Source organism: Ptychodera flava, chromosome 22 (assembly GCF_041260155.1).
Source record: "Ptychodera flava strain L36383 chromosome 22, AS_Pfla_20210202, whole genome shotgun sequence".
NCBI lineage: Eukaryota > Metazoa > Hemichordata > Enteropneusta > Ptychoderidae > Ptychodera > Ptychodera flava.
Window position 1 is genome coordinate 12,398,630 of NC_091949.1, and position 144,179 is coordinate 12,542,808.

At 36.2% G+C, this 144,179-nt stretch overlaps 3 protein-coding genes and 2 long non-coding RNA genes across 9 annotated transcripts in view; 2 read left to right on the forward strand and 3 right to left on the reverse strand.

The window, feature by feature from the left end:
* Positions 1–7,452: 7,452 nt before the first annotated feature.
* Positions 7,453–71,555, reverse strand: LOC139122702 (rap1 GTPase-GDP dissociation stimulator 1-B-like). Of its 4 annotated transcripts, none has more exons than XM_070688325.1 (16): positions 71,380–71,555; positions 40,518–40,571; positions 29,396–29,488; positions 26,562–26,687; positions 25,995–26,120; positions 24,456–24,608; positions 23,756–23,884; positions 21,528–21,653; positions 20,613–20,783; positions 19,825–19,959; positions 18,938–19,078; positions 18,429–18,554; positions 17,851–17,953; positions 17,414–17,577; positions 13,464–13,592; positions 7,453–13,074 (listed from the first exon to the last, which is right to left on the reverse strand). In XM_070688325.1, exons 2-16 carry the CDS (start codon positions 40,519–40,521, stop codon positions 12,953–12,955), a joined length of 1,848 nt encoding a protein of 615 aa, XP_070544426.1. In that variant the 5' UTR covers positions 40,522–40,571; positions 71,380–71,555; the 3' UTR covers positions 7,453–12,952. The 4 variants fall into 4 exon arrangements, with proteins under 4 accessions (XP_070544426.1, XP_070544424.1, XP_070544425.1 ...); XM_070688323.1 differs by having other exon boundaries at positions 9,134–13,074; positions 17,851–17,956; XM_070688324.1 differs by having other exon boundaries at positions 10,584–13,074; positions 26,562–26,690; positions 71,380–71,551.
* Position 71,556: 1 nt separating this feature from the next.
* Positions 71,557–89,177, forward strand: LOC139122703 (tetraspanin-15-like). 2 transcript variants are annotated; one of them, XM_070688327.1, is made up of 8 exons: positions 71,557–71,714; positions 76,139–76,324; positions 77,555–77,629; positions 78,823–78,918; positions 79,503–79,622; positions 80,489–80,656; positions 83,294–83,375; positions 84,908–89,177. In XM_070688327.1, exons 1-7 carry the CDS (start codon positions 71,646–71,648, stop codon positions 83,357–83,359), a joined length of 780 nt encoding a protein of 259 aa, XP_070544428.1. In that variant the 5' UTR covers positions 71,557–71,645; the 3' UTR covers positions 83,360–83,375; positions 84,908–89,177. The 2 variants fall into 2 exon arrangements, with proteins under 2 accessions (XP_070544428.1, XP_070544427.1); XM_070688326.1 differs by lacking the exon at positions 83,294–83,375.
* A 16,538-nt stretch (positions 89,178–105,715) lies between these two features.
* On the reverse strand, positions 105,716–107,113 carry LOC139122709 (uncharacterized). The gene is made up of 2 exons (XR_011549519.1): positions 106,284–107,113; positions 105,716–106,084 (listed from the first exon to the last, which is right to left on the reverse strand). It is a non-coding gene; the product is annotated as an uncharacterized lncRNA (long non-coding RNA).
* Positions 107,114–113,443: 6,330 nt separating this feature from the next.
* Positions 113,444–144,179, forward strand: part of LOC139122711 (tetraspanin-5-like) — a 36,714-nt gene continuing 5,978 nt past the window's right edge. Inside the window, exons 1-7 of the mRNA XM_070688331.1 lie at positions 113,444–113,679; positions 128,551–128,601; positions 139,202–139,345; positions 141,229–141,303; positions 142,218–142,313; positions 142,875–143,003; positions 144,062–144,112. Of these exons, the coding sequence (XP_070544432.1) occupies positions 113,593–113,679; positions 128,551–128,601; positions 139,202–139,345; positions 141,229–141,303; positions 142,218–142,313; positions 142,875–143,003; positions 144,062–144,112 (633 nt within the window). The 5' untranslated portion in view covers positions 113,444–113,592. The remainder of the gene's footprint in view (positions 113,680–128,550; positions 128,602–139,201; positions 139,346–141,228; positions 141,304–142,217; positions 142,314–142,874; positions 143,004–144,061; positions 144,113–144,179) is intronic.
* Positions 114,970–116,798, reverse strand: LOC139122710 (uncharacterized). Its single transcript, XR_011549520.1, has 2 exons — positions 116,033–116,798; positions 114,970–115,194 (listed from the first exon to the last, which is right to left on the reverse strand). It is a non-coding gene; the product is annotated as an uncharacterized lncRNA (long non-coding RNA).

Here is a 144,179-nt window from a genome sequence, read left to right on the forward strand (position 1 = left end):
AGAGATAGTGATTTATGCAATATCTCCTGATTCGACTCGAAACCGATCGAGTTTACTCGACTTTTCTCGGAATAATTATCTGAGTGTTTCGCCCGGAGGCTCTTACCCAATGTAATTGCCATTGTAACGTAAGCATAGATCTGGCATTCCACAATGACAGACTGAGCGAGTGACTCCCGCCACGTTTAGCTATCATCTTGTGGGGTTTGGGTTATGTTAGGTGGGGCACAGTCCCTCCACCCCGAGGGACTGTGGGAGGGGTTAGATGGTTAAGCTTTAAGGCAGTTCGTGCCTCGAAATTGAAAGACTTCAAATTTTGCTCAAACTTAGCTTTCCTCAATGAGACTTTAAACAATACTCTTTCGAAATCAGGGGTCACCGTGCAACTTGAAAATTTGATACAGAAAAAACAGATTACTCAATATTTACCAACACTTGAAATCAAAATTCAAAAAGGCCGCCATCCCTGTGTTAACTCTAAACGGAAAAATGAAATGTTCGATTTACACAATAAGTCGATGTACACCATGCGCTTCAAAATGAGTTCCCACAAATGGTAGACCAATAAAGTATTGTAGAAGTTTGAAAGTCCGAATATATGTCCCCGACAGAGGGCTCTCTACCTTAATCTAAATAGTGATGGTATTGATCACATTGTTTTCCTTCTTTCCCTCTTGTTTGTGTGAAACATCGTTTACGACTTGGAAAGTCGCCATGACAGCTATTCCATCAAGCTCGTCAGAGTTGGCGAGTGCAAGATCGTTATTGGTTTACTGCTGCAGTAAGACTTATTGACCAATTAGGTGGAGATGTTAGGCAATCATTGACTCATGGAAAAACGACAATATTCTTTGATGGGGTTGTTTTGTTTCATTTCTTTGGACCAATTAATTCTTCGCAACTCCGTAACCGACAAGTAGTAGAATGCTGCGATTAAGTCAAAATAACCACCTGTTGATTCTCACGTCAGATGAAGTCCGTCTCGTTCAATTTTGAGTTGGAAAGGGTGTCCGCAGTTTCATTAAGACTGACCGACGGCATCGCCTTGATAGAGGAATGACTTCAATCCTTCGAGCGTGAAAGAACTATCCGGCTTTTCATGTGTTTCGTCACAAAAAGCTGTTAATTCTAATCGGATAGAGCTCGCCGCGCTATTCTTATTGACATTCAACTCGGTTACAGATCACAGCGTGATTAAGATCTCTAAAACAAGAAGGAGCCACAAGACTGAAACCGCTGACGAAAAATCTTATTTATACTTTGCATCGCCAATGTCAATATTCAAGAGAGTAACAAATTATAAAACAAAATCTTGATTGGGCTGTAGACTGTATTTGACGGATTGTCTTCCAGCCTTCCGATGAACAAAACTATCTGTTCGCTAATCAGGTGCAGGGCCTTTGATAATTGAACGTTTATTTTAGACACAAGGTGATGGCAATACACGGTAGGGACAGATATTACTCATTCAAACTTGCCTTTTATGCAGAGTAGAATGAATCTAATGTCATATTTCTGTGATGAAATGTCACCAGTTTGTTTGCTGAATCTAAGTTCTGGACTTTCTTAAACATTTTATTCAGAAATGTGGCAATTCTATGTAAAGAGCTCCAATCTTTTGCATTACAAGCGTGTTGCTATAGCAGCCAATGCGCGTCAGCTGGTTTGTTATGCATGTGAATATTCGTTTCTAACGACGCATTCACATTACTCATGACTAAATGTTGTTTTACAAATTTACCCGTCTCACAACTGGTAAAAATAAAATATTGATTTTGGGATGACTTAAGGCATTCGAAAAGCGGAGCTAGCAACGGAGAATATTTCGTTAGACGATGCGGCTACAAAGATTTTTAGGAGCCCGTAAATAGGGTGATCTGGAAAAGATGCGTCACGGTGTGCCGACGTTATTGGCCTGGACAACAAACATGCAGACGGCATTGCTAAGCTCTGAACTGTACAACAGCTTACTGTACACCTTATTTTACTAAGTTCGATGTGAGTTGCCTCAGTAAAGAAAGAGGGCTCCCGGCCCATCTTTTGTCTGTTGTTTTCTTTGCTTGTTTAAGTGGTGACGCAAAATCTCTTCTTTCCTCTCCCCTCAGGGACATTACTTTCCAATGTTATTTAAACACAGCCCCCCTACCGTTTACACATGCGCAGTCTAATCAATCCTCATGATTTTAACTTCATAAACTTGGATACGTTTCATGTACATTACAAGCCATGACTGTTTCTTGTTTTACTGAATATATTGCCACCGTAACATTTTATTGCGAGAAAGTTTTCGACGCATTGTCTGCCGGCTTTTATTGGTCGTTGCACAATGGAACTCACCTATGCTATTGTGTGTAGCTCGTTAGCCCGGTTTTAAGGCCTAGCCAAGGGAAACGACCCCGTCATACGGGCGATGTACACCGTGAGCTGTGTGTCGCGGTCGAATTACCGTGTTTGGAAAGGCGACCTGGGGCCGACAAAAATGAACGATATCCTGTGCAGTGATTTGTGGCAGATGGGACGTGTCAGGTGAGAAACCTCTTGACATTCTAATGGACCGGAAAGACGAATTTTAACCTTCAATTTGTTTGTGACTACCACATAACACCAGCGATCGGTCCAACACGGAAAAAATGCTTCGATGTCCGAGAAGATATTTTTCCCTGACAAGTTCCTTGGTAATTCTTATATGCTTACAAATCAGAGGAACGTCGGCGGTCAGCTCCGATGTGTACTACTACAACGACGGGGCGGACTGTGATTCCTCCGTACAACAAGCCTGCGTGTTGTCGCTGGCCGACTCAGCTGAACAGCTCGCCAAATTACTTGACAACATCGTCGCCAGCGGAGCAAAGATCGTAAAGTTCGAGTTCAGGCTTTTGCACGACACGGCTTATGAAAGCATTGGACTGTGGTCATCGGTGGATCTTCAGCAAACTTTCGAAGGTTTGAAGCTGGACGGATATTGGCTGAAAGACAGGGACGGACGTCTCATTGTCACACTGAATTCAGCCGTGAGTATTCTTTCCTTGGGCTCTTTGACTGTTGGCACCGACGCGATTCAAGTCTCCTTGAATCTGAGTCTGAATGACCCTTTGGTAGAGGCAACTGTCTCACCGAGCGACGACGTGTTCAAAGCGAAACAGCAGAGGTACATAAAATGCGCTTCCGATCTGGAATATATTTCAAATACATGCAAAGAAAATATTGTCACTAGCATTCTGAAATCCGTTGTCGAAGCATCGAATTCGCAAACGGAAAAATATCTACTGTGCAAGAAACCAGCCGCCAACGTTTCTTCTATCAGCAGTCTGTACAATTACCACTGTCGTAACCATGACGACGAAATGTTGGCTCTTTCGCCACCATCATGGCTCTCATCTGTGTATTTCGTCCTGGTCGTTGTCGAGCACATCGTTGCATTCACGGTGTTTCCATTCATACTGCTGAACATCATCCCATCAAAGAAGAAAACCGGCAAAATGTTCACCCTAGACGACGAATCGGACACCACAATCGTCATTGAGGACGAGAACCTCATGACAGACAGTCCAAAATCACCGGTTTCGCTGACGGCTATGATCTGCAGATCAACGAAAGCAAAGCAAACGATGGTTAGACAGCCGCAGGAGGAACACAGATCTTGTTGTCAGATATTTTGGTACAGTTTCGGCAGATTTTTACTTTATTGCGGACTCTTGCCGATATTTTGCCATCTCGGATACTTAATTTACAACGTTGCCGCGGAGGGGGCTAATCTGAAAAGCAATTTCAAGCCAGTGCCATACAGTGAAAATCTCCCCAACACGTTCTTTTATTTCTTCGACCAGAATTTCCAGCTTCCGTTTTCGTATTCACTTGCTGTTTACGGATTGTATATGACACTGTCCTTCTTGGTCGTTCTGTCCGAAGCCGACAGTTTGTTCACACAGACGATAGAAATTGACGAAAAGACGTTCCATCACTACTACACCAAGTCGTGCGACCTCTACGACATCACTCGGGTAACGGTAGACGGGCGGACGATCGTCTTCGAAAGCATCGCCAACTTCTTGCGCCAGGCGATTTTGAACGACTGCCGGAGCATACGTAACTCGAACTGTTGCCTACGGTCGCCGCTTGTCAGCTCGTTTCATCACCTTCTCACCGTAATCAAGAAGGCGACTTCGCTCAGTATCGGTTCCTGTTGTCCCATGGTCAACTATTTGGTTCCCTTCTGGTTTCTCTCCTTCGCTTTCATGTTTGCCCTGTCGTTACACCTGGTGGCAGAAGTCTGCATATACACCGTACTCGGGTTGTGTATATACAAGAACTTGCTTCTCCCGTGGTTTCTGCTTCTGTGCACGATTACATTTTACGCTTGCCACTGTTTGGCGAAAGTCCAGAAATTCTATTCCAATTTGAAAAACGCAATATTCCATATATGCTGTCAGGACAAAGAGATGAGCAGCACGGTTTATGTGGGAGACACTTTGCATATTGTACCGGTGAAGAAACTTAAGCCAGGCAGGCGAAGCCCGGTCGGGATAGACCCGTTAAAAATCCCCCGTTTCGTCGACTCCAGGGCTGGGATTTTCAAAGGAATACCGGTTCTGGCCGATAAGGCTCCGCGCGACTCCATCACCAAAGATACCTTCAAGCAAGTGTGCGATTTCGTCAAGCCGATCGGGACTGCGTACGCCCACTCGTTTCTGGAATTCTTCGCGGTGTCGCTGTTTGTGGCGTTTATGTTCACGTTTCTAGCACTGGCTGAACTCGACACGACCGTGGAGAGCGTGGCGCTGATCGCCATAGCAGCGATCCCGTACCTCTTGGAGGTTTACTCAAAGTCGTCCATCTCCTCCGTGTCGGAGGAGGAAGTACTCTTCCGAAAAGTCGCTATCGCGTTGTCCCGAATCATTGCGCGCTACTGCGTGTTCGAAGACCAGTACATGGCGACCGCAGCTCCGGTAGCGGTCGTAAGACTCTCCGATCTGATAGCGACGGAAATAACGCCGCTACCTTCGGCGAAGATGAGCTTAGATGACAGTGGGCCGCCGTGCAACATGAACGGCCTGACTGGTTCAACGAAATCCATCAAACAGGAAGTCCAAGCAAACGTCAAAAAGCAAATTGTGAGAGAGAAAAGTTTCAAAGAAATGAAAGAAGAGGCGAAGAAGAAAAAGGCTATGGAAAAGAAGTCTCCGCACCAATCCAGAAAGGATGCTTACAAAGCCGTCGACAAGGAAACGTTGAAAAGGGAGTTGAAAGCTCAGAAGTACAAAAAGGGCGACGTTCGGTTAGAAGATTATTCTGATGACCCGGGTTCGCAGGCATCTTTCGAAATCCACAGAATGCATGAAGGGAAGAAAAGCAGTGGACGAGATTCCCGCTTCGAGATGTACACCTACTACGGTGAGCTGGGACCTCCTCTGCCTACCAATTTCGAGGAAAGCGACTCGGAGAAGAAGAAGCCGCGGCACAGCTCGTCGTTCGGGTCGTCGTCGAACAAGCTTCGGAAACAGAACCGCCGCGAGTGGGTGTCAGACGAGGACATCTGGAGAGTCGGTCAGAACAAAATTTTCCCCGAAGACTTAGCAGAAGACGAAGGCATTGAAAATAATGGATGCCAGGACGATGTTGCGGTGTGAAACTTTCCACAAGTTCTTTTCGTTGGTGACCCCAACACTTTGCGTTTCTGTCCGTGAACACTGTTGTGTGAGACTTCATTTGATAGGTCACGTTTTCAGCACTCACACGACTAACTTTATTCTTGTCTTTAAGAGCTCGGATTGCTGCTGAAATCCGGGAATGAGAAACCTCTGTGCAATGAATTGAATAGCAAGTCATGAGAAAATTTGTCTTGATTGGACGGCCTGACCGGTCGTTGCATGCGACCAAACAAAAACAAGCGAAAAACATTCGCAAAAGTTTCGGTTAAGCTTTTGAACAAGAAGAACTGAAAACAAGAACATGATTTGGAACCCGTTCTGCAAATACTTTCATGAATTAGACTGCGAAAATGACCTATTAACGTGGATACACGCAGAATGGGTTTATTTTGGCATTTGCATCGGCAGGAAGAAAGCTGAAAAGCCAAAATCTGGTCGGTAGAAATGACAGAGCTTTAATTTTTCATAGGATTGAATTCTTCACTTGAGGTCCACATAACGGATCGTACATAAAGAAATTTTCGTTCAAAAACTAAAGTAATACCATATTTCGGCTGCACGCTCCTTTACTGAAATTTTTTGATTGACCTCGCTCAACAATATCCACGTTGAGGGCGCGCTCAACGTCGCAAAAAATCCGTAAACGAGACTTTCACGCTCGAAGTCCTGAAAGTATGACTTATTACATATAGCTTGTCACTAAAATACCCTAAAACCTTTTCGGAAATATCGAAATGTATTCAAAGAATACAAAATATTGGTTGATTTATGATCTTCGATGATCACTATGGCAATGTGGTAGACGGAGTTCTAAATTCGTGATCGATCGGCTGGTTGACTTTCATCAATTTAATCGCAGTTTATCGACGTGATAAAATTCAGTAATAAAGGAAATGATAGCTATTTTTCTCGTTTGAGACAATGACGGTATTGAAACGGTTCTTGGCACCTGTCCATCTGCAAGGTCATGCCACAGTCCCTCCTCACACACCTGGAGTGACAGTAGGAAGTCGCACAGTTGCGCAGCGTGCATTCTTCAAGAAAGCAAAAATCGAGTGTACGTACCCGTTAGAGTTGATTGACATTGTGTCTATGAGGATCGCATAACGATATACTGTAATGTCTAAGCAAAGTTATTTTCAGCAAGAAATCGCCTTTTCCCAAAAATAGGCCAATGCCAACTTTGACATAGGTTTCTGTCAAAGCTAGAATGCGTCTCGTGGATCAATGGATCATGGACTCTATATTTTTCACTTCTCTGATCTACCGCTTGTGGGTACTCATCCTAAAGCTCTTGGACCAAATAACATTTTCATTGTCTTATTTTTGTGGAGAATCAAACATTGATTTTCTCTCATAGAGTTAGCACAGGGGTGGCGGCAGGCTTTTTGGAATTTCAAAGATCGGTAAATTTCAGGTGATTTATTCTCTGGTGCCAAAATTGGCTTGGTGACCCTCGATTTTTCAATCCTGATTCTGAAAGATATTGGTTGAGTTTCATTGCCGAAAATTTGAGCAAAAGTGTGTCTGTCACTCTCTAGACGCATGTTACTTTAAAGTTGGGCGATGTCACGTGTGTACAAAGTGAAATAAGAACCACCTGTTTGATGAAAGTAATTGGTCTTTAAGCATTGAGTGGATCACCATAATTGGTACTTACGGGATTACACCTTGGTTCAGGCCAGCGTTTTGGGTCGCTGTACTGAGATGCAAAAATCGCCGTCTTTATTTTCATCAAGTGGGCACACAGCAGACTTACTATGATCACACGTGAATGGTACATAAGACGCTATGACAACGAAGATGATTTAGAAATGACTTTATTGACAATAATCGTCAATTCATGTAATCAGTTTTGCAATTCACAGATATTCACGGTTTTGGTTTGATATGAAGTCTTTTTTAATTAAGTTTGTGACCAACTTTGTGACCGACAGAATTGTTTCTCAGAAATCATCGACTAAAGCAATACTTTTGAAAGTTATTTGTGCAAAGACACCATGGATTTTGAGGATATCCGAGAAGTTTGACGGAGTGGTCTTTGAAGATTTGCGCGTAAACCTGACGACTATAATTATTTAAGAAAATGCAATGAACCCTTTTTTTTATTCCGATAAGTATTGTTTTCGCCTGGTACAGTTGACAGCACATAGCATGGAAGTACAACAGAGAGTACCTCCTTGCACCAAAGATGATGACACCATGTAATAATAATTGTTATTTTACACTTCTAAAATGATATATTGCACGTCTGAGAGATGTGGTGTAACTTTTTGCCTTGAATAAACACACCGATTGAACTACAGTCAACCATGCCTCTTTGATTACCCAAAGTTTGGGTCTCTGGATTACCTGCCCCAGAGTATTTCACTGCTCGTACGCCCTCTACGGCACTATTTGACATAAGATCAAAGAAGTTAAGAAGGTACGATATAACGTGGACTTGTGTTCAGTTATTTTGATAAAATCTTAATTGTTTCCCTCCGGCGGAACATACATTATGCCACTACTTCAAAAATTCACATACTCTCAGTACAAATAGTGCGAACCAGGCCAAGCAAAAAAGAGCACGCATGGGATGTCCTGTACATCTCTTTCAGGATGATGGCAGAACCTGACGTAAGCACTCTGAAAGTGATTTATGATAAAACTATGAAAACCTGTTGAAAGCCACTGATCAGGAGGATACAAAAATGCACAGCAACAAAAAATCCAATGAATAATTGATACTAATTAATCACTTCCTTTAAACAGTTGTCAATGATATCATAAAATAAATCATTGGTAGACAGAAGGAGAGTGAATTCTATACAAGAGTTCAAACACGCAAAGTGGAGTCCAAATACTTTTCTAAAAGCACAGCAACAGTAACTAAAAGATCCATCGCTCGAGGGCGCCCTCTACGCTCCTCCTCGAGCGCCGGATCTTTCAGTCTAAGCTTACAGTTGGGGGAGGTCCATTTTTGGGGAGTCGGTAGGGAGGGACAGAAGAGTTTGAAAAAGATCTTTAAACGGTTTAGAAAATTACATAAATGATGTTACATGACAGAAAACCGAAATCAAATATTACAACTATTTTCTACAAATGTTTGAACAATACATGAAGTAATTTCTCTGCAACCTTGAATATATCACAAGTACAGTAACTTTTTTCCTGTATTGGAAATCTCACAGACTCAGTGGGAAGGTAAAATTCATACACTTGTTTGCAGTGATGCAAAACTAACCAATGATGTAAAAATTAAAACTTAAATATTATGTTCAAAAACTGGGTCTGACAAATTTTGTGATTCTTAGCAGTAAATAGCAGGCTGTCCTCTGTACTTATTTATGCTCCAGGAAAGTCTTGATTTTTCATCTGATAAAAAGAAAATATAATATGATTTTGATGTTCATTATCATTTGCTAAATTTCCACTCATTTTATCCTTCCGGTTCTTGGAGAACGTTTCTGAATGTTTCTGAAAACATGACTCTGGGTCCTGTCTTCACACTGTTAACAGTCTTTATTTACAGAAGAATCACGAGAAAAAATGAAACAAATTTGGTTTGTTCCTGAATTGCCACTGCAGTTTCAATTTGTTCAACCCTCAGTTTTTTTATACTGCACATGACAAATTATGGGCTTTAAAAATACCTTACAAAAATTGAGTGCAACAACTCTACGAATTCAGAGTGTTAGAGTGTCTGAGCTAGTGTATGACAACTGACAATAAACCACACAAAACTGACATGCCTTTGTTCCGGTTTATGATTTCACAGGTGACCAATCTTTTCAAAATCTATAAACAATAAGTTAAAATGCTAAGAAAAACAGTTTACAAAATATTATTACATCTTCAAATGATAGAAAATGAAAACCGAAGAACAAGACAAATTCATCTTGTTTGTTAACTAAATTGGAATGATCCTTAAATATCAATTACAAATGTTTGTATTAATATTGTTACAAATTAAGGACTATGTAATGTACAAAAAGTTTCTAAAAAAACCCAGAATTATGTGTTTAAATAAAAAAATCAAGATTTTCAAGCACTGATTAAGTAGATTTCTCCAAAAGTGTTGGTTTTCTCACTGTATGGATAAGCTGTACCATCCATGACCAAAAATATGGTTGCGAGCACATTGATAAAGGTATATCACCATGAATGACCTTTGACCTCAGCATTTGCATAGACACAATTTACATGCGGTAAATAACTTATGGAATCAACGCATATGATTTTTGCAGTGTAATAAGTAAATGTACAGAAAAGTTGGTGTGCGGTAAATGTTATCGACAATTCATACATGACGAATATTATAGGGTTATTAGGCCTAATACGTAACTTTATACTGAGCCTTCATTATTGGACCATATTTTGTGTACAACCCTATTATTATACACCTTTCCCCAATAAACGCCCATTTCTATGTCAATTAGGATTATGTGGGGATTGAAGAATTACACAATGATGTGAATTGAACAGGCTTCTGCCACTGTGATAAAAAGAACATGTACAACTCTAGTCACCACGATGGTTGGCACCATGCCAGCAGCTACTTTCTGTGAACACACATCGCTCAATATGCACCTTGAATTTTCATTTATTCAGTTTTGAAATTTCAAAGTTTATTTTGACAAGTTTGCTGTTGATTGTATTTAAAAAGTCACTGTAACTGAAACATTGCATCGTAGATTTCTTTGTTTACATCAGATAAAGTGTAAGGTCAGAGGTCAACAATACTAGCGTTTTGCTTGTATTGGAACTCAGTGTACTGTGCAAGTACGGAACGTCATTGAATGCTAGAAAAGAATAGGTTACAGCAACTGGTGTATAATGGCATAAGACATACTTGTAGTATAAAAAGTGGGTCAGCAATCTGGCTTCCAAACAATGGATCTTGATTATAATTCTAACATGTCTAACAAAAAATTAAAAATTTCACTCTGTATTGTAGAACAGTCCAAAACTGTAATGACACCAATTTCTATTCATGGCAATAAATTGACACATGTACCTGATTATATCTCATTATGGTTGCAACTTGTCCCTACTCTAAATCTAAAACTCTACAATTTTCTAATGCTCACCATGGTCATTGTAGCTGGCTCTATACTATGTCAAAAATGTACGAAACGGAAAAAACAGTGTTCTCAGATTAGATTGTAGAGACAAAATATATACTTGTAAACTGGCTGCCATAGCGATGTACATCACGTTTGATGATTGTTGGAAATCTTGCAGAAAAGAAGATCTTTGTTGAGGAAATGACATCAGACAGAGAAACTGGAAATGTTTCGCACTAACACTTCCAGCAACATATCTGCAACTGGTATTGAGGATGGAATGTAACCATAGTTGATGGAGAGTGAGCAAAAAATCCTGATGCATATCGATTTGAATTTTCACGCTGTATTGTTTGAAAGATAAGCTAGATATTACATTGCATAGAAAATCTAAATTTCCAAGGATCAGAAAAAACCTACACACAACTAAAGTTACTCATACCGTGACAACAGGTGGTTTTTGATATTTCAATCCGCATAAATCAAACAAATAATATTCCTGCACTTGAAGAAATTTTGAGACAGAAAGACGAAAATTCAAATAGCAATGAGAGAAGAGGAGGAAATGGAGAGTATCTTTGCTTTAACCCTTTTACCACAATGGGTTGGCCCAAACCCATTGTTATCAATGATTAATGTGGACCTGCTTACCTGCTTCCAGGTATGAGCAGGGTGGGTTGGTGTTGGGGTGTTTGAACATGTTGAATAGGGCAGAAAAGGTTGTCATGATGTCAAGTCTTTGTGTGTATGAAGTATGGAGATATGGGTATGATGCTTAAAAAAATCTCTGTTCAGGGTCATAAACTTCTGGGGTTTTTGTCACAAAATTTGTACACTAATTCAAAAATGTTATAAAAATTATTCCAATGAGAAAAATTTTGATGAATTTACAGGAGCTAAAGAAACTTATCATAACTTAGAATCATGATTGTATCAATCACAATCACACATAAATGTGTAATTGTATCATTTGTCAAATCTTTAAATTTGTACATTTTAGAACATTGATGGAAAACGGACAAAAGTACTTCCACTCTTGAAGCAGAAACAGCTCCCTCCTTTTCAATTCTCTGCGAGAAAATATTTTACTATATTTTTTCGACTACACAGAATATTGCAATATTGCTTCTTGTAAATGAAGGGCACCAAAAAGCTGATGGGTGGTTTCATACCACTTTATGCAAATTACTGCATATTGATTCAATAATTGGCCAATAAAAAGGCACTGTTCAGATTCTACAGCCAATCACAACAGTGCTTGCAATGCAGTACTTGCCAGCTCATGAATATTCATACCACAAGCAATTTATCTATATCGCATTCTGAGCTTCAAAATGTAACACCTTGCCAGTAATATACCTCTATGCAGATATCGTCATGGAAATGGACTTATGAATATTCAAATATGTTGATGATGACCAATCATCTTTACCTACATCATAAAATTCCTTGAGAAGACCACAAAAATTTAAATTACAGTCTGATAATACCAGAAATATGTCTGTACCAAGAAGAATGAGAGATATGTTATTAAGAAAACACCGAGTGTGTAGTTGCTGTCGGATATGAGATATATGGTAACATACATTTTTGTAACATTAATTTTAATTTTGCCTTTCAAACAATTTGTAAATCTCATTCAATATGAAATTCCTATCCATTCTATTATAGAGACTAATCTCTCCCTCTTTGCCTGACCATAATGGCGCATTTTTAAGACCATGTTCAATTTGTAACACTGTGACATTCGTGAACTCTATACACTGTCGTTGCATACCATTGTTACACAAAAGCATGCCTTGGCCCCTCATCATCACAACTTGTTACCTTGAGAACAGTTTTGAGCAGCCCTGTAATATTTTTCAAGTGTTACTGATACATTTTCCTGTTTGTTTGTTTGTTAGTTTGTTTGTTGATCCCTACGATCAAACTGAATACAAGTACACTTGCTTCACTCTTCTATTACTTCAAAACTGAGTGACTCCAGGCTTCCAGTCTTTCCACAGAATTCAAAATTCTACCATTTCTGAATTTCTATGACTTTTTTCAACTTCTACTAAACAGTTCACTGCTGAAAAGTTTGTGTCAAGTTCCATCAGCTGCTAGTTGTCTCACACAAAACTCTATTCCTACTGAGACCTGTCAAGCCAGTCACCTCTCATGATTTGTACCATGTGACTGGCATGTGACCTGAATGCACCAATAGAACTACTTCTTTGGATATGTTGTGACAACTCCCTTGTCAATGCCTCCATTTCATGATTTGATTTTGGGATACACAGTCTTTGCCTTGTCCTTGATCATCTGGTTACTTTGTGACGTCAGCGTTTTCACAACACTAGCAATATCTAGCTCCTTAACTTCTTTCTTCAAGTCAGCTGTGAGAACAGAAAGGAATAATAGTTCGATGTGATTAAAGATTTGTTCATGGCAAACTTCATGAATACCTTGGTCTACCATCGGGAGGATGACAGGCTTTCAAGATTATGCTGACAAGTCAAAAAAATTTATATTGTCTTAGGGAGTCCTTACTACTTTGATTGGGGAAGATAAGTAGTCTTTACGTCTTCTTAAAGGTTGAGTTAAGGAGCCCTAAGAGTGCTCATGGCTGGCAAGTGGTTATACATAATGACTTAAGTACAGGTCCCTTCTTTGACAATTCCATAAAGGAATCTGAAGAAAAATTTGACTGAAATGAGGTAATCACTCCAGAAAACAGAGTACAATACTAGAATCCCTTGTGATGGGAATTAAAGTTGATCCTCACCAGAATTGAGAAGTAACTCAGTGACGGTGAGGACGTTCACCATCACTTCAGGTTGTGTTTCTGCCGACGTCAACAGCTGATGCAACACTCTCAACAAGCTACTCTTCTTGAAATCAGATTCTGTATTTTCTGCAGAAGGAAAGAATTCTTTATTCTCCTCATTCTTCAAAGTTAACGGTTAACAGATACAATTTGCAGTAAGATATACAAACAACATTGGTGGCATAAATTTAGAAGCCTCTGAAATGTATTTAAGATGTCACTGAATCCATACACCTATTAATATGGACACACATATGTACTTTTGAAGGAAAATTAAAAATTTGCCTAGACTTACCTTGAAGTGCAAATTATAAGTCTTTGAATGAAGCGTAGTGTATCTACCAAATTATGCCTTCCCACTTTCACTGATAGATGGCGCTGTTCCCAAGTACTGAATATTCAGACTCAATAAACAGAGTCCCCTCATGCTGACCCTTCATTCCACTTGAAGTAGCCGTGAGGCAGGCAAGTTTGTGTGAGCTACTAGAGCTATATCCATATATTCTCCAAACTGTATTTTGTAAGCTATTTCAGCAATTTTTAAAGCACATGGGCAAAAATCCTCCCAATTTATATGAAGCCGGGACGGGTGGGAGGGAGGAGCGTAGATACACTACGCTTCATTCAAAGACTTATAATTTGCACTTCAAGGTAAGTCTAGGCAAATTTTTAAGTCTTTATCATTCCGCTCCGTGTATCTACCAAATTATGCCGAATACCAAGCTGGGCGGAGTATAAATTGGTCCTAAAACTGACCTTCTACTGCCCTTGGCCAGCCATCAGGATAAGGCGACCTGCTTCCGAGGACTCTGTGTGTCTTTGGTAGAAACTTGTAAATGTTGTGCTGTTGGACAATCTCCTAGTTTAAGAATCTGTGTTAAAGTTGCTCCCTGTATTTGTGCTGCTGAACACACTGCACCTCTGACGCTGTGAGCCTTGTAATGTGTTGTATCTATACCTGCCTCCTTCATCACTGTTCGTACCCATCTTGCAATTGTTTGTGAAGTTACCTCATGATAAGGACTTCTAAAGGAAATAAACAGTCTTGAAGGACGGGTCCTGCCTTCTCTGACAACCATATCTCTATATCTTCTGGTTCTGTAGATGTAGTTTCTCACATAGTGTCTAACATCGAGAGATTTGTCTCGAAAACTAAGACATTTAACAGTTTTGTATGGCTTTGTGACTGACGAAGTTTTTGTCAGTTTTGGAACAACAAACAAAAACTTATCGGTTAAATTACAAAACTTAATATCTAAATTTGCTATCGTCTGACCTCTATCCGAGGATGTCAGAGCAATTAGCATGACAGTCTTTAGCGTTAACTGCTTTAGACTCAAACTTGAGCTTGGATGTAACGGCTTCAGATAATTCAACACTCCAGTAACATCCCATGTGACTGGATATCTTGGTGTTGGTGGTCGAATATGAAAAAATCCTCTGAATAAGTTGACTACCAATGGATGTGAACCTATGGGCTTACCATACACATTTAGGTGGGCTGATGAGATAGCTGCTCGATAACCATTTAATGTACTGTATGTTAGATTCTTGTCCTGAAACAGTTCAGTTAGAAATTCTAATATTATTGCTGCAGGACATGAAACTGGATCAACGTTCCGTTGACTACACCGGCTTGCAAATCTTGTCCATTTGAAGTCATATTGTTTAGAGGTACTTTGTCGCACAGCTTTGACAAGTATTTCTGTTGCCTTTGCTGAAATTCCCTGACCTCTGTAATGTCTCCTGATAGCATCCAAGCGGCTAGTGGTATAAGATTTATTTTTGGTGGCTTCCCTGTGTGTAGTTCTAGAATTAACTCTCTGCCCTTAATGGATCTTTATGAACTCGTTGTGTGACTGTGGGACTGACTCTGGTTGAACTGACTGAGTTGGAGTGTTGATTAGCTAAAGTCGATATCCTTGAATTACCTTGAGAATCGATGAGCTCTTTGTGATTTCTTTCCATTTGTCCACAAAGAACTGAAGTCTGCCTGCATGAGGCAGGTTTACTGAAGAAATGTCATTGTTTGGACTGTCTGTCCTATTTTCCTCTACCACGGCCCTTGCTGGCCCTCTGGTTGAAGTTTCTATCATCTCTGTACTTGTACTGGTAGTTGCTTTTGTTACCTTCATAGCTTGATGAACTTCTGTTATAGTCGTATCTCTTTTTGTTGTCGTAAGACTGTGACCTCCCTTTTGTGCTACTTGCAACACTTCGAAAGGCATTGACAGATTTTTTAGATTCACTGATAGCCTTTAATAAATTTCCACCAAAGAAACCTTTCATTGTGGGTTTTGATGTTTGTAGAATATCTTTGTAATCTTCTTTGAAAAGGGGCTTCATTCTTCCCTGACGTAATTCAGCCATCATAGAGCTTGCTGTAGTCAATAAATGGGTAGCATCTGAAAGCCCTGACTTAATTTGCTTCTTAACCTCTGTGTTATCAGCTTGAAATTTGGATGAGCACACCAATTCAAGTACTCTGATAATAGGTCGCAAGGCAGAGTGCATAACCATGTGAGTTTTATAATATGGCCTATCGTAATTACGATAATTAGGCGCACTAGAACGAATAAAACTTCTAAGTGAAGACGGCATTTCTTGCACTTCGAATGGCTGCAGTTTGTCTTCAGGCACTAAATAATTCTGCTGCAATTCCTTTAACTGTTTCGGAGATAGCCGTTTATCTATTCGTTTAGTCAACCAACCAACTGACGTTTGAGCAACCGGCCAAGTGACCGGACCCGCGATATGGTCGGGTACGTCGTCAAAGATGGCGTCCAACTCGCCCTCACATGCCGTGTTCATTGGAACCTCTGCTTGGGACGACTCAGGAAATTCTTCCTGCAAATGGTCATCCGAATCCTCAAAATAGTCCAGTTCTGTACCGTTACCTGCATCACTGTCAGAATATCGGGGAAACTTTCGTCGATAAGAAGTCGACGCAGGAGATTTACTCCGTTTGCGTGACCCTTGACCCGTACCAGTACTACGTGTTTCCATGTCTTGACCTGGTGTTTGCGACGCAATAAAGTCTGCTATAGTCGCATTACTTGCCTGAGTTTGACTTACTAATTCAGACATCTTACCGACCAACTGTGCAAATACATCTGTTGGAACGCCTGTTGACGACATAGTAGCGTTAGGTTCTTGTGGGGTTTCCGACTGCTGTGCCATGTCATTGTCGTCCATATTTAAATTGGACGCAGCCATGACCTCTTCTTCTTCAGTAGCGACCGCTACTTCTTCGTTCACTTCAGTTTCTGGCAATGCCTCCGTGCGCGTTGCACTACTGGAGGACTTTGGCCTTCTCCTCTTTGAGCCTTTAGACTCACTCATCTTTGAAGAAAGCCCAGAGAACGGAGCGCCAGCAAGACGACACCTGCCGAACGGCGCATGAAAGTGGAATGAAGGGTCAGCATGAGGGGACTCTGTTTATTGAGTCTGAATATTCAGTACTTGGGAACAGCGCCATCTATCAGTGAAAGTGGGAAGGCATAATTTGGTAGATACACGGAGCGGAATGATAAAGACTTAATTAGTTGAAGATGTAAAGATTGCCTGACTACACATTTTGTGAGCAATACAACACTGACTTGGATCCTTGTGCAATATTATTCAACTACCATGTAGGTTAGTTTAAAGACTGCTTGAAAGTGGCTTTTTGGCATGGCAACTACATTTGCCGCCACGGTGCAGGACTTTAAACACTTCTAATATTTTGACCTTTTTGACTGAATAAAATTCTGTGACATTTCAGGTAATAATTGTGCAATTTTTTGAAACCGACTGATTAGCAATTTTTCACTCTTGATGGAGATCTAAATTTCTATTTGAATCTCAGGGGTCAAAGGTCATAAAAATTGTTCTGGCATCTTTGTCTCCAAGGGTGAATAAGATCTTACCTAATGTTGTTGATGCAATCAGTGCTATGGCAACAAGTGCTTCTGTCTGCATAATTGGGTACTCAGATGTTGCCATGGCAACCAGGTAGGGTAATCCTCCTGATTTGACAACTGTTGTCATGACACTGCTTGAACCAGAGTTCTTCACTAATGCCGCCAGGAGCCTATTTAAATGTGTAAATAGACAAACCAATAATAAACCACAGAAGGCTTGGGTGAAAAGTGTTTTCAACGCTGAACAGGTATTTAAACAACTTCAGTCTGATAATTTTCTGTCACTATGGCGCCTCAAAAATCACTTGACGTAACACTTTACCCTGCTAGTTACAGCTCCTACAAAAACTGACTCTCATCAGATACACCAATGGCAATGCCAGCTTGGGTCACATGCAGGTCAAATGATGCAACCAAGCCAATGAGAATGCTGTCATCCTTACCTATTGGCTTCACCAGCCACTCCAGCGTGATCAGGTACTTCACACAGTTCTGTGATTCGTTTGACTAGAGCTTCACTTCCTCCAACTTGTACTGCTGCGCTAGCTGCTTGGAATGTATTGTGAGTGCAACATTCAGTATACATAGATAAACATAGGCATATAGACATTAATGCATATAAACATATAACCATTAAGGTAGAGTGTGCCCCGGGGACAGTTATTCGGACACTCAATTTTCAGTCTTAGTTTTTCAAAAATTGAAAATTTTACTTTTCTGCCTAGAGTTAACACAGCGATGGCACCCACTCTGCATTTCAAATATCAGTAAATGTCAGGTAATTTTATTCTTTAGTACAAAATTTTGCACTGTACCCTTGATTTTTATTCTTGATTTGGTACGAGCATAGTTGAAAGTTTCATTAAGGAAAGTTTGAGCAAATGTTTAAATCTTTCACTTTCGAGGCACCTGTCACATGCACATCACATGACTACAGCAGTGCAAATCACATGCACACAACATGATTCACACTAATTTGAGCATTGTACACGGATCACAGTCATGTTTGGTCTTTATTTACCTTGTCCATCTACAAGCATCCTGATGGTTGCCAAGAGTTTGAACTGAACCGGCGCCATCTCAGTCTGAATGATAAGCAATACTGTATCTAAGACCCCTGATTGTAGCATGATGGGTTTGTTGACGGCTGAAATGAAAAAAGCCAAGAAAAGGTTTGCATGTGAATGACTCAACTTAAAGAATAATAAGTCCCAGACTGTTATTTACCAGCTGCAACAACTTTGTAAAATTAGTTTAAAATATTTTTAAAGGATAAACAATATCAGAACTGGAACTCGTCACTGGAAAAAATGTACAAATTACCGAAAACAAATGTTGTTCATCATTTCTATTTGCAGGGAAAGGGTATTTTTGTACTTTGGCTGACCAGTGATTACGCTAGGGTGACAGTGTTTTGAGTCTCAGACATGACATAGTATCTGTAAAGCCATAGTGGGTAGAGCCTCAGAACCGGGTAACTAGCGTTACAGTCCTTGTCTATACAGCTGGTGGACTTGAACCTTGACCTACCTGGAATGGCTAGATTTCTGAATGAACTTAGGATAGCATGTTGTAATTTCATATCAATATCTCCAGGGTTTGTGTGTTGCTGTAATAGTTCTTGCAGCGGTGTCAACACTCCGCATTCTACCAGCTTTATACAATGCTCATCTGGTAGAAACAAAACAATGATTATTGACTCCTTAAAATTCATGATCTTGAAAAGTCAAAGAAATTAATGTTCTATAAAGCTGCTGTTGGAGGGTTAAGTGGCTGATATCAACTGAAAATGAAAAATGCGGCCATTGTACATTTGCATATCATTTGCAAAATGTATCTCTAAAGTCTGTATGACTCTGTTTATTAATTTCTGTATCGCTTCATGTTTTCATGTGTCCTTATTATTAGGTTGCATTTTCATTATACTTTTTGTCTATGTGTTATAGCAGGTTCATTTTATACAAAAAATAGCCCTTTTGCTTTCAGATTCAGGAAAGTTTTTTGAATGTAATTTAAGTGCAGCAACAGGCAGGGTTGCAAAGTAAATCACACAGTTTGAGGTTCATGTGCTTAAATTGTTTTTGATCTCAAATCATGGGGTTAATCAAGTCAGTTTGATAGGGGCATGACAGAAAAATATTGCAGCATAGTAGACGACAGATAATGAGATAGCTGGCTTGCAAGATAGGTCAGGTGACAAAATATTTATTGTTATCACAAAAGCGTTAATACTAAAACGTCTGATGTCAAAAAACTCACTTTTAGCTAAGATCAGAGATAGTTCACCAGCATCATGGATGAATGAACATGTAACAGTAAGCAAAAAAGATTTTCAAAGACATATTTTGATAAACAGTGGCAAATCCACCATATGATTAGTTATTCACAGTGACGGTTATGGACAGGACACTACTTGCCACTTCTTGCAAAGTTTCCGATGACTAAGGCTCCTGATATCTTTCTCTGGATACTCTGCGACTGTAACCATGACGACATGACTTCCTTGAGTAGCTCGCCCTCTCCATGGTTGAATATAAGTTTCATACTTTCATCTGTGGATCAAAAAACAAATATTGAAACCCGTAGGCTATGTAACTTGTTGCTACACTGGAGAAAGAAAAGATGTCACTGTTGCTGCATTGTGCAGTTTGCAGGTAAACCATACCTCTGTCATCTACTAGTTCCTTGTTTTGGGACAAAATTTGTCAAGGAAATGAATAATAAGGGGACAACAAGGCACAGCATGGATTAAGACACATTATTATGTATCTTCCTGATTTGAATTAAATCCTCTCAGCAATATTTGCATACATTGTCTGTACAGACAGAAGTTACATGCTGGTATTAACTTTATTCCTATACTCCCCATAACATTGATCACCCGAATGATTTTCAAAGGAGTGGTTGGATTCATTCAGCAAAGAAGGGTGAGAAGGCTAAACAGACATTCTCCATTATCAACAAATTTTCTGGTCTTTCTTGGTAAGGAAACAGAAAGTACAGGCACAGACTCTTGTCTGTGTAAGTTGACTAATGCATTATGGGAAACAGAACACAGACGTTAAATGTTTGATCTATTTCAAAGATTATTTCTGGACCAGTTTTAAGGTTTTAGATCAAATTTTCAAGCTTCTATATGAAAAGTTTTAACATTGATGAATTTTGAGTCTTGAAACCAGTCCAGTGATATTGACCTGTGACCTACCTTCTGTAAGGATCAGTACAATGATGTCAGTGGCTGCTTTCTCAAGACTAAAAGCCTCACTACTACGTCTGCTGGTGTGAGTAAAGTTTGCCTGATATCCACGGTGCGTGTTCATCAGCCTGGCCAGGATCTCAACCAGGTGATACTTCGTTAGGTTTACCTTAATTAAATCTGAAGAAATTCAATGAAACTTGTAGTTAGTAAGTTGTTTTGCAAAATCCTTCTGCTAAAATGAATCTGAAGAAACTCAATCAATCTATGGTAAAGATTATGTTTTTCAATAAAAAACCTTTTACACTGCTAGGATACACTTAAAATGCCTACAGTGACTCACTCCATAAGTTTCCTGATAAAATATAAATATCTTACAAAATCAGCATCAATAAATTATATTAATACTCTTCTTTTCCATATTTTTCCTGCAGCAAACATATAAATCAGTAAGTGATAACATCCATTAAGCAATGAATCATCATGATATGAATTTTTAAGAAAAAAATAATTCTGGTTTGCACAAATAATAAGATCTAAAGAGTTTAAATTCTATGACATGAATTCTATGACATGGAAATGCTGGGCAACGTTGAACAAATGTTTGACTTATCACTATTTTCCCAGCACTGTCAAGATTGATGAGTGTCTGACTCACAGGATGCACTCAAGACAATCAAATATAGAAAAGGCTAGAATATTTTTCAGTTAAGAGTGATTTCTATCATTTTGTTCATTTCAGAGTGACATATTTCTGAAATTCTCCACCCTGGGACACTCTCGAGACAAGGAAACAATCTTACTCATGCCAACAGACATATGAAGCCTCATAGAGCTAAGATTATCATTAATTCATGTTTCCTCTCATAAAATTACATGTACTTGATTTTTTCATTGCAAATAATTTACCGCCAAGAAGCTTACCATTTTCCGCCAGGACTGCAAAGATATCAAGTATAGCTTCATGAATTTCACCATCGTCTTGTTGTTCTAGTAATTTGACTAAAATCTCCACAATTCCACTGCATGCAAATTTCATTCTTCCACTCTCTGTGAAGTAAATAAAAGTACTCAAAACTAAGAAATTTGCCTTTCATGTATAATGAGTTTGAGGACTCTATGCAATCTATGCAAAACACAAACCTTTTCTGTGCCATAATAGAGAACCCCATTTCGGGGTGAACTTTACACATATAATTATCATTTATTATAATTATGAAATGTAATTATAGTTAAGAAATTATCAACTTTGAGTAAATGTATTCATATGTAATTACTGTACTACCCGGGTATCACAATGAATGATTATGTTCCTTGAACACAATAAAGTCATATGTGTGATATGCATAATAAATTATATGCATACATAATTAATTAATGCATGCATAATTAATTAATGTATAATTAAGTAAACTTTTGCATTAAAGATCGTAGTTAATCTGTATGATTGTTATCTTGAAGGAATCATTTTGGAATATGGAAAAATATGTTAAAAGGGATCATGCTACAACAATATAGCTGGACAGAAGAAACAAACATAGGGCCAAAGTCCCTGAAGCTACTATAGACATGGATACAAAATTAAGTATTTCCTGACTGTATGAAATTATCTCACTAAGGTCATCCTAGGGACATGTAAACCAAATATTAAAGCTGTCTGACCAGCGGTTTTGAAAAAACAAGCGACTCAACAGTTGACAGAGCTCTGCTGTGTTATGTAGAGAATAACCTTTTGTGACACATGTATTGATGAAAAAGGTGGATATCTTTGATAGCTCATTTCAGGATGGCCTGACCAAAAACGGAAAAAATTCCGTAAAAATACAGATTTGCATATTTCATCAGACTATATTAGTCTATAATAGCAAATAAACGAGAGTTAATTACATTCTAATTAAAGTAAACAAGACTTGCTCAAATCAAGATTTACGTCATAAAAAAACAGCATATCTGTCAGGTTATAAAGAATCTTGAGCTGGTTATCTTTTAATTATATATCAGTATTTTCATCCTATTAACCAAGCACATTTTAACTTTCAAATTAACATTGTAAGTTCTGTTGAATCAGTTGAGACTGTACGTACTCAGAGAAAGCACACTGAAGAGACAAATGTTTGAAACTTAAGAAGTTCAAGGTCATCAAAAGCATTACAAGGAATCATGTTACACTTTCATTGCACTGTTTACACAGATTTCGTAATTGCTATAAATAGCACATGAGGAATCTTACAGCCCAGCTTTACCATAAAAACCCTATCACTTTGACCACTCTTTTAATTGACCACTCTATTTTTTCCCTCAAAAAGTAATCTTATTTTATCCCTACCAAGTCAACCATAAATGGAAATTAGAACTTTTTCTATCTCTATTTATTTGACCACCCTATAATGACAAACTATATATGAGCACTTTCTTTTAGATAACATAAATGGTGGTTCAGAATATATCAAAGTTGGGATTCAGGAAAGTTGCCTTTACATGTTTTAATCCTCAATTCACTATGAACTGTCAAAACTGTCAAAAAGTTCTGATAGTTCCACACTAAAATTATTTTGGCTTTGATGATTTCCTAATTAATTCAATTATTTAAAATCATATTAATTATTTTTTTCTGGGTGAATTGATAGGGTTTATACAGTACAAGAATTACATACAAAGTAAGTCAAACTTTGACCAAAAATGACAAAAAAATTCCTTAAAAATACACATTTGCATATTTCATCACAATTTGAACAAATCTAAGTTGGGTTATCCCTAGGGACCTGTATACCAAATAACAAAGCTGTCTGACCAGCGGTTATGAAGAAGAAGATTTTTTACCAAAACACCTTTTTTGGCATTAATTTGCCTATTTTCAACAATATCAAAAATAAAAAAAATTGTTTCTCAAAATCATATTTTTCATCTACACAACAAATATCAAATCAGTAAGTACTGCGGTTCTCAAGATATTTGAGTGGACGGACGCCTCACAAACGGACATACATACATACATACATACATACATATATACATACATACATACAGACTGACGACGGATGCCGGACGGATACCCATCCCAATAGCTTCTATAGACTATAGTCTATAGTAGCTAAAAAAACAATTCAGGAGGAATTCCACATCAACTATAGCTCACTGAAAGTCTTACTGACCTGTTTCCAAAAGGCTATCAATGCAGAGTAAGACCATTTCGCATAATGAGGTGTCATCTGCATATTTTGTGAGGAAATCTTCAAGGGCTGCCACAGCTCCAAGTGAAAACACTTTGTTGTGAATTCCCTCTGACAGGTGGGTGAAGGAACAAAGTAAAGCTTTGGTGAAATTTTTGTGCAAATGAGAAAAGTGCGAGGAAGCTGGTGCTGGTAATGTAAATGGGATTTCTTGTTTCTTTCCTTTTGAAAAAAAAAGGTATGGTGAGAGATACCATGGCAATGAGAGACACCATAGCAATGTCCTGTTTTTCCTGAAAAGTTCACCTAAGCTTATTGGAGAACACTGGTGTAACTTAACCATGAAAGCAAGGTCTTTCCGTTTTGAGATTATTTTGAGACACTTTGTAAAGTTCAATGAACTGCCTTCTATCACTTTGCATACTGGTATACACTTGAACATATCAGTAATAAATAACATACATGTACATCTGCTGCAAGTTGCAGTTTCAAACTTTTTTCACATTCAATGACAGATGTGGTGAATAATGGTTCAGAGTTGAAACTGGATAAACTTTGAATATACTTGACCTCACATACCGGTATTGATCACAGTACAGTATTTCAAAGATAGTCTAATTGGCATAATGTATGGCTGAATTTAAAATTTTTTGCTTTTTGTAATGACTGAATAAACACTCACCATTTGAGTTGGTAAGATTGAGTAAATGTCCAAAGCAAACAACTCTCAGTTTTTGATTTTCACTGTTTGCATCATTTGATAAACATCTGTTCTTGATAAGGTCCATGAGTTTCTCCAAGCCACCTGATTGGTCAATAATGGCCCTTGCCTCATCTGCATAAATGAAATATACATTGTGATTGGTTGAAGATGATAAAAGACCTCTTACTAGTAAGAGCTTAAGAATTCCCATTGGTATAAAAGTAAGGCATAGTTTTCATACAATTTGAAACACCCTCTATAGCAATCTGAACAAAGGTGATGGAATGCGTTCAAAATATTCTGAAATATGAAAACTTGATGGAGTGTTAATTTTCTGATCGACAAAGACAAGAGTAAACATTAAAGATTTTTCTAATATTCTCATTGATGAAAAAAACACAAGCTCCCAGTTGAAAAGATTTCTCTGATTTTTACTGATGTCCAATAAAAATGAATGCTTTTGTTCAACAAACTGACTTTTGTTGAAAGTCTATTATGCGCATAACATTTCAGAAATATGAAAAATTCACATTCAAAATAAAGAATCAACCTCAGACTATTGATTGGTACGCAGGGCTTGAAATATCCACACGCATATTGTACTATGCACGTACATTTTATCTTGGTGTAGGTAGATTACCAGACCAATGTCTACAAGGTTTATTATGCATGTTGAAAATTATGCATAAAGAATATACAGATATACTGGTATTCCTGATCTTTAAAAGACTTTGTTGAGTTGCGTAGTGCATTTTGTTATTTTAACTGGCAAAATTTACACTGTTATAATTTTTTATGTCAGATCAGAATTTGACTATGTGCTCTGAAATAAATCCAAAAATAGAGAGAGTGAATAAGCATGTCACCGAATGACATCCAAGATGAAGAACTCTTGTGAAACACAAAACTCTGTTTGCATGCCTAGCCTCAAAGTACCGTAGCATTCCTCAACATTTTATGGGCCATACTTCATGAATCCAAAAAGAAGACCTTGTATGGAATGATGGGTGGGACAACTTGGAGTATCTTGTTTTATAGACAACTGGTGTAACTCTGTCAGTGTGCAGGTACTGAGAAGCTGGTGTTTGCTGATACAAAACCTGACATGCACGTCGGAAAAAAACGTCTATTTCTTTCCTTGTAATGGGCGGAGGACATATCAAATCAAATTTATCTTGTATGACACAGTCTGATTTGAAAGTTCATTAAAAATTGAGTGTAGAGTCCATGAAATCCTCTTTGATACCTGCAACACCTTGGGTGAAAAAGGATTAATTTTTGGAAAGGAAACAAGCCATGTATCAAATTTCCATCATGCACGTAACTGATGAGAAAAAAATCATCAAATGATCAAATCCAAACAAGGTCAATTCTGAGAAATGTTTAACAGAAGTAAAACTCATTATGATGATCATTGTTTTACAAACTTGAACTTTGTGCGATGATTTTTGTTGTGAATTACATTTGAACTGATTTTTCTAGATCTGAATGATATTCATTCCCATCCTGTGAACTAACCGTTATCAAAACAGATATTTCCCAGTGCCCTAGAGGTCTGCAAGACAACTTCCGTGACTTGATGGTTCATGATATTCACCAATGGCGGAATCAATCCAGCATTAACACACGGCATACGGATAGATTCTGAAAAAAAAAATGCAGATTTCATGAAAGTGAGCTGGGTTCTCAAGTTGCTTTTGGATAGGATTTCCCCTTCTTTTGACACATCATTCGTCAAATTATTCATTCTGAGATGAACATCTTTTTGAAAAGTATCTCATTTTGAGAAAAAATTTTGACTGTGGGCTTGACATGAAATCTGCCACAGAAACCAACAGAAATTTGCTAAAATCAATTCAAAGATTGGCAGGTGAAGTCGAATCAGACAGAACATCAGGATTCTCAAGAATATAATGTTCCTTGTTTGACATTAATTCCACAACACCTTTCGTATGAGACTTGCATTTCACAAACTTTTAGGTAATTGGATCCACCATTTTGAAAAAAAAGAAACACCCACATGCCCTGATTCCCTACGGGCAAGCTGTCTGACAAGTAGGTGCACAAAAAGATATGTTATCTCACCAGCTTTGGTCATTTCTGCAACTAGCTGAGCCATCTTGGCCAGGTACTTGGGTTCTTGCGTTACTTCCAGCTGTTTGGCTATGACTTCCAGAACTCCTTTGGAGCACAGTGCTTCACTCACAGATTCTGCTTGGAGTCAAAACAAATACAACAATGCTATCATCGAATGAAATTTGTGAAATTTTACTCCATCGATAGACCTTAGAAAAGATCTACATTGTATAATGAGTTCAAAGCAACAATAACAGTTGAGTTGTATGGCACAAATTTCATTTTTGAACCTATTTTGTGAATAAAAATTTAAATTTCTCTCCATCAAGAGCTGGAAGAAAAAATACCAATTGAGTTATTGGAGAGAAATATTTTCTTTCAAGCTATTTGGGGAATAGAATTTAATTTTTTATTATATCTGGAGCTAAAAGAATGGATATACATTGACTTGTGCAGCGTGAACAGTTTCTATTTCTTTATATTCTTATTACTCATGCAAGCTTTAAAAAGCTTTATTAATATTAAATTTCCATTTTCTAAAATCTTTATGATTTATACTGTCTGGAACTTCTGCTGACAAAAGCAACTGCATCTCTACAGCATGTCTCCTGGACACAAGATTTTTGACTTAGGAAAACAATTTTTAAAACTTGCACGGCAATTTTCAGCAGAGTATCGTGGTATCCCACAGAAAAAATATATTCGCTCATTTACATATATAAAATATTCAAAAGTAAAAGTAAAGTTGTTGTGTATGGTAAAGCACAACGGTATCAAATCTATATTCTCCCCACGCCATCTTCAACAGCAGCCACAGCGGTGAGTTGCACTTTCATGGAAATTTTTATTGCAGTAGACGATCCAAACTCACCAATGGAAAATGAGAGGCTTATCAAATAGATTAAGATCAGCTTTCATGTATTCCCCAGGGAGACATCAAAGCCTTACTGCATAACCCGTATCTTGTTAGTGTTAATCTGCTTATGTGATTAGAAAATGCCAGAGATCGCAAAGTGGCTCACCAACAGAATATCTCAGGAGAAATTATTGATAAAATCAGCGAACAGAAATCAAACAGACTTTAATTACAAATTCAAATTTCTCTGCTTTGGATGTAATTTTGATTGATTTCAAAAGGTGAGGTGTCGTATGGTATTGTAATTTACATGTCTAGGAGTCGAGTTTTATAATTTATAATTCATTTAACATCTTTCTGATACTGCTCTCTTCAGAAAACTTGTATTCAAAATGTACAGGGGAAGTATTTTACACCTTGATGAATCTTTCTTGCACTTATTAAGGTAGAATGTGCCTAAAGGACAGATATTTGGACTCTCAAACTTTTACAATTTTTTTCTGATCTACCACTTGTGGGGGCTCATTTTAAAGTGCTTGGTGTATTTCAGAGTCTTAATTTTTCAAAAATCAAAAATTTTATTTTTCTCCATACAGTTAACACAAGGATGGCGGCCATTTTGAGTTTAAAATATCGGTAAATCTTGGGTAATTTGTTTCTGGAGTACCAAACTTTGCACGATGACCCAGATTTATTCTTATTTTGAAAGGAGATGGCTGAAAGATTCCTTGAGGAAAGTTTGATCAAAAGTTTAAGTCTTTTATTTTCAAGGCACATACTACGTTAAATGACCCTAACTAGCAACATCTAGATACTTGCAGTTTAAACATTGGTTGTCGAAGCATTTTAATACAAGATATTTTGCATGGCTGACAAACGGAAACCAGAGAAAAAGTTGATGTTTGTTATTTTGATGCATTCACTCCATATAGTCCTTCAGTAACACTAAGTTAAAGAATGTAGACTAGAGGTTTACAAAAATATTGGCATGATTTCAAAAAGTCTAAAATAATTTTAAAATCTTATTACACTGATTGTTGAAATCGATGTTCTAATAAACTTTTGTCTAAAAAAATGTAAACTTTTCAAACATCCTGTGAATGGTTGTTTGGTTAAGAGAGTGACCTGATATTGTTGGAAAGTTTTAAGATACATGTACCGTAGTTAGGTACCCCACCCATCCCCGGCCACCCCCACCCCCGTATTGCTGGATATTTCCTAATCAATAATTACACTAACCCTATCAGTAATCATAGCCCGTGATTGGAGCATTGCTTTGTGTTGGAATCTTGTATGCGATTTACAAGCCTACAACATCATACAGTGTATCAACAGTCCGTCCACACCCTGAACCCTGAAGCGCAACCACCTGTCAACAACACATACTGCATATAAGACAGAAGCAAGCTGTGCTAACAAGCTGAAAATTAAGGGTAGTTGTCTTTTATATTCTTTGTACAATGCATGTTGCTGCGGTAAAAAAACTAGTTTGAAATAGTACTAAAAACAAAAAGTATGAGCTCCTGTGCTTGTTTGGAGTCATTACTTTACACCAATAACCATAATGTGAAAGATATAATGAGAAGAATTCCACAGCAAGTTGTTCCAGACATGACAGTTTAGTCAATACTACAAATACCATTTCCTTGCCACATTGTATTTCAGTAAAATTGATCTTCCGAAGGCTACCTTACCTTGCTATTCTGATTTAAAACAAGATTTATTGACAGAGAGACAACAGAGGTGTTCATAGATATTTCAATCAAATATGGTTTCATACCTTCGAAACAAAACAGACGACCGTACATGTGGTGTGTCATCAATTTTTGGACACAATTCACCGCTGCCTCACAAAACTTATAGCAGTAAAGTCATTTTTTTGGTTGCACAATTAAGCTCCTGTTTCATTTTTTCCAGAGTAATAATTTTTCCTGATATTTCTCAGTAGAATGATTGTTAACATCAAATATTTATCATATATACATACCATCATGGCTTATCCCTTGCAACATCTTATCAAGACTGCCCTCTATATTGCCTTCTCCCAGTTTCAAGGTCTCAATGCCCTTTGATATGTCATCTGCGAAAAATACAAAAAGCAGACATACTATAGGTGAGAATTTATATAATAAATATTTCTCAACGGGGCTCTCTTCATCACATTGATTTTGGAGATTTTCTCTGATTCTTGTCTTGTCTGAGAAATGTGTTGGCATCAAGTTTGTGCATGCCATCAACAAAGCACATATTTTAGAATCTTTGAAACTCCCATAGGAAAGGTATAGGGGTTTGTGCCGCCTGAATGGGTCACTTTTCCGCAATAAAACCCTGAACATGAGTCAGTTTTCATTGAAAACCCCCTAAATATGGGTCAGTAACAAAGAAAATGACCCAACACTTCAGGAAAACCTTTAAATGCAGAAGAATAATAGTAAAAATTCCCCAAATTGTCAAGAAAATCTCTAATAATGCGCCATACTTTTGGATTGTTCATGGATAGACCGGCGGCATACCCCAGAATGAAAATATTCAGTTTCTTCCCCCTTGGGGATGGACAGACATTGAGATATACATATATATCATATCTGGTATTTGTGTATATACCTTTGGGATTCATTTGCGAACAAAGCTTCCCTGTAAGGATTTGACAGTAAATGTTGCTGGTAATACCAGATGAAAATGTCTGGAAACTTATTAATTAATTAACATGAAATAAAATTTCTTTGCTATACAATTTATGACCTGCCCCTTCATCATCTCTGCTATACTTTGATTCAGACCTAGATCTAAGTCTGGGAATCCAGGTCCTAATGTACTGTGAAATCACAAAATAATCAAATATAAATGAATTTGTTCTCATGCTAAGTCAAGAAGAAACAACTCCACATGACTATAGTCTCTTTCAAAAGCTATTACTTTGTCCATAGAAAAGACAGACTGTATCTATTACAGATAAGGGGCGAACCATTTGATTTCTGGGGTTGGGGAACTGGAGGACATGGGTATAGCAGCATTTTTTCCATCGCTGTGACAGCAATGTTTTTTCTATTGTCAGTCCTGCTTCAACTTATTTTTTCCATATTCAGAAACAATGTAAATCTGCTGGAACCATTTTTTTCTCAGGCCATTACAGGATCAAATTATTTTTTTCTCTCCTTCACATTGCCAATATTATTACCACAAATCCTCCACCCCAAGAAATCAAATGATTCTCCCCTAATGTCCTGAAGTAAAAACCAACAGAAGTAGGACAATAGCTATCGAAAAATAATTTGCATTGATATTTCATGTTATTGATTTTTACCCTTTGACATAATATAACAAGATTTCTATTTGCAAATATTTGAGAAACATTATCATTAATGAAACTGGACAATTTCAAAATCATAAAACGTTTAGCAAGGTCGACAGAGCATCAAGAATTTTTGGCAAGTAATCAAACGTATGAACAGGATTATGTCTAGACCATTTTTATCGTCAGTGAATGCTTTAGAATGATGAGAGTGAAATGATAAATACGTAAAATGCACAACTTCAATAATCCTGCAATCAAATTCACTTTAATAAAGGCTCATTCAGCTTTTCGAATGATGATAATGTAGTTGATTATGTCGGCATACAGAAGTCAACAAAGGATCCATGCACTTTTTCAGCAGTAAATATTCGAAATTATCACATGAATATGGCTCTCCAATAGGGGTTAAAGGTCATGGAGCGATGTCATAATTACCAATTCTGTAACTCATATGAGGTTATCTATAATGTAATTTAACAATTCAAGCAATTTTTACTTGAAAATTATTTTCAGAAGTGACATCTGGCATAGACAGCTTCATGTCTCCTTGCTGCAGAATTGACCAATTCGGCAGACAAATTATTTCGCCGTCTCCCTTGACAGATGCATCTTTCCCTCATGACTTCATTTGCATCAGTTCATTCACAAGGGGAAAACTCCTGTAAATTCTGCAGCATGACTCAATAATGCTGAAAGCTGATGATTCATTTAATCAGAGGAATTTTTCTTACAATAATTTTTTGAATAAAATATGCAGAGGAGAATATTATTTCAGATATAAAATACTATCCTGAAAACTTTCATCATTTCAGTCATTCCAAAAACTTTTTACAACGGGCCAGTCGATTGAACAATTTCACTGCATCTTTAAGAGAAATATTCTTCAACATGATGCATTCGCCTTTCTACATGTGCACGCCTATAGTTCCACTGAATTTAAACCCCTTTGCTCCCATGGTTTGGTCCAAACCCACTGTTACCAATGATGGTTGTGGACCTGCTAATTGGGAAAAGGGGTGAACAGGCTATTATCTTTGAAAGACTTTGCTGTCTTTACAAGGTAATAAGGAATGTCTTTTTTCTCTCCATTTCTTCTATCATTTGAAATTTGTTTTTGTGTCAGTCCTTTTTCATTTGTTGCATTTTGTTTTGCTCTTTCTGTGTATGTTGAGGAGGGAAACTTCTACACAGATGCCTGCCACCTGTGCATACCATCCAGACATCCAATCAAAGCTGAATATAATAAATAGTATCTTTCAGTCATTTTCACTTTTGGAATACAAATAATTATATACCCATACACTCTTGTTTGGAAAACAATTTTAAAAACTCTGGTTCAGACTTTCCTGAGCATTGGTACAATTTTTCTAGCTGATAACACCGCAGTATAAATACACAAGATATTCATCGTTAATAATTTCAGGCATAAGTTCTTACTACTTATCAAAACTATTTCATCAGAATAATTGGGCAGGTCTGAATTTAACTTGTCTGCATTGGCTAACATTTCTTCAACAAAAACATTTCATCATAGACACAGAAGCAGAGCCAAGTGATATATAAAACGTATATCTTGATTATTTAAATTTTTACACACATTAAACCAAAATTTCTTGAACTCAAGCATTTTAATCCATCCTGCCTGCGAGGTAATCACTATTAGTCCCAAATGGACTATCAAAATTTCACTACAACTCTGAAATTAATAATATCTTAGGGGGTTGACTTTTGTAACAAACAGAAAATTTAATGTAATATTCCTATAATTACATGAGAAAATTCATGTTATATTTCATATAACGTTTGGCGATTTTCATGATTAGCAAGATTGAAATTTAGATGTACTTTACATCTGGAAATTTCAAACAGTCTCCTGAGATTTCCCATCATGTGAAAATATACTTCGCTCAATAATTACAAAATGTGTAATTTCTGCTGGAACAGAAGTTAACCCTATCAACCACATTTCCGTATATGTAGGTCCAATGCCGCCATAGAAAACAATCGGATGGGACCAAACCATGGTGTTGAAAGGGGTACGGCAACTGGTTAAAGTCAATTCTCCAAGGTAGTCAAAAAGAAATTCAAGAACTCACGGACATAACACTGATTTTTAAGCCTATGCTTAGGGACGGACCATTAGATCTTGGGAGGGGGGTGGTCAAAAACAGAAAAAAAAAAATTTCAGAGCAGAAAGTTAGGAAAAAAAAAATCTTCAAACTACTTTGCAAAATAAAAAAAAATAAATAAGAAGACAAAGGCGTAAAAAAAAATCTGCAAAAGTCTTTAAAATTTTGAATTTTTTTTTAGATTTTACCGACAGTAAGCAACTTTCTGTATTTTTAATACATCCTCCCGGCACATTTTTAATTTTAATTTATACATTTAGAGTGACTGTATCCCTTATACTGGAAGTTGTGATTATCTTATCTTTTCAGGACTTTTGTATTCTGATCACTTGAAATTATGAAATTATAGAGCCTGTTTCTACTTGTTTCCTGCGTACAAACCAAGCAGGTACACTAGGTAAAACATTGAAACTATGGTATGGTTGTCAAGACAGAAAGTTGTATTTGCCTTTTAAGATCAAGGTAAACAGATGCAGGCCACATCAGTTTCATTTTTTCCACAGCATTTTATTACAATGATGAATGCAAGAATGGGTGAACAAGTAGAAACACGTCAATAATGATAAAACAACATATCAAGTCATTATGTATTATTTTGCTTTTAAAAGGCATTTTCAATTTTTTTTCTCAAAAAACAGCCTCAAATAACAACAGCAACACATGTTTTAACATTCAACATACACTACGTAGAATGCCATCTATCCAACAAATCCCAACACAAAAACACATAAAAGGGTTGAACTTTGAAAGTTTCTCGATAGCAAATACTGAATAAATCTGCATGGTTAATCGTTTTTGTGTAGCAAATTTCAAAGAAATTGGACAAGCCCTTTCAGAGAATACAGATTTTTTGACCATGAATGCATAAATTGCCCAAAAGACAAATATTGAAATTTCAACACATCTATACACATCCAATCAATTTGGACATGCTGCTACAGAGAAATAGATGTTTTGATCAAAAAGGGCAACAATTGCTCTAAAAACACAAATATGCAAATTTCACTATATTATTTAGCTTATTTTAGCTTCTCAGCTTGTCAAAATCAATTGTAAATCATGAGATATGCATGATGTTTGGTGGGGTGAATGTAGGCATTTCACCACGCAGTAGAAAGGGAAGCCAGGAAACCAAAATAGTCAATTTTCAAAACTATACAAAGCTACTGAGGAGCAAGAAGACCATGTTTCAGAGGAAGATCTGTAATCCGAAAAAAATGCTCCCAAAGTGCAACCAAATAACACCATTTTAATCTCTATTTTTCAAAAGCTCCAACGGCAGGAGGGGGGGGCACCCCCCTCCTGACCTCCCCCGGCAAAAATACTCCCCAAGTGCCACCAAATAACACCATTTTAATCTCTATTTTTCAAAAGCTCCAACGGCAGGAGGGGGACACCCCTCCTGACCTCCCCCCGCAAAAATACTCCCCAAGTGCCACCAAATAACACCATTTTAATCTCTATTTTTCAAAAGCTCCAACAGCAGCAGGGGGACACCCCTCTCCTGACCTCTTCCCAGTGACCGCTTGCGTGGCCGCTTGTGGTGCTTGGCACCACATGTTTGCCCTCTTTATCTTCAGACAGCGACGAACGAAAAAAAATTATAAATCTGAAAATTTACTCTGAAAAAAAAAATTTGCACAGCTAATCTCAAATGGAAAAAAAAAATTTCAGAAATTTACAATAGTAAAAAAAAATTTTCACAATTTCATTGTGACCACCCCCCCCTCCCAAGATCTAATGGTCCATCCCTTATATGATGGAGTCTCTTGTTGATTGAATATATCATTATTTCACTCAATCATATGATTGTTTGTTCAAATTTATTGCCACCTAAGTCTTTTTTTTTATTACCATACAAGAAATCTAGTTTCAAGAGGAAGCTGAGTAGCCAATGAAGACAGTAAAAACAGTACAAGAAATATTGTCGGTAACTGCTCAGGGGGAAGTGGAAATTAACTTTCTAGGAAATCACTGTAATTTAAGTGTTTACTGGGGGCAAGAAGATGGTATTTATCAGGGGAATAAAAGCTGTTGTTATGGGAAGCATAGTGGATTTATTAGCAATTCAAAGAGGCTACCTGCAAACGAAAAGTTTGGTGTAATTGTGCATTTATAATGGTTGCCATGGAAAAAGCTTGAACATTTAAAGAACAGTTGATTTTTTCAGTTTAAGCACTTTTATAAACGTTTTTCTTTATAATCATATCCTATGTACTTGTCTTGATAATCCTCTCCAATAAACATCGCTCAGTATAAACCTTCGTATTTGTATTCAGTTGGTATGCAGGTGCAAAAGATTTTCTCATCATACCATGTATGGAAAAACCTGACGAGCTTATTTAACACTACCAGGAATTTATTTCATGCTAATCAAATTGTGTTTATTGGAAAATATCTTGATTTTTTTTTATACTTAAATAAACCTTTTTTCACAATCTCCTTTTTTTTATAAATGTTTAACTACATGAAGAGTTGGAAGGGCTCACTCATTGTGTGAAACCTGACATCACTTTCCATTTTGCAACCACAAGTTTGTGTATCTGTCTCTCATGAATTTTGCAGGCTGTCTAAAAATTTTTCCTCATATTTATATCAAACTATCTATAAGATTTTGAGTTATGTTAAGGCTTGGTTGTGATTATAACTGGTGTGCATTTTAAATGTGGTGTTTGATTGATTTGAACACGAACAGACCAGTTATGAGATAGTGAATTTAGTGTTTTTTGTTCCGGTTAAACACATATACCGGTATATCTGTTGAAATTAAATTGTTGGTATAACTACAATAAAGCTTCAACTATTCAAAATACTGCAAATATGCAAAATATTCAAAAGTCTGTATTTCAAATTATTTAAATTTTAAATTCACATTTCAAACTCAAAACTTATTACTCAAATCTTCCAATTTATTTCCATTTTTAATTTCAAATTGACACTTCAAATTTTCAAGTGTATAATTCAAATCTTCAAAATCATTTCCATTTTGAATTTCAAATTCAAACTTCAAATATTCAAAAGTGAGATTTTTGTTGCAACAATATCTAGCCATTGGTTGTCTGCCCTTGCTCTCATATGTTGTTTATTGAAATGAAATTCATACATTGGAGATGACTTGCTAGAGGTAAACACAAAGTTTGCGGCTCATCTTCTGAAAGCTTCAGCTATGTACAGTCTGTTCAAAATGATCTTATGAAAGATTTTGAATTCAGCATGAAGTTAAGCAGCTTAAACAATTCTAAAACAATTATGTAAGAGACAAGAGTCTTCTCAGAAGGGCAACATATAACCTTCAAGGATCAGTTTATGAACTAGATGTCGCGTACAAAAAAAAGGAAATGGCTAAATTTGGAGCCATGCAGTTTTCTTTAAGATTTAAATCTTGTCAACAAAAGAAACATGAAATGGCTACATTGGAAGCTATGCAGATTTTTCTAACTTTTAATCTTGTCAGAGGTAAAGACAAAATTTGAATTGAATTGACTTTGGAACATTGCTGGTGCAGAAACACAGCTAATGCAGAAATTCATTGAAAAAATGTACTTTCTGCAGAGTGGTTCTGTTTCTAAGGACAGCTACCTACTCTTTAGGAAGAAATCGTGTTTCTAAGGGCAACCAAGACATTCATCAAATAAGAGCCAAAAGGCACAGACTTTTCAGGCTCACTTTCCTGTGGGATTTGGATATGGCGTGAAGCTAAGCAGCTTAAACAATTCAATACACAATCATATTTCAAATCAAAAAGCTTTTTATCATTTCTCAAACCACTTCAAGCAATACAAATATGTAAATACCACAGATGGAGTACATCTGATCACTATGGTAACCGAGTAAAAAGAGATTTACATGGTGAAAGGGTTTACTGCTTTCATTTTCTGCTTATGTTTCTATGTTTATAACAGTTAAAAACATGCGTGGTGGGAGTTTACATTTGGCACAAATTATACAAGAAACTGATCATGCTTCTTTCTTTGTAAGCTTTTTCAGGGTTTTTCTGAGGCTCAAAAATGGGAACACATGAAAGTTCTATTTCTTGGACAATTTTGGATGTTTCTCAACCACTCAAAAACAATACCTTGTGTGAAGTGGACGTTAAAGATCAAAATTTGGTGTGGTATCAATATTCTGTTTTTTGAGAAGTAGGATGGTTATTCATGGTAAACATCATTAAAAACAGGGTTCATATACTCAAAGTCACTCAGTCAAGGATTTTCAAGGACTTTTGAGGTCAAAAATACCATTTTCCTGATTTTATTTGAACATTTCATGTATATCATTTTTGTAAATCACCTTGCATATCATTTTTACAACATCACAATTGATTATCTTGTCATTTTGGGAAACTGAAAATTGAGGGTAGATTATCAACTTTTCAGGACATTTCAAGGACTTTCAAGGAGTCTTTAAAATTCAAGGACATTCACAGACTTTCTAGAACGTACAGACTCTGTATAACATTCTGACAAGTCTAAAATTTCCAGTATAATACATCACACCAAAGGCTAGGTACTGTAGCAAATAAGGAACCTCGCGCAGCAAGTGGTTTGTAAGTACATCATGAAAGACATGACATCACACAAAAGACAGGGTGATTAGGCCAAATAAAAAAATATGCATGTTTCTGGAAACCAGACCAACCCTAAAAAACCTGCCAACCCTAGATATTTTATTTGCATTTTTAAAAGCTAGAAAATTCTCTGAATGTTACAGACAAAAATTAACAAAATTTTCCTCTGACGTGCATGTACCTAAACTTAATTTAAGAGGACATGATACCGGAAACACATCATTTTTTTTATTTGACCTTAGCAAGTACACATTGAACATAAATCACAGAGGGAGAACTGTTTTACGAACAATCTTCTACCTAGACAATGTTACAGCTTCAAATGATTTCTGTTAATTTACTGACACATTCAAAAATTTCAAAACACTTTGTCATTTGTTCAACATACGCACACTACAACATTACAGTGATCTATAAACTTACATTAAATTATGGTCTTTGAGCAAATAAAGAAAATGAAAGGTAAAGTGGTATCAGCTAAAGCTTTGAGTTCATCAGCATTTCAAAATTACATACCGTATATTGGTACCACAAATTCCAATACCATATAAACCTTTAGCAAAAGTGAACTGCCAACTCTACGTTTTACTAGGATTTGACAAATTTCCAGCACATTCCATGATGTAAGCTGATGAAATTTGACTAAAATGTACCATAAAATTCCTCAGTGCAATAACATTTGACAAAATTTTCTCAAGCAATACATGTGATGGTGATATTTTTATATTATTGACGAGCAATACAGTGGTGACGCATGTGAAATTTTTAAAGCATTCCATGAGATTTCAAATCCGGAGGAAGTATTCAGTCAATATTGACCTACAACATCATTAATATATCTCTCTGGAAGCTTTCAATCAATAATCTGCTACAATATTGACTGGATGGTCTCTGAACCTCTTTTCCCCATTAGATTAGGGTCACCATCGCATTAATGGATGAAAATAATCGTTTACAAATTAACATATCTCATGTACTCTTCTCTCAAAAATCATACAAGATTTACTGAATCAGGTTTATCTTAAATACATATTTTAATACCCACTATTCTGGATACCATGGTATGCTCACCATTGATGCACATACCAGTATGATATATAAACCCTTATGCTTGGCTTGGTCGACCAATTCTAGTATGTAAAGATTTGTGCATACACAGTGCAATCAACATAGCTTATCACTTTCTGTTCCGTCTTTGTAAAAAGAAAAACTTCAAAGTGCATGACAGATCTCATCTTGTGTTCTGTATAAACCTCTTCAGTAGGATTTATCACTTTCCAATCAGTATCCACGGCAACATGCAATATCGCCAGTACTTTATGGTAAAGTGTAAGTACCACTATTTTCTCATCTTGACATATGGTGCGTGGCAACCAGTGTAGAATGTGACTACATTAAGGGACCATCTCACACCATTATTTGTTCTACGAACAGATCTGTTACAGTTCACTGACATCAAAAAGCCCTTCTCTTTACAGTATTAATAATCAGATGGTTATGATGCCTGATCGATGCAAGTGACCCATATAGCGCTCAATTTCATCAATAAATGTATTCATTTATGCATGGTGTATTAACTAATGAGCATTTTATTAGTATGCAAATTGACTGGCAATGAACCCTTACCAACGGAGAATACTGATAGGCCTGAAATCAGGCACTCTCTAAAGTAACCATGGCTGTAATTTTGTAGAAAACTGTCTTTTCACTATTATACTGTGTATATCACTTGATCTTGAACTTCCTTGAGCAAAGCATGTCATAATGGAGATAATTACTACGCCATACTGCTGAATATGCCTTGATAATCAGCAGCTATGGTGAATGGAATACTGATGTATCAATTTTAATTTCTTTAAACTAGGTGCAAGAATATGAGATGGCCCCTTAACATATCTACTTTCCCACGACTAGACATAAGCTAGAATCTTGTCTTCAAATCTAATCACAAAGTACAGCATTTCCCTGGTTGATATGCCCATATCTCTAAAGGATGATCGCCAGAATAATAATTGTCTTTGTTTGAATTAACGCTTCAAATGATCGCGAGAGATTGAGAACTCACCATGGCTGATCACCATTGTAGGTTTCTTTCTAAATATAACATTGCATGCAACATAGGCTGCTGCTGACAGAAATTCCAACATTTTTTTTCTTTTTGCACCCTCAGTGATTTTAGCTGAAGTCGTCTGACACAGAATTTCGAGTGATCATTACATCAGTGTAACAAAGTACCAATTTCACCTATCCTCCGATCCACAAATAATATTGTCTGAAAGTCTCATAAAAAATTTGGACAAATATTTGTTTTTGGAACTTTGATCACGTGACATCACCAGGAATTAGCCATATCTTCACAGGCATTCTCTACAAAACAATATTCATGTGAGGCAAATATTTGTTTTTGCATATTAATTTAGAACTATGATCATGTGACATCACCAGGAATCAGCCATATTGTCACAGGCTTTCTCTACAAAAAAATATTCATTGTGAGACAACAAAATCTGCATAATTTGGTGTCACTGCTAGTGGTCTCTGACCATTTGTTGTATCTCCTATGAAACTTCAGCGGCTTTGTTGAAGTGAGTAAAAATTTGTCTGCACAAATTGTCAAGAAAGATAAATAAATGACAAGAATAATAACTAATATATGAAAATTAAATAATGCATGAATTGAAGGGCAGCATGGATGAGACAGTAATAAATAGGGAAAATCATGAGTACACAGCATACAGTACATTCAAGAGATTTGATTAATTCAGACAGCCATTGTACAATTTGTTATGAATTTGCTTTGATTTCTGGTCATTCTAATTTTATACCAAGGACCATAGCAAATGCATGAATATTTACAAAAGGATATATTAATTCCTCCATGGAAAATTTACAGCGACACCTTTTTAATTGCAAAAATTAACCTATCAAAAGCATGCAAAGAAGAATCTGACCAGAAATCTAATGAACTGTTCTTTAATTTTACCATTTGATTTCATAGCTACTTGCAAAACCACCAGATCACCTATATATGGCTGTCTTTATTACAGGCTGATTTGAAAGCATATCCTTAGGGGGTACCTGTGCCTTCTATACTTGCTATACAATGTAATAGTCTCACCCATGACTGTGTGCACTCCTCTTGCTTCTTCAGTCTTTGTGGTCGCGGTCGTCCCTGAGAAAGAAAAGTGGACAATTCATGAAGAGGAATCGCTATAAATAACCTCCTTTGGCATAGAAATGGTCACAGTACAGAAACCACACAAATCAGGTACAGCTTACATAATACAATGTTATTTATGGTTGTCAAAGTAGCTGGAGAGGGTCTTGTACATATTTGATGGCCTTGATGAATCTCGTTAGGAACACAGGCTCATACACGATGATGGTAAATCACATCTGGTAAATATACACTTAGCTACATAACTCAATTTTGACATAAAGTCCATGTTTAAGTATTCAGCAACCAAGCGTGATAACCAATGGAATGTAACAATACGTATAATTGATGGACTTGATAAGTTATATTGCCAAAACCAAAATGTGATTGTAACAGGAGAAAAGGATCTTATCACTGCACCAAATGATAAACTAATGTATAAACACATGCACCAGATGATATTGCAGGTTTGATGAAGATATAAAAGTGCTTCATCTTTGTCATATTAAGGTCACAATTGATGGGAAAATATCGTAATTTTATTATACAAAATGGATGGACCTGAATTTTTGAATTGGCAGGCACATTCAATCAAAGAGAGAACAACACCATGGCTCCAACAATAGTTTGAAACATTTATTTCTAGAATATGATTATTGATAATGCTTAATAGAAATAAAATATTCACAACTGTGTACAATGTATCCACACTTTCACTGCTACCATACACAGTGTAAGTGTAAAGCTCCATTGGTGTAATCATGTTGACATTTGCTTTTCTTAAAAAACCTGATATTAAGTGAGAATTATTTACTTAAATATCTATATCAGTGTAAACCATAGCAACAATTGATTCATTGTACTGGTACATTCTGTACATCAATAGCCCAAGAGATAATGCAGTCAATAATGGATAAAAATAGATCCTGACAATAAAGCTATCAATTTCCAAGTCAAAAGATACCTTTGTAGGATTCTTTGACATTTCAAAGACAAGAAAGTACTAACTTTCTTCAGCGCTATGACAATATCCCTTTCCCTAGTACATTTAGGTATAACCATAATAGAGAAGCACATGTGATAAAAACATGGCTGACATTATAAAAGACACAAAATACAACTTTAAAAATTTTAAAAATTCTCAATTTGGTGACTTTGGGTTATCTACCAGTTTCCATACCGCAGTGTTATGGAGATCTATACATGGCTTCATTATCAGCACCTGGTGAAACCTAACAAGGCCAGCAATGCAGTATGCAACAAACACCTTGTGCAGACCATCTGATAAACAGCAACAATCAATCCATAAACATGCCTTCAGGTCATCAGTGTCACTGTCTGTGAATTCTGTCCATGGTTAGAATTCATGTACCAGTATGCGAACTACCGGTACGACTAAAACTCAAAACATTTGCTGAATATTAAAGCCCCAGTATTTGTAACTTTTAACCTTTTTTTATGTTCGAAATTACATGTTATTCACTTAAATCCATCGTGAAATGTTGTTCAGTAAAGAAATAAGCCAAATTTGTGCTCCTGTAGTGACATACAAACGCTAAATATTGCCCGATCGAGTTGGATTGCCGCGCGGGTTTGTTGACAACTTGTAGGCTGTGCACGTGACTGAGAACGCCGATACTGATGACATCATCGAGCTTCAACATTCCTGGGGCCTCGCCATGCCACGCCACACTGCCTGGGTAATCGCGCATGGTCGCCGGCTGAATAACGTGCGAATGGTTTTATTTTGGTCTTCTCCGTTCAAATACGTACTGCTACTGTGTTTCAGAGGATACAGAACTTTGGCAGAGGAGGCTGGCATTCTTTTCTGGTATAGTGTGCGTTATATACGGATTATTCAAACTGCAGTCGGTAGTGCACTGATGCGCACTTTGCAGTTGGTCACTCAGAACTCCGGGTACCGATGTAAGATCAAGACGACACTATATACACTTGGCTCTTTTCTGTAGGCAAATAGCTATGAAAATTGAGTAACTTGAAGTAATAAATTTCAGCTGATTGTCGCTTTAGCGGCAAGGTGATTGCGAAATCGAAGCAACATAGTTTGGCAATGTATGGTAGGCTGTCGAATGCAGTGAACGCGATGGCCTTTGGCGGCAATAAGGGAACCGTCAGTATTTACGACCTGGGGGTCATTCAAAAATTGAAAGCTATAAGGGGGTGCTCAAAATGTTTTTTCTTTGTCTTACTCTGTCCTCAATGACATAATGATTAGTTGGTAATATATATTTTACTCTGATACATATAAAATAAAAAGAAAATAAATACTCTAACAGTACAAATAAATATCAACTAGATGAAGCAAGGCAAAAAACTACAATTAGCTGCTACTGCCAGCAATACTTATTTTGAAAGAGAAGATAGTGACGATGAGGATGATATCGTTGTTCATGTACTCAATGGCACCAGCGACAGTAAAGATGAGGATCAACAGTGGTGATGATGATGTCACACATATAGTTTTCTGCAGTCGTTACCAGAGATGGAAGGAGAGGCTTGGTCATGGAGAAATGTTCTCGACAGATATCACTATAAGTGCACAGGATCTAGGACAAAACTGAACTGTTGTGAATTCATCCTTTATATTATCATAGAAATGTATATTTTAATTGACTTGAGTTCAACAGCCATTTGGACATTTAACCATACCATAATGACATGCTACCCATCCAAAGTTAATAACAATACTATATGGTTGGAGAATGCTTATTAGGTGAGCTTTTATATCTACATATTGTTACATGGGCTCAGGTAAGCCAAACTTTCTGTTAGAAAGGGGGTTACTCAAAGTCATCATGGTTGGCTGGGGTGTGACTCAAAATTTTCGAGTTTCTAATGTAATTCCTCCGACCCCCAGGTCGTAAATAATGACGGCTCCCTAAACAGCTGTGAACGCCTGAGTCAGAACGATCGGGACCAGTATACGCACGCCTGTATCTCAGCGAAAATTTAGAAAAAAACAATGGAGCTACTGCTGAGAAATTTACAGATTCTTGGCTCTTGATGTATCAGTTTCTGAGCTTTTATACTGGTAAAAAGGCATTCTGAATACAACGGTAAATTAAATCCCAAACGCGAAAGGATAACACGCGGGCATGCTGCAATGGACGCTGTTAACTTTACCTTGCTGCAAGCCCCACGCCAATCTCGGCCTGGCCCCGCTGCACTTGTACAGTCTACTACCTCCATGTAGTACAGCCTTACAGGACTGGTAGCCGGCCAAACACAAAAAAACGAACGCCGCGCGCAGTGTAAAATCCGTAGGTCAGAACCATTGATCATAAATTTTCAGAGCCAGTGATGTTTAAAAGTTTTGTATTGATCACTTCATTTAGGTTTATGTGAATGACTTTCTCATCGAGCTGCGTCTATAAATTGTCCCGGGCATTGTCCATGCAAATTTGGGGCCTGCCTTAGCTCCCTCCGATCGGCTGTAGACTACAGCCAAACTCACAGTCCTAAGCAAATTGTACAGTTGTGAAAATCAGATATATGTATCATGAATTTTATACAAAATATGTAAACAACAGAATCAAACCAAGAGGTTAGTTTGCTGTCGGGCCCGGTGCGCAGGGGACGACTTTGCAGTGAGGCCGGGATCTCTCTTGTGTTCGAACTTCTACCATGCCTGGAGCTCCATCGCATCGCAGCTAGCCGATAATTGTACTACTGTAGTCCTTGTGAGGATTAGATACCCGTTACGTTCGATATTATTTGGAAATACTTTTAAATTTAATAAGTAAGACTTTTGTACTGCATTCAAGATATCATTTTTCCTTTACGGCAACGATATGCGAAGTTGATAGGCTGTGTTGCCTGCAGCGTAGCCTGGCCGTACACAAAACTTCGTTTGAGTAGACGGAGCAGAATCAGTCCCGTCATTTATTTTCAACGAAATTTTCATTATACTTCATAATGGAAGAAACGACCAGTTCAATGATTACAATGGTGAAGTGTTGAATTTTTATTCACAGTGTATTCATATATGTTTTTCTCTCTCAATTCATTCAGCAAACTTGATCTCCGTACCGTCGGTCACAACGTGCAATGCCTTGCATGCACACACACGGAGGGACGGTGCTTGCATGAAGCTTACAATCGACTGCCTCCGTCGTTAGTTTAGCTGTTCAAGACGTTTGTTTGCAGGGCTCATTATAGTCGGAACAATCTGTAAACACTTACATATTTACATCTTTCCGGTATTTCACCCAACTTTCGCGCGTTTTTAGCTGAGTCTCCATTTTCGATGGAGCAGACCTTTTCGAAGAGCGTATAGTTTCTACGGACGCCACAGTAAAACTTGCGTAGATGTGGTTGAGCATGCGCGGTGGTGTGATTACGTTTCGTTTCGTGTGTCAACAAAGCTGACTTCTGGTCCGGACAAGAAGTCATTTTTCACTCCTTTTACTGTTAATCGTGAGGCGGGCTGGGCATGCAAACCATGCGATTCAGTATTAATTATGGTCTACTTTCACATACTGAGGATGTCATTTTAATCAAAAATATGAAAAAAAATGTTAAAAGTTACAAATACTGGGGCTTTAAGTTTGTCGGCTCACACACTGAATTTCAAACAAGTGGCAGCACATCATGCAGAAAAACAATGTTTCTGCCATGCAAACTAACATGTTTGTTTGCTCATGAATCTTTTCTCAACTTGAATACATGTTGCACAAAATTATAGTTTCACACTTTTGCTAAATCTTTGCTTGATGCAACTTTTAAATTTTCCTGTATGTAATCAAGAATAATATGCTAAAGCTAATTAAATTTAAGATAACCAAATTTCCTGATTAAACACTATTTAAAATTCAAAATGGCTACAAATTTCAAATTATGTACACAAATACTGAATTCAAACAAAAATTCTTGATTGTCTTAGACATATTATGGAGAACAGCATATCTTTCTGTTGGAATTGCAATATCATATCAAAATTTTATATGTAGCTGCTAGAAAACAAATTCAAATTATTCATTTTTCTGAAAATCTGTCCTTGAAGCAAATCCTACCTGAAATGATATACCTACATGTTCTCAGTGCAATTGGCACAAGCAACATTACAAGGGTAGAAATATGGGAATTGAATTTCAACTGTCAAATATTCTTTCAGATAGAATGCACCTCGGGGACAGATATTTGGGCTCTCAAACATTTACAATTCTTTTCTGATCCTCCACTTGTGGGGGCTCATTTTAAAGCTTTTGGTGTAAGAACAATTTTCAACATCTTATTTTTTCGAAAATCGAAAATTTCAATTTTTCCCCCACAGAGTTAACACAGGGTTGGTGACAATTTTGAATTTCAAATATCAGTAAATGTTAGGCAAGTTGTTTCTCTTGTACAAAACTTTGCATGGTGACCTCTGACTTTTATTCTTGATTTGATAAGAAAGTGGTTGAAAGTTTCATTTAGGAAAGTTTGGCCAGTCTTTCGCTTTCGAGGAGCATAAGCTACCTCACTATAGGTGAACACTAAAATGCTAAAAATAAAATTTAAAGTTTACATACTTGTTAACTCAATGTACATCATAGTCAACATTACAAATTGATAATTGGAGATTTCAGATGAGCTAAAATGAAAACACAAGAACACAACCAGCTGTCTTTACTGTATCTTTACAAGTCGTTTATGTCACCTTTTCAAAGTCTACAATTGCTATCTGTACACCTGTCTCTTGTTCATGCACATACTCATCTCTTCATCACCACATCATGGCTATACTAAGAGCAAATCAATAAACGTACACACACCCTGGAAGAAGCATTTCCATACGACTAAAAGGACAGAACAATGAGGTACTGTGCTAAAATCGAAACCTCCTACAGCTACATTTGTATTTTTGCTGAGTAACCAATTTAATCTTGAAATACAGTCAGGTGGTCAAATTAGTGCTGGGAAAAAAGTGGCATGAAAAAAGGTAAATAAAGAAATACTTGTTAACATCAGAAGCAAAATTATTTACAGTTATATTTTAAAGAAGATGTGGTTTGAAAATATATGCAATATGCTCTTTTGTAAAGATACTTTGTCCATACCATACACTGGGTATGCTAAATCAAAGCTAAATTCCATATCTTCAAAATTCTAGCAGGAAACAATAGCATAACCTAATTTTTATCGCTCTTCAAAACTGTTGGAGCAGAACAATTATGCAAGCTGACAGCTTAATGAGAGATTAGCTTGTGAAATGAGTTCTCAGGAGGCAAATGGCACATTTCATTAATCAACAAACTCTGAGTACACATTGCGCTATTCTGTCATTTTTCAAATAATTTTGTTCAATATTTGACTCTAATCCTGTAATGGCTTGGCATGTGCCAATCAAACACGCATTGATATTGGCAGCACTAGATGCATATTGCTTCCATCGGTGTTCTTGATCATTTCCGGGAGGTCAATGAACTCTGGTACTTCTCTGAGTCAATCAGATTATCATATCCACGCTAAATGAGAACATCACGACTGAAACATAGTATATGAGAAAATTTTAACTGAACCACAGACCATGAAACAGTGAAATATCTCTGACCACGTTGTGCATCTCTTTAGAGGAATTATCTACATCACAAAGCAAGTTTTCAGTTTACCTGGTAAATGTATAGGTTGCTCAGTGGATGAAAGATGAATACTACAAAGCATTTACATTTTATTGTGGGATAGAATTATTTCAACTCTGTAGTTGCACCATAGACCCTCGAGGGTCTATGGTTACACACATGGCACTGAAATATTTATGTGTAAGATTACTGGTACATTTAAGAATTATGTTGCCATGTCAACTATAAGCCATCCTGATCAAAAAGAGTTACCAATTTTGGTACCAGCAAGTAAAATCATAAAACCATGATGTAAATCTTGCAAAATTTTGTTAATCTAACCTCATAATGCTTCCGGAATGATTAATTTAGGTTGGGCAAAATATGGTTAGTAGATTGTGCCAACGTGATAGTTTGGTGATTTCACACAGACTGTATTTCCTGTCGAGATTTACGGAGTTTGAAGATGACCATGGAACAGAAGTAGCACAGTACAAGCAGTTTCACAATCACACTGATTGCATTGTAGGTTTGTTACTGAATAAAGCAGTACACTCATGACATTGGCTGCTGCCGACAGAAAATCAGACAAAAGTTTTCCTGTTTTGTTCCTATGTTTACTACAGTTACTATCATTTGTGTTCAGATCCCCTTGACAAGTTAGTTCTAGTTCCCATCGTAACATCAAACTCAAAAAAGCGGTTTGTCACACTAAATATTTATAATTTTTGAAAGGCTTGTCAAAATATCCAGCAAAAAATTTATTTATGCCTGTTATTGACTGAGCTGCATTGTATCTGAGCTCATCTGATGTACAACTGCCTTCACAAGTTAAAACTAACACAGGCATTTAGGTAAAAAGTTAAAATTACATTTTCCATTTTCAACATTTATCGTTCACCTTTACTTCGAAGCTTACGGTGTGCGAGGAATAACAATTATTTTTTTGTCTCAAACGTGATTCATTGACGCCGACAGTTTATTCTGTATAACTTTTTGATGATTCAGTACATGTCACAATTTTTCTCTGACCATTTACCTATTAATCATACATAAAAGAGTCCCAGTGGGACAAGCATTTATGTACACAGCTGAACACAGTTGCGACCTATCATCTTTCTCGGGGATGATTTTCATCTCCACATAATACCTTGTCAGAAACTGTGTCTAAGATACCATATCTCAATGTGTAATTTGGAGATACAGTACTCAAGTGACCTCAATTTAATGCTATATTTAAGTTCTGTCAAAATATGATAGAAAGAGTATATCTTTCATAATGAAATCCCCCTCCTCATCAATTTTGCCATCTACAACATTAAATATCGGCCCAACTGAAGTAACAAAGAGTAAAATTGAATATTAATTTTAATAAAAAGTTTTGCCAAAGTTGAATCTAGGAAGTCATCACAATCTTATTGTGAAAGTCTATTTAAAAGACATATACCAGTACCAACCTATGTTATGTAATTTCAAAATTTAGCATTTGCACAATATTTTTAGTGTATTTTCAAAGTCATAGAAACTTTTTGACACACCAGCTTGTGGTACTAGCTCTTTTTTTAGTGCAACATCTTTGAAGCAATTTCTTAAGGCAGTGCCTGGTCAATAGAAAGATGCACAGTAGCATCTGCTTGGATGTGCACATTTGGTAACAAACCCTGTCACGCGTACGTGTCCACAGGGCCATTTTCACAGGGTGAGGGCTATCCACTATCTGCATAGCAAATCACTCCATTTATATTTGCAGAAGACAAGGGAGAGATTATGAGTGAAAAGAGACGTATTCAAGCAGTTCATCATCTGTGATGAAAGAGTCCAGGGAACCAAAATTACCGGTAATCCCAGGTGCAAAGGTAACCAAAACCTTGCTTTGGGACCACAAAGTGCTGGTATCCATTGTCCAATGGGATCACCACTCATTCACATGTCATGGGTCAACTCAAACTGGCTTGCCGATTTTCCCAAGCCACTGTCATCATTTCCGTTGAAACTGGTAAAATTGTCACTGTGATTGATAATTAGCTGTCATTTACATAATGTTTTATCTCTTATGATATATCTCACAGGGTATCCTCACAGGAGTACTGCATCTCATTATAGAATATTGAGATAGAATGCACCTTTGGGACAGATATTCAGACTCTCAAACTTTTACAATTCTCTTCTGATCAAAACTTGTTGGGGCTCATTTTAAGCCTTTTCCTGCCAAGTCCATTTTCACCACCAGGTCAAGATGGTTAAAATTAATGAAACACAACGTATTCCATATGATGTATTTTAACATAATACTGTACATTTGAAGGCTGTTGAAAACATAAATACTGTAAAGTTGATTTTTTTTTGGACAAAAGATGCTCTAACATACCAAGCCAAGTGGGTGAAAATACGTCATATTTTGGCTCAATACCGCTTTTTACTGACTTGGGCGATGGGGAAGTGATACAGTTATTACTGTCTGGCAGGAAAAGGGTCAAAGCTCATGGTGAGCGAAAAATTTTGAAAATTTCTAGTACCAAAATTGTTTTTTTTTTGTTTGGTTTGCTTTGTCTCACCGGATAATATTAAAAGAACAGTGTCTATTTTCGAAGAGTCGAACACTTCTACTTGATGTTATTCCCACTATCAATACCGGTAATCATGCATTTTTCTTGCATTAAAAGGGAAATTGGAGGGGTGATGTTACAATCTGAAACTGTTATTTGTTTGTTTTTATCAGGTTATTAAGTATTTGTTTGTTTTGATCAGGTTTAAGGTTAATAAGTAATACTAATATTGTTATAGCAAGGGTTAAATCAGACCAGATATTCTGTCTAGACTACTAATCCTGGGGTAAGTCTACTTGGACAACCATGCAAAGCTGCTAATTTCAAGTCGTGATACACCAGACCTACCGTAGCATGAAAATTCAATGACAGCATCAGGCTTTAGATAGCCCCAGAGAAAATAATGTCCACCAGCAGAGTGATCTAATCAGGTCTGTAATACTTTTTTTCAGATTTGAAAAAAAAACAGCATAAAACATGCTACCTTCTTTTTCCCTCAGTATGCAGCAAATCATCTTCCACATTGAATGCATATTCAACCACACATATTCAAGTAACTTAAACTAAAATGAGCATTGATAGATGTATGACTGTCATTGATACCATCGACCATTGCCACTAAAATTCATATTACTTTATAAATGAGGCACAGATAATATGAGAAAACTGGGAATACATCAGTTATACAGTAAGTACGCAATCCAAAAAAGCCTCATTTCCATCAACTTATGTTTATTGATCTCGAGAGCTTCAAGTTTCATTTCAATGAACTACGCCATTTCTACAGTTGCGCCCATAGTGTAATCTAAAACATGAAATATTTTCAATTATACATGTTGACAGTGTCCAATTCCCTGCAAAGTGGAAACCAATCTATCCTTGATGGAAAACTCAGAAAAACTTAAATATTGATAACTAAAAACGCAAATTTTATTCCCATTTGCTTCTATCCAGGTAGGGTTTTGTTCCCTTTTATTCTAGACATTTCCAGAAAGCTTCAAGATTACATCTTTTAAGAACCTTATCATTTTACCGATAGGGGATTGTTCCTTTGACAAATTACAGTAACTGAAAACATCATAAAATCTGCAATATTTTGAGCTAGCAGAGTCTTAAACCAGCCTGACCTTCCAACAGAAACAGATCCGACTGTCTGATATCACAGCAAATAGATGGCACACAACTCGACACGATGAGTTCAAAATTTACATTTTAATGAGATTGGGATGACATGTGAATTGGAAATCACCCAGGACATTGCCAGCGTAGTTACATGAGCTTCTGATCCCTTTGATCCTACTTTGAGGTTGTTTTGTATGGAAAGCATTGTATATCAGCGGTATGTAAATTACCATATTGCTGACTTTTTCCAGGGATTTCCTTATGGAATTATGATCCTTATCACTTTTGCAGTTGCAGTTTTTAATTTAAAAAACTGAGATTGTATGATGTTATTGTACTTTGAAATGATAGGATCATCCTTGCCTGTTATCGCATTTACCAATTTTAAATGTGTATTTTTCACTCTTACAGTATTCTTGTAGTGTTGTGTTATTGCAATCACCAATCACTTAACTGTGGCAAAGTCATCTCTGACAAGATTCAATTCAAAGCTTTGGGACTTTGCATGGCATACGGCATGCTGCAAAGCAACGCTCCAACCAATTTGTGTATAAATTCAGCACCGCCTCAAGCTGGATACTTTAAATGAATAAATAGATCAATTAAATCCATACTAGTTTGTCCAAAATACATTGTGCTAATATTGTTCCTGGGCTGCAGTTTCTGGCTCAGTATTGGCTGATCAATGCACATTTTGATCTTAGTTTTCAAATTGCAGATCTCATTCATTAACTATCTGAAGATAATTTACCAAACCATCCTAAGATACGTACCAAAACATACATGAAGAATCTATAGACAGCCTCATGTTGGAAATAAAAGCTGCGAAATTTAATGTCAACTGTTTCCCCAGTTCCTTGCACAATCTTAAATGTGGTGTGCATGAAACTTTCGCCTGTGAACAATTAACATGTTTTGTAGTCTGGCCAACTGAACATTGCCATTCACTTGGGGTGAAGGTGTCAGGATATTATTTCCTAAGTGAACCAGAGTCCATCGAACACGAATCACATCAGTTGAGCATGACGTCAATACCACACTTAAGAGTAAGTGGTTTAAAATCTGCTGCTAACAGTGAAAGGATTAGAGCCCATACATGGTAACTGATCAACTTGTGCTGTATTTGGTGCATGTTAAAAAGGTTTGTCAGTGGATTGTGACCACTCTCACTATGAGTCCATAACTGGTAGATACATGTAATAAGTGCCGGGAGGAGCATGGTGTTCACTCACTCTTTTCAAACACCCTGCATCAAATATACAAACCAGGTGTCAATAGATCTTTCATAGATTTGACTACATTATTTTGTTTTCTATGTGTCAATAAGTGATTTGAATATGTGTGCGTGCACGTGTGTGTGTTTATGTGTATTTACTTTTGAATTAAAGTAAGCAAATGACAATCAGTACAAATTTTGAATTTCAGATGTGTAAATTGTTTAAAAAATAACCATTTGAAGAATGTGTACCAAATTGTGGTTTCTGTTAGAAATTTTCTGAAATTATTATCAACAATAACAAGAACTCCCTTAAACTAACCCCTGAAACAGACAGTTGATATATTATAGCCGATGTCAGTAGGAATAACACAGAGCATTTTTCTAAAATGTCCATTGTGAATAGCTCAAATGACAAATATACACCAAAATATGTCCATACAAATTTTGGGAACAGATGTATTCCTTTCCCGACATGGGTAGATGAAAATAATGTAAACTACCGTATGTTTATACTCATTCCAGGGTTTGTAAAGCCATGTTGGGCAATGGTTGACGGTTCAGAGCTATTATCTTGATGCCTTTAATTTTCCTTATATCACAGGTTAATTAGCCATATTGCATATCTGCTGGCCGGCCATAATCAGATTATAATTGATTTACCTGATGTATGATCTGTCATATGTACTTATTCAAGGTATTATTACCTTGTCAGAGTTTCAAACAAAGAGAGACAGGAGGTAAAATGCTGCAGACATCAATGTCTTCTGCACCATCTGATCCTGTCCACATGCTACACTGCCCTAATATTACCCTTTTTGTTTCTGTTTCTGACACAACATACTTGAAGACTGTTTAAATAGTTTGAAAAGTTTTACATTTGATACTTTATAAAGAACAGGCATTATTGATCACATGACCTAGTTCAGTCGTATGGTATTAGTAGGCAAACCTGAGTAAGATCACCAGATATGGATATTGCCACCTTGAAACTAAGCATCTACAACAGCTAACATTACAGCTATGTATTTACAGTTTTAACACTTTACACAAATACAGCAAAGATAAACAAATATCTGTTTGCAGGACTACAGTGCATCCCTGAAGAGTAAATTACAACACTTCTATACAAAGAAGCATGCAAGTTCTAAAACGCATAGATGAGTACATGTAATATTACAAAACAACGAATGTTTTCTCTAGAACACAGGATTGAATAGATCCTCCCATCTCATCAAAGTTAACCTTAAAATAATCACAAATGCCTACCATGCCCCCTATATTGACATACACAGAGTACAGTACCAGTATTGATTGTGGCGATCCGTACTAGGATTTCTGCCTGCTATGTACAATCACATTGTTGATTTAGCCCACTTAATAATCTACCTAGACTTTGCCTCAAAATAAAAAGCTGTGTTTGTACTTATGTAAATTAAGTGAAAACGTTTTATGTAGACTTCAAATGTAATAAACAGTAACAAGGTTGAAAGGAGCATGAAACTGTAGGTTGTCTTTCATTTGATATTTGATCTGCACAATAACCTTACAGTGTAATTTACTAACACCTCAAAAAAACCTTAATTTGCATGACTTAAATTTGCATTATTTCTTACGGTCACCCTCTGTTAGAACCAAATCCCCAGCAGATTTTCAAGCAGAGGTGGACATTCCCCCTTGTGAAAGAAACCTGGAGAAAAGTTCCAACTATCAAACCTTTCTGATTTGTTCCATATGATATTTCAATAGAACCAGTCCTTGATGATTCGTACGGCATGGACAATCTTTAATTTGTAATTTTTTGTGATACAAGGGAGAAGTATTTATTCTCGACGTTTATCTGTCTTTTTTCAATAGATAATATCAGGGTTCGGAAAGTGTCAGTTACTGCGAACTTTGATCTTTATGATCAGAAAGAAATTTCACTTTCACGGACATTAATATAATTGTACTGACAGCTTTATCGGTGACTTTGATGGTCAATCTGTCATGAAATGGTGCCATTAGGTTAACTTTGCCATTTAATTAATTTCTGACAATGACAATACATCTTGCCCGCAGAATGCACAAAAATGATAAATCTTGGCCGATTAAATTTGGCATTGCAATGCTACTTGGCCTGATTAGTCATCAGTCAGATAAATTGTCAAAAAAATCCACTCTGATGAGATTTGGTATAGCAAAATCAAGGAAATTAGATTTGATAGCCAGTAAACCTTGAATGACAAAGAACAAATTTCGGCTTCGATTTGGTATGATAGGAATAAAGCTGTGGGCTATGAAGAAGCTTGACAAGAACAAATTTGTTCATGGCTGACATTTGTCTGCTCTTGATTAGGTTGAGCTATCATGGATAAAGCTGTACGTACGTGGAATAGACCTGGTTATCCTGTGCCAGAGTTTCCTTCATCACTTATTTATCGAGGTCAAAGGGTGTAATTAAATGCGGTGGAATTTTCTTCCATGAGTTTATCAGGTGTGAAGCTCTTTTGTGAGATTGCTCTCACTTTAAAGTCTATGGCTGGAGCTCATACTATTACGGAAACCAAATTATTCTCTTTTGAAAATAAAACTGAAAATTTATATCATAACATAAAAATGCAATCATTCTTAATACAATGTTTTCAGCCAAAGAAACCAAGTTCACCAGCTTTCAAATTATCTTTTGCCACTGACTTGTAAGAGTTTAATGAAAACAAAAATTACACGGTACACAGCTTGCTCTTGACTTGTCAACAATTTCACATAGTTAGATCTGATAACACTATGGGACATATTGTGAATTGAAAACTGTGCTTTATTATATTTGTATTTGCTTATAAAGTTTGTGGAATTTCAAGATAATAAAGTTTGTAGAATTTCAAGATAAAATTCTTGTCGTGGCTTTCAAATGAAGGTTTCTATTCATAATTAGCTGTTATCAGATGATGTCAAATCACTCACTCAAGTTTTAGTAAAATGTACATAAATATATGTCACAATTGCCACTGAAAGCCCTGGACAACAGTATGTTTCAAAAGCCAGATCCCTATATTGGTACTGTGTTTGGCATATCTGAACCTTATCATAATTGAAAAATAAATCTCTGTAATGAAATTGGAAATTATATACCCATTTAGACCGATGTTTACTGCATGTATCAGCATGCCTACACTGTACAAACATTTCATTTGCCACCATTTCTTATTATGCTATCATGAATAGTCAGGGACAGTGGTACCTAATTAGCTGATTACGCTGCAAGAACATGCAACGATAATTCAATACGAAAGGTAGTTTGTACGAAACGTTCACTCATGAATGAAAATGGTTCTCTCAAAATTGTTAACATCTTGACCACTTTCCAGATACATGTACTAAGTGTCACTCATTCTTATTTAGGAATTCAGCTTGCCACCATACAGTATTTCGATCTTCCTGAAATTTCAGTCTGATTTAGTCTCTTTGGAAACAGGGGAAATAAAATGTTATGATACTTTTTTCTCTTTAAGGACAAGAGTACAAGTAATCCTGATGAGCAGAAACACTGCCTTCTCTACTTCATTTGCATAGACAACTGCCTCTGAAAAAAGTGCTTATTTTTGAATGTCGAAAAGGTCATGTGATACAGACAGATATTTATGGTACTAGGAGGTATGTAGATAAAACAGTCAATATCGAGGGTTGATAACAAGATAGAGAAATCAATTTCTAGCATTAAATGTCATCCAACCCATCTAATATTATATCAGTGCTTCCAGCTGTTTAAACATTATGCTTGTATGGCTCTGACATGGATCAATGCCTGTGTCTTCACTGCATGTGAAAGCACAAAATTTGAAAATATTTCAAATCAATTGGAATATTATCCAAGGTACCTGATATTGAATTCAAAGCCATGAACTCAATAGCCATGAATTCAACGAAGCATGCTGTAACAAGAAACATTCATTTTACTCTTAGCATTGGCGTTTAAAATTGTTGTGCTTGGTGCTGTCCAAAAGGTACATGTACATTTAGCAGTTGTAATACAAAAATGTTGGCAATCAATATACCTATTCAGATATATAATACTTAATACTTAGTAATGCAACCCAGTCTGAGGACTGCAAGCTCTCATCTAGTTACTGTGATTTTCACACGCCTCAGCCATCATCGTTTCAAATCTTCTAGAATGTTCCTTACTCATGGTTCATATGATCATACTCAGAAGCACAACTTATTAATACACCTTTGAATAGTGTACCATACCAGATACCATCAGCCCATACCAAGTCACACTCTTTAGAGGATAACCCTATCACCGCTATTTCAAAAAAATCCAGTCCCATTCTTTTTGTTTGTAAACTAGAGCTCAATACAAGGAAAAATGTATGAAAACAGCTGGTTACCTTTCTTGGCTCTCTCCTCTATTCCCTAGATTTGGCAATTCTACAGTAACTGCCTCGGAGTGCATCACACCCACACAGCGCAGCAAGGGGCGAAATGCAACTGCGAGATTACTTCCTCAGTAAGGGATTACAGCCCTGGGACATATTCATAATAAAAAGACATAATAAAGAGGTGTCAAGCTCTTAGCATCTGTTGTATCCCTGGAACCTTCATTGAAACAGTCACTCTACTGCTTGCCCTCTGGTCTCCATCACTAGACTTTGCCTGAGCCTCCCGAGTTGGATGTGAATTAGTCGCTCGTAATGACACCATCAACTGAAGGATGAACGGGGATTGTTGGTGCTGTAAATCTGCACTCCCTGTATCAAGTTACAACCATCCCAGCATTTCATCCTTGTTTAAACTGATGCAGCCTACTAAGTTTATGATGCCCAAGGCATGACAAGATTAGAGCCTGAGTTTAAGTGGATGTGTCAAGATGAATGCAGAGAAAGGATTATTGTCGGATTAACCCTTACCCCGGACTGTGATGGATCAAACTTTCATGGTCTGCTGTCGCAATATATCCTCTATTCATTTAAATTCATGGAAAGGGTTGCGCACTCGAGAATCACCACGTCGTGTCATCCTCAATGTAGATAGTGAACACATACTTTACATTGCTCTAAAGTCAGCTTTTTTACCTCATACTAGTCATGCAGTTTTTTTCAACTTTTGGGGTTTTTTTGTTTTAGACAGAAAAAATAATGGTTACATGCAATTTTTTTTATAAGTGAGACAAGCAATCTCAAATAAACTAATGTTGGAATTTAAAAATGACTACCACATGGTTTTGTGCAATTTAAGGAAACATTCAGCTAATCTAGACTTCTTATAATATTGTTTTGTTATATTGGTGGCAGTGATGGAACATGTACAGATAGAAATTTAGGTCTACCCAAAAGTAATCACACTTTGCCAAACAGATGTGGTCAAAATGTCAAAAAATTGATTTGAACACCCATAAACTATTTGTAACGCCCTCAGTTGAAACTTGGATGAATTTGAAGGACTTTGGTTCAAGCATAAAACTGTCAAGGTAAAAGTAATTTAATTAATGTTTTGTCGGAACCAAACGGTCATTTTGTATTTCTAATTCAATTTTGGTTCTCACAATAACTTTTTTAAATGAAAGATTATGGTACTGCTTCTTAAATTACATATGATAATGGAATTAAAATTTGAAAAGTCTACATCTGTCAGGATCAAAAGTTGCATATGGTACGTACCACTAAATTATGGACCAATAAGCTCAAACTTTCCTCAATGAAACTCTAAATCATTCTCTAACAATCAAGAATAGGAAATCAAGGATCACTGTGAAAAGTTTGGTACTAGAGAAACAAATAATGTAACATTTTCTGATATTTGAAAGTCAAAAATTGGCCACTATATCTGTGTTATTACAATCTATGGGAAAAGTAAAATTTTCGATTTTCAAAAAAGTAAACCCATAAAAATTATTTTTGGCCATTTTGACTTTCAAATACTAGTATCAGAAAATGTTATATTATTTGTTTCTCTAGTATCAAACTTTGCACGGTGATCCTTGATTTCTATTCTTGATTTGTAAGAGAATGGTTGAAAGTTTCATCGAGCCAAAATGAGCCCCTCCAAGGGGCTGACCAGAAAAGTATTGGAAAAATTTTAGAGTCCAAATATCTGTCCAAGAGGGGCATTCTATCTTAATGCAATGCTTTATTGATCTCTACATCATGTTTTAGTCAAGTTATGAAACAAATCACAGAGCAGAGATTTTAAATTTGAGGTATTATCCGTACTTGAAGAGCTCTTTTCAAATGAGCATTGCAACAGTGATTGCACGGTGATTGCTGTAGCTCAAACATGTCTTCAGTTAAATAACCTCTCAGAAGCTATTGTACTGGGACATATGCACATTCTAGTAATACTCTGCCTACAATTGTATGATAGAGAAGTCTATTGAACTTGTCTGTCTGGTTTATAAACTGTGCGCAGTAATTCAGTAATTCAGTACATTTGAGCTCCATTACACGAAACAGCCTTTTCAAACCAACAAAATTCCACACACAAGCCGGGTGTACATATTTTGTAAAACAAGATACTCAGAACCCCTTTCATTAAATTGTGTACACAGGGATTAAGTATTTAAAACCCCTCACATTGTTTTTTTTTAGTTTCAATGACAGCAATATTTTTGGTCAAAATTTTAATTATAATTTTTATAGGCTCAAAAGGGCAGATTATATCATGAATATCGATAGGAAACCAAAAGATAAAATGCTGTAAATGCATCACGCAAATTTCACTGACATATCTTGTAATATTCTCGAAAAGTTTATCTTTGAAAAGGTTGTGATTGGAAAAGGCTTTTCCTTGCTCTTGGACCTTGACGTACGGGATGAAATGAATCTTGACATTTGGTTCAGTTTAACTAATGGCCTATAGTGGTTGTTTTTCTCTCGGATAATATCTTTTCTAAAGTGAGCCACAGTAATTAAAATTGGCAATAATATTATCAGTACCAGTCTTGTCCCATTTTTATCGTTTTCACCCCTACCAATATTTATACATGTAGAGGTTTTATTCTGCACAGAAGACAACAGATTCATGCCAAACTTTGGCTGTGACAGGGTAGACTTATTCACTGCAATCAAATTACAAAGATGAGTTGGTCACGATGACACATGATTACAACCTGATTTCCATCATCATTGAAAATAGAAACATGATATTAAGTCAATTACTGCTGTGAAACTTTCATTAGCCGGAGTCATTTCATCTATGAAAGCATTGTCACTCCTTTCAAAGACAGTGATACTGAGTATTTATACCTATGGAGAAAACTGGAGCGATAAAGTGAGTGGTAATTTTAACCAACACCTTCCGTAAAAACATTTGAGGAATGACCGACTTGGATTTCTTCTAAATTAGCCAGATTCTTTACACTATTATCATTCTTCAAAAAAACTATACATCCTCATCATTGATACCTCATCTTTAAAATTATTTGAGCAAGCAGTTGCTTCATCTAGACATACGTGTAAACATCTATGATTATGAGAGTTGGAAATTTCATGGCAATGTGCGATATTACGATTCCCAAGTCTGTTGAACTACGTGACCAGCCCTAGATGTCCATTATACACTTAACTGTGTGGGGACAAAGGGAACAAGCTGTTAAATGACAGGGTTCCAGAAATGGAAATCTTTCGACTTTCATTACGACTGCAGCGCTATTAATGAGCGCCATTTCCACTTGACATCTGGACTCGCTCCTCTACCTGCCCGTCTCTTGAGTCCACGCAAATTTCTGAGCACACACAAAAAATCCATTATTAATGCCCTAATTCACTTCTGTCGGCATTACTGAGTCATCAAAATCCCTTTCTGATTGCAATTTTATGAAAGCGTATTCATAAAACTGACACAAGTACCAGTGGCGTTCCCAGGAAACTCGGGTTTCTGTCTGTCTCTGTGACAGCTTTTTGCTTTTTAGTCGGGGCAATTCTTGAATAGAAATCCGCATGGATAGAACCTTGTTCCATTTAAAGCTGGCAATATCATCCCTGCTGAGCCTGAACCCCGGCCTCCTTTAAGTTGAGACTGAAAAATCATAGACTAGAGAAAGAAAATAATTCTGCCCGGTAGAAAGATGTCAAACGCTGTCTAAAGTCAAGATGTGCATTTCACATAAGGAATATCTTCATTCAATGTTTTGAATTTCTTGAAAAAGTTTTAATGTAAATGAATGGAAGTTTTTACTTGATGAAAATACAATCTTTCAAAACTTTGAATTTTCTTTCCTAATAAAATATAAGCAATGCATCATTTGAAAAATATAATGTCTGAAAATTCTACTAATGAATATTTAATCCGTAGACAGAAAGGTACAATAGCAACAATATGGAAATGCCCATTATGCATATGGTCATATTCTACCTGTATTGCAATGGCTGGTCCAGTACATGTTGACCATCGTCCAGTACATGTTGACCACAGATTACCGTCATGTTTAATAAGTTCCTGGACAGTTTAGTGAACTTGTGAATACCAATGACTTATTTCATTTAAAAACTTTAACCATTAGAGTTTTCAGCAGTGAAGGATGTTCATATATGAGCAGGTACATGTATCGGTACATCTACATTACCTGTTTTATCATATACCATGTATGATACCGTACTCCGTAATTCAGTGCTTTGAGCTTTCACTGAGAGCTACAATTTCGCCAAATTTCATTTATGTAATAGTGGCTTTGGCACGACTGAAGAACATTGCATTCATACTAAGCCATAGTATAATTCAACATTATCTCAGGTGGCATTTTTGTATGTCTCTAGCCATAAAAGGCACCCTCAGCCAACCACTAATTTCTACCACAAGGAGGATGTGGCCTGGTGTTCCGGAGGCTTCTCTATTTTTGCCATTGGCCTTGGTTAGATCACTAACCAGGGAACAGAAGACAATACTAGTAAATATAATTTTCTGTCTTGAACTGATAGGTTTGATGTATACATGCAAAATTCAGCATATACTTAAAATATTTTGAGTACATTCACCTCTACTTTTGAAAAGTAGATTTCATAAGAAAAAGATATTAGTGTGGAAGAAGCCCCTTTTTTTAATGCAGTGAAATTTTCATGCAGCCTTCAAAATTACTAAATTTGATTACTTTGGAATATCTACTTTCTGTTTGAAATGTCACCTGCCGGAGACTATTGCAGTAATAAACAATTCATCTCCTCAGGCAAAATATAAAGTTCCTTTGAATGTCTAGATTTGCTTTAAGGTTTCCAACACAGTTTTTTTCCAAGGAATATTTCTCATGTAAGATGACAAGGAAATCCCCTCATACTGTATATTTTCAAAAAGTAGAGAATCTCAAGTTCAGTATTGTAGCAATATGTTACTCAAAGGATTAAGTGGGTGTATATTAGGGGTAAAAATCCTCAATTTTTGTATTAATGATAAAAATTAATTGAAGTCAAAAATTTGACGCTTTTTTCTGAAATGTAATTTTTAACTTGAAAGAGTCTATGTAGAAAAAAAATGACTATTTTATTTTGCATTATCTATCATTCAAAAATGGCATAGGTTGAAAGAATGACACTCAAAAAGTGATTAAAAGCATGATTACATGATTAGCAAAATGAAAATGCCTCTAATTCAAAATGTAAGAAGTTTATTGCCAAACAAAATAAAATGTGAAAATTTCAGAAAATTTGAGCCAGCCAAAGTGGACTTAAAATCTTTGGAAATCTTGGAAAAAAACGCCAGAAAATCGGGTGATTTGCATGTATTTGCATAAATTAATACGTCTTTATCACAGAACTTACGACTGCTTGACAAGCTAAAAGGTGAACCCAACCAATATTTTAATCTTGGTTTAACAAATCAGTTAAAATTAAATGAATATTTGCAAAAAGTGATTTTGAGCAAAATACACTGTGTTGGGTGCAGCATCCCCTTGAAGGGACCAATATGCATTTACTGTTAACATCATTTCCCAAGTAATAGAACGGAGGTTGTTTTCACTTTACAACTCTTGCATTATTGCAAAATGTTCATGTAGTTAACAGAAATGTTCTTTTTATTATACTACATCGATATAATGGTGTGACTTTTATTTTATACTGCCATAGCTGAAGATCATCAATTATTGAACTGCACAATTTATTTTTCACTCTGAGCTATAATTTCGCCAAATTCCATTTATATTATTGTGGTTTGGACGTGACTGAAGAACTCTGTGTTCATCATAAGCCATAGTACAATTCAACATTATCTTAAGTGGTATGTTTGTATGTGTCTAGCCATAAAAGGCACCCCTCAGATACCCTCTAATTTCTACCACAAGGAGGATGTGTCCCAGTGATCTTGAGGCTGTCCCCTTGCCTTGGTTAGATCTCTAGCCAGGGAACTATAAACAAAACCGGTAAATACAACAAAGATAATACCTATCTTAAACTGATAGGTTTAATGTATATATACAAAAGTCTGCATATTTTGAGTTAATTCACCTATACCTTTGTAAAGTAGATTTGATGAGAAAAAGATATTAGTAGGAAGAAAGCCCCAGTTTTCAACGCAGTGAAATTTTCATGCAGCCTTCTAAATTACTAAATTTGATTACTTTGGAATATCTACTTTCTGTTTGAAATGTCACCTGCCGGAGACTATTGCAGTAATAAACAATTCATCTCCTCAGGCAAAATATAAAGTTCCTTTGAATGTCTTGAAGGGACCAATATACTGGTAATATCATTTCCAAAGAAACAGAACGACGGCTGTTTTCATTTTACAACCTTTGCATTATTGTGAAATGTAGTAAACAGACAAGTACAATTTATTACGCTACAATGATGTACATGTAATGGTGTGACATTTATTTATACTGCCACAGCTGAAGATCAACTACTGAAATGCAGAATTTCTTGTTCACCCGTAGGCAGCTTCATTCAGTGGTAAAATATAAAATAACATATAAAAATTTGTCTATATACAGAACATACCTGACCATAGAATGGGAAAATTTGAAAAAACTAAGTCACAGAGACTGCTAAGGGTCTTTATTCACTTCCTCTCTGGGAAATATTATCCCGGAAAGTAAAGTCTGTACCTTCTGGATGAAATATTCATTAGATATGAAATTTTAGTATTTGTAAGATGCAGGATGCGAAAAAACAATCCATTAGCAGTCTAGAGGATAGATTATCTTTCATGTTCTGACAACATAAAACAGATATCTGAATACTTTCTGATTTGAAGTGAGTCAGTTTAATGCACCGTTTATGCTGAGGTAGAGTCTCTCACAGCCCCTGGATTGCAATGCAATTTCTATTCTAGACACTTTAAATAAAAATCTTTGTTTGCTGTCCGCATACTGGTAGGTTTTCAGGGAAAATTAAGAAAACAAATACAATGATAATACTATTACCAATAAAAATATTATTTTTCCAAAAGAAACAAAATTAAAAAATGAGCTTATGTTAATACACTTATATTTTTTGTCTGTGTTTGTTTTTTCTCTGGCTGGGTGGTAGATTTTTCAAAAATCCAAGGACGGCAAACGAAAAATTTTCTTTAAACGGCCCTACATTGATGTGCTCTCAACTGTCTGGGTGAGGGGCACAGATATTGCAATACCAGGTGCCTACACTTGCTACACCAGCTGGCTGACTTTGGTGACAACAGAGCTTACCCTGTTCAACCCCAAATTCCCTGTACATAGGTCCAAACTCACCATTGATAACAATGGGTTTGGGTCAAACCATGGTGATGCAAGGGTTAAATTGTCATAGGCAAGAGATGGCCATACTGTGCAGCCAACAATAGGCTGTCCCAGTAAGTCAATCTAAGGCTGATGCTACCAACCCTTTCACCAGTATAGTTTGGCCCAAATTTATTGTTCGCAATGGTGAGTATGGACCTGTTTACAGGTCAATAAACTGGATTCAAGGAAATAAAATGTAGAGAATACACACACGTAGGACATTCATGGTACATCAAAAGAGATGAAATGGCCTATCACTGCACAGACTTATTCAAATTACAGTCCAACAAAACTGTTTAATTAATCATTACTGTATGATTCCACTGAGCAGCCAAAATTCTGTAGCCCTTAATCATGAAAACATAAAAACTAAGAAATTCAATTTTTAAAAAGATGTTCAAAAGTTCTTGTTATAAATTTGTGTCTTCACAAACCCTTTGAGTGTCAATGTCAATTTTTGTCAACTGTATACAATATGACATGTATACAATATGACCAAAACAATTTCTTTCCAGATTTGGATAATTTTTTTTTCCTTTTTTGCATAATTTCGTTCAAAAATTGTAGTCAATGAAGAGTAATGTCAATTTGGTCCAAAACTATCATAAAAAGTACAGAGAAATTCATAAAAATAGGGAAAATGTTGCTCTAGAATTTCAGTTGGATAAAATTACAGCACTCAAGGGTTTATCTTTCAGCTGGCTAAAAAGTTGGTTGGTATTAAAAACCCTTTTTGGTGGTTTGAATCAACAATTTGACTTTGAACAAGCATATTGCCTGTTGCAAATTTATGATGAGATGCAACTGAAAATTTTGAAACAAATTTTCAATTACTACCGTGTATCAATTACTGAATATTACATCGCATATATTTCACAATTTGTCAGAACATGATTTTCAAAAGTACAGTAAACGAAAAAAAATTCTAATAAATGCCTATTGTGATGGTAGCTAAAGCTTGTACATGAACAGAAGTTCGTAAAACAAAAAAAAAAACAGAAATATTTGATGTGCAGTTACTTACTCTCATCCAAATAATCAATTTGAATTTGTAATTATACAAGAATGAAATCGTGACTGTCCTCACTGATCAAAAATTTTCTAAAATCTCCAATATGGATAATTCGTTAACCTTGTGCCATGCAGACCAAAAGTTTCTGGGAAAAAAAGTCTTCTTGGCATTGAGAGGAAATTAACTGTCCAAACCGTCCATGAACTAACATATTATAGGCTAATGTATTGACAGTTGATTTCAGCAAATGGAGGTATATCTTGGCTTAAAAGTTCTGTACTTTATTGTTTTCATCAAAGTGATACATACAAACCATGATAACACTGGCTCGCATGTGAAACTCAGAGTCTGAATTTGAATTTTTCCATAACACCACAACATCAGCAGTCATTTTTTGAGGAAAAAAGGCTTAGTGGTCATGAAATATTTGATTTTAATTAAGGTTCAGTGTTTGTACTCCTTCCTACACAGTGCAAATCAGGCAGAGCGGGGATACGGTTCTGGCAAAAGTAATTTTGGTAATTTCTGAACTCTAGCTTTTCATCCCTTGCCAGGCCTACACTGTGTCACTTCCCCATCTGCTGACTCAGTAAAAATGATTTCATTATTGTGCCAAAAGCTATATGTAACTTAAAATATTTGGCTTGGTATGGCTTGGCAGGTTTGAATTGGTAAAAATCATGTATAAAGTATCTCTGCTTTCAGGGGCCTACAAATGTTCAAGTAGTTGCAACATATGGGACACGCTATGCGTGGTTTTAGCCCACTTGACATATGAACTTGGCTGGATAAGGCTTACTTGAGTCAATTACCAGATTAGGATATCACCGAATGCTTTTTGACTAAGTGAAAGATGATTAGATGTGAACACTTTGGAACCCCATGAAGTGGAAAAATGGGAAGGAATTGTTGATTTTTCCTGGCTAATACAACGTGGGGTATTATTTTGTCAAGACAATGGAGAAAAACACATGTTGAACCTGCAAGGGTGGGTCATGTTATGACCTTTCTATATTACACTGATTTAAGTTACCAAGTTGTTAACCAATCACAATACAGTACCAAATGTTTCAGGATAGTCAAAGTGAAGTTCATGGGTCCATATTTTGGCTAAACTAGAGTCTTGATACAATCTCTCTCGACTATGATCTTGCTATTGTTTTAATCAATATGGTGGGTACTCTATGAAAACAACGCTGTTGACACCAAAGAATGCACCGATGAGTTCTATTAGTAAGGTATACACTTGCCCATGTACCTGATGTATAGCCTCTCTCTCTTGTGCTCAGCTATACCATGGAGGTATAAATGACTCTGGTTTATTCAGTACATGTACCTCCATGACTACACAAAGTGAGAAGAAAGCTGTCTTCAGAACTGCTGACTCAACCCTTGTTAAACAAATGACTCACAGCGATGCCAGCATACATGTACACTGCAATCTAAGAAAAAGTCATTATCTTTTGCTATGTTGTATAGACATAGTATTCACTATCTTGACAGCTCCTTATTCATATTCCATTTGAACTTACTCTATCACATCATTGCTGCTGACAAGGAATGATAAACTTATACCTGTCAATCATTTTCCAAAATACACTTTGCTGTGTAGGCAAGACTGAAAATGTACTGTAAAGACCAGAATAAACAATATTACAAATTATCATCATCCTGGGGGTTCAAGTTACTTCTCAAAGCTACCATATAATAGGGCCCCCTAACAACAAACATTATTTTCATGGGCCCTACAGTTCTTTATGTGCTCCGCTGTGAAAAATATAACTTATAATCTTGATGTAAGGGTGCCTATTTTTCACAATACACTCTAATTTAACTTCAATAATAATAGAGATACTTTGTAAGTAAATATATACATAGAGTAATGTCTTTTTCTGAAATCACATTCACCAAGTGTAAAACCTACTGCTATGTCATTCTTCCATGCATGAAATGAAATATATCTCATTTTATTCCATGCATTAAACAGGTGATTTATTACATTATTCAGGTGTTGGTATTTTCAAAGGTTGCAAACCATTTTGTTTTATTGATTTGGCACATCAAACAATACCGTATGATAAAATGCTTTTTTCTATAAGTAGTAAATGGATTTACATGCATGGGGTGGTTCAATAAATTTCATTTCATTACATTTCATTAGGGTCTTTTTAGCCTGCAGGTTTTGTCTCTTTTTTTAATTGTCATACCCAGGTTATTTCAAATATTGCTTTGTGCTATTTCTTACACATTCATTGGAAAGTCAGTGGGTTGGCCAACTTAAACATTTATTTTTTTTCTCTTCAAATTTTTCTTGTAAACCAAGGTGTACTCTTTTGGCATGAAAAATTGCAAAATGTGCCTTTCAAATCTACTTCCATGTTTTCACTATGGGCCAAACACTTCAAAGGGTTTTTCAAATCACAGAGATGGTTAAGTTTAATTGTCAAACCAACTCATGGGTTATCCCTTTCCTGCCAGACAGTAATAACTGTATCACTTCCCCATCAGCCAAGTCAGTAAAAAGCGGTATTGAGCCAAAGCATGATGTATTTTCACCCACTTGGCTTGGTCTGTTATAGCATCTCTTGTCCAAAAAAATCAAGTTTACAGTATTTATCTTTTCTAGAGGTTTCAAATGTACAGTATTATGTTAAAATACACCGTATGGAATACATTGTGTTTCATTAATTTTAACCATCTTGACCTGGTGGTGAAATATGGACTTGGCAGGAAAAGGGTTATATCAGAATCTTAGCAAATTACAAGAATCAACCAAATATAGAAAGATTTTAATAAAAATATTTTGTTCTGATGGAATTCGAATAGACCACGATACAAATAAAACCATGTGCAGACGCACATAGAAATACAAATTTCCATTTGCGTTTGTATATGTGGTTTTTTGTACCGGCATCATGTGATCTCAGAAGACCGTGCATTCTAAAACCATTTGAAGTTCCAAGTTAACCTTCCCATCCCCATTGCAAGGTGCACAAGTCCAGACATCCTATTGGAAACAATAGGATATACCAAAGTCTGGTGGTAAAATGATTAACCTGTTCACCCCATTCCAAATAAACAGGTCCACCATCGCTATTGATAACAATGAGTTTTGGGCCAAACCATGCTGGTAAAGGGGATATGTAACCTTACAATCTATGTTCCTTGCATTGTATACCTGTATGCAGGCTGCTAGTGTCAATCTACCGTACAGTTCACAAATAATTTTGTTAATCTTCTAATCCCCAGGCAATGATAACGGCAATAAATATACACTTTTAAATCAAATCGGACTTTGATAAAAGGAAAGGAGGCAGTACTGGTATTTCTTACATTCTACCAGTATAAGCAAAGGTGAGAAGGAAATAAGGGTAATTGTGACAATTTCTGCATATTGATCTATTATTAAAAATGAATGATTTTATTACATAAGCATCACTTGCTTTTTTTATTCTGCATGGCCACTGTTCAATGTTATTTTCTATAATTAGATAGTACAATTCAGGCATTTTTTCATTTATTGTTTATTTTCATCTTTACAAAAATTCTGTCAAATATTAGGCGACTGAACAACGGTCTTTTCTCAAATATTTAAACTGGCATATTTTTCTTCTATTCAGTTTGTATGGTTTTTGTCATTTATGTATTTATCACAGATACTGTAAACTATCCTAGAACATCACGTTACATGAAGTGGAAATATTGCCTTTCAAACGAAGATGTTCAAAATGAGAAAATACAGTATGTGAATATAAATGGGATTTTTGACAGGCTTTTTTGAATTGCACCATTTCTCAGCGATTTGTAACTTATGGTTATGGCTCACCCATGTAGAACCTTTGATACCATAATCCATCTTGTCTTTTATATCAACCCAATCAAATTAGGGTAGAGTTGCAGTTACGAAATTTGAAATTTGGTTTTGTAAGGACAAAAATTCTAACCTCTGCATATTTTGGCGATAGTCTGTAATTTTTCACTCTGAACAAGTTTCCAAAATATCACACAACTAAAAGCTGCAGTATGTTGCATCACCTGCTTTGAATTGGATTTTAAAACCATGGTTACTAAAGAAAAGAGAATTGCACTGTAACACAACAAATCTTGAGGTACAAAGGAGAAGAAAGTTTATACAAAGCATAAAAACATTTGAGTTTCTTGTATGCAATGACCTAAAGGATAATAATAAAATACTTTGGATAATGTTCAGTCACAATGTCCAGAATTTCAAGGAAAATTTTGCACAAGATCTTCAAAAAATTTCAGAAATTCATCAAATTCTCACAACAGAGTTGCTCATAATGGACCATACAATTGTGCTTAATACTTCATTTTTCTAGGAGAATTGTACACATGATTTCCTGTCAGCTGCAAATGGCAGTTGAAATACAGGCATTCTGAATTATTTCTGGGTAAAGGAAAAAATCAGTAGATTTGATCATACATGTAAATACCTGACAATGCGGCTTCTAAATAAGCCTTGTCAATCTAGCAACAACTTTGGAAGAAATCATCAAATCGAGTTTTTATTACTTTCTGCAATATCTCTCTCTACATTACATCAACATGAGAAAAAATGTGAAAATATTTGCACTGTTGCATATTTTTTATTTATTTGATATCTTTCTTTTTGAAAACTGGCAAAATGAAGAAGTAATTGAGTTGTCAGACTGCAGGGAGCTCACATACACATTACTTCCATGCCATGAAAATACATCATATACCATATATAAATCACTGGCAAACTTTACTCATGTGGAAAAAGATATGATTTCATTCAAAAAGTTATGTGTCTGTAGCTAAAGCAGCATGACAGCAATAGGATCTTCATACAAAGAACAGTCCTGCAACCAAACCTCAAATGTCATTTTAGAGAGTGAAGAAACAGTAATTGTTCACATGAAAGAAACCTAATTGTGTTTCTTTATAAATTATTTTCTGTGCTGTGGTTGTGAAGTGTCACTGGCGTGAAAAACAAAATGTAGAAATATTATGAAACACTCGGTCAAAATGTCTAAGGATGATACATGTAGCTAAACTGCACTTTCCATAATTATATTAATCTGTCACAACTTTGTCTGTCATTAATTCCTTCGTTAAATGAGAACTAAACAGTATTCTGGCATCCGAATAGCTCAACACCTCCACTCATTTACTTTCATTTTTGATTGTTGGAAACAGTCCATAGAACAAAACTTCACTGCTACCAATACATTTACACAACTTGCTCTAGTCAAATTTGATTAAACTACAAATGTACCACAAGCAAATATTTAAACCAGGAGCATCTTAAAACACTGATGGAGACAGCCGAGGCATTGATAAATTTTGGTTGATCTTGTAAACACACACTAATGATGGATGTATTTGGAACACCATCATCATCCGCGACAGGGCGAAGTAAATTTTTCATCAACGTGCAAAATAATTAAAGTTTAATGATTACAGTTTGTGGGATGACAATTTGCCCTGTAAGCCAACCAAATAATTTACAATTATAAAAGCTGCTATATATCATTAATGCTTGTAATCTTGATTGATGGGTGATTGTCAGTTCACGCCATCATTAAGATTAGAAAGAGCAAAATGAATTTACCAACAATGGCACCATACAGTGAGATCACATCCTTATTGCCTATTCAAACTTAGTCTAGTATCTCGACTTGTCTTTTGGCCTACGTGGAGTATGGACGAGGGGTAAAAGACGGAGTCATGATACTAGACTATATTCAAACTTTGAATTCTTAATACTTTGTACTTATACTCTTCACATTTGTATGATACAGATTTCCATCGTATTCAAGAGGTTTTGCAAGCTTGAGCTGTAATTATTGAACAATAGCTCATGTTTATACTTCCCAGTAGAGGGACCGTGATCTAGTCTTTAGCTCATTTTCATGCTCAAGAGATTTTTGTTCTCGCCAGTCACAGTTCCTCCATGGAGGAACTGTGCTCTAATCTTCTCCAATCAGTGTAACGTGGGCACTTTATCAAAGGCAAACCGATATAAATGCTGCAACACAGTTGTAAAAATATCTGGAGATGCAGACGACCAAGGTAACGTTCAAGGATACGTTTTTTAAGGTGACCGTAAAATTCAGATTATAATCTTACAAGGCGATTTGACAGTTATAAAAATATCAAAGAAATAAATGAAAATAAACGGGTAAATAAATTCCGGACCTCCCGAATGCATCTTCACCTGCGATATCGATAAGTTTGACCTTGTAAAACACCTCTCAAAAATCCCTTCCACTTTTATCGCGTATGGCCATTATTCGAAACATGTACGTAGCACAGCAATTCATCGGATAAGGAGCTTTACTACACGTAACGATGCAATCACACGTGCTTGGCCTATACAAGAAGGCCTTGATCGGGACGTAAAAGATCCGTGTATTTTACAAACAGAGGTACTACAACAAGCAGGAAAAAGAGCGAGCTGTGATGGACCAGCTGTCTGTGGATGAACCGCAATAATTTAAATTGAACCAAAGTTCGATTCAGAAGATAAATAAACGTCCAGGTGAATTGCGACCGTGTTTAACCTGCATTTATGTCTTAGTTCAGTACGTACATGCACCATAGTCCATACAATGTTCTCCCCAATGATGTGAGTGCATATGTGCACAGCAAGTACCGGAAAATGAATGAACGCCCTGATACGGAAGGAATATCGGAAAAAATTAGATGAATACTTACTAAGAGGTGAGCCGTGCGTATCAACGACGGACGCTAGTGTGAGCTCTGTGTATCTCCGTCAAATCCTCAAGAAGGGACATGCGCAAGCAAAGGGGATTCTCGCGGACGAGCATCAATTCGGTGCAAATCCTGGATACAGCGAGGACTTCTGCAAGTCGAGCGCCATGATGACAAGTGGTTTGAGTGCACCTAACTTATTGAATATTTATATGTAATATATTTTCCGGCAACTTAAAGGGTCTTCTACACAAGCTGGGGAGTCGAAAATGGCGAAGCCAACTTGTAGCCATACTGTGTTGAAAGTTCTTCTGTGCATTTATGATGTCTTCTTTTGGGTAAGTTTTTCTGTAGTTTAAAGAATGCCATCAGATATCTGCCTCTTCATCATTTTGTTTGTGAAAAGGCTCGTCTCACTGCGCTCAGATCGCATTAACAAGCGAAGTGAAAATAATCGTAGTGAAAGTGACACCGAGACATGTACCATTGAGTACAGGAGTTCGTTACACACTGAAATGTATCATGTACGTACTATGGTGAGTAGGTGTATCGTGTTAGGATATTTCTCCCACCGATGAAAGTATGTTTAGTAACCTTCGAGGTGTTAAGCTATTTCTTTTGTCGGACTGATCCTACATTTTCACCTACGCTGTCGTCCTTGAGAAGACCTTCGTTTCATGGTGAAAGAACGTGTTTTTCTCTCTAGTCTGTCGATAGGTGGGGCTAGCTGTGCAGAATGTTCGCTGGAATAACGCGTAGGTTTATTATGCGATCGGCATGCCGACACCGATTCTGTACAGCCATCGAAATGCTCTCAAAATTTACGGCAGCTTCAACAATTGATCCGTTAATGTTATTTAGCCCGGTAATAAAGCTCCTTCAAAACGTTAAAGCAGTGCGCCCATATTTGTTTATCTGTTTCGATTCGTGTATGGTATATTTATAGTACATTGAACGTACGTGAGGCCGTACATTGAACCCAATCAAATATGATTGTTACATTTACCTCTTCTATTGCTGAGCTGCTGTTGTCATGGTTGTAGCTTTGTATTCTGTGCAAAGAGAATACACATGTTTGGTAAAAGATGAAATCAAATTGCTTAAGAGGAGCAAGTAAAACTGAAAAGAAAATTATACAAAGTGGAAGATGTTTTATACAGCTATTCGATGAAGGATTGTATCACAAGATTTTTGATCAGTGTGGTGTGCAATACCAATTAAGTTCATGTAAGAGGGTAACATTTGCAAGGAACTTGGGATCTGACTTCAACTTAAAAAATGCCCCGCTTGTTGAGTCAATAATGAATAGTGGTGAAATTGCTGAATGCCCACGTCAGGACACCATTGAAAAGTCGCCATTGTCCTGCAGTTTTATAGAGACACACATACCGTCTGGAACAAAGAATTACTGTTTGGACTCATAGACAAGTCAACACGCTTTGAATGATCCACTTTCCAAATATAATCCAAGTCTTCAACCTGGTTTGTACAATTCAAAAAAGTTGATAAGACAAGGAGAATACTAGTTACAGGCAGTTGTATAGTATTTGTCATATTTATCTAATTTATATTGAGTACCAAGGTATTTCCTACAACCAAGTCTGCTGGGAAAAGCATTTGTCAACATAATAAACAGATGACAAGCATTTGTGTAGGTGTGCTTTTCAGAGTATGTGGACTTGTATTGCTCATGTATTTACAGACAGAATGGTGGTTCGTAAAACCATTCAGTTTATCAGAGTATATGGCGGTCCTAGAGTAGGGCCAGTAGGAAGGCATGTGTTGTCATGTAACTTACCAGTCCTTCCTACATTCTCTATCAGAGAAATCCCTTGGTTTTTATTTTCTCACCCTGTATATATTTATATGCGTTGAAGTGAATTGAGACAAACTTTGAATATATACCCACTTCAAGAAATCATTGATTTTCCAATGAAGATTGAGTGGTTTGAAAGTGATTTCATGGTTTAAAATTCATGTTACAAAATCAAAGACTCACAAAAACAAATCGTGAATAAGAAAGATACACGCAGGACTGTATGTTTACCACTGCTAACAATATGCTCTGGTAGTAGAAGTGAAAATATAAACACTCTCAGTCTCAGATTTCATTTAATTCCCACTTTGTTTATGTGTTTCTAAAAAAACGTGCACGTTGCTTCTGTTGAGAATTCCAGTTTTTCTCAAAACCTTTGTAAGTGAAACTATGTTTCTTGTTAGGAAATATCATATAAGAAAGAAAAAAAAACAAGTATTTATTATTGTACATGCACTTGTTACTTTAACTGTCAAGGTTCAAAGTATATAAAAGATATAATGTTTACCTGAGAATTCTCCTTAGCTTTAAAGGTCAAAGGTCATAAAGTTTACACTTATATTGTAGCCTTCAGGCTTGAGTAGCCTTGAAGTAGAACATGCTTCAGGACAGACCTTTGGACTCTCAAACTTTTACAATAGTCGATACTTTTTTGGTCTACCACTTGTGGGGCTCATTTTGAAGCTGATAGAGTAATACTTACTTTTGTGAAAATTGAAAATTTTATTGCTCCCCATAATATTTCTCTAGTTCCAAATTTTGTTTGTGATACCTCATTTTTATTCTTGATTTGAAAAGGGAATTGTTTAACATTTCCGTAGGGAAAGGATACATAAAAATTTAGATATCCAAATTTTGAGGTGACACTAAAAAGGGTCTATGTTAAATGTCTACAAATGGCCAATTATTCAATCATGTCTTTACCTCATTATTTCTTTACAGTCTTTGGACCTCTACACTGTCTTGTCTCATGGTTCTGTAGATCATCTTGTCGTGGACATTTGACCAGACAGAGCAAATCGATGGCCCAGTGCCAGGGGGTGTATCTCCTATGCTTTTAACACAGGGGATACTCCCCTCTTACACCATGCCATTGAAATATTGTCTCAGTTGAATTCTTAGTGGATTTCATGAATAGGGGAAGAAGCAAAAATAATTTGTAAACACTTGAATTTTCTCTTGCCTGTAATAAAAAACCTATGCCCATACATGATCTTTGAACCACACATACATTGCCTGTCAAAACAATCCGATACAAATTATTTTCAAATAAAATGGAAAACAACCCTTCAGAGCTTGTTATGGCCACTGTTTACATGAAAGTTGGTGTATAATTAAGCTTTTATAGTTACCATGCATCATATGTGTTGCTGTATTTCTGAACATAAACAATTTTAATATTAAAGTCACACAGCTCTTTCTGTAAGAATTTACTGCATTCCGCATGGCAGCCTTGTAATACCCATTCCTTATTCAATTTATATAAATGAAGGTTGTTCTTTCAGACACCTAAGATATCTGTTCAAAGTTACTCGCCTAATTTCGGGTAAATCCATTGCTTATTGGAACACTGCAGTGTGTTTTTACTTTTCAAGGTAAAATCTTGTCTGACCGTTGACCTTCAATTGAAAGAAATGGAGGATAATTATTTTACTATTCCTGTACACATTAAAAATTATAGTTATGATTGATCAGAGGGTTATCTCCACTACCACCTTTGTTGCGGAAACTGTCTTGTCACATTTACATCAATTTATCATTCAAAAATCCAAAGCGTACACTTCTCATTCATTCTCATATTTGCTCAAGTCATGTCTGACTATCTTGAAATTCTTTCAGACTGCTCATTCGCTTTCTTTTTTATTCGCACTTTTTCAAAAACATGTCAGATAATGCACGTGCTCGAATGGTCTAAACAAGACCCAAAGAATTCTCAACATACTGTGATTTTTGTTTATTGCCCAACATGGTGTTACTCAATCAAAGTGTGTCTCTGCATTCCAATGTTGTGTTATTATTTCTAATTCATTATCATTCTGACTGTAGACTGTACAAACAATACAAATATTTACTGTGGTGCAATAAATAGTTCTAATCTCATTAAGTACACACCTCTGATAGCTGCTATAGACATTTTGTTAGAATGTTTCTAAGGTAAAAATCTTTTGTTGTTGTGTCACCTTGATGGTGATCAAGACGACCCCTTGCACCAAAACCCTATGACTCTTGTTCTCTTGAGTAGGTTTTAAACCCCAAAGTCAAAAAAATATAAAGTACCGGTATAGTACATTATACGTACAACAGTGTGAGATTTGATTGTATGCTTATAGCCTAAAAAATATACACACCAGACACAAGCCCGGAAGGGCTTTGTGATTCGATTTATGAGTTATGATAGATTTCCAGAAAAATATGAATACCTGTGCAGTATTTTTCAGATTTAAAATATTCCAGTGGTACAAATTTTATGATTAAGTAATTCAATGTTTAAAGTAAAACTTGTTGAATCCACTACCATAATATGGCAAGAGGCAAAACATGGCAGATTCATAAAGTAAGAATAAAAATCAATGGCCACCATGCAGATATTCTGGAAGTATAGAGTCTAGAGAACAAAATTACCACACCCCAGTTACCTATATTTGAAATTCAAAATGGCTGCCATTTTCTGTGGTTATCCCGTGGACAAAAATTGAACATTTAAATTTTGTAGGAGCAAGACTGTAAAGGTGTAATTTTTTTGGAAAGTTAGTCCACAGAAGCTGTCAACCTCAAAAAAATTGAGATTTTGAAGCTTAAAATCTGTTCCTATAGGCTAAATCGTGACAAGAATTCAGGCTGTAGTCATATCAGAGTAGTGCTGCGTGTACCAAGAAAAGTGTACATGGAAAGTGTGCAGACTTTGATGACTTTCAGTCCTTAACAGTTTAACCTCTTAATTTCCAGACCATCGGTACTCTGGTCCTTGCAATCGGTATTTACGCCGAAGTTGTGAAATCCGAGTACAAGGCTGTGTCGGATTTAATGAACAGTCCCACGCTATTCCTGATCATCATCGGAGCGGTTATGTGGATCTTCGGCTTTCTAGGATGTGTGGGAACACTCCGGGAAAATATCACCATGCTGAAAATTGTAAGTAGCAGTATAACCAATTTTGAACAGAGTTATTTTTTTAATTAATAATCATATCTCTACACCCTGAACCTCTTTTTGAAAATGGCTAAGAGCCAAAAAAATATGACTATTTCCTGTCAGGGCTGCAAAGAATACGGAAGATAAAGAAGGAACTGTTTTCATTTTAGATTTTTGCCCTGTTGACCCAAAGACCCTGGAAAAACCCCGTTTCACATTATCAATGTAAAAAGAAAACTGCAGGTCATACATGTAGGTCAAATATAGGATAGATTTTGTCAATGTAAATCCATGTTTTTGTCCTCAGTGTTCTGTCCTCTTTAGCTTTACCTCCATGTCATCTATTTATATCCTCTATAAACTGTTGTCATTGTACCCCACACAGAAAACCCATTCATTCACATAGACATGTTAAAAGGTCCTTGCAAATCTTTGTATTGAAGCTTAAAGGGCAGCTGAAATTTACCAGCAACATATGTGTACATGTACGTCTATTTCATAAATCATGAAAGGGTTTGGCTGTGTTTCTGTAACAGTTGTCTGCTAGAATTAATTGGAATTTTCACAATTTACCAGACGGCTGTTTTGAAAATTTGAACTCCCTTTTCCTGCCTTGATATTGGTATTCCCAAAACAAAAAGAAACAAATATTTTTCAAATAACAAAGTATTACTATTTCCGAAAGTTGAAATCTGCAATATGGGTGATGTATTTCAACACGGTCCCTCCACATTCTGTCATTAACAATTATCTACAGGTCAGACATCCTTGTTTTTGACAAGCAGGACTGGAACGCTGCAATATGCATTTTAAATAATATGGAATTATGAAGATTTTTATGGCTTTATGGCATCATAAGGAATTTGATGGAAACCATTGCCTAAATAGAATTAAACTTACAATATATGTTGTATTGAGCAGGCCATATTATTCCAATCTGATTAAAATCCAATGTAGTGATGGGTCAGTCTTTTGCGCTATCATATTACAGTCGGTAGTGAGGGGAGAACGACAGAAAAAAAGACCGTAATACGATAGCGAAAAGACCGACCCATCACTACAATGGATTTTAATCAGATTAGCAATTATTCCTTACATCTGTACTTTGTGATGTAAGGTGTATCAAACATTGCCATAGAGGGCGTTTGTCTCCAGTGATGTGCAGATTTTACAAAATCATTGAGTGTTTCTCCCATTGTTCATTGAGGAAATTCAATTCTCTGTTCACAGTATGGTGGAGTAATTCTTGCCATTATCATTCTTGAAGTCATGGCAGGGGTGACAGCACTTGTCTTTAAAACATATGTAAGTCATCTTTCTCTTATCCATGAAATATTGCCTTTTTTGTATCGTCACATCAATTGCAATAACCTCTATATGATGTATTCTAAAATGTACATATTCTAAAATGCTCTTCTGATTCAAGTTCATGCTTGAGTACATGCCGAATGATCAAAGGATTTGATGTCCTGAATTGCTTTCATATTAAGGTAGAACGCGCCTCAGGGACACAAATTTGGACTCCATCTTTTATAATTCTTTTCTGATATACCACTTGTGGGGGTTCATTTTGAAACTCTTGGTGTAAGAAAACTTTTCACTGGCGTAGTTTTTCAAATTCGAAAATTGTCTTTCTCTCCATAGAGTTAACACAGGGATGGTGGCCACTTTTAATTTTCAATATCAGTAAATCTTGAGTTATTTGGTTCCCTAGTGCCAAAATTTCCACGGTGACCCCTAATTTTTATTCTTGATTTTGAAAGAGAATGGTTGAAAGATTCCTAAAGGAAAGTTTGAGCAAAGTTTAAGTCTTTCACTTTTGAGGCGCGAACTACCTTAAAGAAAGAGTGTTGAGTACAAAAATATCTGATTGTGTATAGTTACTTACCAATAAACATGTTATATCTGTTCTGTTGACACAAAATTGTGTGTTTTCCAGCAATACTCTCATGTGCGCGTCACTACTTAGGAGATAACGGTTTATAGATAATATTCCTGATAATTGTCAACCTCTTGCCTCTTGAAATATTTAAGAGACAATAACTAATCATTGTCTGCCTTACAAATGAAAATTGATAAGACTAACATGGCAAAGACTATTTGATAGGCTGTCTTTCATTGGAAATATTGTCCATGCCTACATATCAAAATGAAAAGGAAAGTAGATTAAAAACCTGAACCTCAGTTTGCTCATGCAACATAAAGAATATGCTTTGAAATGTGCAAGATGGAACCAAAACTCTGTGATTTATGGATGTTAAAAATTTATTCAAAATTATTGACAATTTCTTCATGCAATGGACAATTTTTGTACTGCGGGTGAGTGACTTCAATATTTAGTATGAATTACCTCCAATTTGTTACTTCTATTAAGACTTATCAGGCAATTTTTGGAGAAAAGTTGCAACCTTACCATTAATGATTCCCTAAAACATTTATTTACTGATAATTTATTTTGTTTTGATGTTTTGTTCTTTTGCCTTTTTTTACAAAAACAGGTGAGGGATTTTACTGCCGGTGAGATAGCAAGGGCCATGGAGTATTATGACACGGATCTTGATTTGCAGAATGGTATTGATGCAATGCAACTCAATGTAAGTGACTACACAAAGAGAAATTCACAACCACTTTTGAAAATTATCTCTCTATCATTTCCTCAACTTTATTTCAATCGGGTATACCAAAATCAAATTTCAGAAGAGTTAATTCTTGTCTATGAATGAAAGCTTGATTTTCATTTCAAAATTAGACAATCTCTCTTCCATTGTGTTTTATACAATTCAGTATTCTTGAATTTTATGTTGGTACTGTCGGTGCTGTCCTTTGTCAAAACTGCATGTGCTCAAATTCTGAGAAAATGGTTTATGACGTTCAAGCTACAAAGTGACAGGTACTTCTTAAGAATGATTAAAAACACACAAATGAACCCTTTTCAACCCTTTAATCACAATGGTTTGGCCCAACTCGGTTGCTATCAATGGTGATCTTGGACGTGGCATTGGGGATGAATATGTTAATAAGTGTAGAGGTCGAAGAATAACGTCAGACAGTGGGACCATACCACCGATGTTGATTTTGATAGGTAATACGCATGATAAAAATTTCATCTTCACTGCTTCCGTTTATCATTTTTTCCTCCACTACTACATTCTCTTCTCACTGTTTATTACATCAACAGTTGAGATGTTGCGGAGGGAGTGACTTCAATGACTGGAACAGAAACCGATACTTCAAGTGCACTTCTCCAAGTCGTGCAGCCTGCGGTGTTCCCTACTCCTGCTGTGTTTCATCAGCCGAGGTATGCACATATTTCAAATACTCTCTCATCCATAAGACTATAGTTAACTGTTTGAGTCAATTTTTGTCACCTTTACAGAATATATATCTCAGTCAAATTTTTTTCCATATTTTTGCCCAAATTTTTTTGTAAAGAACTGTAGCCAAGGAAATGCGATTTCCATTTGGTCCAAAATTATTGAAAAATTTGAAGAAAAATTCATAAAAATTTGGTACAATGTTGCACTAAAATTTTGGCTGGTAAAATTACAGCACTCAAAAGGTTAATGAACTTCTAAAACTCACTGCAGTCACATGGGAACAATATTCTGATTCTCAAATATTTACAATACTTTTACTAGCATGCTGCTTGTGTGGACTATACCGGTAGTTTTGAAACTTTGGAGTAAATCAGTTTTACCATCTTGTTTCTGAAAATCAAAATTTAATTTTTCCCCGCATAGGTAACATAGGGATTGTGGCCATTTTGAATTTCAAGTAGTGGTAAATTTTAATTATGACCCCATATAATTATTCTTGATTTTGAAGGATGATAATTTAAGGTTCCCTTGAGAAAATTTGAGCAACAGATTAAAGCTTTTGTGATCTGTTTATGGAGTTTCAGTTGTCAAATTCCCAGATGTAAAATTTTATCAAATTTTAATATGCAAGATTGTTTAATTTTCTTAACATGTCTGTTCAGTGAAGCTTCATTTGCCCCATTGAGATTTGAGCAGTCACACGTCTCACAAGTCTTTGAAGTCAATACATCCTCTTGTGGTTGCGATCAAAAGTAAAGTCACTTATTTTGATCACCAGCAAAATTATGCAGAATGACCAGATTTCTTTCTTATTTGCACATTACCTTGTTCTCAATTCTGTCCGCAGGAAGGCGAAGTGATCAACTCCCAGTGTGGATATGATACACGCCGCAAGGAACGTCTTGAACTAGAGGGGATCATCTTCATCAGGGGTTGTGCCGACGCTTTTATCATATGGTGTCAAGATAATTTGGACATCATGGCTGGTATAATTCTCGGGATAATTTTACCTCAGGTAATGAACTGAAAGATAAATGATGTTGTAATACTGGTTATGCATGTACAACAAGTGGTGAAGGACTATTAACAGTGCCAATGCAATTCATTCCCTGTGCTAGTGACCTGGTAAAAGCCATTATCATTTCAGGGCCAGCATTTCTCTTTTTTTCCATCACTCTATAAATTTGTCAGTAGGACAGCTCATATTGGGTAGAACTAGTATCATGCCTCCATAATATACTGTATTATATTTGTACATAACTTTAAGAACTATATTTTCTTATAATGTTGGATTAATTGCTTTCAAAAGTGCTACCTTATGAAATATAAGATGAAGCAAATATGAATACCAGCACTGCAGTAGTTAATCATTTGTGTACCAGATAAGACAGCTATGGCACATCTTAAGTTAACCATTGCAAGAAATATGTATATGCATATGTATATGCATATTTATATGTATATATGTAGAAACTAATGAGAAAAATCACACAACTACATCTGAGATATATGTACATTTATGTATATATGTACATGCGGCAGACAAAGAAATCACAGGAATTTCTCAGCTGACAGAAAGAGTTCAGAAATATAACATGTTGAGTGACAACATACAGAAAAGTGATGTTTATTGAACCACGCACTTTGTTCACAATATTTGTGTGTCATCATGACAATGAACAGCATGCTTTATTTGAGAATAACTGAAAACCATATTCAATGTGGGAGCAAAATACTGATAAATTGACTGAAAGTTACAAAAGTGTCCCATTTGATGAAGAAGGAGTCTTTAAACATCTCAGAGGATTTTTTGGGTAATCATTTGTCCTGAAAACGCTTGATCACATTTATCAATTCACGAAATGTAAAATAGAATATTTATCCATCACATAACCTCTGAATAGAATTATCTAATCTTTGCTCGTTCAAATGATTTTTAGTCCCCACGGACACCGTCCGGGGGGACTTATAGGTTTGGTCATGTCCGTGCGTGTGTGCGTGCGTCCGTGCGTGCGTGCGTGCGTGCGTCCGTCCGTGCCGTCCGTCCGTTCACGCAGATATCTCAGAGATGCCTGAAGCGATTTGATTCAAACTTGGTACAAGGATTACTTCATATGTCATACATATGCACATCGATTTGATTTGTGATACGATCCAATATGGCCGCCAGGCGGCCATTTTATTACGATTTTTTCATGTACAGAGCCTAACTCAGAAATGTTTCAACCCATTTTATTTAAAGTTGGTACAAGGACATTGACCTATGTTATACATATGCGCGTTGATTTGTTTTGTGATACGATCCAATATGGCCACCAGGCGGCCATTTTATTACGATTTTTTCATGTACAGAGCCATAACTCAGACATGTTTCAACCCATTTTATTCAAAGTTGGTACAAGGACATTGACCTATGTCATACATATGCACGTTGATTTGTTTCGTGATACGATCCAATATGGCCACCAGGCGGCCATTTTATTACGATTTTTTCATGTACGGAGCCATTAAACTCAGACATGTTTCAACCCATTTTATTCAAAGTTGGTACAAGGACATTGACCAATGTCATAGATATGCACGTCAATTTGTTTTGTGATACTATCCAATATGGCTGCCGTGCGGCCATTTTGTTATGATTTTGTCATGTACAAAGCCGTAACTCGGGCATATCTCAACTGATTTTGTACAAAGTTGGTACAAGGACATCAACCTATGTCATACATATGCATGTCGATTTGTTTTCTGATACAATCCAATATGGCTGCCATGCGGCCATTTTTTTTATTACAATTTTTTCATGTACAGAGACCTAATTCAGACATGTTTCAACCGATTTCATTCAAAGTTGGTACAAGGACATAGACCAATGTCATAGATATGCACGTCAATTGCTTTTGTGATACGATCCAATATGGCTGCCATGCGGCCATTTTATTACGATTTTTTCATGTACAGAGACCTAACTCAGACATGTTTCGACCAATTTCATTCAAAGTTGGTACAAGGACATTGACCAATGTCATAGATATGCACGTCAATTGCTTTTGTGATATGATCCAATATGGCTGCCGTGCGGCCATTTTGTTACGATTTTTTATGTACGAAGGCATAACTCAGGCATATCTCAACCAATTTTATTCAAAGTTGGTATAAGGACATTGACATATGTCATACATAGCATATCACGTCCATTTGTTTTGTGATACGATCGAATAAATCAAATTAATTGCCAATTTGCATTTACATGATGAACTTTTGTTTTTAGGGTGAATGTCCAGAAGCACTGCATCAAACTTTATAAAATATGGTACCAGTGATAATCTATCAGTGTTATGATAGGATGCAAAAATGTTTTGCAACATCCTGATGATTAATTCCTAGTTGACTCATTTAATGAACTTTAGGATGGTGGCCTACATTGGTTTTATGTTTTCATCACCATGGAACTCATTCTTGGCCATTGAGCGCCATCTTTATCAAAGTATTTTTATCACAGACCTAATTAATGAAGAGGACTCTATCCTCTCTGAGGATTTGTAATCAAAGTTCCCATTAACAAGTGGGGACTGTGTCATCAACGATGACTTTTCATTTGTAGAAACAGTCACACCGACTTCTCTTTCTTGTGTTTTCTGTGTTACTCTTTCAGTGCCTTGGCGTTTTCCTAGCATATCAATTTATCCAAGAAATAAAGCATCAGTCCTGGATAGTGTAGTTGCCACCATTCTATGGTATATTTACACAAATTTTGTAATATTGTGGTGTTGATTTCACTGCCTGGAGCCCTTCCTGTGCTTGTTGTTTTTTTAATGATCTCCTGCATGGTGCATTAACCATGAAATTGGAAATTAAGGATTGACCAATTATGTGGCTGTATGGGAGTAGAAGCTAGCTATAGTTCACATGAATTCTAAGTTTTCAGGTTTTGCCGTTATTTTTCTGATTTTAAATAAACAATAGAACGGAATTTTGTAGTCTAGTCTTCTTGGTTGCCTGCATAACCCCAGAGGACATACTTAATTTTAATTTTTATTTTGTGTTTTCATATTTTATGGGCCATTGTGGTCATGTTTTATTTTCTAATTGCCTGTCTTTGCTTGACCATGAATAAATGGATGGATCATTGGATTGCAGTGGATGTTATGGCCCTGTAGCCACAATGTGAATATGATCAGTACATTTTTATCATCAATCTCAGTATTTTCAGAACATATGGGCATATTTTCCCATGTTTTGCATCACTTTCCAGGGATGTCATCTTTTCTTCCATGCTTCCATTTTGTGGTCAAAATATTTCTGAGATCCAATGGTCCATTGTTTATGGTCAAAATACCGGTATGCTATGTAATTTTTTTAGTGGGGAATTTCAAATTATTAGTCATAATATTAGTTTGTCATGATACCCTTCCTCGCATTTCCTGGTGAATACCCCAGAGGGCGGTGTAACCCAGCTCAGATAATGATGGGTGATTGTTTCCCCCGTGGCAGATATATGTTTTGATTTCAGCATGCAGCACGGTGATCTCTAATAAAACAAACAAGCTGTTAAGTTTTCCATGAAATTGAACGAATCATTGTTCGTTATATTTCGATGAAGAGAATGTGTCTTTATGTGTACAAATGTTTGATATGTACAACTGGCTACAATCCAATGGAAAAAACAGTAATCAAAGTTCATTTTTTATCGAAAATTGAGTTACCATACATACTTTTCACAATTTTTTTTCACGTTTCACAAATTAGACGTTGTTGATACCTAACAGGTCGAAGGAAGAATACCTGTAACTTTTATTAGTAATGATTTATTGGCTATATTAGTTGTTAATGTCAAGTTCAGTTTCATGTTCTACTCGCAAAAGCAAGTTGTCAACTCTTCCTGTACATGTATAAACTGCATTGTTATTGTTGACAAGTGAAATTTAATCCACATTAAAACACAAAATTTATGTAAATAATAACAACAGTGCAATTTACTCATACTGGTACACACACTGTGTTTGCCAGCTGAATAGTGGATATTTCAAAATGCTGTATGGAAAAGATCAAGAACTTGCAGTTAACACATACAATACAAAAATAGTGAAAAAAGTTACAGCTACTGTCCCTGGGAGTGGTTAGCAGTGTCTCTAACAAAGTTGTCCTTTTGAAAAAGTAACAAATAAAAAGATTCAGTTGATTATCTTTGGATTAACCAATACCCTTTTGGTTGTACCATCATCAGTTGGTAATATTGCTGAAGTTTTTTAAACTTTTTACCTTGCAGATATTGGGCGTCCTCCTTGCGTACTTCTTCATCAAGGAAGTCAGAAAAGAAAAAGACTTGTTCACCTACAGCAGACATTCAGATGAAGTGAGAACCTAGAGGATCAAAAGTATGAGGCTGCCAAGTTCAGATCTGAAAGAGAAATATTTCAGAGGCTGGTTTTTATGGTTTACAATACTTCTAGTACTACATTGTTCACAGATTTGAACTTTTCATAGACTAGTCTGTCACCACCTTGTGTTCTGCATAATCAGCTTGTGTAGTATGTCATCATTATGTGTGTAGTATCACTTCCTCATCTTGCATATTATATGGTGTTAACATCCTATCACTACCGCCTTGTGTAATACATCATCAACTTGTGTGTACATTGTTATGAACCATGTGTACTACATCATCAGTTTAGGTGGTACAACACCAAACTTTTCCATGATAAATATAAAGCACACTTTGATGTACTCTACCAATCTAGTGAAATGATTTTACCAATTATAAATAGTTTTCATGTAAGGAAGAAGAAATAGTTTTTGTAGGGATATATATAGCTCGCAAAGGCTAGTTATATAACTGCAGTATCTGATGTGTTTTGTTAGAAGGTAAAAAAGGAAGTTTTTCAGTTAAATTGTGCTAATTCAAAATCTATATCACCAAATGCTAATGGTGTGTGATGTTTGTTGATGTAGCAGCCATAGCCATGGCTGAAATAGCATGTACTGACCCAGTTGTATTAACACAGCAGACCCAGTAGCAGAACACAGCAGGGAAGCTTACTCCAAGACTGAGAAAGTAGCCAGTTGAAATTGTTGTGATCAACAGCGCCCTCAACAGACAAGTGTTTTGGCGACTGAGAAACCAAAGCATGGAAAGCTGTTTCTAATGACTAAAGTTCCATTGGTTAATGAGTCAAGAGTTTTCAGTTTCTCAAAAATTAACCAGTTAGCTGAACAATGGCTCTTCTTCATCAAAACACATCAGTGTAATTTCATATTTGTAACCACTTCAGAAATGTGCACTATTTATATCTTTTATATCATGGTCATTCAAACTTCATTGCATCCATTAGTCTAAGACTTTGTACTATAAAATTGTTTGTATATATGGTATATTTTTCTTAGAACAAAGCATCTTTCATTTCTTTGTTTTATATTTCACCTTGCTTGAAATTTTATTAGAAACTGGAGTGTTTAATATTCAAGAGAGCTATTCTGTATAGTGTCAGTTGTTGTCGAATTTGTCAAAAGGCAGAGAAATTTTTTTAAGTTTTTAGAAATAGAGTTCCTTGAACATGCATTGGTGTTGAAGGTATGAGCTGATAAACTTTGAGGTTGATTCAGTCATTAGCAAATCAGCAGCAGTTCTTTTAGGTCTGAGCCAATCAGGTTGCAGCCTACTTTGGCATAGACCAATCAGATTGCACCTTGAAAAGGAGATGTAGCCCTGTGTCTTCAGAACACATTACTGATGAAAGTAGCAATCTTCCATGATTAAGATCTGGTGGAATTTCATATGGAACACATATTCTGAATATAAATGGGTGAATTATCACCATGTTTTCTTTTGAACCAATGTTCACAAAATAATGCAGTGAACACTGTGAGAAACTTGCTTGAAATGAAGAGAAGAGATTGCCGAAATGCTTGAATGTCTTATTCCAAATTTTCCTCCATAATGTGTATGGATTTTGATAGATTCTCAACAGTTCAGAATCTTACAAAATTGCTCTGTTCAGTGTATGCTATGTAATTCCATCAGAAGAATATTTCGTCTTCAGTATGTTTTCGATAAAACTCCAGTCATCGACTTGATAGATTTATTAGAGAACAAATCTAACCATTATTTTGAATCATCACATTGATTCGATATATTTCATCATTATGTACATGTATTCTCCAATCATCCAAATCTCATGCCATATTAAGAAAGCCTTCCCTTAGTCTTGTACATATCTACAACTAAGTTAGCTAGTTCTACCTAACATGTACCACTGATGTTTAAAAGATTAAGGATAGAAATATATTTAAGCCTTTGATCCATGACCCTCTGGTGTCCTTTGAACCCTGATCACTTTTGACCCTTGACATCATGCTGTTAACAGGGTATAAAGGGTTAAGGTCCTGGTTTACATGGACATTGTAAAGGTCAATGAACCATGGTTCCATTTTGTATATCAATTTAGCCAAGGGAGAAGAAAGCAAATGTTACTTTTAAAGTGCTCCAGTTTCCCAAACTGTTTACCTACATTCCCAGATCTTTTGCAAAGTCATAATCAAAAGACCAAATCACATCGCCAAAGAATTTCAATCCAAAGTCACCTAAATTGAGGCTGCTTTAGTTTTTTCCTGTCAATTCATTATAAGACATTTTTGTTTTGGTATTTGTTTTTCACAGAGCGAGACTAAAGTCTTCAAGATTTTTACAAAGTGTTTATTACCTTGTAAAGTTTAGGTAGTTTTAATAAAAAAATTCACAGGCATATTGATATATAAGCATGAGTGAAGATTTGTGGACATGTGTTTTGATACAAACTAGCAGAGTTTTGCTAGGGCCCTTTAGCATTGTACTGTATTCCAAACCAAAACAACTCCCTAGGTTTGTAGCAATTAATGTAACACATTTTCTGTGCCCACCACTCTTCACCCTTGTCCAGTACTTCAATCTCGCAGCAATTCCGATAGTATAAGGAAACTATCTAATAAATTGCTCGATAAAACGTTATGATGTTGTTACTGTAGAATGCTCCATAAAGTTAAAATGCAGTGTGTGTGTATACATTTAAATGAACAGTTTTCAATGGTCAATGCTTATGTTACAGGGCAAAAATAAATGCCTTGTGATCAGCAGAATTGTTATTTGTGTGAATTAGAAAATTTCTCATGTGTAGAGTAGTGTTTTACAATATTTTTATTGTGATTTAGAATGTTAATGGAATGAGAGAATATTAGATGATTTGTCACCAGTATAACTTGATTTGATGCAAATTTTGGAATATCCTTCAGAATGGTATTGACTGAATGTAGCAGTAATGGATTGGTATAAGTTGGTCATTCAACCAATAATCGTCAACGTGGAAATGCAGTGAGCAGTGCTGTTAGAAAATCAAGGGTTTACTGATGTTTTGCTACAACTTCTCAGATTTGGTTTGAGATGCCTGAAAACAAATGATTAACAGACAAGGAGATATATTTCTGAATGTAGGGTATTGTATTCATTCTGTTGAGGAAAAACGATACTGTTCCCTACTCCATAACATCTGTTTTAACCATCCACAACTACGACTGTCTGTCTACTTAGGCTTGGATCAACCCACAGGGAGCACAGGATTTATCAAATGACGAACAGCATACCAAAATGATGAAGGCAAATTAGATAATAGGTGTACACCAAAACATTTTGTGGATTTGTTAAATGGCAAAAGTTGTGTTTTCAATATGGGTTTCTTTTGTGTGTGGCATCCTGGTATAGATATTAAGATAAGTCCTTTTCAAATTGCTGTCGATGTAAATTTTTATACCTTATAGAAATGTAAGAAAATTTTGAGATGACCTTAAATAACCTTTGATGCACCATTGATAAGAAAGCTGTATCATGTCTGATATGAAATATAGGCATGTGCACTTGTAATACAGAAAGTGAGGCTGAAAAATCCTTGATACAGCATTCATTGTGAAAGTCTATGTTTAAGTCACCTTCAAGTTTCATGTTATAAATCAAGAAACTGATGAAAAACCGCTATTGCAGTTTTGAAATGGTCTGTCATAGGTATAATGATAAACAAAGTTTTTACACAAAGTGAATAAAGAGGGCAGTAGTTAAGATTTATGAGCAAACATTGTCATTGCCAGGCAATTATTTGAATGCTTACAGGGCAAGGCTAGATAAACGCTTGATATGCAGTACTTTTGTGATGGCTAAAGAAATTTGTTAGAAAATGGTGACACAGCATAATTTTGTGTGTTTTTAATACTGGAATGATCACTTCGCTATACTGTGACAAACCTTAACAAAATTTCCAAAAGACATTTTTTTTACACATACGCACTTTTAATTATCAAGAGCAACTCTTTAAGTAGCTATCTGTTACTGGTGTAAATACTGCTGATGAAATAGGGAATGCAATTTTTTTGCGTCTTTTTCAGAAATATTTCAACTTTAGAAGTTGTCATATATATATGAGCAAATAGTTTTCATTTTATAGATTTTGCTGAATTATGCCGGCATTCAGTCCTGATTTTTTATTAGAATAAAGATTTTAAAAGTTTTGCATTCATAATTTGTTGTCTCATGTTTGTTGAACTATTGGTTTAAAAGTAAACGGCTAGTATGGCTAAGTATGAGGTATAGAGGTCACTGCACAGGTGGGGGTTGTTGACACCCATCCTAGTTGTCTATCAGGTATAGTTACATAGTGAGAAAGTGTTGTGGATTTCCTGCCAAAACCAAATATCAGAAAACCATCCTCCTATTTGCATGTCCATGCTGTAATTCCCTTGAAAACTGCAGTGATTTTTTTTTATAATTAGAACTTAGAAAGTGGAACAATTATGCTGGGGGATGGGGATGGGGTGAGTGCTTATCACCAAAGGGCATCAGGTGTTCATATACTGAACATCAAAGGAGTGTAAATGCTTTGTGACATTAGTTTCAACACTTCTGTTTCCATTTCCTCAGATGTAGGTCCACCCATCCTGTCCAGCCCCAAGACAAATTTCTGTCGGAGAAAACAAAAACTTTTGCAAACAAACCATGACTCTGACTCACTCTGCTTTGTTATAAATGTGACATCCATTAAAATGAAATTAGGGGGGGGGGGGTAAACCAGTCTGGTTGTCAAGGGGTAAATGCGAGAGAGAGAGAGAGAGAGAGAGAGAGAGAGAGAGAGAGAGAGAGAGAGAGAGAGATGGACAAGCAATACAACAACAGCCACATCTCCAATGACTCACTAGTAGTTTACGTTGGTATCATACAGTTTATCGATCATACACGTTTTGAAAGAATGCGTATATTAAGACAAGGTATTGTACGAGAGCTATGTAGTTATAAACAGGATCCGCTTTTCCATTGCCATGGCATCCATGGTTGGCCATGCGTAGCTCCTACTTGAAATTTTACACTTTGGTTTGCATCCTGTTGGTGACACCCCGAGACAAATTTCCCTCACAGAAAATAAAAACAATTGCAAACTATTCCTGGCCTAGACTGCTTTGTCATAATATTTTTTAGTAAAAGTAGTTCTTCATTTCATTGTGTCCTTGGCCAATGTGTTTACAAAACTGTACAATCTTGTGATCACCCTTGACATTTTGATCATATATATGACAGTAAGTTTCGATGGCGTTGATGGTGATATGTAAGTTTTTACCAAAGATTGTACCGCTCGAGCAACTTTTGCTGTAGCCGACATAAAATTCTGACGATATCTCTACTACGTGTTTGTGTAAGCTCCTGCTGCGCCTGTGTCATGTGATTTTGGTGGTTTTAGTGGTCCCGTTGATTTGCAAGGGACACTGCGCAAAATGGGAGACCATCCAAGAAATACAGCATGCATTTTAATGCAGCCAGTACGATTTTCTATTTTATTTGTTTTGTTTGTTCGAAGATTTCTCCCGATCGGAAGAATATGTCCTAAGTGTGTAACAGTTTGAAAATACTACTGACAAATGTTCAGAATTCCTGGACATGAATTTGACCAAGGTATAAAATGGGGTCGATCTACGCGGCTGAAATATACATTTCAAGTACGTAAACGACAATTTACGTTGTCCGTTTTCTATAGATATCGCCATTTATTGAATAAATTTGGAAATATGCAAATAAAGCGCAGGTGAACTTTTTTCAGAACAATGGTAAACCCACCCTAAAATTTGATAATGAACTCGCTGTTACGATTCACTAAACGCTCAAATGTCTATAAAAGTGCGCAGAATCATTCTGTCAAAGGTATAATTTCCAAATCGTGAGAAATTATCCTGATCGGGGGGTATTTTTCCTACACATCGAGAGAAATCTTCTGATGGGGAGATAAACTTTCTCCCATTTGGTCTAGCATGCCTTGCTGTTGATGGTGACCATCAAATACATACTATTGCGGTCAGCCTTCTATGAATACTCGTAATGTGGTAGTTTCCTAACAAATCGGACAAATAGTCATTTTTATACATTAATGCTGAACGATGACGTCATGGGAATCTATTCCAGAAAGGCCTTTATCACCTGAAGGTAATATGGCGGATGGCTCCAGGTTTCGCTCTACGATCATGTCTCCATAGCGCCTGCACACGGCTAAATCTTACAGTATACGGATCCCGAGATCTAGTTATTCGTGGGCAAGTAACGAAACGTGACAAACTTGCATTTGTATTTCTGATTTATCACATCTTTTTGTGCTTAATTATGAATACATCACTGCAAGACTTACTCAACAGTTTGTCTACATAGTGATGGAGGCCTACATTGCGATGGAGGCAACGTTCATGCAACACAATATAGGCGTGATAATTTGTTAGTAAGTTCATGAAGAGACTGAGTTAACCCTCATTCCAAATCTTCCTCCAGCATTGCTTTGGCAGATGAAAGGTCACTCAAGGTCGGTATGTTACCCACTGTCCTCCATCGCTGCTGCAGTAACTGGAGAAAATTCTGCGGCAACGCGAAGATTTCGTTATTTTTCAAGTCTATGATTTTCAGCTCGGGAAACATGTCCATGTCTTGCAAACATTTAAATATTTCATCGATGATGTCATCGTCCAATATGTTTCCTCTAAGTCCGAGGAAGGTTAGCGATTTGAGGTCTGCTAGTGTGGCAAAAGATCCAACAGACTTTCATTTTTCAGACCAGTATAACCAAGATCAACAATCTTCAAGTCCTGATTCCTGTCAATGAAGCTCCTCACTTTGTCGAAATCCCTCCGTGGAAAATGTTCACTTAACTCTACATTTGTCAGAAGCAATTCCGTGTGGTCATTTTCTAAAGAAAAAATGTTCGACATTATTGTGTTGAATCGTGGAGGTGAATATTACATTTGTTTTAAATGTAATGTAATGACTAACAATCAACAAGAAATAGGCGGAATTTGCAAATTAGGCAGCATCAAGAATAAAGAAACGGGCTGAAATTTTGGTCTTGACACATGCCCAAGGCCTGGTGTCTTGATTGATAAGTCGTGGTCAAATTCATTTTTAAGGTAAAATGCGCCTCGGGGACAGATATTCGGACTCTCAAGCTTTTACAATCCTTTTCTGGCCTACCATTTGTGGGGATTCATCTTAAAGCTCTTGCTGTAAGAAATCTTTTCACCGTCGTAGTTTTTCGAAAATCGAAAATTTTATTTTTTTTCCATAGAGTTAACACAGGGCGGCCATTTTGAATCTTAAATATCGGCAAATCTTGGGTATTTTGTTTCTCTAGTACCAAAATTTGCGCGGTTACCCACAATTTTCATTCGTGATTTTGAAAGAGGATAGTTGAAAGATTCCTGGAGGAAAGTTTGAGCAAAAGTTTAAGTCTTTCATTTTTGAGGCGCATACTACCTTAAGGCGGAAGGGTCTTTTGGAGATATGTTCAGCTTCTCCAATAAAAACCTTACAATTCTCTGTTGGTCTAAACTTTTGAGTTGCCTCATTTAGAAAACTCGCGAGAAAAAGTGATCTGTTCCTTTTGTGAAAACCCAAAATTTGATTCTTTTCGAAAAAGTTGACACAGCTAATGACTGACATCTTTTCATTCCAAATATCGGCAAATTGAAATGTTTTGTCTTCTAAAATCTAAAATTTCGCAGATTGGTTAGAATTATGAGAAGGTATTCAACACAGTGCCCACAAAAATTCATAAACTTCCATACTCTGTGTGTTCATATCGTCAGGAATGAAACACTGTTCCGGGAAGAGGAAGTTCTACATATTTGTAATTCGATGGACATCAGTTGAAGCATGTTGTTTCTCTCGCCCAACGTCAATTAATATGAATTAAGGTCGAAATGCATTGTGCGGTACCTTTTGAATTCAGTATCTCCCGACTCTTTGTAGCAGCTGGACTGAAGTGCGCCACCAGTTGGTCACAGTATCTGGCCAAGTCTTGCCTCCAATCGCTGTCTATACGAGAGGGCTGAATGTTTGCAATCCTAGTGATCATCTCCACACTCTCCGGATCAACAACAAAGCTGTAACCTATCTGAGTACTGCTGTTTTCATGGTCCATACCAACATCCTATGAGAACAAAATTTGTGTTACATGACATTGCAGGTGTCGCATAGAATTTAATTATAAAAATTCCGATGAGGGTTTTGCATTCCACACTTCCACGACTTTGTTCTCGTACTCTGGCACAGATACACTAAAATCGGCGCAATGTCCTACGGATTACTCGCCCGGTAATTAATTATGTAAGTTAAAAATTTGCAATTCTTCAGTTGATCTCGCACCATTCTATTCAATGGTTAAGATACAGCAACGAAAACAACTTGATGTTCTGCTCTGTAGCATGAAATTCCTCAGATTAGAGATGTTACCAAAAGGTTAGACCTGGATAGTTGGTTTTGTTTGTTTGTTTGTTTATTTGTGTTTTTCAGCATATAACCCAGCTCCGATGAATTATTTTTAATCATTGTTTGGGCTTATTTCCCTAGTTATAATTAATAAATTCCTTAACATCGATAAGTCCTGATCCTAAAGTTTTAATTTAAACACCATATTTATTTGGACACCCCATGTGTACTTTTCTTAACTTTCTTATTCCTTTAAACCAACCACTGACATTACTGGAGTTAATTGTATACAAGTGCCAATATCTGTTATATTCCATGCAGTGTGCCATATGCAACTAACCCTTGCACCACACGGTTTCGCCTAACGTGACTATCAATTGTGACTGGGCCCTGTTTACACGGAATTGGGGTGAACAGGTTAAACCATACATGGCCATTATCTGTAATTTTGATATATTTTCCATTATTTTTGATCTGTTCGTTTAAAAAATCTTCTCGCGATTGATAGTTAGCTTGTAAACACAGATTGTACCTGTGTTACTATAGTTGACTATTGAATCGTCACTCTGAGTTATTTGTCAACAACACATTTCATTTATACATATTGTACACAATACTCTGTCCTCAAGGCTAATAGGTCTAGCTACTTCATTTACATGTACGGGAAAAGAAAAACAAAATGCTCTCCTTTTCTTGGAAAAAAATAATGAACGTGTTACGTAACATTAAGGCTATTATCCACTTAATTGTGTTGTTTTGTACCATGGACTGGCATAATTCGAATTGTGTAGTTCTAGTGCTAGTAAATTGAATATTTGTAGACAAACCTTTCTGAGTAGTTTCAGGACAGCGCGAAATTCTTGGACTTTGCAATTATGTCCGAATTCTCGAATTTTCTTCACAAGCATCACACGTCGACGGTGCGGGTGCTCGTGATTGAATTCTGATATTTTGCCGAGCTTAATTTCTTCAATTAATGTCGACGATGACGACGAGCTCGCCCCTGAAAAGTTCAAGAGTCGCTTTAAAAATGACATGTTTGTGATCTTCTGTGTTAAAGAGACGACAACACTTGTCTGTGTGGGTTGGTAATGAATGTCTGTATTCCGTTCTGGATTTATAGAATACTTTGATAGAACACAGCGTTCCATTGACGATTACGTCACGGACATGTGGATGTTCTGAAAGACGCATACACGTGTACTGAAAGTCAGGCAAAATCTACCATTTCCGTGGGATTACACTGCGAAAGGCTCTACAAGCAACTTTTTCCCGATGTAATTAACCGTGGTGACCGAGATCGTTGCAACAATAATTGCTTTTCGAGTGTCTATGCCTGGGGAAAAGAAAACAAAAAGCGGTATTTTTGTATTTTTCCTTTTCATGTGTACTCTTCAAAGAATATTCTCTTTCAGTGTATACGTATGCGTGTTCTGTGCGCCCATATGATATTCGGACTCTCAAACATTTACAATTCTTTTCTGATATACCACTTTACCGGCTTAGTTTTTCGAAATTGTTCTCCATTGAGATAACACAGGACAGCGGCCATTTTGAATTTTAAATATCGGTAATATCGGGTAATTTGTTTCTCCAGTACCCAAATTTGCATGATGACCCCTGATTTTTATTTTTGATTTTGAAAGAAACACGATTGGAACTAATTTGGGATAATTGGATAGTGAATATCTCTGTGTCATCTGCAAATGTAAGCTCATCAAGCTCATCTTTTTAAGTAAAACACTTGTTTTCATGAGTAGCGTAATTTGTAATATTGCAACATTCAGCTACCTGGCACCTAACACTTTTGAGAAATTTGAACAATATGAAGATTCAATTCTCCCGAATTAGTTCCAATCGATTGTGTTAGGAGAATGGTTGACCGCAGAAATTATTATATTTGTCCAAATCTTTCGTGTTACATTCTGGCAGGGTACGCTTACCCATTCCAGACACCTGCAAGGGGGGGGGGGGGGGGGTACCACCACTGAACTAGTGATTCGAGATTGCACTATTGAATTTGTCAGTGTTTTTGTTATTGTTTTTGTTGTTGTTTTGTTTGTTGTTTCTTAGGCCTAGTGATTTACTTGCATTGAATAATAACGATTGCAAGAATTGATTTGATGTCATATTGTTACGCAGACATGTTATTTAGGCCTAAGGTAGATCGCGCCTCGGGGACAGATATTCGGACTCTCAAACTTTTACAATTCTTTTCTGATCTACCACTTGTGGGGGTTCATTTTAAAGCTCTTGGTGTAAGAAAACTTTTCACAAGCTTAATTTTTCGAAATTCCAAAATTTTATTTTTTCTTCATAGAATTAACACAGGGACGGCGGCCATTTTGAATTTCAAATATCGGTAAATCTTGGGTAATTTGTTTCTCTTGTACCAAAATTTGCACGGTGATCCCCGATTTTTATTCTTGATTTTGAAAGAAAGTGGTTGAAAGATTCCTTGAGGAAAGTTTGAGCAAAAGTTTAAGTCTTTCACTTCGAGGTGCACACTACCTTAATCGAGTTCCCGCCGAATCATGGAATTTTTAAAGCTTTAATTTGAATAGGAGTAGAGTTTTTGAGTTTGAAACGCTTCTTATACACTGAAAATTTGCTATAAAACTTGTGAATTTTCTTAATGTGATTATAACCGTTTGCAATGGGTGCGCGTACGTGTACCTTTCAAAGAAATGGTGGGGATAGAGCAAAGCAAGGAATTTACTCTTGCCTTTATATGTCGCAACATCGATTCAGCGACAATAACTTGCAGCATTTCAGCCAGTGTCTGTTGGCGCCGTGCAACTTGAGTGTCAGACTCCATCGAAACATTGCACTGAATGGACACAATTAGATCCCCGTTCGGTGAGAGGGGCCCCCTAGTTCAGTTATAACCTTTTCGGAATGATAAGCTATGTAATGAGTCGGGCTTGTAGACTAATTATCTTTCGATAACGTTTTAATGAAAAACAGGGAAATATGTGTCATACACAACTCATACACATACAGCGTTTTTATCGAGTACTGCCCCTCATAAAGGGAGCGCAACCTGGATGAAATACGTGATATCAATATTTCATAATTACGATTTATCATTTTTAATAACTATGAAAAATATCACATTTTAGACTATTAATTTCTAGTAGAATTTCGAATTCTACGGTGCGGCCGCGCTTGATTTTGTGTATGCTCAATCGGTATTAGACTCGAGCTATTGTTGCTTTTGTGAAGTTTGGCATTTATAATATATCGTTTATATTTCTATTTTCTGTATATAATTATTGGTTTCTTTTGAAAAAGATTTTATGTAAGCGTTTTGTCTCCTTTCAACTGGAGTATTGTCCATTGCATTTTATTTTCGTTCAAGGTGTTCAAGTTACTTTTTATTTTATGTTCTTCGCTCCGACGATGTGTTCTATTTCACTCTTTTTGTATTGTCGCGATATCGGTCTTGCAGTTTTTCACTAAATTGTGTGATTTTCTGTGTAAAATCGGCTTCGTTGTCGCATGCTCTAATGTATCATAACGTTTCGCCTTGAGTAGCACTAAGGAAGTCGAGCTTGGTCAGATCTGAAAGGTTGCGATCCGCAATTTGACAAATCTCTTGTATCGTCTATTTTTCGAAGTTGGGGTCAAACTGAAGAAGTCGGACTTAGTCAGATCTGTTAGGTGATGAAATGTCCGATGTCGGATATTATTAAAAATCTAGTATCGTCTATTTCATGCAAGACCAGCCCAAACTCCCGATGATGCCCGATCGGCCCACTGTCAAAGTCCCGATCGTCAAGTAAAAATTTATTAAATGTAATTTGTGCAAGGCCATTCAAAACTCCCGATGATGTCCGATCAGCCCTCCGTCGAAGTGCCGATCGTCAAGTTTTATCTTATGTAAACAATGTATTTCATGCAAGGCCCTCCTAAACTTCCGATTGTATCCGATCGGCCCTCCCGACGAAGTCCCGATAGTAAAGTGTATTTCGTACCGACATTTAAAAGAAAAAATGTATGAAATGTAAAAATGTATTTCGTGCATGAATAAATGTAATAAATGTAAAACATGCAGAATTCTTGACTACTGGCCATTGATGCTATCTTTCAAACTAAGAGCCGGACAGAGGTCAGGTGGTAAGATCTGCTATAGGTGGTGAATCTCCAATACAAGCTTACATCGGATATTTACCCACGATTTGACAAGTTTAGTATCATCTAGTATCAGGGTTAAAGTGCGAAAGCGCCGATACTTATCAGGTAAATATCGGCGATTTCGCAGACTCGGCGTGCCGAGACACGATGCAAGTTAAATTAGTATGGTCTAGTATCAATATTTGCTAGTATCGATATTGGAGTCCCCGCAATTGCCCGCCGATTTCTCAGATCCCGGCGTGCCGAGACACAATATGCAAGAAGTCATTCAAGTACAGGGCTAGATATTAGTCCAGTCAAAATGAAATGACCCACCACAAATTGCAACAGAATTTATTTTTTCACTATTCACCTCAGAAAAACCCAGAGAAAAACATATCAAAAGTCTTCCAAAATCCAAGGAGTGGAAGAGTGCCTAATTTGCATAAATCCAAAATGGCCGCCCCGGTATTATAGGTTCAATGCTTTTGGCCACTTACTGCCCAATATTGGTCCGATTTTGGTAATTTTTTTTATTTCCATGTACCTTGTACATTTTCATCATATTTTAGACATGTTTACAAAAATTCCATTGTTTTTATTTACAAAACAGGAACATAATTGTAAACAAATGGTATTCTCACACACTATGTCTTCTAATCAATACTTGTTTCATGATTTTATAAGGTGCAAATGTCTGTAATGTTAAATAAATAAATAAATAAATAAGTAAATAAGTAAATAAATAAATAAGATTGGAACAATGCCTAATTTGCATAAATCCAAAATGGCCGCCCCGGTATTATTGAATCAAACTTATGACCACATATTGCGCGATATCAGTCCGATTTGGACAATATTTTTTTTATTTTCTTATAAATTGTACATTCTCTTCTAATTTCCAACATTTTTAGGGCATTTCCAATTGTAGTCATTAATAACACAAGTCTGAATTTCAGGGTAAAACAATGGTACACAAACACACTTCACCTTCCAATCAATACTGGTCTAATTTTGCAAGATACTAACGTATATGGTGTGAAATATATAAATGAAATTGAAAGCAATCTCAGTATAACTAATACAGAATATGTATCCATTTTGTTTTTGGTTGTTAATTTGCCAATAACCTATTCCCTATTTCACATTAACAGCCACCGGCTGAACTTACGCATTTTTTTAGAACATTCTTCCTATAAAAAGTGGGCGGTTTATTCATATCAAACACAGTCAACCTGGTTTGAAGTCTAGTTATATCTAGTGTGTTGATATTGTGTTACCAGCGTACACTGGTTGTCACCATAGTTGTGAAACTCAACATGAGGTTCAATACTAGCTGGTAATTGTAAAATTACCAGTTTCCCAATGCTGTTTATTTTACCCAAATTGTAGATAAACAGCCGCGCCTGAATTGACAAAGTGTGCCAGCGCGGGAGAGCCAAGCAAAGGGAGGGGGTTTAAAGTCTCCTGGAAAGTGTACAGATCACATGGGAATTGAATAGTATTGGTAGTAAAGGGAAAGCAACTCCACACATCGTTCATATTTGGGTTGTTTGCGTTTTGTGAATGATATTGTGTATAATATAAGTGTATATCATGTTTGGCTGTTTTATGTAAAATGTTGCTTAGCCATGGCGAGACGTACCCGTAATCTACGTGTCTTGTGCTAATCCGCACTGGCGCGGAGAGATTGCTGTGACACTATGATCCTTTGGCGCTACGTTCGAAAACATACTTTTTCTTCATCAGCCACTTAAAATTCATTTTGATTGGTGAGACCAATTGATTGATTGTTAGATTTTTTAATTTGGTAATACGTTGTTCCACTTATGTTTGTTGTTCAAGTTGGGAAGCTAGAATGTCTACAGTTTGATCTCGTTTTGTTTGTGTAGGTTCGTGTGACCTGAGTTTGAGCTATTGTAGTTTTTGTGAAGTCTGGCGCTTATAAATGTGTCACCTATATTTCTGTTCCTTCTAATAAAGATATGCGATTATAGGTTGGTTTTGGAACAGTTTTTTAGTGTTTTGTCTTTTTCAAGTTCACGCCAGTTTTCTGTCAGGGCTTGCTTGATTTTTGTCGTTTCTATGTATGGGCTATATGTTGGTATTGTTGGTGGCGTTATTTCTTTCTTTTTGTTGTTCAAGCAGTCTTTTTCTGCTTTTATGATCTGTCTCTCTGATAATGCTTTCTATTTCATTTTTTTGTATTGTCGGTCTTGTAATTTTTCACTAAATTGTGTGACTTTTTGTGTAAAATCGATTTCATTGTTACATGTTCTGATGTACCGTAATGATTCACCTTTGATCAGAACTTTGAATGTGGCTGCCGGATGGCATAAGTTTCTTTGTAAGAATTGAAATGTATCTGTTGGCTTTGTGTGTGTGTGTTGATGTCGAGAATATTCTCTTTGTTGTATCGACGACCTTTGTAGATAGGTCTAAATATGTGATTAGTTGAGAGGAGCTTTCAAACGAAAAATTGAAAGTAGGATGCATTTTGTTGATGTTTTATATGAATTCATTGAGTTCGTGTTATGTTCCGATGAAAATCAGAAAAACATTGTCCTTGAACCTCAGCTAGGTCGATATTTGTTGTTTGTGTTTCTGTATTATTCTCGTTTCTGTCTCATGAAATGTAATATCTGCTATTTCTGGAGAAGACGGGGACCCCATCGAGCATCCCCATATTTACCAGTAGAATTCATCGTTGAATTCGAATGTGTTGTTTTTTTTAAGATTACTTCTAGAAGAGCTATCATGTGTTTCGTTGGTGGTTGCTTTATTATGTAACTGTTGATGATCTTTCCTGATTTAATGCTCTGCCGATTGATTCAATTACCTCATCATGTGGTGTATTCGTGTACATGGAAATTACATCCAGTGTTACTAGTGTCGCTTTGGCCGGACAATTTTCCGTATAAAGTCTGTTGTCTTTGATGTATGTTGGTTCTTTCTTGACGATTTGTTTGAGAAAATGGTCAATGAATTCTGATATGTGAAATGTTGGACTGGAGCATCCACTTATGATTGGCCGTACTACGAACATAGCTCCTGGTGGCGGCACTTTGTGTATTTTCGGTAGAAGGTACCAAAGTGGCGTTCTTATTTTTCTATCGACTGGATTCAAATATTCATATGTGTGATGGTCAGTGTGTTTTTCATTGTACATTTCTGTTATGAGATTGTGTACCGGTATGTCTTCTATTGTATTTTTTGTGTCATCTGTTGCCAATTTTGTGTAGTATTGTTGATCGTTATGTTGACATTATCTTATGTAATCATCAGTGTTTAAAATTGCTGTCCCCCGTCCTTTATCAAACGGTTTGATGGTTATCTTCTTGTTTTTTTGATAGCGTTTTGAACACTATTTGTTCTGCACGTGTCATGTTGTTTTTTTTTTGTGTTTCGATTAGGTGTGTTAACAATAGCCAATTTTGTTGCTTCCAAATAATTTTCTAGTTTTGTGTTCTCGGTTGTATGTGGGATCCATTTTGAGTTCAATTTGACTGGGTATTGTACGGTCTGTGTCTCATGATATATCGGAGTCTCATTTTCGGAATGTATATTTTATTTCCCCTATAAGAGGTGGATTCTGTTAGGACGATTTGTTGTGGGAATGAATATTAAGCCTTTGCTAAGTACGTTGATTTCAATGTTGGTGAGTTTGTGTGTCGATAGGTTAATGAATCTGAGTTGTTTGATGCAGTGCTCAATTTTGTTCTATTGTGACTTTTCGTTATTTTTGTCATTCTATGATTCTTGTTTATGTGTTTCCTTTTTTTATCTTTGAACTTGGTCATACTAAGACTCACTACAAAGCTGTCTCCGGCCATTCTGTCTCTCTTTAATCCGAACCTATCTCCAAGTGTGTACCCCAGAAAACTCTGTTTTCGAAACGTAGCGCCAAAGTATCGTAGTGTCACAGCAATCTCTCCGCTCCAGTGCGGATAAACACAAGACACGTAGATTACGGGTACGTCTCGCCATGGCTGAGCAACATTTTACACAAAACAGCCAAACATGATATACACTTATATTATACACAATATCACACACAAAACGCAAACAACCCAAATATGAAGTGGAGTTGCTTTTCCTTTACTAGCAAAGACGAACAACAACTGATGAATAATTTTGTCTTCCTTGTCTTTCTTCCTTTCTTATTTATTTATTTATTTATTTATTTATTTATTTATTTATTTATTTATTTATTTATGTATCTATTTATCTATTTATTTATTTATTTATTTATTTATTTATTTCACATTACAGACATTTGTATCATATAAAATAAAACAAGTATTGATTACAAGACATAGTGTGTGAGAATACTACTGTTTTACAGTAAAATTCGGACTCATGTTCCTGTTTTGTAAATAATAACGATGGAATTATTGTAAAAATGTCTAAAATATGAAGGGAATGTACAAGGTATAAGGAAATAAAAAAAAATTATTAAAATCGGACCAATATTGGTTAGTAAGTGGCCAAAAGCGTTGAAACTATAATACCGGGGCGGCCATTTTGGATTTATGCAAATTAGGCGGTTTTCCACCCCTCGGATTTGGAAGACTTTTGATATGTTTTTCTCTGGTTTTTTTTTGAGATGAATGGTGAAAAATAATTCTGTTGCAATTTGTGGTGGGTTACCCCCTTTTTTGGCCTAAAATGACTGGACTATATTAGCGGTAGTCCCACGTCCATAGACTACCAACTTTTCTGTGAGGCTACCAACTCCATGAAATGGTAGCCCACAAGGACTACAAAAGCCTGAGACTTGAAATTCAGTCAGTACTTGGCATGCAATGCCCGGTCCTGCAATGCCCGGTCCGTCACTTTGGGACGAGCTATTAAATTAAAATGCAGTTAAACCCAGCTGGACACAGAAAGACCAGACTATGACTTTGTTATGCAAATTACTAAGATGACCGGTTTTGCGGTGGAACTTCGAAAGTTTCAATATCTGAACGGACGTACTTGAATGACAGGCACAGGAAATGATGGCCAATGAAAACGCATTTTCGTTGCATTTTGATCATAATGTATCACAATCACACGGAAATTATGCCTCCTCACTACAGAAAGCCCATGGTCTATTTTTAGCCCTGCTACAGTATGTCTCAGTGCTGACAAGGTCGTGTTGTTGTCATGACGACTATCAAAATTTGCATACAACTCGGAGAGTAAAACGGGTTGTCAATGGGTCACCAAACTTTTGAGTATCACTATCGTCTATTATACCTGTTTCCTTGGGTATTAAAGGTGTGCAATATTCACATCAAATGACTAGAAAATTCACTTTATAGGCATAATCTAGAAAAATAGCCTTTTCCTAGTGTCTATGAAACGAAAAAAGATATCCCTGAACTAAAATTTGCATGGGCTACCAGCCATTGTCACCAGGCTACCAACTTCAGAAAATAGTAGCCCAAGTGGACAACCAGGGAAAAAAGTTAATTTCGAGCCCTAAAGTATCATCTAGTATCGATATTAAAGACCCAAAATCGCCGATATTTTTCGGGTGTATATCGGCGCTTTCGCAGACCCGGGCTGTCGAGATAAGAGACGCTTTGGGTAGTATCGTCTTATCGATATTAGAGTCCCGAAATCACTGATATTTATATGGTTAGGCCTAATTTCGGCAATTTTAGGCTGACTCAGCGTATCGAGAAAAGAACCACATTGTGTAGTATCGTCTAGTATCGATATGAGAGTCCCGAAATCCCTTATCAAACAATCAGCATTGAAATGTGCAGAGCATGTCTTTGCATCTTTGACAGTTTTCTTGAGCCACTGTCTTCCCAAAACCTGTTCTGCGGGATAACGGTGAAAACAAACACCGTTTTTATTCTTCAGCGACGAAGTTACGTAACTGAGGAAGCTTATAGAGTTGGGAGAGGCAAAATTGACGTCATTTCCGTCAACAACTTCCGTAAAACTATTTTGTCACACCACGGGTTCAATGTTATTTAACTACTACACTAGCATACCTCCATGGCATACCATTCACGTTGCACACTCACTATCAGCGAAAATACCAGATCGTGTTGAATTGACATTATAATTGAACTTGGAGCGTACGTGTGAGTGTATTGGCTTACATGAAAATGCGATAGACAATGATGCATTTACGTTAGAACGTCCATGCTCGATCAAATGGTCCCGATCAAATTGTTTTTGTTCTGTCAGTGTAAATTACGAGATTGGTGGATGTTGACGGACATCATGCGTGCGTTTGGTCCTGACATGCATGTCGTTTCGATCTCCTTTTTACTGTGCAGGGGAGAATGAATTACGTTCCTCATGGGTTTCAAATAGGTCAAAAAATACGAAGTTTTGAGTGGATTTACGATTTCGTTTGTAAAATTACGAGCGAAAATTTCAGCTTCCCATTTCATCGGCGCGACCGTGCAAGAAACCTCAGTCTCGACATCATGCGTGCGTTTGGTCCTGACATGCATGTCGTTTCGATCTCCTTTTTACTGTGCAGGGAGAATGAATTACGTTCCTCATGGGTTTCAAATATGTCAAAAAATACGAAGTTTTGAGTGGATTTACGATTTCGTTTGTAAAATTACGAGCGAAAATTTCAGTTTCCCATTTCATCGGCGCGACCGTGCAAGAAACCTCATTCTCACGTCCCCAGTGCGCTGGGAGTGTGAGAACACAGTGTGAGAACAATTTGTTCTCACACTCTGTATTGTTGCGCGACCGAACACCTCGTATGTGAAACGTATGTTGATTGGTCAACTCTGCTCAGCGCCCAGTTCTCTTTACGAATTATTTGACGAATAGAACATCGCGTAATGTACAACTGGCACTATAGCGGACAGACGACTGAACCGCAGAGTGAACAGGTTGTTCTAGATTTGAGTACGGTCAGCGCGGCGTCGGCAACAAATACTCGGAGGATGACCGCTTTTATGTTGTAACGGGAGAATTCAGGCCATTACAAACCTATCGGCTGTTTACGCTCGTCGACATATTTTCTGGAGAAAAACTGACTTGACAGAGATACAGTTAGCGAAAGACTTCGATGAGCGAGCCATTTGCACTCGAGGCTTTAGCAGACGACAGCGTCCATGCAATGTCATCAACAGATGGCCACCAGAGCTGTTTTGCAACATTTTCCTCAGATGACCTGGAGAATTTTGTGGCTGACCAACAAAACAAAATTGCCATATCGGTAATATAACATGTTAACGTGTTTGATATGCTCATCAATGAATGGAACTTCATTTTTCTTTGCGGAATGATACAAATGAAACACGAGCAATCGGCTGCTGGTTTTTGATAGTTTAAACCTACCACTCTGACAATAAAATGCAATTTTCTAAAGATATTGGAGGGACGTGAGAAAAATAATCCCACACCCCAATGGGTTGGGATGGAATGTCTCACACGAGTTGGGGAATTCTGTCTCACACTCGCCTTCGGCTCGTGTGAGACAGAATTCCCCAACTCGTGTGAGACATTCCATCCCAACCCGTTGGGGTGTGGGATTCTATTAGTCTCTACTACCTCCACATGTAGTACCACACGAACATGAAAGGCCGGCCTCTGAAACAGTCAGTGCAGTGTGTAAGCGTGTGAAATTTTCGTAGTGTTTTTTCTCATTTAATTTGGCAAATTATCAGCAAAAACCTCAATAATTCAAGGTAACCCTTTCTTCTCAATCGCTTCCTGGAGTTTCAAAGTCATACCAACGAAAATGAGTGAAAAATTTCGATGCAAAAATCGTGCATCGGCGAACGTAATATGCGTAAGCTTAAAGAGACTGAGAGTATTCATAGAGAAATAGCCCATGATTCGAGCTTGGTTTTCCTGTTTTTCGTTTGAATTTTGGCCAAATAGTCGCTTTTTAGCAGGTTTTGGAATTTTTAAAGCATCTAAAAATATTAAAATGACTTTTCATTAACTTATACCACTCCAGGTCATGTGACCTATTGTTCTTGCCATCCATTTATCCCTGAAAACACGACTGACACCTATTGTTCTTATGCAAAATAAGTAAGTCATACTTTTATTCATATGTAAATAAGTAATCGCCACACTTTAATGAAAGAAAATCATTATCATATCAATAAAAGTGTAGTGATTACTTATTTAAATATGAAAAAAAGAATGACTGATTACTAATTGCAAGAGAACAAAAGGTCAAGTCGAGATGTCTAAAGCATTCACACACATTCAGTAACAAAATGAAGACAATTTGTTCAACTGATATGTTATAGCATCACATTTTATAATTCAATTTTAACTTTCTTTGGACCATGCTCAATGTAAGCAACATGATTTGTTGATGAAGACGTCCATCTTTAGATTTGGCGTCTTCTTGGGTTTGACCAATCTTGTCTGTTTTGTTACATTGTTTTGTCGTAACTTGAGAAACTGGTTTACTTACAGATTCCTCTGATTTAACACTAGATGGAGGTGGTAGTAATATATTCGACACATGGTTTTGTTGTGCAGTAGACATACATTTGAGGCGCGTAAACCGTCATCTGATATGTGACCTGTTTGTTCTTTGATAAGCTGCTCATCGAATCCCTGGTGGTACAGAGATGTTGCCGCATTCACCTGAAATTATCAAAAACAAGACATATGTGACAAATATCATGGAAATAAGATCAGCCTTTTTGTAACGTTTGTGGAATAGTCGAAAGAAATTCTGTGATACTGCCGCACACACAACAAATTGTTTTGGTCAATGAGTTTAATTTTATAACTTTACAGAATTCGTTTTGTGTATAAATATTTCAGTAAAAGAATAAATTACCTTGCCAGGATATCCAGTGTGCTGGCAGTCTGGCCAAGCCATCTTGCACATTTGCTTTGTGTAAAGACGTATATTTTCTGGCAGGAGAACTTGATTATCCCTTGGCAAGGGTCATCGATAGTACAATCCCGTCCGGTGTTATCATCGCCAAGTACTTTTTTATAAGTTGAAGTACACATCGTGGATTTTATGCGCTCCGTAGTAGCGGCTGCTCTTATAGGGCAGTTTGCCCGTGTAAAATCCACTTTGGTTGTTTTTACATGGCCGTCCATGGAACTCTAGGAAGTATCTTGGGTCATCAGATCAGACAAGTTGACAAGGTCCATCTTGACCAGTCGAAAACACGAAAATGGTATTGAAAGCCTGATGCATCCACGAGGCAATCACATGCATCTACAGATTGAATTCCTTCTCGCTAGCCAATAGCCAACAAGATAGAGTAAGGCAAGCCATTTTATTTAACCAATCAGACTAAAATAGCTTCCTTCTACACAGGTGCATTATACCACTCTGTAGCCCTTATTCAAATGCAGATTTGCAGTTGACCAGAGCCCTTGTCCTACTTGTCTGGGATAGGTCATTCTCCCAAACTCGTATGCCAGGTGCATAATGACCTCTGTGAACCTTTCGACGTACAATGGGTCACTCCATTCCATTGTGGGTATTCAAATCAAAAGTAGACGATTTATTGACAGTAATTTTCAAATTTTAGAGAAGATTGGCCTGTTTTTCGTGGTATAAGTCGTTAATCGCACCTCGTAGGTGAGCTGTTACAGTTGTAATCACCACACTTATGGTCAGGAACTTGTAAACATCACGAGGCCGAAGGCCGAGTGATGTTTACAAGTTCCTGACCATATTCGGCCGAGTGATGTTTACAGGTTCCTGACCATAAGTGTGGTGATTACAACTGTAACAGCACACCTACTCGTGCAATTAACTATACAAACTAAATAAAAAAGTAATAAATTCAATTATTTATCTACAAAAAAAAATATTTCGGCAGGCTGAATCATGCAGCTAAAAAGTGAACAATCAATGTTTTGGACGAGTACATATGTGTGAGTGATTTTTCGCGGGGATTCCCCGACCGTTCATTGCTGTGGCGCTCGAATACGCAGTCAGTTTCTGTGAAACGGGATGAAATTTTCTTTCAGGCGAGGCGTTTCAAGTTACTCTTTAGAAAAGTTACTTATTTATCAGTTGTTGTTTTAGGCCGCGTTCAAAAAAAAGTGGTGAGGGGGGGGGGGGGCTGGAGGAATTCGGGGGGGATTCAAAAATTTTTGGGGTAGTCGAGGGGGGGGGACTTGAAAGTTTTGCTCTGCCTACAGGGGGGGGGACCCGAAAATATTTTGACTCCCAACATTTGATGTCGTCCAATGGTTCTAATGTTAGTAATAATTAAACAAATTTAGAACCGTTTTGTCGTATTTTATGTCTTTAATCTCGAAAAAGTCTAAAAATGTATGAATGCCATTCAATTTTCATAGAACAAGTTGGCCTTGTAATGGGGCAGGAGCTACAACTGTTGATAATTTTTCAATATTTCTATGCAATGTATCAAACACAGTTTCTTGGTGTCTCTCTACAGCATGCTGAAAAACACAATATTCAGTTTGTCAACAAAGTCTGTTTGTCTAAATATTGGTGATAATTGAATGATGCAAATGCACGGTACACGTAGGCTGTGTTGGCAAGCTGAATACTGGACAGCTCAACATGCTGTAGGGTGTAGAACAAGAATGCAATTGTATACACTGAACAAAAATATTGTCAAAATAAAAAGTTAATACAACTACTGCCCTGCTACTACATACTGGCAGTGACAGTGATACATGTAGCTCTGACTCTGATGTAGTTTAAGAAGAGTTTCGGTCATAGGACACTCAATTGACAGTGAAAAATACATCTTCTTGTACACAAGATCCAGCCAGAGAGCAACACATAGAAGACTAGGGGACTAACAGTTACCATGGATTTTGAATTCTGGCATATGAGAACAATCAAATATTAGAGAAAAAAGATGGGGTCACCACATTTGATCTTATACAAATGTACGATGAAAAAAGTCAGTTTTTCTAAAATCACTTAAAATCAATATGTAAACCATTCATTTCAAGTTCCTTCAGTGAATGAAATTTTCACATCTCATTGTACCAATAACACAAAAGTAAAACTTTGAACAGTAAAGACTAATTTAAATGGAAAAATGTGTGACTAAATGGAAACTTTATTTTTTATCAAATTTGCCATTATTACACCAAAAATTTCTGAGATTAAACATTAATTTCATGGAATATTTTGACCTTCCAGTATTTTCAATTTTGTAAAACATTTTATAAGTGGCATCTAAGTTGTATATGTCTTGTACTTTTGAAAAAAAAATTTTCGGTAGGTCACTGTGCTCATTTTTTCACAATTTGGTTAAAACGTAGCTAGGAATACACAATTTTCATACTCTCTCATGACTGTCATTTTGTGTGCTTTTCAGCTGGTGCCATTGAACTGGCCAGAGTTGGATAAACTCAAGTTGGCTTAGACTGAGAAATCCAAAAAGTTCACTGATGCATTTAAAAATGAATCAATTCAAGAACTTGCCCTAGGTATATAGCTCTACAACCTGCTGATTAGAGATAGTGTTGAACATCTGCGTGCAGAACGACACATTACATATTTTTTTTACTCTGCGTGCATTCCTAATAAATACGCGGCTATATGGTAATGGGGGGGGGGGGACTTGAAATTTTGAGGGTATTGAGGGGGGGGGACTTGAAAATTTTTGAGGGTATTGAGGGGGGATCTGAAAAAAAATAAGATTTCAATCGCGATTCCTCCAGCCCCCCCCCTCACCATTTTTTGTGAACACAGCCTTACTGTTTCATGACACATGTTTCTGATTCAATCACTTGTTGACCTGAAAAACAACGATATTTAATAGTACTCTTTTTCAACAGACTTTTAGTAAGTAGCCGCGGTACAGCTGTCAAAATACTATCGTTTTCAAAGTACATTTTGAGTGAACTTTGTAAATGAACATTCTGAACCATCGTGTAATGTTATGCTTGGAATTTTGTTGCTTTTGAGGTTTATTCGTGGGTTTTTTGTTTCAAAAGTGAACAATCAATGTTTTGGATGAGTGCATACGTGTGAGTGATTTTTCGCGGGGATTCCCCGACCGTTCATTGCTGTGGCGCTCGAATACGCAGTCAGTTTCTGTGAAACGGGATGAAATTTTCTTTCAGGCGACAGGAGGCGTTTCAAGTTACTCTTTAGAAAAGTAACTTATTTATCAGTTGTTGTTTTACTGTTTCATGACACATGTTTCTGATTCAATCACTTGTTGACCTGAAAAACAACGATATTTAGTACTCTTTTTCAACAGACTTTTAGTAAGTAGCCGCGGTACAGCTGTCAAAATACTATCGTTTTCAAAGTACATTTTGAGTGAACTTTGTAAATGAACATTCTGAACCATCGTGTAATGTTATGCTTGGAATTTTGTTGCTTTTGAGGTTTATTCGTGGTTTTTTGTTTCTTTTATATCATCAAACATTGACAAGTAAGCTTGTAAAACTAGCCTTAAATCACTTAAATTAGAATTATGTGTTACTTTCTGGTTTTGTAACATGTAAAGAAATAAATAAGTTGATTTCTTTTGATCCTTTCCACTTATTGGTATTTTTTCCTGGTTTAAAGTTACTAATATCCTTAACCTTTAGTCTCTACAATCTTAGAAAAAATGAAACGATTGATTTAATAAAAGAAACTTATTGTGACACAGTTCAGTCATTTTCATAACTCTGGTTCAAAATTCAGTGTGCTATACTCATATCTTGGCAGTGCTGAACTCTTCTATCATAGTATCTGCAATTGAAGAATTACTTCACATAGAATAATTTGTAAATGTAAATCAGTGCTGTTTAAGATTATTTAATTGTCAGGGTGTTGCCAAATCTTGTGTGTATATAAGTATGTCCGGTTCTGAGATGAGCTATATTGGCATACAAAAGGAATTTGTTGATAACTGACAATTTAATTAATACAGTCAATTTTGAAATTTACTCAAAACTTTTGAGACTGAATTTGAAACTTTACTAAGGATTTTTGGTAGCTAGAGGGGAAACAGACATACTAGTGTGATGGGCGGACCAGAAAGTCCATGGAAATCGAGCAGGTTGTTCTTACATGAACATTGCTGTTTGGTGTGTTGATTCAATGTAACACACTATGCTAACATGTTTCAACACCCAAGGAAACATTTGTAACTTATAGTCAATGCGACATATTAATAAAATTATTTTAATTTTGTATTGGAATATCACAAAACAATGTTGTGATCATCGCAGTCCAGCTAGCTGTTATGAGTAAGCATGTGTACTTGGCTGGACCGATCAAGTTTCTGCAAAAAATCATTTCACCATCAATGACAAGCTAAAGTGACGTCTTTAATAAATGTGTCCATTCAATATCCAAAGACAATCAAGGCTATCAATGACACGAAGAAAGTTTGTTTAGAATTATATTTCGTTTTAAACTACAGGTCTTTGATGCAGTGTGGTCGTCTGGCAATCCATCATCACGGCAGATGTAGTGCATGCAATACACAGTCCACACTGTCCAATCTTGCGTGCTTATTTTCCTGTTATAATTCAATTGTGTCAGAATTTTGTAGCAAGGAACATACAAAATCTTGTAGATAAATCATTTTGGATGATCTATGTTGATCTATGCAAATCCAAGTTTGGTGGACATGTGAAAATTATGTTTTTTGCCTTCATGTACAAGATGGCATGTTTTATACCAAGCTGGACGCTCACTGCTAAAAAAACAATAGGTTTTATTACAGTTTGTCATTTCCACCCTTTCTTTGCATCTTTCTCAGCAACATTCCCCAAACCCCTCTCTTTGCATCCCTACCGCTAAATGCACGGAGGAGCACAGTGTCATATCATTGACGTTTTTTTTCTTCCTCGAGTCATTTTTGCACCCAACTGCACATCAGTTAATCATTTTGCATGCCACTGAGCATTCGATAAAAAAAAGTTGTAACGAGCAGAGATCTCAAAAAATTCTAATGGACTCCAGTGCTGTAACACACGTTCGTGTATCGCCGATGACGTCTACTTCAAGTTCTCTTCTCGTCGCGCCGTAGTCGTCGGCGCGTGCAAGTATGCGGCAAAGTCGAGCTGGTTTTCATTCAAGGGCTATTTTAGAAGGGATAAATGGTGATATTTGCTGGAGTTAGGTTTCCCTACGATCATATCACCATCACCATTAATTCGCTTGGCTGAACTAGTTGTGACTTTACATGTAAATTGCTTCACACCCAAGTTCGCGGTGTTGCCATGGGTACACGGATGGGACCTTCTCTGCTTGCTTATTTGTTGTTTTTTTTATCGAACAACAGATTGTACATTCATATACCAGTCACATTCCCGAGCGTATATTGATGACTGCTTTGGGGCTGCGTCTTGTTCTCTCACTTAACTGGACAATTTTAATATGTTTCACATTTTCACCCTGCATTGTCATTTACTTCCATTGTGTCAGACATATTGGTTGCATTTCTTGATATATTAGTCTCAATCAATTTCGATTCGTTGTCTACCTCCATACATTATAAACCCACAGACCCTCATGCTTACTTTCTTTTCAGTTCGTCTCACCCCGACGCTGCAAGGAATCCATTCCAATATTTTCACAATTTTTATGCACTCTCCGCATTTGCTCCGATCAGAAGGACTTTTAGCAAAAGTTAGACACCATAAGCACCTTGCTCTGTAGTTGACAAAGCAAAGCAGCGAGTTAAACCACTAACACAAGAGGAAGCATATGTCAACCGACCCCTTCCCAATGCGATCGCATCCCTCTTGTGTTAACCTATCACCCTTTTAATATTTCCAAAATCATATCTGAGTTTTCAATTTCAATTGGAGTGCATGTTGCCAACACAGTTTTTTTCAAAGCAATATTTCTCATCAAAGATGAGAAGGAAACCCCCCTCAAACTATATATTTTCAAAAAGCAGAGACTCTAAAGTTTAGTATGATAGCAGTTGTTTACTAAAAGGATGAAGTGGGTGTATATTACGGGTAAAAAACCTCAATTTTGGTATTAATGATAAAAATTAATTTAAGTCAAAAACTTGACGCTATTTTCTGAAATGTGATATTTCACTTGAAAGAAGAGTATATGTAGAAAAAAACGACTATTTTATTTGGCATTATCTATCCTCATTCTAAAATGGCAAGGGTTTAAAGACTGACATTCAAAAAAAATTGATTAAAATCATGATAACAAATTAAAATGCCTCTTTATAATTAAGAACTTTATTGCCAAACAAAATAGTCGTTTTGTTATATAGCATTTAAAAAACATAATGTGAACATTTCAGAAAATTTGACCCAGGCAGAGTGGAGTTAAATTCTTTGGAAATTTCGAAATTGGGAGGAAAAAGAAGCCAGGAAATCGGGTGATTTGCATACATTTGCATAAATTAACATTTCTTCATCACGCAACTTCGACTGCATGACAAGCTACAAGGTGAACCCAACCAATGTTTTAATCTTGGGTTAACAAATTAATTGAAATTGAATAAATATTTGCAAAAAAGTGATTTTTGAGCAAAATAATCTGTGTTGGGTGCAGCGCCCCCTTAATAAATATGGAGATATGGACTTGTAGGTAATAAAGAAAGCAGTTTGTTTGGAGTCGAAATCTTCATTTTAATATATCACAGGTCAAATTAATAAAATGACTTGTAGTAATAAAGAAAGCAGTCAAAAAGTTTGGAGTAAAAATGTTTTTATGAAATATCACAGTCAAAATTAATAAAATGACTTGTATTAATAAAGAAAGCAGTCAGACGGTTTGGAGTTGAAATCTTTATTTGAAATATCACAGTCAAAATTAATAAAATAAAATAAACCGTTGCACAAAGAACCCCGCCGTACCCTTCCCACCCCAGGGGACTGACTGTTTTTCCCTGTGTTGAATGCTTCCATAGTCAGCTGGAATATGATGTGCCCAATTTTCTTTGTGTTTGAGACGTGCTTTGGCAAATGTCATCAGATCCTCTGAAATTTCGAAAGTACTCGACATGTCGCAGATGTCGCGACAGTACATATCAGTGAATCGGCAAACAATAGGGTCAAAGGGCAACACAGAGCGCCACCTAGAGTACAGACCGAGTGTTGAGTGCTGAGTGATTAGTGTGTTACTGTTAGAAGAAAGGGAGAGCGACCGACGTCGAGCCCGTACATCCGATCTGATCGATTTCGTTGAACTTTCAATGATTTCCTAGCGTGAGATGGCGAAGAGAAGACCTCAACAAGATGAGTCCGAGGTCAGCCTTTGGGTGAAGTATCTTCTCTTCGGATTCAACGTCATATTTTGGGTAAGGAGACAAGATTTGTCCAATTTCACTGGTGAAGTCACGTTCACCACTGTACATACATGTATGACTTAGAGTCCTTGGGCACTGCATTGCATGAGTCACAATACGCTTTGAAAAATAGGTTGTTACGGCCTATGTTTTGAAATATCGAGGGTGTAACCTTTTAAAAATCGAGTTTCATGTAACCTCGGTGACACGAACGTGTTTGTGCTGTATCATCGGCATTGCCTAGAAAATGAGAAGGCAATGTCGTCGATCGCGCCATTTGGGAACCGTTTGAGTATTGACAATTGTTGACGGGCCGGGCTTTAGGGACCGAGCACAATTAACGGCAGGGGGGGGGGCCGGAAGAGAAAATGGGGGGGCCACGAAAAAAAATGAGTGTTCTTGGGGTGGGCCATGAAAATTCCAGGGAAGGTAAGGGGTGGGCCACCAAAATTTTTTACACCATGACAGACAGAGAATATTTTTCAGCATTTTTGTTCCTTGTTGAAGCTGGAGTTCCTTGTTAAACTTCTTGTAGCATGATAAATACCAAGTCTTAAACCTCACAATGCAGTTGTTATGTGTAAAATGAGCTATATTATTATTGAAAATTGACTTCATTTGTCAACAGTAATAATGGTGGTAATGATACAGAGGCTCGGTTGAAACTGGTTATTTCATCATGCTATAGGAATCCCTTATAGAACAGGAATGCCTGTCAGTACCATGTGAAATTAGCATTCACATGGCTAGTTGGCATGACTTAATGCATGTGCATAGGGAATAGGCAGTCAGGCAGTCCACATTCATTTCAGAAGCACGTTGGTAACATGTGTATAGGCCGAAATATTTAAATGAGCTAGCCATTCACACACATGTGAATGAATGGTTATTCTGAATCCACTCACATGTATGTGAACCAATGGTTATTTTGAATGCACATATGAATGACAGGGTCATCCTGGCAGAAAAAGAGCACCATGAAAAGTACTGATTTGACACCTGATTTCACTTATTTTGACGTTGCCGTTATGAATTTGGTAAACATTGTTACATTTGCATGTTTGCAAGGTGTAAGCAAACATCAAATAAGTGAAATCAAATTCCAGTAAAATCAAGTACTTTTACACAGCCTCTTACGGTGAATTATAAGATACAATTGGTTGGATATGTAATTTAACCATATTTGGCCTAAAACTAAGACAGGCCAAACAGAGTTAAAAGCAACTCTGACTCACCTGAACACAGCAAACACAAGCAGACTCACCTTTCCAAACGTTCAAAATAAAAAGCACAAAACATATCTGTAAGTCTGATGACCAATTTAATAAATTTTTGGCTTTAACAAATTTCATAGACACAGTGAAAAGTGATTTAGTCAAAGATTAGTTTTTAAAAGAGTTCATTTAACTCTGGCCAAGTCTCGTCTTTCATGTCCTATTTTGTTTTGAAATTTGACATTGAAGACTTCTTTACGTAAGTCATGATTATTCTTGCCAAATTTCTCTTGGGCCTTGGCTGACATGCACACTGAAATGAAACAGAAAGGAGAGAATGAACTTAGCAACATTTATTAAGACGACAACTTTACAATAGATTTCAGAACATGTGTGTGATTTGTTACATACACATAGAGGAATTTTTACATACATCTTTGCGAGTGCAAAATTAATACATTGAAAATGTAACATATATGTCTAGAAATGTGCTTGTGTACGTTGTATTGACTTGACTAGTTGCCACAGCCACTATACCGATTAATTTATGTACATCTTTACAAAGTGAGGGCATCACAATTCATAATTTGAATCAATACAAGTATGTTAATACATGAGGCAAACAAGTTATTGAACTCAATAAAAATTACAGCTGCTGTCCCTTGAAAATTAAGACGTATCACATTTCTAAACATTTTTTCTGTCTTTCAATACAAGGCTTCTTACACTGGCAATATCATATTAACAATGGATTTTAAAAGTAACCATGTACAAAAGAAGTAAAAAATGCAAGTAAGACATGTTCATCCTACGATCTACCGGTAGTTTTGTTTTTTTTAATATTTTCATTTCGCCTATTTTTTTTATAGCAGTGTTTTTGCACTGAGTGAGACCATGGACGCAAACTAAGCTTAGGCGTTGTTCAAGCCCAGCTTTGTTTTGCGTTAATGGCCACACTGTACACCTCCCTCCGCCCTGTCCAGGTATACAGATACGTACTTTCTTTTCACCCCTAAAGCTCAGGTTAAAAATGTCGGGCCATATACAAAACCAAGCTTCCCAGGAAAACATCAATGTGCAGAGAAAAGCCTCTCTATAAGGCATACTAATTTCGTAATTGCCCTTTATAAATATGCATTTCAAATACTTACCGGATGAATGGAAAATTATCGTCCACGACGACTTGCTATCTCGGCCACTGCATCCAACACTGTCGCGGGGAAATACACTTTACCTTCATGCCAACTGAAACATTACCACTTAGACCTAACTCACTTGCTGTTTTGACTCAAAATGTGTCGTCATTTGGGGAAGAAATGACCGAGAAATCAGCCATAATTCGTGAGATTCAGCTGGTCTGAACAGCCATTACTTCAAAAAAATCTGCGCAATCTCATTTGAGAGATGCAATGTGATATCCGACAACGATCGTGTGGGAACACAAAGCATTGGTCAAATTCGAAAGGTCAAGGGTCGTGATCGTCGCAAAATTTTGACATTTCAAGTACGCGTAAACTGTTCCTTTAGATTTTTCCAATAAGCAAAAATTGACTTTATATGAAGAGATCAGTTAAAATACGGACGTCCAACACACTAAGTGAACCCTGTTGCAATTCTGATCAGCCTCGTTAAATCCAAGCGTACTCATTTACGGGACCCTTACGTTCATACCCTGTTGCGTCCCGTCCACTCTTCCAACACAACTCTTTCCAAAGTCACGACATCATACATCGTCAGAACCGCTATACGCTAGTCCATCCGGCTCGACTTTTGAACGGTTTGGGGATGAACAGTACCTGTACTGCGTTTCCATTAAGTTTTATGTAAGTTGTAATCGCGAAAGTTTTACAATGGCAGATGCAGAACCGTCGCAAGTGTGTTCGTCGTTGTGTGATGATCTGACGTACATGTACATGACTGCACGTGCACATCATAGCCAGTTGCTGACGGACGTCTGTACGGCGCTTATCTGACAAAACGTGCTTATCTGACAAAAATAACTAATTACTGCTTGTAGCCTTACTCATTTGTGGAAAGTAATCCCTCACACAATACTTCGTCTGTTAAAACACACAAACGAAATCTTAATTAGAGCAGTCTAAAATCACAAACATCACAAAATAGCCATATAATAGTTAAAAAATACAGTAAATTTCATTGATTGCGTAAAATCGCCGAGCACCTCAATTAATCACTATGTATACATCGATCAACACATAGGGGTAGAGGAGAGGTCACGAGGTCACATGAGGTCGTCCGCTCTCCACGGTGACAGGAGTATCAAAATCACCACAATGGCAAGAAGAGTACTTGTGTTTTTGTTTTTCATCACCTTCCTCGATCGCTAATTTCGCCATTAAATTATACTCGATAAACATCCAAGTGGATGAGAAAAAAATCACCTACATGTTGCAATACGGAGTTATCTCCATGGTCTCGACTACAGTACAGCGAGCGAGCGCGAGCCCGGCCGATGGAAGAACAGCCACAATACAAAAGAATTAATTACATGTCAACAATTTGAGAGTAGTTTACGGAAACAAAATCCTTCGTATAGAAGACTTCGTATTAACGTTAAATTGGCACACTACGTGTACACAACATCGTACGAAGCGCGAAGCGACATGTACCGCGCGCATGAAGTGCGTTGGCTAAAGTGACTCCCCAGGGTATTGCTAAAAAGAGTTTTGTCAGATAAGCACATTTTGTCAGATAGGCGCCGTACAAACGTACGCGAAAACATGGACCGTATGAGAAAAATTTAATGACAGATCCAACCATATTACGTCTGGAAATGTGAGTACCTTTCAATAGAATGCAGGTTCCGATCATATGGAATATTTAGCGGTGAACATGTGTTTATTATTGCACATTTTGAAAATAAAAATAAACGATGTTTAAAATTTTATCTGTGCTGATTTAATTTAGAGGCTGCTCACAGACGTTTGTAGCCATCTGCATGACTTCCCTCTTGTCATATTCATTGGTTTATACTGAAAATCCATGGTCTCGTTTTTTTGAATGGAGATGAATGAAACTAATGCTAATTATATTTAAGGGATAGGCTGTAACTTCATAATTTTGGCAGAAATTGTGTTCTTCGTACATCGACTACAGGTTTTTCTCTCTCTTTTCAAAATCATGTTAGCCAGTATTACTAATGTTATTCTATTTTCTAAAACACGTTCAAATATCCAGTCTTCACAACCTGTATTATGTACAGTCAGCATTGTTATTGTTGGTAAACACATTTTGGTCTGGACTAAACTTCAATTGAACACAATAACAGTGAACTTTTATAATATACATGCACACAAAGTGTATGTTGGTTGTATTGATAATATCAACGAGCTAATTCAACTTAAATTTGTAAACCAATGAAGTAAGTGCAGTTGATACATAACAAAAATATTAACAAAATCAAAAACTTACAGCTTTATACTGTCACTTTAAAATGGCAAACCGTTGCTTCTGTAGCCACTAAATATTTAAGTCTGAGAACAATTTAACTAGTAAATGTGACCCATGTGGCATATAGTGCAAACATGAGTAATTTCACCTGAAAAACTTAACCCAAGTAAAATCAACTCTACACATGAGTGCCGCCTAATTTATTTAAATTAAATAGACAATAGGGATGTGAAAACATGAGAATTGACAACAAGTCAGTCCTTGGAGTTTATTAATGCATGTCTAAATTTTTACCGCCACATGTGTATGCTACCATTCAATCCATTGACAATCTTCCCTTCTATCATGAATTCAATAGGACTGCTAATGAATGGTTACTTCACATGGCTGAGTCTGATTTCACATTCATAGCCAGTGATGAATGTTCAAATTTTAACATGTCATATTTCCAATACTGGCATGTGGCAGGTTGGACTGCTATGGACTGCCTATTTTTCCTCAAATAACCATTCAACCTGTTCCACACAGGAATGTGGACTGGCTAATAGGCAGTTCAGAACTAGAATACGTAGTGGACACACAGGAAAAAATACTGAAAAAAGGGAGGAAAAAATGGCATTAATGGGTCTTTTATAGTTAGCCCATGAAGGACTATTCCAATGGCAGACTGTCATTACAGTGGAGTAACATTGAATATCTTGGGTAGTCATAGAAAGGCAGACACTGGGTTGTGGAAAGTGCATTGAAATCACAACGGTCATGTTATACATTTTTCCCCAACATCTGAAAACATCATACAGATACTCAGTTGAAGTAAAGTTATTTTATTTGTTTATTATTTATATATTTATTTGTTTATTATTTATTTCAAGAATGCAAGAATGTTGTTTTCACTAAAGCATATATTAAAAGTTATAAGGATTATATATATGTGTACAACTTTGTACCCATGTAATCTTTCTTTTTTGGGAAGGGGGGGGCCACAAAAATTTTGTTGCCGGTGATGGGGGGGGCCACTAAAATTTTTGCTGGTGTTAAGGGGGGGCCTGTAAAAAATATACGCACCACATATTTTCTCTTCCGGCCCCCCCCCTGCCGTTAATTGTGCTCGTTCCCTTATAGCCCTGCGTACGATGCTCTGTGTTCCCGGCGTTATACGGCTGTGGTGGGGGCCGTTTAACGCCGGGCCGGGAACACACAGCATCTTACGAAAGGCTATTGACGGGCTGTATATTACAACAAACGCGCCAGCCTTGTCACTTTCGATTATGATACATTGATAAAGAAACTATTGCCGACTTTTACATGATAATTCTTTATTATGACAGGCATAGAGTTAATTTACATTAAAATTTCTTCATAACATTATTGGACTTTAACAAGCACACATAAAGATGTGATTATAGCTCGACAGTATTTCCCAACAGTAATTTGGCTTAATAACTGATAGTGTTACAGTAGTCTATAATGCAGTGTAGCACGATATATCAGGAATAGACAGATTACCACTTCCTATTGAAACGAGGGCAATTATCGTAGTCTGAGCTTGTTCCGTCTCTGTTTATGGTTTCCATATAAACTGGTATGGCTTGACTGTACCAGGAAGAGAATGTCCACTGTTGAACTACCGATATGTTATGGACAAGACCTTGACATAGCATGCACACACATTCTGTTTTGTCATTTAACCGATGTATGGAGTTGTTTTGAATATATGAAAAGGGAAACTTGGCACTTTTCAGACTTTCAATTTTTATGGCAAGACAATATGTATACAGAAATAACACCCTGATGAACACAGCTGCAGCTGAAGTAGTTTTCCTCTGTAAATAAAGTAAGTGAAGGTTCGTTCTGGACTTACTGGCCATGCACACAGGCGCTTGTAGTAGCCAATGTTTTACGCAGAAAGAATTTATTGCATTCACAGTCCAGCTGACAAAACCTTGTGATACCTTCGTTCTTATACATAACATTACTCTACGCTGACCACTCTATGTACCTGTTGCTCAGCATTGTATATATTGCAATACAGTTCTGTGGACCGTTTGATAACCCTAGGCAAAACCATGCCCTGTTGCTGCCCAGCATAATTTACAGACTTAATTACACACCACACACACCTGTGTCAGGGACGGGCCACTGTACCTGTGTAGGGTGACTTCTGTATCGTCGAAATTGTCTTTTTTACAATGCAAGTAATCTTAACAATACATTCAATTTCTCCCTCATAGAAATAATCAGTCGTAGAATACTAGGCAAAGTTATTATACAGAAATCATGCAGAATTGTCACATATATACCACACCTAGAAGATTAGTTCCTACGTCACCCGAGAGAGAGGTTATCTATCACATCAAAACAGTGGCTCATGCCTTGTTTTTTCTGCGGCAATATAGTGAGAAATGAACCATGGCGGTCACACGTGCAGCACTGACCATTACTCGAAAACTACTGGTGTGAAATCTGCAGCCTTTAATTTTGGTCACAGCAGTGAATGGTTACATAGTGCTTGTTGGAAAGCTGTAACAGTACAGTTCTTAACTATCAGTAGTTGTTGATAGTAATATCAGTATTCTCATCAATATACAACATTTCTCTAAATTGTCTCTCTCTGTAGCAAGTATGTTTTCAATGCATTAGTTGTATATCACCTGCATAGCAAATGATAGTTTCCTATTTTTCATTGTCATATTATCTAAATAAATTGCGTAGGTGTATGTGTGAGATGATTTGCCAAATCATGGTCACTATTGACTCCAAAAAGTGCATCATAAAGGCTGGGTCTCACAAGAATAAAAAAGACTCTTTGAAGAAATTCTGAAACTTGTCCTGGCAAGAAATTAAGTTATGTACTTTTTGAAAATTTTTGCTGTGTTGTACATGTAATCCAGAGAAAAAAGATAACTGGTGATGCAAACTGAAAGGAAACTTATCATAATATAAAGATATTTAAAGCGAGACGTATTAGAATACTCAGAATATTGAATCGTGGCAATATCAACAGTGAAGAAGAAATATCATATACAATGTGGCTGCCATGGTTTATTTGAGGAAGTGCTCGGTACAACAGGGGACTAAAAATGAGAAGAAATTTGGAGAAGTGTTACTGTGTTCTATGCATCTAACGGAGAGTAACTGTTGTTGATTTGTCAAAGAATGAAATATGTAGGAAGTGAATCTCAAACAGTTAAGTTCCAACAATGGTTTGAAAAAACAGAAGTGTGTTTTCTGAAAAGAGATTGTTATATGTGTGTGCTACAAAGAAACAAATTAAGTGCAACACTTTTGATATCATGATCTGGTTTCTAAATTAGTAAACTACCAGGAAATTAGAAATTCACAAAGCATGATTATGCACATTTTCAAAATACGTAATAGATAGTGAAAACATATACTTGAAGAGACCGGCACATTGACATGTAATTATAGAAAACATCAAATGCCTTTCCAGTTTGAGTTTCTACAAATGTCATCTGTGGCGTGTATATCCTAATTGCAGATCACATATTAGTTTTCACATATGTTTTTGTAAGGCATATATTGCATTTTGGCACGGCACTCTTTTACTTACATCAGATTTGAAATTCAAATATTTTTATTGACCTTACGACCCGGAGTGTGTATCCAAAGAGTTTTTGAAAATAGCCGAAAGTGAAGAAGGTTTATATGATAAGCTGGGTCAGGTCATTTTGCTGGCAGCATCAATAATACCTACAAGCGAAAACGTTCAGTCCTGTGGGTTGATTTCTGCCGTTCCCACAAAGTTTTCTGCACCCATTGTCACAATTATTGTACAGACTTTCTTGCAAGGCTTATGTGGATATTATTGTGAAAGTGTAGTCCATTGTGATTAGTGATTCTACTGTAATGCAGGGCAGAGTCAATTTTTGATGTCCTTGCTTCTGTAAAAGAACATGACCAAAGTAAATACATATGCAAAATGTTGTCATGGGTTTTACAAATATGTATTTGTCGTCACAAGTTTAGGTAAAAATGCAAAAATTTATCAGGAACAAAATACCTATGCACTTTTCCAGATTTTACTGAGCTTACAATTGAATATGCTTGATGTGAACATGTATACCTCTGATGCTTTTTTCTAAGTTCACATAAGCCAATGTAGTATGTATAATTCATATAATTGTGTGCTTTTGTACAGGTTGAAGTGAATAGGCAAGTACGTTAGGAAACCCAGTATCATTTATGATGTTTTCGAATACACTTTGGAGCCCAGGCTGGCAAAATTTACCAGGGTGTTGCCCTGTATCAAAAACCACTGAACCCACTTTGTCCCAGTGAAAACACTCACAGAATGATTTATGAAATAATGACAAGTCCGTTGAGGGACTTTGGAATGAAGTGTACTTAATGCAGCATGTTTTCCAAGCCTTGTTTGCAAACACTGTGTTGATAGCTTGGACATGTAAATCATCGCACATACCGAAATTGCATAGTTCTGTTGCCGCTGATGAACTTTCCTCAAAATTATCATCTGTAGAATTTTATTTCTTCTGTAGATTTATGTATGTACATAATATACCTCAAAATAAGATGCAATTGAAAGCCAGTAAAGATTACTGCGGCATATATTGCGAAAATAATTTTTCTATAATTTACACTTTGAACAGTAAAGTAATTCAAAAAATTTTTCTTGTACATATGCATGAATTTTGTTTCTGTGCACGTCAGCCAGGGATTGAAAGAACACTTATAAAAAGCTGTGTGGGCTTACAAGAGATTGTAGCCTGATATTAAATACAAATATACATGAGAGTTTTTAGAGCGTAAGTGTCTGTCCACTATGTACTCAAGTATTATTGACTTGAACTATAGTTTTTGACAGGTAGTTGCTGTTTCTATTTGAAAATTGAATTCAAAAGATAACAAAACAGAGTGAAACTGTAACATTACTTAGTGATACTGCTTTGATAAGTTAACCCTGTGAGTGCTAAAGTCACTTTTTATCTCATATAACCCAAACAATTTTCAGGTCTAAATATTTTTTTCTGATTTTCCCCCAAATTTTGACTAAAAAGTGGCATCTGTGAAAAGTGCTGTCCATTTGTCAAAAATCTTTAAAAGAATTACAGGAAAATTCATAAAAATGGTAATTTAAAAATGTTGCACTAGAATTGTGGCGGAAAAAATAAAGCACATAAAATACACTCAATCTTATGAAGTTTATGTTCCTTCATATTTGTTATAGCTGTTCCGTAATATTTGATGTACGAATGTAAAAGTTATAAGTAGTGAGAAATTAGTGTTTTGGTAATAGAGATGCATAAATCAGGATATCATTAGGATCTCATGAAAGTGTCGCTGATCATGTGACAGCAGAACATTCTTCTTACCAAGTTGAAACTTAGGCAAATACAGATAAATAACTATGGAATTTGTCATTTGAAATTGATTGGCAGTTTGACATCAAGGAAATTGGTTGCCGATCAGTGAGATCAGTGAGACAAGTGACGATGTATTGTATATTTGATTAGTGAGGCTTAGTGGACCAAAAAAATGTGTTCGAATAAAATTATTGTTGTGGTTAACTTACCTTTGGCCCAAACACTCAGTGAGGAAAGGCAGTGATGTATCATATTATCAAGATAAAATAATGTAGTTCTGGTTGATGTTCAATTAGTAATCTTTTGAAAGTATTTCATGACAGTCTTTCATTGGAGTGGAAATACATGTGAATGACAATGGTAGGGAAATTGCCTGTACAGTAACCAAAATTGCCTTAGAATGCCATTTATGTTCTCTTATTCCTGTAGAAAGACTTCCTGTTTACTGCTAATAGAAGATGACCAAACAAGTCGTGTCACAGTGTTGAGTCTTAACATTTATTGCAAACAGAAGTAGTTTCGAGGACATATTATGTTTGTGGTACAAGCACTGCATAGTACAAAAGACCCACAATTCTCTTCTATTTACAACTTGAAAGACGCATTTCCCTGTTCTAATAACTTTTTCTATATGTACATTAAAGGTATACAGTTACCTGTAATCTAAATATGCCCATATATGGTCAAAGGGCGTTCCTTGGTATTCAAAAGGACAACGTGAGGGCGCTGTTTTTGAAAAGCGGCCACCCGCTAAAATCTGTGATTGATTAGATTTTCTCTTTCCATGGTAACTGTGGCAAAATTGGAACAGGTGGCAGTATACCTTTAACCCTTTTCCTGCCAAGTCCATATTTCACCACCAGGTCAAGATGGTTAAAATTAATGAAACACAACATATTCCATATATGGTGTATTTTAACATAATGCATACTTTCTTTAAGAAAAGTGAATGTGAAATTTTTTTTTGCCATATCAATTAAAAGAAAAAATCACTTTATACCCTTTTATGGACAAAAACAGTTGCAACTGGTCTTCCAACTTTTCTTACATGTATACAGTGCTCTGTATGGCCAAGGACACAATTATTTTACCATCTCATGGAAAATCTCATCTGTTAATCACAATTGCTGCATGACTGTGTGTATATAAATCAGCCATATTTTTTGAATGGAATTGATGAGAAAAGATGTGCAGTAAAAATATGCTTTCAAAACTAGAATCTATAAAGTCATTTATACATGGGAGACATGCTAGACTTCACTGAAGAAACTTCGAGGAATATAGATCACAATGGATCATGGGATATCTCTGATCCTGTGTAATGAAGGCTTATTGTGACCATTTTTGAACCATTTATCGGCTTTATTTTCAACTATGAGGAAACTACCGGGCAGCGATGAACTTTTTGCAAAATACCAGCACCTTGTGTTTTTTATCTTGACTTTTTTGAGGGTTCTGTCTGAAATTTTCAGGAAACTAAAACATTTTGAAATTTCAATAATTTGATGATAAAAGCAAATGCTGAAATGCTATGAACAATAAGAGTTTATGGGATCCCTGATAGCCTGAAAGGATGCGGGTGAAGGGCAAATATGACAACAATATAAGAGAGTCATAGATGAACATTTTTTTGTCCCCTTCAAAAGTGAATTGTATGTGAGATGGTGTTTTGGCACTAGTATTGACTTTGTGAAACAGTTAGAGAACACGGAACAAAGCCATGATGTTTGATTTACAACATTCTCTGCCCCGGGATTTCAAGAATGTTAGTGTTTGTCTAGCCAAACTGTGATCTAAATCTCTCAACACTTGCATGCACACGTAGTTACTCCGTTACAGCAAAATGGGTGTTACAAGTTGTATATGCATGGAACTACATATGACTTACAAGAAGTGATGTTAATTTGATATTTCTTTGCATCTAATGCTTCATAAAGTTTGCACATTGCATTAATAAATGTTACTTTGAGGTATGCCCAGTATTTTAGCAATGGATTATGCCCTTTTTTAAGTGAAATGGTCTCTATTATCTAGTATTTAGCATGGTTCATGATGGTAATTCTTGGTGCAGTTCATTCATGGACCAGAACTTATGTGGTACAATTACGACGGTACTACCGGTAGTGTGCCTTGAACCTACATGTGCTGAGAGATCTCAGTTGCCAATGTGGTGTATGTAGAGAATCATTTTATCCACCTACAAAACATTGGCAACTCTACTGGTATATAAGTGCCTGTGGGTTCGGGAGGGCACACTAGTTGTACCACATAAATTCAGCTCCAATGAATGAACTGCACCATGGCGTTAGTCTACAATGAACACACCAAGCACTTGTGTCCTGAACAGGTGATTGTAGTTGTTAAAATACCCGGGTTAAAAATATCGTAGATAGGAATGGCTGTCTGCACACATACTGCAGGAAGTGACGGCATGAAAATGTGCATTCATTTGGAATTACCAGTAACATCATGTTGACAATATACCGTACTCGTCCGAGTATAAGCCCCCGGTTCGGCAACACTAAACAGCGGTAAAACTAGGGGAGGGGCTTATACTCGAGCAACCCCATGTTATCTGGCATGGATGCTTAATTTATGCTAATTTTATGCACGATTTTTTTCAACACCACTCGATCTTTCTATCGCTTTCAAAATCGACTTACACATCCAAAGAAATTGATTGTACAATCTCTGAATACAGAAGTGACATTTTGGTGAAATTTCAGCGTCGAAAAAAAACCCAAACTTGAAACAAAGACGTCATGTATGCTGCTGATCAACAGTAATGTGAACAGGCATGCATTGCCCACACGGAAAGGCAACTCAATATTCCAATATCAAACTGTCTACATCTTGTGAAAACAACAACATAGCAGTGAAAATTGTAATAGTCACCGGGAAAGTCTTCACAAATGAAAGGATAATTGCTTCAAACAAAAGAAACTGCATGTTTCAAGCATGAAAACATCGTGGCCGTGAATGAAAATAAACAATGGCGGACGTGAGTGAGACTATTCTATTTAGGCGACGGGGGTGAGTAGGGTCAAAGAATCAAGATAGTACTGGAAAAACGTGTCATTTTCCTTACGATATTGTCGAGGGAACTCCAGATTCCCATTGTTTTAACATCTTTTATGGTTTCTTTATTATTTGAAATTAATTTTACCAAGTTAAATGACCAAATATACTCTCCTAACCGTTCTGTATTTGAGTTACACTAGGGTAGGGGCTTATACACGGATGTAATGCATTTTCTAAAATCCTCTAAAATCAGTAGGGGGCTTATACACGAGCAGGGGCTTATACTCGGACGAGTACGGTAGCGTTACTAAATAAATGTCAATGCTTTCAGTGGAACTGCATACAAAGAAATATGGTTTCAGCATTCATTGACACATTTCATGACCTCACCAAGCTGTTACAAATCTCTACCATGCCGATACAGAATCAGCTTTCTATTTCCTCTTTTCATAAAAACAGTAATATGTGCACAGAATTTTCCCTCTGTATAAAGGGTTGCTTTGTATGAATTTTATGTTTTTAATAAAGTACAGTGTACCAGGTTGGGAAATAGTTTCAGATCTAAACTGGTTGAAATTCAAAGTTATTGCTGTCAGCAAGTCTGCCCTCAGATAATTTTATGAAATGATAACAAAGGAAAGTCATCTTGCCGTTTTTGAATCAGTTACTGAACCATATAAATAATTAAAGTAATTGAAACACTTCAACTTTTGTTCAAACTTCAGGAAGAGGACTTTAAACCATTTCCTTTTGAAATCAAGAAAAATCAGGGGTCACTGTGCAAAAGTTGATACAGGACAAACAAATGCTCCAATATGTCCCAACATTTGAAATTCAAAATGGCCACCATATCTTTACTGCAGGGGAGAAAATATATTTTCGAGTTTTACAAAAATTGAGCTGTCGAAAAGTTTTTTACTCTATGATCTTCAAAATGATCAAACCCTACAAGTGGTAGACCAAACATGTAATGTAAATAACTGTCCTGAGTCGCGTTATACCCAAAGACAATTTCAAATAGAAACCTGTCCAGTATTTCTAGATTCTCATGGAACATCTTGTTCTATCAAAATCCAAACTTTTATAACTATGTGTATTACTGTAACAAGGGCTGTGAACCCAATCAGTGTATCCCTGTAAAATTAATGAAGTGGAAAGCTATTCTTGTTATAAAACATGATACACATCTCAACTATTGCACACAGACTAGAAAGGCAAGTGTTCTGTGAACTGTACGGAAATGTGATATGCAGGTCAGTAGCAGAAATAGGGAAGCCATATGCAAATATACTCGCAAGTGACTATTTTAATGTCGATAAAAATGGGCCGGAAAAATGTTTCATCTCAGATTGAGATGTTCAAAAGTCGTAGTAATGTGTGTCATCTTTTGATTGGGCAAAATATCATGTCGTTGTTTGTTACGTTTCCATAGTGCTGTTTGTGATGATGTCATTTTTATCTCATTATTATGGAAAAATAAATACTTGTCTGCAAATCTAGATCACATATTTGAAAATTACACATGCAAGACTGAGGAAAATAACTTCACAGGCAACTGCCAATGTCATGATGAACACTAAAAAAGACATGCTCTGGCTGACATGTGGAGCACGAGATCGATTAAACAGCCGGTCATGCAACACTGACAAAGTTTTTAGCAGCATACATTTAGTGTCCGATGTCGTGTTCATGCAGCTATATTTAGAAACAACTGCAACCGCGAACAGCATTATTTACAGCTAGAGAAAAGTTTGGTTGATCTCAGTGACTTTGAATTCTGAACAGATTTGAAAAACTTCCAGGATTGCAGCTGTATGGCCAACTTTATTACCTCGATCAAACTTAAAAGTTACGAGGAAATTTGAATATTGACAGTGTGATTGTTTTGTTTACAGGTTGCAGGAGGGGTGTTCCTAGGCATTGGCATCTGGGCTTGGACAGAAAAGGTAAGAGAGATATTGCATTGTACCAACTTTGTACAAAACACACTGATAACCTAAACTACGCCACCTCTAAGACTAAAAACTATTATGCTAAGAAATTAAACTTTTTTCAAATTTCATTGTTTGATTGAAGATGTGAAACTATACACTTGTTAACATGAATAAATTATTAGAGTTCTCACTCAATTTTCAAACAAGGCATACTGGTCTGTATTACTGAAGGTTCCTGTAAAAACTGACAGAATAATTGTAAGTTTGGCAATATAGAGTAAACTTTCTCTGTGATTTTCTAGAAAAGCAAATAGAATAAGTGTAATTGGAGATATTATACTTATATTTTTTAATGTATGTACCACAAAAATTAATAAAAGATTGGAATTATTATCGTACAGTAAATGCATATAGATGTACAGGTAATGCAGGTTGAGGCATAAACATGGATATCAGTGTGTTTGTACAAGATAAGCCGAATATCTGTCGTTATTTTTTATGTTAATAACAGTCAATTTTACTGTTTAGTAATTGCTGCATTACTGAGCTCTATATAATGTGCAAGCGACATTTCTGAGCCACAGCATGGCCGTGATGCAATTCTGTGTCATCTTTGCAAATTAATTATACAAATAGGTATCCCAAAGGACCTCTTCGGTAAATTAAATTCTGGCGGCTTGAAAGAAACACCTACGTGTTCATGTAATTGAAACACAACCATTTTTTTAGAGTGAGCTGCATCCTTCAGTGTATTCTCAAAAATTTTGTTTCCCTAGTGTGTGTGATTTCCTTGTAATTCTATCGTAATATAACATGTACATGTACAAGGCTGATAACTGCCAGTCAAACATTTTCACATTTCATTATTTTGCTGTTTATACTTTATCTTGACGTACGATCTTTAGCCTTCGTGGTAACATGCATGCATTATATTTTCTTAAAACGATTTTAAAATTATTTTTGAATATCGTCTTTTCAGAGGGATTAAAACTCTGATGGGCTGCTAGTCACATCATTTACTTTTACTATGATACTGTATAATTTTGTATTTATTCTATACAACTGGCTGTCTCGGTTCATCTTTTCATATAATATTCTGCATTTTCTCTGGAAGTTTTAAATTATGCACAAGATTGCTTTCTTTTGTACTCCACCTGGCCCTCAAGCTCTTTGAATAATAAGAGAGACGTATCTCCTTCCTTTGTGTTTATTAATGTTGATCAACTATCAGGTATCACGGAATAATGATTATAATACAGCTTTGAATGAACGTTTTTAATTATATTGCTAATGGAACCATAGAACAAGCGTCATAGAATAGAATTATGAAATGGCTGTTCAAATAAAATTAATGGAGAAAAATTTTTGTGTTGTGCATGTACAGTAGCTGTCGCCTATATTTTAATATGGTATGGTATACTTTCGTGTGATAAAATGTTTGTTGTAATACAAATATAAAGACATGTAAATATATCTTGCAATATTAATCACAAAATTTGGCAAGTTCTTGAAAATAATTTGCACGTTTGTGTGTATTATATTTGCCATACGTGTAATAAATCCAAATATTAATAAGATATTAATCTGAAAGACTGCATTCAATTTAAAAGTGCAGACTGAATGCAAGAGTGAATAATTAATAATTGTATGTAGGTGTGAAATAAATGTTTTAAAAGTGCAGCGCATGGCTAGCAGTGTCCCTGCACATTCATGTAGCAATAAGAAAGACTGTTCCTTGCCAATATCACCCATCTATTAATATTCATATGATCTTCTTATGTTAATTTTTGAACAAAATTTAATTTGAAATTGAAAAAGTGTTGAAATTGAATACAAAAGCTATTGCAATGTGTGTAAGTTTAGTATGTTAAAATTTACATATTTGTACTTTTAATTTATATTGCTGATCCAATCTTTGAAGCTTTGATGTATAATACGGTATACCCTGGAAATAAATTGACTCAATCTTTGGATGCTCAGTCACTATATAAAAGTTTCCAACTGCCCAAGAAGGTGTCTTATACTACATATTCACCATATTGGCAAGGACATGGATAAATTGTGTGAGCTGACTGAATTCTATGCACCGTGGTAAGATATGTGTGGCACAGATATCTGTAAATTTGCACTGAGTATCAAATGTTTTAGCAAAAGTGAGACACAATGCACAACTAACCCATTATATTTTGTTGGATAAAAACCCAAAAATGGAAATGCTACTGGAAATTTGATGGTGCTGTTGCTTTGACACTGCTGCTGTACATCCATGAAGCACTTGTGTGAAGATCATACCTTCCGCACTACCTTTGACGAATGTGGGGTAAACAACAATCCAATGTCAAAACCATAATATTTATTAATCATTGACTACATGTCATACTGGTGTTTGGACTTGGTCTATTTGAGTCTGGCTTATACTCAAAAAAGTTTAGGGTCAAGTCAATGTCTTACCTAGACAATATTTAGAGTCTGAGTGTACGGGTCAAGGTCAAGTTAATGTCTTACATGACAATAACATAACATGTGTGATACATGCAGTCTTAGACCTACAGGTGTGCACTAATGTGCACAATCAAATATATTGGTAAAATTCATGCATAGATATAAACCTAGAGATATTACCAGTACGTGCAAACATATGATACCTCCATGTGTATTACCCACTTCATAAATTGCAAATGAGTATGTGAGACAGAATACAATGTAAAAAGGTTAACTAGACCATATATCATTTTATAAACAAAACAAAACTCTTAAAGTTCACAGTAAATACTGCCAATGATGTATAAATGTGAGTGATCTTTCAAATTATAAATTTATGACACTTTGTGAGGTGGTCATAATAATCTCCTTGTACACACACACACACACACACACACACACACACATACACACATACAACATATATATATATATATATATATATATATATATATATATATATATATATATATATATATATATATATATATATATATATATATATATATATATATATACACCTCTTTGTTCATATACAACACTTAACATGTATATCTGCCACCTTTTGTGACAGAAAGAAATTTGTCTTGCATCAGCATGTTGGGTTATTATCACCATAGCAACAAGTAAATATTGTCAAGATAGCTTTTGGATATACAGTACTTGTGCATTAAAAGCTCTTTACCGGAGCTGTTGCACTGGTAATCTCTACATAAAAGCCAGCTATTATGATGAATGAAGTGAAAAGTGCTGTTAAACTTTTGGTATTACATAATTTTGAAAGTCTGAGTAAGCTGCAGGTGAATGGCCAGACGCAAGGTTTATTGCATTGAAGGGCAGACTCCTTCCAATATATCTCAAGAATTTTTTAATCTTTTAAGAATGTCTGCATTCGTCTGTAGCTTTGAAATTTAGAATTGTTTGTAAATTTTTTCAAGATTTCTCTTTTGTCGTAAGGGTACCGAGGGTAATAATTACTATCAGGGGTTAAATCAGCGTCAACACTGGCATTATACCAGGAGTCCTAACTGATTACAGTGTTGCCTAGAATGTGCACCACTTTTTAGCTGAAATGTAGTTACAAAGGGGTTGAATGTAGAAATTGAAATTCCATTCAACTGGAGTTACATGAAAATAAATTCCAACCTTGCCCATAGTTATTGTCTCTCTCCATTACACAGACTGTTACTGAAAAATGTGAAACTCTTGATGTAATAAAGTTTTCTAAATGTTACAAGTTTACAATGATGTGTTTGCATGTAGTGGCAAGTGAACCATTTGAATACTGACTGCAGAATCACTAGTGATTGTTTTGTTTTACTTTATCAGTTTAGTGTGCCAAACTGTTGACAAACATTAGAAACACTACAGTATATTTATCTTTTTCCAGTTTGGCTATTTGAAAGGGTTATTTTTCAATATTTTATGCACAAATGTTTTCAAACCATGGAAGCAACCCCAAAGTCAGTAGATGGACCGGTCTTTTAACAAGTGAAAACAAGAATGAAGTGTCTCATACATGTACAAAATTGTTGTTGATTAAAAGAAAGTAGGCAGACCTTTTTACGGCCATTATATTTTCTGTAAATTTGGATGAAACGAAAAACATGATCATAAATAGAATGGGAATGGGGTACCTGCTTGTTAATGTTATTTTGAAGGAATAGTTGCTCCAAAATTCAACCATTTAAAACTTTAAAAATTAACATCAAATTATTGATGGAAATGAAACCATATTATACAGAGACAAACCATGTTAATGAGCAAGATACTGAAAGCCATAAAGCACAGGAGGAAACAGTATTTGATCCTAAAAAAGAAAGTAAAGAAATCATGACAAATACAATGTCAATTCATTTGAGAAGTGAAATTGTTAGATGGACTGTATGCTGTGTGACATAAAACAAATACAGAATGAGATTTCATCAGATCGGGTAGTGTGAAATCATACTCATAGTGTCTAAGCTTCAGATCAACTCCTGTCATATAGAAAATGGCATAAAGTCAGATAACAGACTGTGATCCAGAATCAATTGGCTTGTAAACATCGACTACACAGAATTGCCAAAGACGAGTGATCGACAGTTTACTCACAAGAAAAAGACATATTCCTGTTGGTAAATTATTGATGTACAAAGTTGCCCCAGATTGTTTTGATTTTCAAAAGTTTCGACACTTACACTGTATAATCAAGCACAGACTGTTGACATTATAGTTTGCCCACTTTTACATTGCTCGCAGGAAGGAGCATGCAAGTGCAAAAGTTACACGATACAGGCCTCAAAAATTGGTGTACATCAGCGATCAAAAAGTTGAAATCAACAGTGTAGAACGATGGTCAGTTGAATATGTGTTTGGCATTCCTGAAGTACTCGTCATTCATCACTGCTCATATTCAGAGTGAAAGTTGTTGCACACATTGAGTGACCGTGGTTGGGTGTAGTTGCCATTCACAGCCAAGAGATAATTCAGAACAAACTGCTATATTACATCATCGATAAACACCTGTTAATGTATGTGTCAACAGAGGCCAATATCCTAAACTCCCTGCATTGGTAGTCTTTCTTGGCTGTTTGTCAACAGAGGACAATACTCCCTGTATTCATAGTCTTTCTTATACAGTTCATTGCCCTGTCAGGAGTGACTATGTCTTCACTTATTTATGTATACTATTTACTTATCCTTTAATCCGGATTTATATCAACGTTTTATATTTTTGTTTCATAAAATATAATATTTTGTTACATAGGAAGTTGTTACGAGTGCAGATCTATTACTATTTGTGACTACTTTCTTGTACATTGTATGAAAAGCTATCTCAACAATGTACAGCTAAAGTACAAAAAGAGGGAATGTGTAATGTAAATATATCGTGGAGGTGTATATACATGTGCAAAATTGCAGACGTTATAGTATATAGCTCTTAGTGAGTTTGATATACAGCTAAGTCATAACAAGTTTACTGTCAGTGTAAACAAAGATTAAAGGGACACAAATCTTAAGATTCAAATTGAAGGGTGGTCTAGAGGAGCTAGCCTTTAGCTTTTAATGTACTCTATCCCGAGCCTGGACTTTAATGACCCCCTAGCCTGCAAGTTTAAACCAAGGCAAAACTCCATCCTTGTCCACCATTCTTGTCAATCCTTGACATATGGTAATACAGAGGGCATTGGCCTGAAATGCTTGCTGCCCACGTATGCCACCAAGACAGGGCTATGCAAAAGGAATGCGAAACTGAAGGTTGTCAAGATTGATATGTCTTCAGTACAATCGAAACTGTCTGTGTACAGCACTTGTGATTGTCACTCTTGTTTAAAGATATGTGTATGCCTCGATTGAAAAAAGATTGTTTCTTGTTTGGACAGTTACAGAACATTTAGGTTTACATCAAATTTTTTCTCCTACACATTAATTTTTATAACATATGCTATCTCCTGTTGAATGGTTTGCTTAAAGCCCCTGTAAGCCGCAAGTACTGTTTATGTTTATTTTAGATTCTAGACTAAAAATGGCATTAGAATAAAGCTGTTTTGAGCACTGGACATCTGTTGTAAGTTACAGGACTAATTATTTCAAAATGAAAGTTACAAGTTAAATAAAGTATTACTGTCTATTGAAAGGGACCTTGACTGTATTACAAAGACATCTAGCTTTCCAGAAGGGTGTTCTTCATAAACAGACTTCTCTGTATTTTCAGTTTTAGGATACGGTGTTTATAATTTATAAATATTATGAGTTCAATAGTTCATAAACCAACTCAGTATGTAGCGCGTATAAATTTTACTATAGACTCTGTCCACGCAGTGACAGACGTTATGAACTCTGACAAACAGATTAATTGCACGGCATTCCATTGAGTATCATAAAACATTCCAGCTACCTGCATTGTGTTCTATTGTTTGATGCCAATAGCTCTGACATTGAACAAATAGAACATCTCGTAAAGCTACAGAAACAATTAAGGTGTAATGGATTGGAGGTAATAGGTAGTACACGTCATTTCAGTCAGGCAAAAGACCCACCATGTCATCCATCCTAAAAGCTTCAGGAGGCAGTAACAACTGTGATATAGTAACCATGGCAACATGAAATGAATGGATTGTAATTCTGTTCCTACAACATGAAGTGTCAGTACTTAAAAGGAAAAAAAATTGTAATCTTTTTATTAAACGTGTCACAAATGCAATCATCCATATTTTATAACACAGGTTTTACAACATGGTGCATCTATTCATCAAGTATTCTTCCAATAGACATGAAAGTAAACACCTTGAAAATATTTGTAAATTGAATATTCATCTGTTGATACAAGTTGGGCTCTTTGAAGCAATGTCCTTGACATTTTGTAGACAAAAGGAAAAACCACACCTTTTCATTTGTGTACTGATGTTTGCTCTTGTTGAATTCCAACATTGTAATCATTACTTTTTAAAAATTCTAGATCATTCAACATTTTTTTAAATTGTAAATGTATTTACAGAAAAATTCCTCAGTCATTATCATTTATAATATGTATGAATCCATGGATAGTAAATTGGAATATTCATGTAAGAACCCTATTACAAGTGAATATTTGAAATCATGGTCTACCTTATAATGGAGTTGGGTTCAAGCATCTCAGCTTTCAGGAATATGAAACAGTACTGTATGCCTGTCCCTTGCTGTGGATAATTCACAGCAGAGAGTATGGAATTGTTTACATCATGTACTCCTCTTGAATTTCATCATCATTTTCTTTCTCTGAAACTGAAAGAAATCTGTATATTTTGTTTACATATTCATGACTTTTGACATTTCTATTCTTTTATGAACCTGCAAAATGTTGAATTCTGTGCAAAATTACAATTCCATGGGAAGTAGCACACCTGAAGTACACTGGGCCTCATCTTCCTTATGGTAGAAATTGGTACTTGTCTAAGGGTGCCTTTAAAAAAATACAAACACACCCCCTAAGATAATGTTGAATGGTACAACAGCTAGGCATGAGCCCAGTGTATTTCAGTCCTGCATTAGAAGTGGTCCTAGTAGGAAAAAGGAAAGAGATGGCATATTAACTATTGAACAAAAATGAATAATAGAATGCTGTAAAAATCATACAAAATCTTTGCATGATTTTTGATGCATGAGAAATATTTCATTTTGCTGATGTTCACCTTGTAATTTTTATGCAGTACTCTTTTCATCTTTTGCACACTTCATGATTTGTGGGGTCTATATTTCCTGAAAAGTTGTACATGAAAATACAGATTACTAGTCTAAGGGGATTACTAAAGCTGTACTCCAGCAGTTTTATAATATGAGTGTTGTCTTGGCAACAAAACCCCAAAGAGGGGAATGAACAATACCTATGTAACATGTGTCGCTTTTCACATTTAAAAAACAAAACATGTCCCTGGTAATGGTGATTTTAACGTAGTTGTTTTTGCAGTGATATTTTAGCATTATTGTGTCAGTACTTGCTGAGATTCAACATTTTCACGTCATAAAGATATCTAAAGTAGGTTTTCAGCTTGGAGATATAAATTTGTTAACCCCACCTTTCAATGCTTAACTGATATCCCACAATATGGTCCAGTATGTTATGCAAAGTATAGCTAGCATAAATACATACATTTTTTATGTACTGTTTGTTTTTTCCAAAGAGAGAGAGAGAGAGAGAGAGAGAGAGAGAGAGAGAGAGAGAGAGAAAAACAGAAAGAGAAACATGTGAACACAAAATTTTAACCCTTGCAATAGACAGGACCTAAATTTTAAAATAAAATTAAAGTGAAAATAGCATGTGCCCCTGAACCTGTTGTGTGAACAGGTAGATCATGTACCATATTGGAGATATAAACAAATAGAAAAGTATTCAACAGGTACAATTGGTGAAATTGAGAATACCTATTATTACCCTTGTGTACATGGGCATTGAATAGCTTCTTATAATTTCTGTAATATTTTTAGTGGCTGTTTACAGTACTAGAAATCAGTCTATACTCGTGTATGCTCCTCTTCCAACAAAATTTTAAGTTCCATCTTTGTAATTATTTGTAAAAAATCTAAGCTGTAATGTTTTTTCAAAATCTTGATTTAAGCTTGTTTTAAAAATGAAAAAAAAAAATCCAATTACATAATGGTCAAAAACAGTTTCCAATTATGTCAAAATATGTTTCAATACAAAGGAACATTCCATCAGTATTCATTTCATGGAACAAAAGTGAAATCACAAAAACCTAGTGACCTTTACTGGATGGTGTCAATTTCTGCTCACAAAGAGGCTGATGTGTACATGTTTGCTGTTGAGATTATGTGTGTCTTTTGAAAGAGACAGTTACACATGTGAAATGATATTTTCAGTTTTGTACCAAAAAACCATGAATGTTTCTGCTCCAGTTAATATAATCTCTGTTTGTGACAAGGAGAGACAATAGAGCTGATACTAACTTGATATTCATGCTTACATTTATCTCTGTATGTATCATATAGACACCTTCCACACAATTTTTCTGCTGTATTATATTCAATCAGTCTTTGACAAAATACTGCCATCACATAATTCATCAAGTTCAGTATTTCATTGTGACCTGTGAATTGGCAATGTTACAGTTGAAAGGATTAATACAGTTAAAAGGTCACAAATTTACATTTCATATATTTGTATGATATTGCAATTGTTTTTCTTTAGATGATACTGGTATGCTTTATGACGTTTTGTCTGAATGCCCAAAGTGTGATTAAAAGCTTTCGCCTGTCATTGGTAGAGTTGAATTCATGTCACCTAATATTGTAGTCTTATTTCATGATTTGAAATGCATCCACTGAATTAAAAAAGAGAGACATTGTTTGAATCAGACAATGTGCCAATGCATAAATTCCCCAGTGATGTATATCAACACCGAGTTTACTTGGAAACTTGTTAATTGCTGTGGTTTGATAACATGACCAATGTTATATTATAATTAAGTTAGGGGGAATAAAAGGATTAAGCTTTGTATTTTCCAGCAATAAATAAATAAATAAATAAATAAATAAATAAATAAATATATATATATATATATATATATATATATATATATATATATATATATATATATATATATATATATATATGTATATATGTATATATATATATATATACACAACTGAGTTGATCAGGATAATCTAAAAAATTACATTTCCACCACAAATTTGTTTCGTATAGGCTGCAGAGCCGCCTACACTCATCGGGTGGCTGTGATCAACTGAAACGTTTGGGCTGCTGATTGCAGCCTATACGAAACAAATTTGTAGTGGAAATGTAATTTTTTAGATTATCCTGATCAACTCAGTTGTGTATTTAGCTCTACTCTAGTATTGAGCACTCTACTTTAGCTGATCTTGAACTAAACAAGTATATATATATATATATATATATATATATATATATATATATATATATATATATATATATATATATATATATATATATATATATATATATATATATATATTTATTTTTTTTTTCAATTTATCGATATAGTCTTCCTGAGTAGAAGGTCTGTGTTATTTGACAACTGAATTTTAGTTGGGGCTAGAATTTGTTTGTCAACAACAACATTGCGTGATTCAGGCAGTAAATTTTGTCTTTTCAAGATGTATTTCAAGAATGCCATTGATAGAAAAAGAAGATAATGCACTTGCTCTCAGAATAAAAGTGATGCAGATATCATCAAAAGTAACAGCTGTTTGCAATTGGGGCCCAGAATGTATGGCTTTATAATACTGGTATATCAATTATCAGTGTTTGGGTACATGTAAAATTGTTCATCATACAACGCTACTTCTTTCAAAGAAACTTTTAATAACTCAGTGGATGCAGAGTACCGGTGAACCTTTGAGTGCTGTAATTTTTCTCGCCAAAATTTTAGTCCAGTATTTTCAAATTTTTATGAATTTTTCAGAATTTTTTTATAATTTTGGACCAAATGGGCATCAGTTTGTATTTGCTACATTTTTTGATCAAATGTTTTGGAAAAAATTGAAAAAAAAAAATGTCTGGGTTATTATACATAGGTGACAAACATTGACATTGGCATTCATTAGTTATGGTATAGTCTATGTCTCTTCATGTGTCAAGTCACTTATTTTCCATGTTGTTTCTCTACTCCAGGGCACATTTGGTAACATCACATCACTGACCAATTTTGTCTTGGATCCTGCCTTCATTTTTATCATCGTTGGAGCTGTTATTTTTATACTTGGATTCTCAGGGTGCATCGGAGCTCTGAGGGAAAATGTCTTTCTTCTTAGATTTGTAAGTAAAAAGTATTTTTATGAAGAATTTAACATCACTGCATGTGTATATTGGAGCAGTGTTGAAGTCAAGCTTGTAGTTTCATGGATGCGATTATCTCATGATAAAAAACATTCATGCATCCTGTTAGGTGGGAGGGAATGGGGTAACATTGTTGGAAAGCTGTTTGTTACAATATCCCGAAAATTCTTTGATCATAAACAAGTATATCTTCATAAGTTGGAAGGGTATGCATTATCGTGGTTTGATTTGAAAAAGATTGCTTCGATCAAGCTACTTGTCATTGAGCTTCAGAAGTCTACTTTATACAGTTTCATTACTGTATCAGATTCTGTCAGCTCAAATGACTGAGTTATTCCTCCTTTTAGTGATAAGCAATAATCAACCAGCTTTAAGTGCACAGACACTGGGTGGAGACGGGGGCTGGAGGAATCACAATTGAAATCCTAATCTGAATTAGATCACCTAATACCATCAAAAACATTTCAAATCCCCCTCTTCATGTATATGATAAAAAATATCATTGCTCCCAATATTATATGGCCAAACATTTATAACGTCTACAGCACATTAAATGAAAATTTCGATGATTTTTTAGGTATCTTTGCTCTTTGTTGTGTCAACTCCAATCTCGTTTGTCTTACTCCCTTATATGTCAAAATATTCAGTATAAAGCTTATCAACACAGCCTGCATTAAGTATGTTTTAAGTATTGCTGGCAGTTGCATTTCAATCCAGCTATAAATTGAAAAGTTAATATAACAATAACACTGCTGCATACTCAAGCTGAGTTTACAAGCTGGAGGAATTTCAATATGATTTTGAAAATTTTAAGTACAAGATAATGATGTTGATATGCAGAATAAAATGTTAAGAAAAAAAATTATAAAGTTGTAATATAGCGCCTGATCATTCACATCTTGGTTACTCTGTATGGACAATGTATTTGTTGCAAAATGACAAATACATGTAGCCATATAGGAGTATAGAAGTAAAGTGTTCCGCCTGGGTGTGGCAGGGCACTGGGGTGATATGGTATTGCTCCTAATTTTTATTGTACCTGTAGTAAATGACTGTGATTAAACAAATCCTGGAATCATTTTGTAGAATTTCAACATTTCTAGTAATCATTTTAAAGAATTTCATGAATGTTATTTTGAAAATATCTAAAATAGTGTGCATGCCATTGAATTTTAACAAGAAAAACATCATGAAGATTGTGTTACACTGGGAACAGAAGCTGCAACTGTTGATGTTTTTTCAATATTTCTGTTTAATGTATCAATGACATTCTAAAACACAGAATATTTACCTTGTCAACAAAGCCTGTATATGCATTGTTGATGATTGAGTACAGACAGAGAATGCACATGCTGTACTGGCGAGCTGAATACTGGACAGTTAGTTAATCATGCTGTAGGGAGTTGAAATAATCCGAGAGAGTTCATGCCCTGGAGAGTGATTATCCAAAATAGAACATAGAGGGCGCCATGTAAATCATGGTACTATGGCATGAGAATAGTAGTTTCTGTGCACTTGCTCTCATACCAGTTCTTCCTTCCAACTTGTAAATTTTGTGAACTCTTTGAGTCAATATTTTTTTAAGTTTTGGAAATTTCCTTGTGTCAACACCATATCATTCCAATGCAATATTTCAAATTTTGTTGAGTCAGTTGTGTGTCAATTTACCATAGAGGGTACTCTGTATCAATCATATTCATTATTCCAACCAGGGTCCCTTTGTGGAGGGACCATGTTCTGGCATTCTGGCACAAATACATACCAGAGAACAGAAAATCAGTGCATAGAGCATCAATGCTCTATTTATTGCCATTTTTCTGTGCACTCAGTTTTAATTGCGCATCTGCTCTTTCTCTCCACAGTATAGTGTAGTGTTGGGGATCATCTTCTTTGCTGAACTAGCCATTGGTATCCTTGGATTTTTATACAAAGACTGGGTGAGTGTATTTCTATTTCTGTTTTCTATTTCTAAGTAATTATATTTCAATTTTCTTGTTCTTTCATGCTTGAAGAATGGTAATTTACTCATTTCATAAGTGTTTGAGCAAATACACCATCATGACATTTACAGGACCCAAAGACTTGAACAGGAAGTTAGAGGACAGTGGGCGCACAATAGGGGATTACTGATGATGCAGCCAATTGAATACACCGAGCGGGAGATTTTAAATTCTCATAGCATGGCTTTGACCGTATGATAAATTTGAATAATCATGATGGGCACTTTCATGACATATGCAAAGAGAGTTGAAATGGTTGTACAGGAAACACATTTTGAAACATATGCGTTCTCCGACAAAAACTGGAACATTTTGTCAGTTTATTTTCGACTCAAGTATAGTCGCTATATATTGACAGACATCATGTGCAAGATTCAATGATAATGAATGGTGAAACATGACAAAATTATGGGATTCTGGGACCAAACATGACATGTCTGATCATTAGCATGGCTTTTTTACATAGATTTACGATAATCTGGCTTTTATAGGGAAGTTTCTGTTTAATACTGAATATTAACCCTTTCACCACCATGGTTTGGCCCAAACTCATTGTTTTTACTGGTGATCGTGGTCCAGTTTACATGGAATTAGGGTGACCAGGTTAAAAAGCTTAACTTTATTGTTTCTGAGCTCACTTAGGTTTCCGTAAGGCTGTATTAAAATTGTGTAGATCCAGTCTCATGATTTTGGTTATCAAGAATTGAATATTGAAACTAACTAGAGCTACACCATAACTGTCAGTTGCTGTATGAATTGACAGTATATGAATTTTGGACCCAACCTGACTCTGCTATTAGTCATCACAAAGCAGGCTTCTTAATGACCAAATGCCATGTGTGATATTACAGGTTCAAGGTCAAATTGAAGATGGCATCACAAATATCATTGTTAATTACCGTGAAGATCCTGATTTACAAGACTTGATTGATGGCATTCAACAGTCGGTAAGAACAAATTTATCTCACTAACAGATTGTATAACCTAATCTACAATGAGCTTCTATAACTGCTTTTGACATTTAATTTCCAGACTTACATATTTGCATAAATTTGCATTATATCCATTCATGGTAAAACAGGCATTGCAGCCATGTTTACTCATGGAAATTCAGTAGTACTTTAGTTTTTGGGCATTTTTTCGCATGGTGCCAAAGTCAAATCAATAGATTGCTACAATGAATACATTTGACAGAATCTGAAAAAGTTGTGACATATATTTTTCTCCTTTGAATAAGAGTGATATTGTTTCTTGATAACAGATGCAACCCGTCAGACAAATATACATCCATTGGAACAATTATGTTGGAGCTGCAATATCGGATTATATATCATTCATTTATTTATTTATTTATTCATTCATTCATCCATCCATCCATCCATCCATCCATCCATCCATCCATCCATCCATTCATTCATTCATTCATTCATTCATTCATTCATTCATTCATTAAGTGATATATTTTATATATTGATCATTTATTCACGTTGTTCCTTCCATCATCTCAGTTGAAATGTTGCGGTGGGGCAAGTTATGAAGACTGGAATGTCAACGTATATTTCAACTGTTCAATGGCGTCAAGAGGAGCAAGGGAAGCGTGTGGAGTGCCTTATTCCTGTTGTATAGAAGCTGAAACTGTAAGTTAGAAACAAGAACAATTTTTAACAAACAGCAATTTACGTACAGAATATTAGAACAAAATCTAGTACTTTATGTTTGGATGTTGATAGAATGACTTAACAGTTCATGTCATTTGACAGTACCTGTATAGCTTATTAATCATTATTTTGTGAGGTAGATTGCTACATAATAAATTGAATATTATATAACACCGGTATATTGATGGCGCAAATATAGCAATCTGATTTGTTGAGGCATGAAAATAATTGTGCTATATTAAACAACAGTTCAGGACATCTGGTTAAGCATAGAAAGTGTGAAATACATTCACAGCTCTTTCGAAATGTAGTGTATTCAAACTTTAAAATTAACTCTTTGAAATTCCTATCTTACAACTGACATGTCAAATTAAGGATATCGCACGTTTGCAAGCTCTCAGCTGGAGAAAAATTCCTTGTTGGGGTCTCGTGCCAGAATGTCAATACACTGTTATGATATATCAATAAACCACCTCAGCCACGGTTATACCACTCGGTTTTGACCAGCTAGTTCATTCTGTATATGCACTTGCTATATCCATATATATGTTTCCGAACTGGTGAAAATCTCATGGTATGTACCTCTCACTGAGGTAATTTATTGCTTAAATATGATGTATATAATAACTTTAATAATAATGATATTGAATAACTTTATTGAATAGCTCAACAGGTGACCTTTATTTATGCTGAGAATATTTTATGTTGTATCCAGTAGCTGCTCTATTGTAAAAATAATTTTTTTTCAGATTTTAACCCTTTCACTAGCATGGTTTTGCCCAAACTCATTGTTATCTGTGGTGAATGTGGACCTTTTTACACTGAATCGGGGGTGAACAGGTTAAAAATCAAAGAAAAGATAGCTTTGTATGATTCTTGGTTTCTTATTATGAACCAGACATATTGTTTCATCAACCTTTGTCAGAAGAAGTTTGCATTAAACTCCGATTTTAATTACTATTTTGGTATGTGAAGTTACTGTAATAGCTTCTTCTTTCAATATCAAATGAATTTACTGAATAATTTTATATTTGCAGGAGGAAGTTGTCAACACACAGTGTGGCTATGATGTCAGAAAACCAAGTTATGTGAGTATTCATGGTTGATTGCTCCAAATGAATCAGTATTATTGTACGAAGACTTTTTGTTAATCTT

Coding starts and splice junctions, on each gene's coding strand:
- LOC139122702 (XM_070688322.1), bottom strand. Junction 26,121..26,561: donor TGCAGAAATGACCAAAGCTG/GTGAGATAACAT, acceptor TTTTTTTTTCAG/AATCTATCCGTATGCCGTGT. Junction 21,654..23,755: donor TGATAGCCTTTTGGAAACAG/GTCAGTAAGACT, acceptor TTTACTTCACAG/AGAGTGGAAGAATGAAATTT.
- LOC139122703 (XM_070688326.1), top strand. CDS start 71,646: ATGGCGAAGCCAACTTGTAGCCATACTGTGTTGAAAGTTCTTCTGTGC. Junction 71,715..76,138: donor TTTATGATGTCTTCTTTTGG/GTAAGTTTTTCT, acceptor CTTAATTTCCAG/ACCATCGGTACTCTGGTCCT. Junction 78,919..79,502: donor TTGATGCAATGCAACTCAAT/GTAAGTGACTAC, acceptor TTACATCAACAG/TTGAGATGTTGCGGAGGGAG.